Source organism: Zalophus californianus, chromosome 17 (genome assembly GCF_009762305.2).
Source record: "Zalophus californianus isolate mZalCal1 chromosome 17, mZalCal1.pri.v2, whole genome shotgun sequence".
In the NCBI taxonomy this organism is placed as follows: Eukaryota; Metazoa; Chordata; class Mammalia; order Carnivora; family Otariidae; genus Zalophus; species Zalophus californianus.
In genome coordinates, this window is record NC_045611.1 from 58,106,218 (window position 1) to 58,247,133 (window position 140,916).

The 140,916-nt window shown below is 48.1% G+C and overlaps 6 protein-coding genes across 24 annotated transcripts in view; 4 read left to right on the forward strand and 2 right to left on the reverse strand.

The window, feature by feature from the left end:
* Positions 1-3,509: 3,509 nt before the first annotated feature.
* Positions 3,510-51,260, forward strand: LOC113935495 (zinc finger protein 470). Of its 5 annotated transcripts, XM_027617487.2 has the most exons (10): positions 3,510-3,750; positions 4,249-4,340; positions 12,458-12,584; positions 12,766-12,861; positions 14,424-14,584; positions 15,203-15,317; positions 15,857-15,952; positions 20,009-21,416; positions 44,746-45,073; positions 45,245-51,260. In XM_027617487.2, exons 1-10 carry the CDS (start codon positions 3,531-3,533, stop codon positions 46,187-46,189), a joined length of 3,588 nt encoding a protein of 1,195 aa, XP_027473288.1. In that variant the 5' UTR covers positions 3,510-3,530; the 3' UTR covers positions 46,190-51,260. The 5 variants fall into 5 exon arrangements, with proteins under 5 accessions (XP_027473288.1, XP_027473284.1, XP_035580823.1 ...); XM_027617483.2 differs by lacking the exons at positions 3,510-3,750; positions 4,249-4,340; positions 12,458-12,584; ... (3 more) ...; positions 15,857-15,952; positions 20,009-21,416 and adding exons at positions 31,720-31,872; positions 35,255-35,383; positions 35,929-36,020; ... (1 more) ...; positions 41,881-42,007; positions 42,182-42,277 and having other exon boundaries at positions 44,316-51,260; XM_035724930.1 differs by lacking the exons at positions 3,510-3,750; positions 4,249-4,340; positions 12,458-12,584; ... (3 more) ...; positions 15,857-15,952; positions 20,009-21,416 and adding exons at positions 32,425-32,694; positions 35,255-35,383; positions 35,929-36,020; ... (1 more) ...; positions 41,881-42,007; positions 42,182-42,277 and having other exon boundaries at positions 44,316-51,260.
* Positions 51,261-52,430: 1,170 nt separating this feature from the next.
* Positions 52,431-70,740, forward strand: ZNF71 (zinc finger protein 71). The gene is made up of 4 exons (XM_035724933.1): positions 52,431-52,500; positions 57,171-57,243; positions 62,592-62,718; positions 68,589-70,740. The coding sequence occupies exons 2-4, from the start codon at positions 57,211-57,213 to the stop codon at positions 70,055-70,057; spliced, it is 1,629 nt and encodes a 542-aa protein (XP_035580826.1). The 5' UTR covers positions 52,431-52,500; positions 57,171-57,210; the 3' UTR covers positions 70,058-70,740.
* Positions 70,741-77,844: 7,104 nt separating this feature from the next.
* On the reverse strand, positions 77,845-81,223 carry LOC113935498 (zinc finger protein 883-like). The gene is made up of 3 exons (XM_027617502.2): positions 80,924-81,223; positions 80,431-80,557; positions 77,845-80,053 (listed from the first exon to the last, which is right to left on the reverse strand). Exons 1-3 carry the CDS (start codon positions 80,969-80,971, stop codon positions 78,387-78,389), a joined length of 1,842 nt encoding a protein of 613 aa, XP_027473303.1. The 5' UTR covers positions 80,972-81,223; the 3' UTR covers positions 77,845-78,386.
* A 4,825-nt stretch (positions 81,224-86,048) lies between these two features.
* SMIM17 (small integral membrane protein 17) lies at positions 86,049-112,485 on the forward strand. 10 transcript variants are annotated; one of them, XR_003524050.2, is made up of 6 exons: positions 97,497-97,818; positions 104,806-105,059; positions 107,263-107,339; positions 108,129-108,226; positions 109,047-109,210; positions 109,335-111,383. XR_003524050.2 is itself a non-coding variant. In XM_027617530.2 (4 exons), exons 1-4 carry the CDS (start codon positions 97,529-97,531, stop codon positions 111,694-111,696), a joined length of 744 nt encoding a protein of 247 aa, XP_027473331.1. In that variant the 5' UTR covers positions 97,497-97,528; the 3' UTR covers positions 111,697-112,485. The 10 variants fall into 10 exon arrangements, 3 of the variants coding, with proteins under 3 accessions (XP_027473331.1, XP_027473332.1, XP_027473333.1); XR_003524051.2 differs by having other exon boundaries at positions 109,113-109,210; XR_003524053.2 differs by lacking the exons at positions 109,047-109,210; positions 109,335-111,383 and adding an exon at positions 111,574-112,485.
* A 2,866-nt stretch (positions 112,486-115,351) lies between these two features.
* ZNF835 (zinc finger protein 835) lies at positions 115,352-121,033 on the reverse strand. Of its 6 annotated transcripts, none has more exons than XM_027617515.2 (3): positions 120,900-121,033; positions 119,850-119,940; positions 115,352-117,969 (listed from the first exon to the last, which is right to left on the reverse strand). In XM_027617515.2, exon 3 carries the CDS (start codon positions 117,920-117,922, stop codon positions 116,288-116,290), a length of 1,635 nt encoding a protein of 544 aa, XP_027473316.1. In that variant the 5' UTR covers positions 117,923-117,969; positions 119,850-119,940; positions 120,900-121,033; the 3' UTR covers positions 115,352-116,287. The 6 variants fall into 6 exon arrangements, with proteins under 6 accessions (XP_027473316.1, XP_027473317.1, XP_027473318.1 ...); XM_027617516.2 differs by having other exon boundaries at positions 120,852-121,033; XM_027617517.2 differs by lacking the exon at positions 120,900-121,033 and adding an exon at positions 120,762-120,798.
* Positions 121,034-138,943: 17,910 nt separating this feature from the next.
* The window catches only part of LOC113936266 (olfactory receptor 10A7-like), an 11,170-nt gene continuing 9,197 nt past the window's right edge, over positions 138,944-140,916 (forward strand). The window contains 1 exon segment of the mRNA XM_035724925.1: positions 138,944-139,006. Within this exon segment, the coding sequence (XP_035580818.1) occupies positions 138,944-139,006 (63 nt within the window).

A 140,916-nucleotide genomic window follows, 5' to 3' on the forward strand; every position in this document is an offset into this window, starting at 1 on the left:
CAAGCTGCAGGGTTGGTAACTGCTCTTTTGTAACTGATCTGAGTTGCCTCCCTGTTCTTCCTCTCACCTCTCCCAACACCTTTTTATATTAGTCCCCTGTGTTATATTTCCTCTACTGAACCCCATGGTGTGTGTGTTTCCTGACTGAAACCTGGTAGACAAACTCAACTAGTTATTCCTACTTGGTTTGGTAAAATTCACGCTGACCTAAATCAAGTCCCAAGACAACACTGGGAACTGCCACCTTAGTGAGTGTGCCCAGTGGTTGGGGGCATATTGAAGAGTAAGTTGCTACTCCTTGCCGCTCCCCCCCTCCGTCACTAAGAAAGAGATACACTAAGTACACTATAAAGAGTAATATTTCAGCATAGGGTTTCAGACAAAGCACACTCACCAGTTTACTCAGCACAACAGTTTTTAGTTAGAGGCTATTATGTGGGACAAATTTGAATTGCATACCATGTGTAGATGAATCCGAATATTGTGCTTTTTAATGCGTACAACAAGCAAGAGGTATGCTCTGTATCACTTTATTTAGCCTATTTTTGCCTAAATATTTTGCTTTTTTCTGTAACATGACTACTCTTAGGCAGAAATGTGCAAGATAACCTCAAGCCCCCCAAAAGTTTGAAACACTGAGGGGGGAGCAGAAAGAGGAATGTTCTTCCTGAAAAAAATGACTCCTTTGCACCACCACTGTCTTCTGTTTCCACTTTAGCAAGTAAAATGAATCTTCACTGTGTTACATTTTATGTATTAACTGTATTTTTTGCTCTCAATATTTTTTTACTGTTGTAAACTTGTGTTCATTGTTAGTTGAAGATTTTATTTATTCATTGTTAGTTGATCTATTTTTCTATCTGCAAAAACTGAGTCCTTAGGGTTGGGATGTAAAAGCATTATCATTTTTATATTAAATGTAGTGGAAGTCTTTTTTTTTTTTCATTTTGTTTAAATGAAATTTTACTTAGGGGCACTTTTATCGGGAATGGATTAAAAATGGATTAAAAATCCTAAAGAAAGGGTAGGTGTATGCTGAAGGACTCACATTAAAACTTTTGGTTCTTTATCTCATGTTTTCTGGGTTCTGGTGATGTGGAGGTTTGTTTTTAGCACCAAATGGAAGAATTCTTCCATTAGGGCAAACGGTAATGGTATCATTAAATCAGAAGCTGGATGCCACTTGGCCATTTTAAGCTCTTGTCATTAGGAGAGCAGATTTTTTTAAAAAGAAGGGAAAAAATATAGTGGTTGGTTTTATAAAGTTAAAAAGGTGGGGATGGGGTGGGGGTTGCTCTATAACAGTTACTGGAAAGACATTATGGTTGGGGCATTTCCTTGTACTAATTGCCATGTATAATGTCCCATGTTCAAAATTGTTAGTTTCTCTCTCCCAATTCTGAGTTATGCTTGTGTAAATGTTTTAGTCCTGGGAGGAAGTCTTCCAATCAGGAACAACAATGGGTGCAGTGAAGGTCAGATGACCTCTATCTGTTCCATATGTCTCATGCCACTAGAGGGATAAAAAAGCCACAGTGATTGATCCTGACAGGCAAGAATAAATAGAATATTGGGGCTTGGGAGGATTATGGACGGTCCCCTTCCTTGAACTATCATGCACAATGGTAAACGGAAGTGGAAATGGAAGACACTTGCAATACCACCCAGGCCACTGATGGTTTGGGTCAGGTTATGCCTAACTGAGGCGTTGGTCAAGACTAGGAGAAGTATGGCATTATATAAAGTAGAAGAGAAGTCCTACACACCAATTATAACCCCAAGGCCAGTTTCAGAAAGAAAAAGGACAGGTTATATTCTCTGCCCATGGTTTTCTTTTCGCTAGTTCATAGTTAGGCTCCCTCCCCAGCCAGTGCCATTTTACTAAATCAAAGTCTTTTAATTAAAATGGTTTAGATTCGGTTCTATGTCAGTGAGGGCTTTACAACTTTATTTTTAATGGGAAATATTTACACACAGATGTTAAGTGTAAAATTTCATGAGTTTTTAAAAGCTAGTACAGTAAAACGTACTCACTTCAGGTGTAGAATTTTTTTTTTTTTTTAACTTTTATTTATTTGACAGAGACACAGCGAGAGAGGGAACACAAGCAGGGGGAGTGGGAGAGGGAGAGGGAGAGGGAGAAGCAGGCCTCCCGCCGAGCAGGGAGCCCGATGTGGGGCTCGATCCCATGACCTGAGCCGAAGGCAGACGCTTAACGACTGAGCCACCCAGGCGCCCCTAGGTGTAGAATTCCAATTTTGACAAATTCATACAGTCCTGTAACTACTACGACCAAGATATAGAAGACCTTTGTAGTGCGTCTCCTCCTCCTGCCCCCAGTCCCTGGCTACCACTCCTCTCTTTTCTGTCTTAAATGGTATTACAAAATGTCAAATAATGTAACGGCGTGTAGCCTCTCGGGTCTGTGATGGTGAGTGTAACAACAGCATTGCGCCCCGGCTGTTAAGTGAGGTTATTCACTGGGCGGAACGAGGTTTTCAGCTGCAGGGATCCAGAAGGCTCTGGACGGCTCTGATAAGACTGGCCCTAAACACATAAATGAATAAAAACATCAGTTAACTCAGATAAGGATGAAGGTTATGCAGCAGATTTTTAAAAGGTCACGAGGTGAGTGGCATTTGTGACTGCGAGTCTGGGCAGCGATCTGTGAGAGTGACAGGTGGGAACTAGCCCCGACGAGAGTTTGGGGGAAGGCCGTTCAGGTGCAGGACCCACAAGCGCAGGGGGAGTGGCATCTGGCGGACGGGTGTCGGGGAGCGGGGGAGGCGCGAGTGTCCAGGGACACGGGGACCCACCTGGGGTCAAAGGTGCGCAGCGAATCGGACGCGAAGGCACGCTGCGCTCACACACCCCCAGCAGAATCACACTCTGGACACCGGCAAGGTCCAGCGCTGCCCTTCGCCGCGCGCGTGCCTGCGCTCGGTCGGCGGGGACACCCGTGGGACGCCCACCCGAGGAGCGCGCCACCTGCCGCATCCCAGCGCCACCCTCGTCAGCCCTGCGGCCCCGCCCCTCGCCGTCAGCGCCCGCCCCCGCCATGGAACCGCGCCTGCGCGAACCCGAAGCCGGCGCCGACTCCCAGAAGCCCGTGGGGGCGCTGTCTGTCCGTCGGGAGGCCTGTACTTCCGGACAGGCTCGGGCCGGGTGTCGATGGCCACCCGGAGGCCGCGGTCCCGAAGAGCTGGAAGCGGCCGACCGGGAGGGGAGACGATGGACTCTGTGTAGGCCCAGGGAGGGACCGCGCCTTGCGGCCTGCGCTCCGCTCAGTCCCGCCGCCGTCCTGGCCGGGACTACGCTTCCCAGGGGGCGTTGCGGTGGCCGCACACGCCCACTTCCGGCGGCGGCGCGCGGCCGGGGTTCGTGCGGCCGGCCGGGTCGGGGGCTCGGCGGCCGTGGTGGGCGCTGGGCGCTGGGCGCGGGGCGGGACGGGGCGGGGGTGGGGCGGGGCCCGCTGGACGCCGGGCGCGCCCGCGGTGGGTGGGGGCAGCGAGCGCGCGCGCCGCGCGGACATGCAGGGGGCGGCGAACGCGGGCAGGGGCGCGGGGACCCGCGGGCGGGGGTCCCCGCCGCGGCGAGGCGCTCCCCGCACAAAGCCCGGGGCGGGCCGAGGCCGGACCGCGGGGACCCCGGCTGCCTTCGCCCGCCCTGCCCGGGGAAGGCCGCGCGCGAGGAATGGCCCCCCCTCCGGGGGTCAGCGAGGAGCGGTGACCACGGGGCCTGAGAACGGAGGTGAGGGTGACAGGCGGTCGGGCCTCTGGTGGACGGGGACGAGTTCACCCCTTCAGAGTGCGGGGAGGGCGAGGGCTTGGGGCAGAGGGCCTCTCGGGTTCCTGTGCTGGTGAATGGTTGTCCCTAGGCTCTGAGGCTGGTAGATCGGGGGAGTCCAAAGGTTTGGAAGTTCCCTCTGAGTCCGAGCATCAACAGCCGTGCAGGGAGGGACCGTGACTTGCCAGGGTCAGCCTGACCTCACACCATCCTAATTCAGGCTCCCGGACAGAGGAAGCCCCTCCCTAGGTAGAGCGACGGTCGTGTACAGGTCAGTGCCTTCAGAGCTGGTCCCGTCCATCCGTTCGTGCCTGAGTATTTGATTCTCCACCTGTTGATGCCCTTTCTGATTTAAGGGCTGTAGTTTAAGAGTCAGCAGGAAGGCACCCTTTCCAGCCTGGTGATTAGGAGCGTCGTGTAGATTTGGTCTCCAGCGCCTCCTTTCTCTTCCGCCCCCCCCAGCTCTTCCTTCCAGGGGCACTGCCCTTCTGCAGGAGAGGAGGCGTAAGCAGGAGGCAGCAGGGACAAGAACCGAACTGAAAGCCATGTCTCAGGTGAGTTGGCATTTCCACTCTCCTCTCTGAAACGCGGTCTTGCTTTTCAGGACTTAATAATGTTTATTTTCTTTTAAAAGTTTTCAGTTTAAGAGACCTGTCCTGGGAGCTGGTTCCCATTTCCTCACATTCTGGTGAGTGATGGGCTACAGGGGAAGCCCAGGGCCTCCCTCCCTGCTTCCTCTTCATCCCATTCAGTGTTCGTTCTTCAGTGGTGAAGTGATGCAGCCCCTCGCTGTGCCACTTTTCTCAGAGAGACTCTGATGGAGCCGAAAGGTACTCCTTGGGGCAAGCACGGCAGTTGCTGGTGCTGTACCTGGTTTGTTTGGTATCCACTTGGTGCCAGTCCCTGGAGAAACATGGCTAAGCCCCAGTCCCTGCTCTCAGGGAGCTCATTAGCCTGAGCTTCTAGCTGCCTGTGAGGGAAGGGCAGGGGATCTTTCCCAGGAAGGTGATTTTGGAGCCATGTTTTGAAGAGAGGGGATGATTGGCAGCCCTGGTGCAGTGTGAGAGGCTGTCTTTTTCTCACTTGATTGGATGGCTTCTTAAAATGCTGACAAATGGTTTTATTTGTTTCTGACCTCTGTGTCCCATAAATATGACAGCCAGCTCATCAATATGGGAACCAGGTGCCAGTTGTCCCACCCAAGCTACTTGTAAGCAAGTTACCAGTGATCGCCACATTGCCGGACGCACTGTCCGGTCCTCCGTCTTTTTTGACTCTCATTGGCATTTGAAGTAGCTCAGGGGTTGGCCAACTTTCACCGTAAAGGGCTAGGTAGTAAATATTTTAGGTTTTGCGGGCCATAAGGTCTCTGCCGCGGCTGCGCCACTCTGCCTTCTCGAACTAAAGCAGCCACGGACAGTATGTAAATGAATGGCAGGGTTGTGTTCCAATAAAACTGTTTACAAAAACGGGGGGCTGCCGACCCTTGAAGTAGCTCATCCCTTGCTCTCTCGTGGGACCCTTTTTTCCCCCTTGGCTTGTAGCACTCATCGAGCTTCCTACCACCTTCCTGGCTTCTCAGCTTTCACTGCTGGTTCCTCCTCCCCTCCCGGACCTACAGCTGTCCGCGTGCCTCAGGATGGTGTTCTTGGCTCTCTCTTATTGTCTGTCTGCACACGTTCTCCTGAGGAACAATGCCTGTTCTCATCTGTAGAAACTAGCCGTAGGCAGGCTTCTCCCAAATTCGCCTTTCCAGCTCAGACCTCTCCTCTGAGCTCCAGGCCTGTGCATCCAACTTGATTCCTCCTCTTGAATGTCGGGTAGGTAGTTCAGACCTCATACATTCACATCTGAAATCTGAGGTTTCCCCCCCAAACTGGCTGCTCCCACAGTTGTGTCTGTCTCAGACCATGGCAGTTTCATGCTGTCAGATGTCAGGCCAGAAACCTCTGTGGCATTCTTGTTTCTTCTCTTTCCCTTCCGCCCGTGTTTGCCTCATTGCAAATCCTGTCAGCGCTGTTTTCACGTGTATTTGCAACCTGACGGTTATCACTATGCCCACTGCCTCCATCGCTGCCTTGGTGCTTATTATCTTACTGTTGGCCCCTCGACTCTCTTTCCGTGACTTCCTGCTTCATCATATGCTCCCTGCGGTCACATCCCAGGGCTGCACCCAGGCGGGGTCTGTCCTAACTGCTGTGTTCCTCTCTGCTCAGAACCCTCCAGTGGCTTCCGTGAATGAAGGCCACGTCCTTCATGTGCTGACAGGGCCCTACCTGAACGGGTCCTTTGGACCTCTGCCATTTTCCATCCTCCTGCATCACTCGGTTTGCTTCCTCAAAAATTGCCTTCTCATTTTCCCAGTCCTTCTGTCTATAGCTTCAAAGACTCCTACCCAAATTCTTCACATCTTCTTCTCTGCTTTACTCCTTTTTTAAACTCTTAGCGCATTTCAACATACTGTATATTTACTTAATATATCTGGTTTTCTGCTCCAAGTATACTTGACACAGGCAGGGATTTTGGACAGTTTCACCCCCAAAGCCTCATTCAGAAAATATTTGGTAGAGGAATGTGTAAGCTTCTCTTGTAGCCAGTGTTTTGCTATTTAATATAATATTATGATAATCACTTTTCTACCTGGGAATGTGCTTTATCCCTGGTTATTTCCTATGAATGCATTCCTAGAAGTTTCTCTTACTTTGTGCATTAAAGTTTATTAAACTGACATGAAATCAGAATACTTTAAAAGTTGCATTTAGGGATACGTGGGTGGCTCTTTAAGTGTCTGCCTTTGGTTCAGATCGTGATCCCAGGGTCCTGGGATTGAGTCCACATCAGGCTCCTTGCTCAGCGGGATCCTGCTTCTTCCTCTGCCTGCCTCTCTCTCTCTCTCTCTCTCTCTAACAAATAAATAAATAAAAAATAAATAAAAGTTGTATTTAGATGGAACAGCAATAGAGTCTCAAAAGCTAGAATTTATGGTGTAAAGAGTAGACTTCACCAAAAAGAAAAATTTACTGATTTTTCATTCACATGCCTTAAAAATTAACTGAATCAAATTGAACCAAAAAAAAAAAAAACCCCTCTTTAATGCGTTTTTCTTATAAAAGGCCTTCATTCATTTTTTTCTGTGGAGTATTAATACTCCACAGTATTTCTGTCTAAGGATAAAATTGTTTTTGTTTTCTGTTTGTTTTTTACCTTTTTCTGTCTTTATTAAGATTAAGAGTGAGACCACCAGATCAAATTCTTACGTTGGGTGTACCATTATGTTTTCTCTCTGGTGTAGTGTGACATTTTGAAACCCTTTTGGAAATCTGCACATGTCCACACTAGCAATGGGAATAAGAATAGGACGTGCACAGTTGAGAGTGTTTTGCGTACCCTTGAATGAAGCAGGTTGATCGTTTTTTCTATCTGAAAGCTATGTTGCCTAGTGGATCTTGTTTCATCATCAGGGTGAATGGATAGCAAGCATTGTGGCTTCTGTCAGAGTGGAAGCTTTTTTTTTTTTTTAAAGATTTTATTTATTTATTTGAGAGAGAGAGAATGAGAGAGAGAGAGAGCACATGAGAGGGGGGAAGGTCAGAGGGCGAAGCAGACTCCCCGCCGAGCAGGGAGCCCAATGCAGGACTCAATCCAGGGACTCCAGGATCATGACCTGAGCCGAAGGCAGTCGCTTAACCAACTGAGCCACCCAGGCGCCCAGAGTGGAAGCTTTCAGTAGAGGCATGCTAGTGTCATGGTCACAGGTGTGGACAAAGAAGCCAGGCTGCTTGGGTTCCGGTGCTAGCATTAGCATTTAATTGCTGTGTAACCTCAGGGCAACGTAAATGACCACATTTTCTTCATTTGTAAAAATGCAGATGATAATGGTACTGGCTTAATGTGGTTCTTTTAAGGATTAATTAAGTGAATGCACGTAAAGTGCCTAGAAAAACGTAAAGGTGCCTGGCACATAGTGAGATCTCAGTAAGTGTTTGCTGTCAGCATCCTCGTGCCATTGTCATTTAGAAATTTACGAACCAGCCCCTTAGGTGATGCACAGTAACTCAACAATGTATGGTATTGGACAGGAGTTGGCAAACTGGCCTAATCTGGCCTGCCACCTCTTTTTGTATAGCTCATGAGCTACAAATGGTATTTACATTTCTCGGGGATTGAAAAAAAATGAAAATATGTTACAACCTGTGAAAATTACCTAAGTTTACGTTTTGTTGCCCATAAATGAAATCTCCTTGGAGCCTGGCACACGTGGTGTAACTGTGGACTGTGGCAGCTTTCATGCTGCAGGAGCGGGGTTTAGTCGTTGTGACAGAGGCTGTCTGGCCTCCAAAGCCTAAAATATTTGCCCTCTGGCCCTTTACAGAAAGACTGTGCTGGCCCCTGATTTAGAGGTTAAGGGTGTGGACTATGGAGCCAGACCACTGGGTTCAGAATCTTGGCTCTGCAGTTGACTGTGATCTTGGGCAAGTTACAGCACTCCGTTTCCTCATCTATAAAATGGGAATAGTGCTAGTACCGACTCTCCGGGTAGTGGGGGTTGAATCAGCTTATATGTGAGTATATAGAATTGTGTCTGGAATATCGTACGTGCTGCGAGCAATAATTGTTACTGTTTATAGTGGAAGAAGTTTGCCAGCTCTCTTAGTCTGTCTGGGCTCCTATCATAGACCAGCATGGACAGTGTGGCTTATACACAACAGACATTTATTTCTCATAGTTCTGGAGGCTGGGAAGAACCAAGATTATGGTGTTGGCAGATTGTATGTGGTGGCTGATGCAGACCGCTTCCTCTTCCATAGCTGGGGCTGCCCTCTCTCGGTGTCCTCATATGGAGGAAGGAACTAAGGAGCTCTGGGCGGTGTGGTGGGGGGGAGGTATCTCTTTTATAAGGACATTAAGACTGTTAAAGAGGATTCACCCTCATGACCAAAGGACCTCCCAAAAGGCCCCACCTCCAAATGCCATCACACTAGGCATTAGGATTCCAATGTATGGATTTGGGGGGGACACAAACATTCAGACCATAGCACTAACAGAAGTCATTGGCTCTTTTTTTTTTAAGCAGTTGTATTTCTTTTTTTAAAAAATCTTATTTGTTTATTTGAGAGAGAGTGCACATGAGTGGGGGGTGCAGGGGGCCCCCCCGGGAGGAGCAGAGGGAGAAGCAGACTCCCCACTCAGCAGGGACCCCGATGTGGGGTTTGATCTCAGGATCCTGGGGTCATGACCTGCCGAAGGCAGACACTTAACTGACTGAGCCACCCAGGTGCCCCCAGAAGTCATTGATTCTATATATATAAAGGGCAGTCTGTATAAACTGAGAAAATGTCTTATTTGGAAGGTTACACATACATTGTTAATGCTAGGTCCCTCTGGTACATAGAAGTAGAGAGGTGGAGAAGGGGACATTTCTTATTAAGAAAAAAAAAATCAGGCCCCAAAAGATCCCAGTTGCCAAGTATAAGAAAATATTAGAACTTATACTCTTCTGTGTAGTAGGGGCTCCAAGTTCCAGTTTTCTTACAAATGACAAGAGTAACAAATACAAGAAAATTGGACATCATTTTCTCTTGCACCAACACTTATAAAGTTATTGTAAAGGTGCCGCAAAGATATTATAGATTTTAAAAAGGTGTTTTGTATACAATATATGTACTCCATTTTATATAATGTTTCATTTAGTAAAGACTATATGAGGGGTGCCTGGGTGGCTCAGTCAGTTAAGTGGCTGCCTTCGGTTCAGGTCATGATCCAGGGTCCTGGGGTCAAGTCCCGCACGCTTCTCCCTCTTCCACTCCCCCTGCTTGTGCTCTCTCTCTCACTATCTCTCTCTCTCTGTGTCAAAAAAAAAAAATCTTAAAAAAAAAGACTACCTGAAAAGATTTTGAATATCTGAAAAAAATAAGTGCAAGACTTGCCAGGCAAGGAGCATATAGACAGAACTGTAAGGCTGGAATCTGTGAAAAACCAGCTTTTAGATCAGGTCAGAGTAAAAGCATAGAAGTAGCATGGTCTGAACACCTATACCTTTGAACCAGTTGAAAATATTTGCATTGAAATGGGTTTTGGGGGGGGCATCTGACTGGCTCAATCAGAAGAGCATACGACTCTTGATCTCGGGGTCTTGAGTTCAGGCTCCACATTGGGTATAGAGATTACTTAAATAAATAAATGTTTAAAACAAAAGAAATGGTTGTGGGGTTTTTTGTTTGTTTTTAAGCCACTTTATTGAGGTATGATTGACATGTAGGATCCTGCACGTTTTTAATGTGTACCACTCAATGACTTTGAGGATAAGTATATACTGGTGAAACCATCACCACCATCATCACCTTCCAAATTTTCCTCCTACCATTATTATTATTGTTGTTTTTGTTATTATTTTTGGTGGCAAGAACACTTAACATAAGATCTACCCTCTTAGCAACTTTTAAGGATATAATATCGTATTGTTAGCTCTAGGCATGATGCTATACTTCTCCCAAATGTATTCATCTTGCATAACTGAAACGTCGTTCCCTTTGACCATCACCTCCACATTTCTTCCTGCCGCAGCCCCTGGCAGCCGACATTCTACTCTCTTGCTTCTATAAGTGTGACTATTTTAGCTTTCCCATATAAGTGAGATCATGCAATATTTGTTTTTCTGTGTCTGGCTTATTTCACTCAGCATCTGCATTGAAATGTTTGAGTTTCAGTCTACTTGAAGATTCCACTGAGTCTTGCACAGTTTTTAGAATTGGAAGGCATTTAACTGCTGGTGCAGGTGGATATGAGCAACCCAGGGAACTAGAGCTGAGCCTTCCCAGCAAAACGAGCTCTCTTGCTACTTATTCAGCCCGCACAGCAGTTTCTCTGCTTTCGTGGCCCGATGCTCCAACTTGACAACATCAGTGAGAGCTGACCAGCATTGTTTTAGACTAGCTTGCTCATGTAGGCATATGAGCATGTCTTTTGCTCAAGGCTCACACAAAACAGTTCTTGGCTGTTTCCTGCAAGTATTAGCAGGTGTTTTCCATGGCGTGGGGCCCTTCAGTCTCCCATTTAGGAGATTTATGTGTCAAGAATTCCCTGTCTTCACATAAATCAAGATATCATTTACAAAACCCTTTTGTCTTTACACAGTTTGGTTAAAAATACCTTCAGAATTGTTGCAGGTTAGAGAGCACGTGATAGCATATGATTCAACAGACACCAAACCTCAAAGTGACTTTTGTTTCCAGTAAAACTAAGGGAAGCTATGAACAGGAGAGTTCAGGTGCTGGTCAGCAGCATGGTAGCTGACATTCATTTACACGTTCGTGGCGCCTTGCACATTCTGAGTGCTGTGCAGGTGCTGTGTTGTTTGGTCCACGATCTGTGAGGTTTTGTTGGTTTTTCCATTTACTGTTGGGGAGCCAAGACAGAGAGGTAAAGTAACTAGCTGAGATCACAGGGCTGGTGTGTGCTGCCGTCTGCATTCAGGCTCTGTGGGTAGTCGGACTTCCCTGCTCACTGATTTCAGTATATACTTTTAAAATCCCGGGGCTGCTGGTCCTTTAAATCTAGAGGGCAGCCACTGGTGGGATTCCTGGGGTCAGAGTGTGAATTAAATAAATGTTTCAAATACATTGGAATGTATCAGGATTATACACTGAAATCATAAAAATCCGCCAACAGTGGGTGAGATGGGCAGTAGGCTCACTATCTCACCTGTTGTGCATGGGACCTCCTCGACACTTCCCAGCTTCTCTGAGACGGCACCTTGATTCTGAAGGGCATTTTGTAGTATTTTTCTTTCTTAATAAACACTCATCTTTATTTCAGGAAAAAAAAGAATTTTGTTTAGGTTTTTTGTTGTTGTTGTTGTTGTTAACATGAATGCTCAACATCTAATGAACACTGAAAGTGAAATAGAAATCCTTAGAACCGACTTTGAGGTTTAGTCTTCTGGGCCTTTTGAGGTTCATCTTTGGGTTGATTTCCCCATTCTTGTGCTGATCCAGGCCACTCGTGTGTCCTCGTGTTGAAGAATGCTCTGGTACCTCTTGTGCATGGAACAATTGAGCTGCCATTATTTATGTTCTGAATTGATGTCAGATATTTTTCTTGTGTATACAGCTGCACAAAATTGCCACTTCTCCAAGGGCAGGGGCTATCTCTGTATTTTTCTCTTTTCTCTGGATATTATTCCTTGTATGCATAGTCTCTCACCCAAAATGAGGAGAAGGTAATCCTTAGACCCCTATATGAGTCTGCTCGGGCTGCCGTATCGGGCTACCGCAGACTTGGGGCTTAAAGAACAGACAGTTATTTTCCCAGTCTGCTCTGGAGGCTGGAAGTCGGAGATCACGGTGCTGGCAGGGTTGGCTTCCCCGGAGGCTTCTCTCTGGCTTGCCAATGACCACCCTGTCACTGTGTCCCCACACATTCTTCCCTCTGTGCACTCGCATCCTTCATGTCTCTGACACCAGTCAGATTGGATTAGGGCCTGACCACGTGACTTCATTTAAGTTTTAATCACCTCTTTTAAGGTCCTGTCGCCAAAATTAATCACATTCTGAGGTACTGGGTGTTAGACTTCAATGTATGAATTTGGGGGACACAGTTCAGTCCATAACAACCCCCCAGTCTAGGGGGCCATGAGCACTGACTGAGCAAGAATGCGGTTTTGTCCTTGCAGAGCTTGGTGACATTTGGGGATGTGGCTGTAGATTTCTCCCAAGAGGAGTGGGAGTGGCTGAACTCTGCTCAGAGGAATCTGTACAGGAGTGTGATGTTGGAGAACTACAGGAACCTGGTTTCGCTGGGTAAGGGTACGCCCCCCCCCATTCTCCCAGCTCTCCTCTGCCTGCTGCTGTAGCTCAGAGCCCTTTACTCCTTTAGCACCAGGCCCTGCACTGCCACTCTTTCATCAAGCCAAGGGGCCTGCATCTCAAGTTTGCACAGATCCACAGTGTGACCACCTCCTGTTTCTTCTTGTGTATTTAGGACTTTGCGTTTCTAAGCCTGATATGATCTCCTCATTGGAACAGAGGAAAGAGCCCTGGATGGTGAAGAGAAAGTTGACAAGAGGCCGGTGCCCAGGTGAGCATGGGAGGCCTTGCTGGCGGGAAGGCCCTGCGGGTCACAGCTCAGGACCTCAGCCATGTAGGATCATAAGCAGGCTCTTTCCAAGCCTCCAGGCCTGGAGGGAAACTGAGGCCTCTTGAGCATGGGCTCGCTAGATGTTCATCCTACCTAATCTCTCCACCTTTGCTTTCCTCCCTCTGAACATTACTTCTTTCCTCTCTGAATCCCGTTTTTTCCTAGCTCCTTCTCAGACCCTTTGTCATTCAAGCTTACATAATCCTGTCTCTTCTTTAAAAAATCTTTGGCCAATGCTGATAATGCTTTTATTATCTTATTTCTCTTTGATTAAGTGACTGTTTCGTGTATAGACTTCTTTCACTGACTTTCATTGTCAGTTTTGAGTAAGGCCATCAGATACAGGTTGGTGGATGAGTGTAAGCTGTTGAAGAATTAACCATGTCACCAGGGAAATAGGGCATATCTGTACATAAGTTAAGTGAAGTAGAAACTGTTATCCCGTGTATGGTAAGTATGAATAGGGGCCAAAGAGGAAGAAGAAAAATCAGTCCCAGTTTCAAGCCACAGAAACAAGAATGAGAGTAGAGCCTTTAGCAGAAATGTTAGAATTATAAGAAAGAGACCAGCAAGCCAGGAGCTGGGTCTGGGTGGGGCTGTCATCGATTTGGGTGCAGGTGGGCCTCCCAGTGCAGACAGGACCAGACAGTGGGGTGACTGGCTCTCAGAAGAGAGTGCGGATGCTGATTTGACAGACAGATCTTACAGATATTGTGATGGTATTTCTATCATCTGGGAATACAGCGATTTCAACTACAACATTATTTCTGGAACAACAGATCAATTAAGACAAGGGATCAGAATTATAGACTTCTCTTGGAGGTTACTGCAAGGGGAAATGTCAGCAATTTCTAAAGAATTGAGGATCTCATACAACCTCTTTGTTGAAATCATACTTTGAGGGAAGACTTTATATTTGACAGAATAGGACAGACCGCTCGCAGAACTTCTGACAACTCTCATGGGTTGTCATAGGGTACAGGAGAACCGTGAAACTCTTCCATTTAACATAGTAAATCACGTTCTCTGAATGACTTTTATAAAATGAAATAGCCAGTCCTTCATTTCTTGCCAAAATTGTAGTTGATTCTGAAGACTTGCACTTTTAAGGCCGGGATTCGAACTTCCATTAGTTAGCATTGTAATAAAAGAGGCATTGTTTAAAAAAGAGAGAAAAGAAGTTTTAGCTGGAAAAATGGAGAAAGAGTCAGAGTTTTACTTAATGTTGAAATAAGGAACATACAGCAATTTTCTTCTTTAGCCTCTCCCCCCTCTTATTTATATTAGCTATATGTCATCTTAGATTTAAGTAAGAAAGCTCATACTGTATCCTTTAGGATGAAAGCTACACAAATACGGGAATGTAGGGTTGGCTAGTCATATAAAAAAGCTTTCGATACGATAGGGGTTTTGGGGGGATTTTAATTCCTCTGATTACATTTTGGAAGTTCTCTTCATATTAATACATAATGGAGAAAACCTTCTTTCTTAATATATTTCAGATTTGAAGACTGTGCCGGAGACTGAGTTACCTGCAAAGAAGGACATCTCTAAGGAAAAGTTACCCCAGGCAGTGATAATGGAGAGACTCACAAACTACAGTCTGGAATGCTCCATTTTAGGGGAAAACTGGGATTATGGTGCTCTGTTTGAGAGGCAGCCAGTAAGTGAGCTAAATTCTAGTCAAGTCACAGTATCCTTCCAAAAGAAACCCTTCTTGAGGGGAGAGACCATGACCACAGGGAGTTTGGGAGAAGTTTCTGTTTGAGTACGGTGCTTCCTGTAGATGGAATACCCCGCCGGAAGGAAGAGCACGCAGTCTTGATGCACACTAGAAGAGGGGAACAATTCAGTTGTAATGAATCACAAGTCTCTTAATCAGAAACATTCAGCATATGATGACGTGAGAAGACTTTGAGCAGGATTTCAACCCGCCCCCTCATGAAAGATTACATATGAGAGGGAAACCCTGCAGACTTGTCGAGTCGTGCGTGTTGAAGGTGGGGAAACCTTCAGTCAGCGTTAGGAAATTCCTACTGTGTGTAAGTTCGTTTTCTCCTGCAAAATTACAGATTCTCCATGGCAGAAACAGATTCTCCGATTTTTCTTTTTTTTTTTCCACAAACGTAGACACTATGACGAGGCCCAGTCATTATGTGACCTGGATCGCTCAGAACTTAAGTGAGAATTCTTGCACAGGTTGTCTCTTTCACACACCTCCCCAGAGCCTTTGCAGGTTTGTGGGCACGTTTGATCAAAGAGTGTGTTTGTACCATTTCAGGGCTTGGTGACCATCACGAACATGGCTGTAGACTTCTCCCGGCAGCTGGACCTAGCTCAGAAGAGTTTCTGTAAGAATGTGATATGGGAGAACCATGGTGACCTGGGGTCAGTAGGTAAGGATGTCCCTCCTAAATCTGAACCTATCTTCCGGAACTGCCGCTTTCATTCCTCAGGTTTTGTTTTTTTGAGATTGTTTATTTGAGAGAGAAAGAGAATGAGAGAGCATGAGCAGGGGGGGAAAGGGCCAGGGGTAGAGGGAGAAGCGGACTCCTCACCGAGCAGGGAGCCTGATGTGGAACTTGATCCCAGGACCCTGAGATCATGACCTGAGCCGAAGTCAGACGCTTAGCCTACTGAGCTACCCAGGGGCCCCCATTCATCAGTTTTGAATTGTGGAGGTCAGGGAGGGGTCTTCTGAAGTGTTGGGCTAAATTTCTGTCGTGATTCCTAGGATGAGAATTTGACGTTTGTAGAGTTGAAAGTTGGTATCTTCATTATGCTTGAAGCATCGTCTTCTATGTCTTTCAGACACTGCTCACTTTTCTTTCTGCTTCTTCCTGTAATAAAACATTTTTCTATCAAAGCCAAGGAATTGGTTCTCGATTTAAGAATGTCAGGTGTGTGACAGAACCCCATATCTGCCCATATGCAGGACCCTGTGTTTCTAAGCCAGATTTGGTCTCTCTGCTGGAGCAAGGGAAGGAGCCCTGGATGGTGGAAAGAGAGCTGACGAGGGGCCTGTTCTCAGGTGAGTGCGGCAAGCCTAGGGGGAAGCGCCGCTGCAGGTGAGAGCAGAGCTTTCACCAGAAGCCGCGAGTCCTCACTCATGTACGGGAGAAGATGCACAGGACTTTACCAAGCCCTCCAGGTCTAGAGAGAAAATGGAGGTCTGGGGTTTCAAAGTTACTCTCTTTCCAACTTCTTTGCTGCCTTCTCTCGAGTGATTGCTCATTCCCTGTAATGTTCTTCCTGCTCTTGGCTACTTATGTCTGCTCAGTTCCCTACATGCCCTGTCCTGACCCCGATGTACTTTTGAGCTGTTTTTCGTGATCACCTGGCCCACTCATTTTATTATGCATCCATTCCTGTAAGAACCACAAATTGAAAGTTATTTGAGAGAGCCATTGTGCTTGGCATTGGCAGGTACTTGGAGAAAGAGAATTTACACATATGTTGTAATTGTAAATGGTCACTCCAGTGAAAAGGATGAAACATGTTTATGGATGAACTGGATGAAGTAGGGTTTGCAAAATTTCCAATAGGGCATTGCAGAGGTAAAGGAGAGGATTGATTTCCCAGCTTCCTTGTTTGAGTCAGACAGGGTGGGCAGAAGTTGGATTGCAAGAAGATATAAGTGGAGGGTCTCTTCTTTTTTGGGGTGGGTTCTCTTCATCTTTTGATACATAAGGGAAAGAATAAATTTCTTTAGAAAATAATGGTTTATAGAATATGTAATCCTGTCACCTGTTTGGAAGCAGAATGTAAAACCATGACCTATAATCACAGTATGTTAACGGAGCAAGCATAGACTTCTTCAAATGAAAAACACGTATTTTTCACATAGTTGGAATTGCAGTGTGTATTCCGTCACACATAGAGATGTTTTTCACATGCATTCTGTGTCATATATCCTATTGCTCAATTAGGTTACTTCACATTTTTGTTATTAAAAATATACTTGCAACAGGTATCTTTATGTAAGTGAATACTGTACCTTTTTGGGATTGCTGCATCCCTGGATAGAAACATCTGTTAGGCACTGAAAGTTTTGGTTGCTTTCAGCAACTCTAGCAATGATTAGATAACTTGACGCATGGGATTAATGGCATCCTCCCAGCACTGGTTATTTCGATGAAAATATTTGCTTATTATTTGTTGAAGATTATACCCAAAATTATTTTTTTTATTGTGGAAGAGATTGAATACTGTTTCTACATTTATTTATTCTCTTTATTCTTTTGTTAAATGTACCTCATTTGTATTCATTTCTCTACTCATGTCTTAAAAGCTTTCTTAACAGTTCCAGTGATTTTTTTCATATCAACATACTAATTCTTTGATGTTTGGTTTCACACTTTTTCACATATGGTAATAAGAGTTTCTGTTTAATTAGACCTTTTTAAAATTGTGGTATGTAAAAATTCTAACATTTTTATGTAGTATCATATATTACTTTTATGAATTCTTCCATTTTTGTCCTTAGAAAGTTGAGATATGTGATTCTACTTCATTGTTTTATTTTTATTATTTATTTATTTATTTATTTTTAAAGATTTTATTTATTTGACAGAGAGCGACACAGCGAGAGAGGGAACACAAGCAGGGGGAGTGGGAGAGGGAGAAGCAGGCTTCCTGCGGAGCAGGGAGCCCAATGCGGGGCTCGATCCCAGGACCCTGGGATCATGACCCGAGCCGAAGGCAGACGCTTAATGACTGAGCCACCCAGGTGCCCCTCTACTTCATTGTTTTAATGGCTGTCTAGTATTATGATAAATGGTGAATATAAATTTACTTTACTGATTCACTGTTAAGGACATTTGAACATTTAGGTCTTTTCCAGTTTTTACCTATAATAAATTGTGGTCCAGTTTGTACTTCTCTCTTTGCATGATCAAAGTATACATTTTTTAAAAAAAAGTTTCATGGATATAGTGCTATACCACTGGTGAACAATATCTGAGAATGCCTGTTTGTAGACATCTTCACCAATAGTATTTTATATTTTTTAAATTTTTGCCAAGCTCTTGGGTGAAAATGGATGTTTTATTTCATTTGCATTTCCTGGAGTACTTGTAATGTTGAGAAATATGCAGTTTAAATCCATTTAGTGTTCATATTCTGTTAATGTTGTCTTCATACTCATCACCCACATTTCTTTTGGGTTATGCTTCCTTGTCTTTCTGTTGTTTCAATATAAATCCTATCTCAAAAATGTGATACATTTTGTTCCCACTTTTGGGTAGCCTGTAAGTTTGCACATGCTGTTTCTTCCCACCATACAGTAGTTTAAGTTGGGTGGTATCTTTATAGAAGCATTTACTTTGTTGACCTTTTGTTTCACTCATAGTTTTTTCTTTTTATTAATAGAGGTATCATTTCCATTTGTACCACATCACAGATGTGGTCTTCTTTATGTTACTTACTTAATTCTTTCTTGCTCTCTTCCTATCTTTGAATGAACACAGTATGTTTTTCCATTTTTTAATATCTTCTTAATTTCATTCAGCAATGTTTTGCAGTTTTCAGCATATGATCTTGTACCTCCTTGGGTAAATTTATTTGTAAACAATTTATTTTAATGCTGTCCTTCATGGAATTGTTTTCATAATTTCCTTTTCAGATTGTTCATTCCTAGTGTATAGAACTACACTGATTTTTGTGTGTTGGGTTCTTGTGTCTTGTAACTTTGATGAATTGATTTATTAGCTCTAATACTTTTCTTGTGGATTCTTTAGGGTTTTCTATATGTGGGATCATGTCATCTTCAAATGACAGTTTTATTCTTCCTTTCTAAGTAGGATGACTTTTATTTCTATTTCTAATTGCTTTGGCTAGAATGTCTAGTACAGTGTTGAGTAGAAGATGCAAAAGCAGGCATCCTTGTCTTAATTACTGACCTAAGAAGGAAGACTTTAAGTGTTTAGATTTTGTTAAAAAAGACTTCCCTTTTTTAAGATAATCTTTTTCCAAACATTTGATTTTCTGCATCATCTCCCCAATACCACTTTTATCTATATGTATTTATTGAGATATAACTTTATGTGCATAAATTTTTGGTGCATGCTAAGCGATTTATTTAGCAAAAGGACTTCAGGCATATACACTCCTCCCTGTAAGCATTAGAGTCTGGGATAAGACATATGCTTGTTCAGTAGTGTATATGATGTGATTAAATATAATGGCAGCACGCACCATTTTTATAAAAATAGTTGTTTCGAACTAAGAAATTAAACTGCAAGGTCCTGTTCATTAATATATGGCCAGAGAAGTGAAGAATTAATTAATAAACAGCCAGAAAAGTGTCAGGCCTATGAAAGCATGCAGGTGAATGTAAAAATGATTGTATGTGTCTACTGAGCTTCAGCTTTTGGTTGGTAATGTAGGTTTTGTTGAAATTAAATAAGATGTGGTTAGCAGAAACCTTATTTTCCGGTTGTAGGGGAATGACCAGCTTTCAGGTAATCTTGATAAATGGTTATTTTTGTTTTGTTTTTTTAAGATTTTAATTCACAGAGAGAGACACAGCGAGAAAGGGAACACAAGCAGGGGTAGAGGAAGAAGCGGCTCCCCACTGAGCAGGGAGCCCAATGTGGGACTCGATCCCAGGACCCTGGGATCATGACCTGAGCTGAAGGCAGACGCTTAACAGACTGAGCCACCCAGGCGTCCCAGTCCTGATAAACGTTAATGAATACTTTGTCTTTTTGGTGCTTTCATGATGTTATGACTGCCGGCACTGAAGCAAGACAGGACAGGAGAGAGAGTAAAGGCAATGAATGTCATCATTCTTAGGTGGTGTGATTGCAGAACATTTTCCCAATTCCCTTCTCCTAATATGTAACTGATTCCACATATATTTAATTCTTTTCTGCTTACCTCTTGTAGGCTCCTGTATAAATTCATGCTGGGGCTTACTTACATACATTGTCAACTGCATGTTTATGTGTTTTAGAGCCACATAGTTTATGTGGTTTAATTAGGGCTTATTTCACCAATTAGTGAATTCATCCACAATTTTTCTTTTAGCAAATTCCTTTTTCTAGCACACAATAAAGGAAATATTTGTTTTCTTGATATCTTTCAGGCCAGCAATCTATAAATGAGACCCAGGAATTATTTTCAAAGCAAGATTCATTCACTGAAGTAACAGATAGAACTTCAAACACGAATTTGGAGTGTTCCACTTTCAGAGAAAATTGGGATTCCGAGGGTATGTTTGAAAGGAAGCTGGCAGGTCAGGAGACACAATTCAGGCAAGAGGCAATCACTCATAACAAAACCCTCTCTAAGGAAAGAGAATGTACTTTTAATAAATCTGGAAGATGGTTTCATTTGGACATTTCAGAAGAGAGAATTCATAATTGTGATTCAGTTAAGAAAAATTTTCCCAAAAATTCAGTGGTAATAAAACATCCAGGAATTTATGCAGGAAAAAAACTTTTCAAATGTAATGAATGTAAGAAAACTTTTACCCAGAGCTCATCCCTTACTGTTCATCAGAGAATTCATACTGGGGAGAAACCCTATAAATGTAATGAATGTGGAAAGGCCTTCAGTGATGGCTCATCCTTTGCTAGACATCAAAGATGTCACACTGGCAAGAAGCCTTATGAATGTATCGAATGTGGGAAAGCTTTCATACAGAACACATCCCTTATTCGTCACTGGAGATATTACCACACTGGGGAGAAACCCTTTGATTGCATCGATTGTGGGAAAGCCTTCAGTGATCACATAGGACTTAATCAACATAGGAGAATTCATACTGGAGAGAAACCCTACAAATGTGATGTATGTGACAAATCCTTTAGATATGGCTCATCACTTACTGTACATCAAAGGATTCATACTGGAGAAAAACCATATGAATGTGATGTTTGCAGAAAAGCCTTCAGCCATCATGCATCACTCACTCAACATCAAAGAGTGCATTCTGGAGAAAAGCCTTTTAAATGTAAAGAATGTGGGAAAGCTTTTAGGCAGAATATACACCTTGCTAGTCATTTGAGGATCCATACTGGAGAGAAACCCTTTGAATGTGGGGAATGTGGTAAATCCTTCAGTATCAGTTCACAGCTGGCTACTCATCAGAGAATTCATACTGGAGAGAAGCCCTATGAATGTAAGGTTTGTAGTAAAGCATTCACCCAGAAGGCTCACCTTGCACAGCATCAGAAAACTCATACAGGAGAGAAACCATATGAGTGTAAGGAATGTGGTAAAGCCTTTAGCCAAACCACACACCTTATTCAACACCAGAGGGTTCACACTGGAGAGAAACCCTATAAATGTATCGAATGTGGGAAGGCCTTTGGTGATAACTCATCCTGTACTCAACATCAGAGGCTTCACACTGGCCAAAGACCTTATGAATGTATTGAATGTGGGAAGGCATTCAAGACAAAGTCCTCACTTATCTGTCATCGCAGAAGTCATACGGGAGAGAAACCTTATGAATGTAGCGCATGTGGCAAAGCCTTTAGCCATCGTCAGTCCCTTAGTGTCCATCAGAGAATTCATTCTGGAAAGAAACCATATGAATGCAAAGAATGTAGGAAAACCTTCATCCAAATCGGACATCTTAATCAACATAAAAGAGTCCACACTGGAGAGAGATCCTATAAGAAAAGCAGAAAAGTCTTCAGGCAGACCGCACACCTTGCTCATCAGAGAATTCATAATGGAGAGTCGTCAGCACGCCCCTCTTTACCTTCCACATCGAATCCTGTGGATCTGCTTCCCAGATTTCTCTGGGGTCCGTCCTCACTCCCATCACCGTAGTCTCAACATTGTTATTTCAGCTGGACTGCTCCATTAGTTTAAAAACTGGTCCCTCTGTTTGGTTGGTTTTGTTGTCCTTTATGAGTTTGTTCTTCACATTGCAGTCAGATTGATTTTTTTTAAGTGTAAATACAATTCATTCACTTCTTAGGTAAAAACTTGTGTTGAGATCCTTTAAATTGGTTAATACGTAAGATGTGCTTAGCACAGAGCCTGGTCCAGACCAAGTGTTGAGTAAAACATTATTTTAGGACATTGAAGAGTTACCACAGTCAGCTCTGAATAAAAATGATGCATAGGAGGAGGCCAGGAGAAACCAGTTTAGATCAGAAACAGAAGTTTCAAGGTAGTCAGCGAGGTTTTGCCAGTGGTGGTTTAAAACTTTTTTCCATAATGTTGAGTTAGAACTATGGTTTCCCATCTCATCTGCATAAATGTAAGGTGATGTGACTTTATTGGTGAGAGAATTCAGCTTTACTATACATCTGACAACAGTCTTAGGAAGTGTGTAGAGAACATGGATCAGTAGGCCTCTTAGAACAAGAAACAATCAGAAAAAAAATGCAAGATTTATATGTACAAAGGTAAACTACTGACATGTTACTCAAGAATTAGAAAATTTGGAAAGATCTGATCTATTTAAAATCACCTGGGCTTACGAATGAACTTGCTTCAACTTTTAAGGAACTGTCAACCTTGAGGTAAACCATTCTAATGTAGGTGTCAGCAGACTAACCCAATGACCAAAGTCTCACTGGTTTTCCATGATCTAAATTAAAAATGTTTTTAAATGGTTGAACAAACAAAAAGAATATTTTGTGACAATGTGAAAGTTACATTAAATTTAAAATTCAGCGTCTGTAAATGAAGTTTTATTGGCTTACAGACACACTCATTTGTTCACATTTTCCTGTGGCTGCTTTCACTCCACAGTGGCAGAGTTGAGTAGCTGCAACAGAGCCAATATGGCCCACAAAGCCTCAAGTATCTACTCGGTCCTCTTACAGAAGAAGTTTGCCAACCCCTACTCTGGCACAGAGAGGAATATACTAAAGGTTCTAATTATTTCTAAGTGTATAATACAACTCTCACTTCCAAAACAAGACAAACTATAAGGCAACTTATGAGTAGAGGTGAAAGGGAATTATTAAACTATTGAAATAGGAAAATATGTCCATAGAGGAGACATACATTTTTCTAGATGAAACAATACTGTGAACGTGTTTGTAAATTGTCATTCACAACAGAGTCCCAGTAAGGATATGTTTACTTTGTTTTAGTTGAAACTACCCAAGGAAAGATAATTGGGCAAGCATAGCAGGGCATTTTTGAAATAGGTTTCTTCGCATTTCAGATTTTGGTATATAGTAAGACTGTTTTTTTGTTATTGGGGGAAATGTTTTGACAGTTGGTTATCCACCCTCTTAAAGAAAAAAAGCACACATACCTTACAGAAAAATATGCAGTTGTATTTAACATTTCTAATTATGAAATGATATGTAAGAAGCAAACATAAAAAGGACGTCTTTACTAAGTAGGACATGGGGTCCTAGGAGACATGAGGAAGGGAGTAAGTTGGCCTGGACAAAGATTTAAAACTTCAGCATGGTGGAAGTCACCAACAAGATGTAAAAGACGACAAAATAATACAAGTTATATGAAAAAATAGGTCCTCTGGGAACAAAGTGCCATTACACATACAAAGAAGTAGGGGGAAAATTGGCAGTGCATACCAACAAGGCATGTTGGTTGAAGAATTCAAATGAATAGAGAAAATCTAAATTTCTTAGCCTCGCTAATCGGAAAATTAAAAATGAAAACAAATTTTCTTAGCTTTCAGATGGATTAAAATCTAAAATTTGGATAATATCCGGTACTGGCATCAGTGTGGGAAAACAGATATTTGATCATTAGCTGTGTAAATTTGTCTCCTTTTTGGATGGCCACATAGTATGACTTATCAACATTATAAATATGCGTTCCTTTTGAAACAATAATCCTAGGTCTAGGAATTTTGTCCCATTGGAATAAATAGATGTAAATAATGTTTATTGTAAAATTGTTGTAATTATGATAAATAGGATTTCAGTGTCCTGCCAAGCAGGTTCATTAAACTGTGATTATTCAATACTATATTGTCTGGTTAGTAGAAAGAGGTTAAAGTCTGTGTAAGCTTCTATGGAGAGTTGTCCGTCCACAATATATTAAATGAGATATGTGACTTGCAAAACCTAATGTGTGAAATCTTGTAGTCATAGCGTCATAATTAATATTGAATATATATGTGCATGTGTGTATATACACACACTTTTCAGTATGTATGTTGAAATCTGTTTTTGTCTTTAACACACACTCTAGCTCTTTGTTGGCATGTTCACTTTCTTCATCTGTGGTGTTCCACAGTCACACGTGGATCCAATTAAGCCAATTAGATTTTTATTCTTTGTGTTTTGATTGGAGACATAGGGACAGGAGCAGGGCCAATATTCAGCCTTATATATGGCATAACGGATGTTTTCTTTCAGTATTCATTGTGATTGGTTGGGGCCCTTTTGTAACTAACTGTTAAGAACGTGAAATATCACTCCTGGGCTGAAGTACTGTAGTTGGGAGTTGAGTCATCCTTTGGCAGCAGCATGAAGATTTCTGCATCCCCACCTACCACTCTGATCCACTAAAACCTTTCTCAGATCCTTGTTCGGTTCTTTAGATCAGTGAGGTACTTGATATTCTTCCAATATTTAATTTCTTTTTTTTTAAAAGATTTTATTTATTTGAGAGAGAGAATGAGAGCACATGAGAAGGGGGAGGGTCAGAGGGAGAAGCAGACTCCCCGCCGAGCAGGGAGCCCGATGTGGGACTCGATCCCGGGACTCCAGGACCATGACCTGAGCCGAAGGCAGTCGCTTAACCAACTGAGCCACCCAGGCGCCCCTCAATATTTAATTTCTGATTTTAACTCTGCTTTTGTTCTCAAAGAAAGCTAGTCCACATGGCAACTGATATTGGAGAACGATTAGCAAAGGATAGAGAAGTGGAATAATCAGGATTGATTATTGTCAAAAGATAGAAACTTTTTTTTTTTAAAGATTTTATTTATTTGACAGAGACACAGCAAGAGAGGGAACACAAGCAGGGGGAGTGGGAGAGGGAGAAGCAGGCTTCCCGCGGAGCAGGGAGCCCGATGCGGGGCTCGATCCCAGGACCCTGGGATCATGACCTGAGCCGAAGGCAGATGCTTAACGACTGAGCCACCCAGGTGCCCTATTTCCACTGTATTTAATAACTGGTCCCCAGGATCGAAACTGCATTAGGGTTTTGTTTTAATTAAGGGCATTTCATGGCATGGCTGCCAAGTCACACATTGATTTGTGTCAATAGAAAAGGGACTGAGCACTCTTGAATGATTGTAATTAAAATCACTATGAACATTTCCACTGGAATTCCTAAAAGACTTGCATTTATGCAAATGTTGGCTTATAGGGGAATTATTATCTAGTTTAGCTTATAGCAGGTCCAGTTACCAAAAACCCATAATATGATTATTTTCCAAAGTCATGGGTATTTGTTAATATCTGTGTTATGACGAGATGACCACCAAAGTTTGTGCTTTTTCTATCGTCTGGAATTGATTCTGGAAAGTGAGTATCCAGGCACATCCTACATTACTCAGCCACTATTGCTTCTGGTTATGGCTATTAGACTAATTTTCTTCAATGTGGTTTGAATAGCAGTATGTCAGTTGGGGCTCTGTTAATAAGATGACATACTGTCCAGCTGGAAGAAGAATCTTGATAATATGGAATGGCAAACTTGCAAGAAGGAAGAACTCTGGGCCCCTAAACCACTATTTGGAGAAAAGCCATCAGTCACCCAGGAGCACCAGCAATGGATTATTACGTGAGTGAGAAATAAACTTGTATGTGTTAAAGTGATGACACTTGGGTTTTGATCATAGTAGCTACTGTCATTCTAATCCATATGGTATCTTTGATTACCGATAGGATCCCTACTTTATTATTATTTTTTTTTATTTATTTATTTTTAAAAAGATTTTATTTATTTACCCAACAGAGAGAGACACAGCGAGAGAGGGAACACAAGCAGGGGGAGTGGGAGAGGGAGAAGCAGGCTTCCCGCGGAGCAGGGAGCCCTATGCGGGGCTCGATCCCAGGACCCTGGGATCATGACCTGAGCCAAAGGCAGACACTTAAAGACTGAGCCACCCAGGCGCCCCTAGGATCCCTACTTTAACTTGCTGTATCATAGAGTAAGAGTTGTGGTGGTAAGATCGTTAGCTATTATGTAACAAAGGACCCTAAAGCATAGTGGCTTAAAACATATTTATTATCTTACAATTTGCGAAAGGAATCCAGGCATAGCTTACCTGGGTGCCTCAGCTCCCACAAGGCTGCAGGCAAGTTGTTGGCCAAAGCTGCAGTCATCTGAAGGCTTTATTGGAGGAGAATCATCTTCCAAACGCACTTATTTAAAATGTTGGCTGGGTTGGGGGTCCTTGCTGGCTTTTGGCTGGGCACATCAGTTCTTTCCACATGGGCAGCTCACAGCATGGCATCTGCCTTCCTTGAAAGTGAGCAGGCAAGAGAGGGTACCTAAGACAGAAGCCAAAGTCCTTTTGTAACCTATTATTAGGTAGTGACATCCCTTCTTTTTGACATCCCTTCTTTTTGTATTCGGTTAATTAGAAGTGGTCATGAGGTCCAGCTCATTTCCAAGGGGAAAGGGTTACAAAAGAGTACAAATAACAGGAGGCAGGATCATTGGGAGCCATCTTTATGGATCCCAATCGGGATCTGACAGACTCCTTGGTGATTCATGTCCTTTTACTTGAAAAACACACTCACCCCCCTTCCAAAAGCCGCCCCCCCCGCCCCACCAAAGTCTCATCTCCTTATAGCACTAGCTCAAAATTAAGAATCTTGTCCTCTGAATTAGGTTTGGGTGCTGATGAGGCTAGTAAGGTGCAGGTTCTTAAGGACAGCTCCTCTTGATCTACAGACCTCTGGAAGTAAGACACTATCTGCTGCCCCCCACCCCCACCCCGCCCCAGTCCTCCTCTCCTGCAGGTAACACAGCGAAATCACTGGTGCATAGCAATTCGGAAATCTGGACAGAAAAATGTTTGGAAATTCCTTGATTAGGTCTCAAGGCCTGGGAATAATTCACATTCTGAACTCTCAGTTCTGCCGTGTGTTTGCAGCTCAGTAGTTTCCTAATCTTGCGTGATGGCATTTGAATTTTGGGAATCAGTGGTCTCTATTTTGTATTTTCTGCCCCTTTCACTCCAAGTTGGCAGTATATCTTCTGAGATAATTCTCTTGAAAACTCTGTGGACTTTGTGTGAATCCCACTGGGGTTCACCCCGTTGCACAAAAACCACAGCCATGTGTCATTAAATAGCACTCTGAGATACCAGTTTTGATCTTTCTGAGGTTCCAATAGATTTTACCGTCATACTTTTTTCTCTCTAGACCAGTTCCTGAGCAGTACCCTGGATTTTATCTTTGCTTGGATGCCATTTCTTGATTTTAGCACCATCTGCCATCTACAGAGGCTATAGATATTCAAAACCATCAAGTCCTGGCTTCTTGCTAATAGTCTTTCCCTCAATTTATCTCTCTCCTTTGCATGTTTCTATAAGCAGCAAGAAAAAAAAAAGCAGGTAACATTTTCAACACGCTGGTGAAATTCTCCTCAGGTCACCCAGTTCTACTCTCCACATTAGTTGCAAATAGTAGGGTTGAAAAACCCTGTCACTACATAACAAGAACCCTCTTTCTTCCATTTCTAACAAGGTTTTTCCTCACTTTTTTTTTAAAGCCTTCACCAGCACTTAAAGTTCAAAATTTCTGACTAATCTTTTATTTATGCAAGCATTGGACAAACTCTAGGCATCCCAGCTAAGGCTGAAAGAACTTAATAAATTATGGCTTCAGTGACTACCTATCTCCAGAGAGTCAGAGTTTGGAGATTAAGTTCAGCCAAGTGAATCACCTACCAAAATGTATTAAAGAGCAATGCAGTGAGACAAGAAGAGAGAAAAACAATAAGGTGCAGAAGACAGAAGATTAACAGAAGCAGAAGCTCTATCTTTGAAAACATGCAGAATGCATCCAAGCCTCTGAAGAAAGAAAGGTTTTTTTAAACCAACTGAACAACATCAATAACAACAACAAAAAGATAAGAGAAAAATGCCCCAATGTTCATAGCAGCAATGTCCGCAATAGCCAAACTGTGGAAAGAGCTGAGATGCCCTTCAACAGATGAATGGATAAAGAAGATGTGGTCCATGTATACAATGGAATATCACTCAGCCATCAGAAAGGATGAATACCCAACTTTTACATCAACATGGATGGGACTGGAGGAGATGATGCTAAGTGAAATAAGTCAAGCAGAGAAAGTCAATTATCATATGGTTTCACTTATTTGTGGAACATAAGGAACAGCAAGGAGGACATTAGGAGCAGGAAGGGAAAAATGGGGGGGGTAATCGGAGGGGGAGACGAACCATGAGAGACTATGGACTCTGAGGAACAAACTGAGGGTTCTCGGGGGGTGGGGGATGGGTTAGCCCAGTGATGGGTATTAAGAAGGGCACATACTGATGGAGCACTGGGTGTTATACGAAAACAATGGATCATGGATCACTACATCAAAAACTAATGATGTATTGTATGGTGACTAACATAACACAAAAAAATTTAAAAAAAATGCAGAACAGACTAAGGGCAGTGACTTTAGACATGATAGAGAATTGAACACCCAACTATATAGTTTTTGAAATCTAAATGAAGGGAATAAACTCTTTGAGAAATATATAATTGCATGAGGAAATATAGGGAATATTACTTTTTTAAGATTTATTTATTTTAGAGAGAGCAACTGGTGCAGAGGGAGAGGAAGAGAATCTCAAGCAGACTCCCTGATGAGTGAAGAGTCCAACATGGGGCTCGATCCCAGGACCCTGAGATCATGACCTGAGCTGAAATCGAGTCAGATGCTTAACCGACTGAGCCACTCAGGTGCGCCAATATAGAGAATAATAAATCAAGGCAAAAGGTTGTCAAAGACCTCTTATCCTAGAAAAATCCCTTTCAGATGGCTTTGAAAGCAAACTCTACCAAACTATCAAGAAATTCCTATCTTACAAAAGTTATTTCAAGAAATGGAAAAAAGAGTAAAAGCTGCCCAGCTCATTTTATAAAGTTCATATAATCTTATTTCCAAAATAAGAACAACATACGATAATGAAAAGGTCTGTTTCACATATGAACATGACTGTTAAAATTTTACATAATTAGCTCACTATATTCACCAGCTTAAAAATTAACGTGTCATGATCAAATAGTGTTTTTTTTCCACAAAATGCAAGGATGGCTCAACATCAGGAAATCTATCAATCACTCTTTTACCACATTAATAAAAGAGAAAAATTATATGATTACCTTAATGTAGAAAAGTGTCAAATAGACCACAAATAAACAGTATACATAACAGTACAATTGCATGAAGCACAATAATACCTAATGTTCTCACTTCGATATTAAGAATAGGGCAGGTACATCCAGTATTGCTGCTACTGATTAACATGGTACTGGAGGTCCAGCCATCCTCTAAGGAAAGAAGGAATTAAGAGATGTACTGATAGGAAGAGAGTAGTACTGTCATAATTGGTAGATATGAGGATCTACCTGTAAAGACCAACCTGTAAGAGCATTAGCAGGAGTGCCAGATTGACAAGTCAACTTACATAATCAATATTTTGTTTCTCCTTTATGCCATCTTTGGTTTTGAGATTTTTTTTTAAAAAGATTTTATTTATTTGACAGAGAGAGACCAGCAGCAGAGGGAGAGGGAGAAGCAGACTCCCTGCTGAGCAGGAAGCCTGATATGGGACTCGATCCCAGGACCCTCGGGATCATGACCCAAGCTGAAGGCAGATGGTTAACAGGCGGCCTTAATTGAAGACTTTTATATTATTCTGTTTTCTTTCCTCTCTTAGGGTTTTCCCTCTGTCTTCCTTCAAGATTTTCTTTATCTTTGATCTTATGTATCTTGAATATGATATGCCTAGAGGTGTGTGTGTGTGTATTTGTACCACATGGTATTCTCTGTGCTTCCTGGATCTGTGGCTTGGTGTCTGTCATTTTAACTTTGGACATGCTCAGCCATTAGTACTTCAAATATTTATTTTCCTTTATTTTATTGGCATTAAAATTATGCATATGTTATACCTTTTGTAATTGTCCCATGGTTCATGGATATTCCGGGGTGGTTTTTTTTTTTTTCATTCTTTGTTTCTCTTTGTATCTCAGTTTGGAAAGTTTCTATTGACATATCCTCAAATTTACTCATTCTTTCCTCAGCTGTGTCTGGTCTATTAATGAACCCATCAAAGGCAGTCTTCATTTCTGGTACAGTGCTTTAACTTTCTAGCATTTCCTTTTGGCCCTTTCTTAGAGCTTCCATCTCTATGCTTACATTATCCCTCTGTTTTTGCATGTTTAAGTTTTTGCACTTTTCCCATTAGTCACCTAACATATTAATCATGTTCATTTTAAATTCCTGGTATGATAATTCCAAAATCTCTGCCATGTCCGAATCTGGCTCTAATGCTTGTTTTGTTTCCTCAGACTGTTTTTCTCTTGTGCATGCCTAGTAATTTTTTTAAATACATATTTTTTAAATATTTTATTTATTTGATAGAAAGAGACACAGTGAGAGAGGGAACAGAAGCAGGGGGAGTGGGAGAGGGAGAAGCAGGCTTCCTGCTGAGCAGGGAGCCCAATGCGGGGCTCGATCCCAGGACCCTGGGATCATGATCTGAGCGGAAGGCCGACACTCAACAACTGAGCCACCCAGGCGCCCATGCCCAGTAATTTTTTGTTGAAAGCTGGACATGATGTACTATATACTAGTAACTAAGGTAATTAGACTTTTAGTGTAAGGTTTTATGTTAATTTGGCCAGGCTTGTGTCTAATGTTTGCTGTACCTGTTGGTGCCAGAGGTTTTGGTTTTCTTTAGTTTCTTTGCTTTTTTTCCTCCCTGAAATCTTTACATTTCCCTAACTATAAGAAGGACTTTTTATAGAGTTTGTGTCTTGCAGCTTGTTGTAATCTGCTGTTACTATACTGCAGCCCTGTTGGTGTGGTAGTCTAATATGGGAAAGGGGAACTATTGTATGATCTTACGATTAAATCTCAGCTTTTCAAGGGGCTTGAGTCCTTGGGCTGTGATCCTCAGAAGTGCTTCTTAGCCCTTACTGAGGCAGGAAGGCTAAAGGGGCTGGAGCTGCCAAATTGCCCTTCCTCCCGGTTCAAAAAGGCTCTGGTATGTAGTTTTTCTAAGAGTGCAGGACTTTGTTATGGAGAATGTTCTGAGTGCACTCTAAAATGTTTACTTTTCCCCTCTCCCTGCCCCAGACTGAAGGAGTTTCCTCCCACCCCTATCTTTAATGTTAGAACATGGTGGAGTTCCTGGAGGTAAGATCCATGAAAATGGGGCCCTCCAAGACTAGGCCCCCAGGAATTTTCAAAGCACAAGTTAGTCCATGCTAAGCCTCCAGTTCATCAAAATTACCAGCTAAGAGTTTGTATCAGAAGCACCTTCTGCTTCAGGTAAGCTCATACTTGCCATGATTTTCTGTATTAGCCTGTCTCTCCAAATTTTGGGGTGTGGTTTCCTTTGTGACTTCAATTCTCTGATGGACCTTAAAAAAAAAAAAAGTTGATTTTCAGTTTGTTGAGCGTTTTTCTTGTGAAGATGTGAGTGAAGGTTTCCAAGCTCTTTCTACGTTACTTCTAAAGTGGAAGGTATCGGTATAGCTTTTTACCCGATTCTAACCACAAAGTGTCACAAACACTAAGATTCCACAGGCAGTTTCTTAGAGATGACATCCTCAGAGCTCGAGTTCACTTCGTGATGGGGTTCACCAAGTCAGGGAGACTGGGTCCCGGAAATCCAGCTCCGCATGGGGCTATGCTGCTTGGGGTTAACGTGTGGTGGACCGGCCTCAGCACACGCTGCAATTTTATTTCTTTAGTGAGCACCTACTACGTGCTAGTCTTTCCGGCCCTGGGAACACAGCCCTAAACAGGACTTACAAGCTGTGTGTCTTCATGGGGCGCTCATTCTCGCAAAAGGTGAGAAAAAAGGGGCTGGCGGCGTAGATTCCATCAGAGGGAGGGCTGGGGATGAACTAAGGTTACACACACACACTCAGAAAGTCACAAATCACAGAAGCGCACAAAACACCAAGCAAAACCCACGTCTTCACTCACCTCCTTTCGCTAAGGCTCGGCCCCAGGGCCCTAAGCCCCGCCCACTGCCCACGCGCCTGCGCGCCGCACGCCCCCCGCGATCCCGCAGGCGCGGGGGCGAGGGGACCCAGGCCTCCGCCTTGGGCGCCTCACGGCGGCGCCTGCGCACTCGGAGCCTGGCGGGGGCTCCCAGAATCCTCGGGGCTCAGCTCGCTTCAGGGAGGTACGCTGTACTTGGAGCACCCAGAGCCGGGGCTGAGAGGCTTCTGGGCGGCTCTCTTCCGCGCCGGCGGGCCTCTACAGGGAGCTGAGGGTAGCGGTCCCCAGCCCGCAGCTGGGGGGAACCAAGCCGGGCAGCGCGCCGCCCGGTCTGGACTACCCTCCCCAGGGGCCGTTGCGGCGGAGGACACGCCTACTTCCGGCGGGGACCCGGAGTGCCGGCGACAGCGGGCGGGTGGGGGCTGAGAAAGCCGGTGCGCTCCCGAGCCGCGGCTGCCGGCCTGTTTGGGAGGTGGGGCCGCGCGAGTCCGGCCGCCCGTGGGCGGCGGGGCGTGCGGGAACTGATGACGGCGCGAGGCGGTGCCCCGGACAGCCTCCCGAGGGAGGCCAGCCCGGCGCACTCCCGCGGCCGCCGCCGCCGCGAGCCCGGCGCGGGCCGGGTCGGGGCCGTGAGGCTGGAGGCGTGGACCGGGGCTGAGGGCACAGGTGAGGGTGTCAGGGGGCTGGGGCACGGCGGCGCGAGTGCCGGAGGAGGGCGTCCCCGGCCGCGGGAGCCGGCGGACCCAGGAGTCCAGAGTCGGGGGGGTCCCTGCGCCCGGAGCGTGAGGCTGACCTGTCCAGAGAGTTGGGGGGGGAGTCCCTGGAACCGGAGCGTGAGGCTGACCTGTCCAGAGAGTTGGGGGGGGAGTCCCTGGAACCGGTGCGTGAGGCTGACCTGTCCAGAGAGTTGGGGGGGGGAGTCCCTGGAACCGGAGCGTGAGGCTGACCTGTCCAGAGAGTTGGGGGGGGGTGATGTCCCTGGAACCCGAGCGTGAGGCTGACCTGTCCGGAGAGTTGGGGGGGAGTCCCTGGAACCGGTGCGTGAGGCTGACCTGTCCAGAGAGTTGGGGGGGGTGATGTCCCTGGGCCCGGAGCGTGAGGCTGACCTGTCCAGAGAGTTGGGGAGGAGGTCCCTGGAACCGGTGCGTGAGGCTGACCTGTCCAGAGAGTTGGGGGGGAGTCCCTGGAACCGGAACGTGAGGCTGACCTGTCCAGAGAGTTGGGGGGGGGAGTCCCTGGAACCGGAGCATGAGGCTGACCTGTCCAGAGAGTTGGGGGGGAGTCCCTGGAACCGGAGCGTGAGGCTGACCTGTCCAGAGAGTTGGGGGGGAGTCCCTGGAACCGGAGCGTGAGGCTGACCTGTCCAGAGAGTTGGGGGGGAGTCCCTGGAACCGGAGCGTGAGGCTGACCTGTCCAGAGAGTTGGGGGGGGAGTCCCTGTGCCCGGAGCGTGAGGCTGACCTGTCCAGAGAGTTGGGGGGGAGGTCCCTGGAACCGGAGCGTGAGGCTGACCTGTCCGGGGGGGGGGGGAATGATGTGTCTGGGCCCGGAGCGGGAGGCTGACCTGTCCAGAGAGTTGGGGGGGGGGTGATGTCCCTGGAACCGGAGCGTGAGGCTGACCTGTCCAGAGAGTTGGGGGGGGTGATGTCCCTGGAACCGGAGCTTGAGGCTGACCTGTCCGGGGGGGGGGGGAATGATGTGTCTGGGCCCGGAGCGTGAGGCTGACCTGTCCAGAGAGTTGGGGGGGGTGATGTCCCTGGAACCGGAGCGTGAGGCTGACCTGTCCGGGGGGGGGGGGGAATGATGTGTCTGGGCCCGGAGCGTGAGGCTGACCTGTCCAGAGAGTTGGGGGGGGGGTGATGTCCCTGGAACCGGAGCGTGAGGCTGACCTGTCCAGAGAGTTGGGGGGGGGTGATGTCCCTGGAACCGGAGCTTGAGGCTGACCTGTCCGGGAGGGGGGGAATGATGTGTCTGGGCCCGGAGCGTGAGGCTGACCTGTCCAGAGAGTTGGGGGGGGGAGTCCCTGGAACCGGAACGTGAGGCTGACCTGTCCAGAGAGTTGGGGGGGAGTCCCTGGAACCGGAACGTGAGGCTGACCTGTCCAGAGAGTTGGGGGGGAGAGTCCCTGGAACCGGAGCGTGAGGCTGACCTGTCCAGAGAGTTGGGGGGGAGTCCCTGGAACCGGAACGTGAGGCTGACCTGTCCAGAGAGTTGGGGGGGGGTGATGTCCCTGGGCCCGGAGGGTGAGGCTGACCTGTCCGGCGGGGGGGGGGGAATGATGTGTCTGGGCCCGGAGCGTGAGGCTGACCTGTCCAGAGAGTTGGGGGGGGAGTCCCTGCGCCCGGAGCGTGAGGCTGACCTGTCCAGAGAGTTGAGGGGGGAGTCCCTGGAACCAGAGTGTGAGGCTGACCTGTCCAGAGAGTTGGGGGGGAGTCCCTGCGCCCGGAGCGTGAGGCTGACCTGTCCAGAGAGTTCGGGGGTGGGGGGTGATGTCCCTGGGCCCGGAGCGTGAGGCTGACCTGTCCAGAGTGCCGGGGAAGGGGGGGTGTCCCTGGGCCCGGAGCGTGAGGCTGACCTGTCCAGAGAGTTGGGGGGGGGGTGATGTCCCTGGGCCCGGAGCGTGAGGGTGACCTGTCCAGAGTGCTGGGGAAGGGGGGGTGTCCCTGGGCCCGGAGCGTGAGGCTGACCTGTCCAGAGAGTTGGGGGGGGGAGTCCCTGGAACCGGAGCATGAGGCTGACCTGTCCAGAGAGTTGGGGGGGGGGGAGTCCCTGGAACCGGAGCGTGAGGCTGACCTGTCCAGAGAGTCGTGGGGGAGTGGTTCCTGCGGAGTGTGAGGCTGACCTGCCCAGGGAGTAAGGAGGTGTGTGTGGGTGGGGGGCCTGGTGCCAGAGTGTGAGGCTGACCTGTCCAGAGTCCCTTGACCAGGTCTAAGGCCCTGGCCCCCGGGACATTGTGGCATGGGGCTTGCAGGTGAGGGCATGTTCACAGCCTCCTCTGGAAATGAAGAGGGATCCCTGCCTTTCCAGGGCAAGGTTACAGAACTCTTCCCATTCCTGCCTGGCACTTCTCTGCTGCACCCCTCTCCCTGCTACCAGAGTGAGGAGAGAGAAACAGTGGGAGGAAGCGCAGCTCGCAGCCATACTGTTCTTTGCTGATTTTGCTGAGTAACACCAAATATCACATAAATATATCACATCACAAAGCGGAAACTACCTCCTTTTTACAGATAGGACACTGAAGCATGCAGAGGACAAGTAATCACGAGTGGAGGAGCCAGGATTCAGATGCGGAACTGGCTGACTCCCGAGTCCCTTCTGTACTGACTCTCATGTAATCCCCTCTACAGCTGCTTGAGGTCAGTATCCTTAACCACTTCAGACAGTTGAAAAAGTGACTGTGAGAGGGTAAATAACCCCAAGGGTTGAGATCCCACAACCCCCACTGAGCAAGTTTCTGTTTCTCAAACTCTTTCTGATTGAAGAAACTTGGCTCGGAGTGGGCAAGGGACTTCTTTAAAACTATAGTTTGTCACAAAGCAAAATGGGTCTCTTGGTGTTTTTTTGTTTGTTTGTTTGTTTGTTTGGTCCAGTCTCTGTAAGCCACATGGACTCTTTGTTGTAACAGAGGTAGTACTTCCCTTCCGGGAGATGGCTTTTTCTAAGTGTTGTTAATGAATGGGTGACTTTGAGAGAGAAGGAAGTTGTGTTCAGCCTGAAAACTCAGAGCAGAGAAGAACCCCAGCTGTAAATTACAGGTGTCCCTGTGAGTGCCTGGATTGTGAGGGGATTTTGGGGTGGGCGTGGGGGAGTGAGAACAGAGGGAGCTGAAGGGAGGAAAGAGTTTCTAGGCAGTAATTATTAGAGCTGCGCAGCTTCTCAGTACTCCTTTCTCCTCTCCCAGCTCTGCCCTCTCAGGGTAAAGGCCTTCTCCTAATGAGGAACCAGGAAGAGGAGGAGGTGATGGGAGTTGAACTTCTTAAAGCCTCGTCCCTGGTGAGTTACTATTTCCTCTTTCCTTTTTTTTTTTTTTTTAAGATTTTATTTATTTATTAGAGAGAGAAAGAGAGAGAGCACATGAGAAGGGGGAGGGAGGGAGAAGCAGATTCCCCGCTGAGCAGGGAGCCCAATGCAGGACTCGATCCCAAGACTCCAGGATCATGACCTGAGCCAAAGGCAGTTGCTTAACCACCTGAGCCCCCCCCGGCACCCTCCCTCTTTCCTTCTTAAAATACAGTCTTGCTTTCCAGGATTTGGTAATGTTTGTTTCCTTCTGAAGTGTGTCTGCTTAAGAGTTCACCCTGGGGCCTATTTCCTCCCTTTCTGGGGAGTGATGGGGGCCATAGAGACAGACTCAAAAACCTAGTGCTCTCTCAAGAGTTTCCTTTTCTTCCTATAGCTGTTTAGTTTTCATTCAAGAAATGACCCACTCTGAGCTTTTCCATGTACTGTTTTTCATAAGTATATGACAACACAGAAATACAGTCCTTGGAGAAAATTTGAGAGCCGTGATCTGCCTACTTCCTAAGTTGCCATCCTGGCTTTCATAGAGCTTATAATCTGTTGGAGAAATGAAAAGGCAGCGAACATTTATTTATACAATGTGATCAGTGCTGTAGGTTTAGACTAGACTTCCTCCGGAGTAGTGAGGAAAGACCATTCATAGGCCATATGAATACCTTTGGGTGAGTTAGAAAAAGGTGTCCGTTCCTCTGGAGTGGTGAAGCTTTGTGACAGGCCACAATCTCGCAAGAGGAAATCTACTTTATTTTTAGCTCCCTTTTGCCTCCTTGGTGAGAGATCCTTTAATGGCATATAGCCTGCAGTCATGCTCCCTGTTGGAGGGAGGAGGGGTTGGGAGGTGTGATTCCTGAGTTGTAACTTGAGGGAAGAGGAAGATATCTGCACGCGTGGGTGAGAAGGCCAGCATTTGAGCCAGCGTATGCATGACCTGGAATCATGAGCATCTGAAAATGCCAGGTAATGTTCTATATCCTTTTTTCTTTCTAGGGTGAATGCCATAATCTATTTAATCAGACCTTTGTTCCAAAGGTAAATTATTACCAATGTTCTATTATTTAACTGAGATTATTGCAGTGATCATCTTTGTTGTTGAATTTTTGCCCTCATCACTGATTATTTTCTTGGACCAAATTCTAATTTTTCATGTCTTGTGGATTAGAGTTTCTCAAGCTTTACTCCAGAACAATTTTAATATTTTTACAACCAATAGTAGATTTAAGAACTGTAATTCATGTTCTGATTAAAGTGAACTGCTAAATGAGTGTCATCAGCAAATTTTATTGTAAGAAATTATAAAATCTGATTAATAAACTTAAAAAACTTACCAAATAAAAAGTAACAGGATAGTAAAATTGTCTTTATTTTATGTAAAAGACACAATGAGCAACTTATATCAAAGCAAAACACCTTTTCTGATCAGATATAATGCCACAAAACATGCACTACCAATGGAACTTGTTTCCTAAGCATTTAAACATTAGTAAGCAGTGTTGTTACTTGTGAGAGGGAACTATTTTAAGAGTGGCAGAGCATGGCATAAAGATTAATAACAGGACCGTGGCAGCAGACTTCCTGGGTACAATTCCTAGCTCCACTGTATACTAGATATATCACCTTAATTTCAGTTTCCTCAGCCATAAAATGGGAATAATACTAGTAGCTAATGTACAGTACTGTTGTGAGCATTAATGAGTTAATGCATTTTAAGTATTTAGAAAAGTACCTGGCACGTAATAAGCACTATATAAACGTTAGCTTTGTATGCTTCTGTTTGCCTGTGTAGCTACTGTTAGCCTATGTGCCCATGTAGTTCTTCATACAATATGTATCACACACATTATATACACAGTATATATATTTTCACACACATATATACACACACACATATATGTGAAAAACCTACAATATGAAGTTTGATGCATAAGAAACCCTAAACATCAGGAGGCTTTTTATATCCAATGGAATGTTAATTTTAAAACTAATAATAACTTACACTGAATTTGGGAGAGTCCTTGTTCTGGGTAAGATGGACTGAGCATACTTTACCCTGTCTTTCCCACTGAAAGTTGCTATAGAACCAGAACAGCATGCATGGAGCAGCAATCTGAGGTCTCTAAAAAGTAAATAGTAGCAGGTTGATTGGGGAAGAAACCCAAAATGTGATGTGTTTACCTTTTTTTCCCCCTCCCAGTATCTCGTACCATCGATTCAACAAAGCACAAAACCCAGAAGGGGGTTTTGTCATGGATAAAAAGAACTGCAGGAGAAAACCTAGTTCAGGCTCAAGAAGTAGGAAGGGGATCTAATGCTCAGAGAGGGTGGATGGAAATCTACCTTAAAAAAAAAAAGTTCTCTGGGCACCTGGGTGACTCAGTCGTTAAATGTCTGCCTTCAGCTCAGGTCATGATCCCAGGGTCCTGGGATCGAGCCCCACATCAGGCTCCCTGCTCTGTGGGAAGCCTGCTTCTCCCTCTCCCACTCCCCCTGCTTGTGTTCCCTCTCTCACTGTGTCTCTCTCTCTCTGTCAAATAAATAAATAAAATCTTTAAAAAAAAAAAAAAAAGTTCTGTTTTCTTGTGCCCTGAGACAGTAGCAGTGGGGTCTGCAGAAGTCTAAAACTCTGAAGGAGGAGAAGTTTTCTCTGTAATTGAAGAAGCTGTGTTCCCCAGAGGGTGGAGTAAACTCTTATTGCCTTTTTTTTTTCTGCTTCTGTTCTTTCCTTGCTTGGCCCCAGGGGTGGGTACGGTCAGGGTAGCTGCACAGTAGAGTGGAATAAATAAGCCCCAGTTATCTGGCCAGAGGACTAAAAAGGGGGTCCCCTAGGAAGTAGAAAACACTGGAGAGACCACAGAGAAGGAGGAGCTTTGGAAATCAACCATTTGAAGTTGTTCATTAACTCCTGGGCTCACTCTAAGTTGCTCATGCATGTATCTGGCCCTGAAGAGCATACCACAGTCTATGAGAAGTGAAATCCAGGACAGATCTCTGGCCACCGAGTAGGACAGAGGTGAATGTCACTTCATAGGCTTTGGAAATGGAGCCCGAACAAAGTATCAACATTCTCCATATAATTTAAACAAGATATAGAGTCTTGTAACATCTAAAATGTCAAGGATACTACCTAAAATTACTCAGCTTATGGAAAATCAGGGAAATTTCAATTCACAGGGAAAAAGATAATCACCAGATACTAACATTGATGTGATGTATATGTTGGAATTATCTGACAAAGATTTTAAAGCAGCTATTATAAAAATTCTTGAACAAGTAAACACTCGTGAAGCAAATAGATTGTCTCAGCAAAGAAATAGAAAATATCAGTAAGAAATCAAAAATATAATTACGAAAATAAGCTCACTGGATGGGCTTAGTGGCATTATGGAGATGACAGTGGAAAGAGTGAACTTGAAGGTAAAGAGAAACTATCTCATCTGAACGATAGATAAAAGATTGAAGAGAGCTTCAGGGCTCTGTGGGACAATAGCAAATGTTTAACATTTGTATCATTTAAGTCCCAAAAAGGAGAAAGTGAAGTGTAGAAAAAATACTTGAAGAAATAATGGCTGAAAAATTCCCAACTTTAGTGAAAGACATAAACTTGTGGCTCCATGAAGTTCAGCAAACTCCAGCATGATAAACTCAAAAGAAATCCTTGCTTGGGAGCTTTATAATCAGACTGCTGAACACTACAGATAAGGGGAAAACTCTTGAAACCAGCCAGAGAAAAATGATGCTTAACATATAGGGCAGCAGTGATTTCAGTTCTGTGGATTTTCAATCAGAAATCATGGCAGTCAGAAGGAAGTAGAATAACTTAAAAAGCACTCAGAGGAAAGAACTGTCAACCCAGCATTATATGTCAAGCAAAAATTGCCTTCAAAACTGAAGGTGAAATAGTTTCTCATATGAAGGAAAACTAAGAAAATTCATTGACAGATTTCTAAAAGAATTGCAAAAGGAAGTTCTTCAGATAGAAATTATAAGAAGGGAAGTGGAACATCAGGAATGAAGAAAGTACAACAGAAATGGTAAATACGTATGTGTAGATACAGTACACTGTTCTTCTGAGTTATTTAAAATATCTCCAAAGGGGGCGCCTGGGTGGCTCAGTCGTTGAGCGACTGCCTTCGGCTCAGGTCATGATCCCGGGGTCCTGGGATCGAGCCACGCGTCAGGCTCCCTGCTCGGCGGGAAGCCTGCTTCTCCCTCTCCCACTCCCCCTGCTTGTGTTCCCTCTCTCGCTGTGTCTCTCTCTGTTAAATAAATAAAATCTTTAAAAAAAAAAACTCTCCAAAGGTTGAAAGCAAAACTAGTATCTTCAGCTTACTGAACAGAACAGGATTTGAACATAGTCTGGCTTCAGAGACCATGTTCTTAACTACTATAGTATATTGAAATTAGGTAAAATAAAACAAGTGAAACTTTTGTTGAAGTGTTAAACCAAATATTTTCACCTGTGCTTGGCCTCGCCCTCCTGTTCCTTCTTTCCTATCCCCCTTCATTGTTGTCTTTGTTAACAATACTTGAGCACTTAGCCAGGGACCGTGACTGTTACCTCATTTGATTCGCACAATGCAGCTGTGAGGTAGCTACCAAAATTATTCCCATTTTTTTGTGTGTGGGGAAACAGGCATGTGCAGTTATTAACTTTGCCAAGATCACCTAGCTAGTCAGTGCCAGAGCCTGAATTCTTTGGAATAATCTGAGCTTTTTCTCTGGCTTTATTCACAACTGGTGTTTATTCAAAACTCATTCTTAAAGGTTGATATAAGTGAAATCACAAAGTAAGAAATGGAAAATCTGCCAGCAACCACAAAATGGATGACTGGTATCTCTTCCTGGTTGGTTAGGAAATTCAGCCCATATAACAAAACAGGTTGTGCTCATCTCATGTGATCTCTTTTGGTACTTCTCAGCAGATTAAAAAAAACCAGCTTTCCAAATGTGTTTTCCTAATGCAAATATATTTTTATGTGACAAGGAAAAAGTATTGCTAGGCATTTTTTTCTCTCTCATTTTTTAGACGTACCTCTTAACATCTCAGAATACTAAGATTTCTTAGAATATATTGTGGAGGTTGAAATCATGTTCGTGAGGTCAGCATCCTCCCTTGAAACTTTCCCCCACAGTCCCAAAGGAATTAAAAGTGGTCTAGCTCCTAACATAGATAAAATATAGTTGACCTTTGAACAACGTGGGGGTTGGGGGCTTTGATCCCTGCATAGTTGAAAATCCATATATAACTTTGTTCCCCCCAAATATAACTACTAATAGCCTACTGTTAACTAGAAGCCTTACTGATTAAAATATAAACAGTTGAGTAATATGTATTTTGTATGCTATGTGTATTATATGTTATATTCTTACAATAAAGTGAACTAAAGAAAAGAAATTGTTAAAGTCATACGGAAGAGGAAATACACTTACAGTACTGTACTTATTTACTGAAAAAAATTCACATGGAAGTGGACTTGTGAAGTTCAAACCTGTGTTGTTCAAGGCCAACTGCAATTTAGTACTTGATGTTCTGTCTTCAGTCAACATTTTTTCTTAATGAGAATATCTTCTCACCACTATAAAATTGTAAGTGTTTGAAGAGCAGAGAGTGTCTCTCGTATTTTTTCTTTTTCCTAATATGGATGATATAACTAGGCAGAAAAGTTGTCCAGTAGCTAAGTGTATGACCTGGATGATTTATACCCTGGTGTAATTACTTACCCACCGTGTTTGGTTTTTTCTTCCCCCCATAGTGTAAACAGCATAGCCCTTTACCCCTAGAGCCAGCTACGTAATGGCATGAAGATTTAGCAAGATTATTTTTGTGTCATTTCAGGATTCAGTGACTTTCACGGATGTGGCCATAGACTTCTCCCAAGACGAATGGGAATGGCTGAATCTTGCTCAAAGGACTTTGTATAAGAAAGTGATGCTAGAGAACTATAGGAACCTGCTTTCATTGGGTAAGAGTGTCTTCCTCCTCCCCATTTTGGAGTCTTTTCACCTCAGTAGTCTTTTTTTATGCCTTTATCAGCATTTCCCTACAATATCCCTTTTCTCTCAATACCATTTGGACTGGGTCATAGCTCTGCAATATCTACAGCCTAGCCAATTTTCTTATCTTTTCTTATATGCAGGTCTTTGCATTTCTAAACCAGATGTGATTGCCTTATTGGAGCAAGGTAAAGAGCCTTGGATGATGAAAGGAGAGATGACAGGAGGTCTCTGCCCAGGTAAGTGCAGATAACTAGAGTTGGGGAAACTATTCTCAAGATGTTTCTTCTCTAAAAAAAAAAAAAAGAAAGAAAGAAAAGATGTTCCTTCTCTGATACTTGTTGGAAAACACCTCTCAAAATCCGTCTCAAATTGAAACTTTTCGTTCTAACACTATATTTTAAATAGATGTTCTCCAGTGGTATGACATGCCATTTTTACCTTTACTTATTTCCTGCAGATACCACGATCTGATTGTGAACTCTTATTATGTTCTATGATGTTTACCTAGTTCTCAAGTACCGTATTGTATAATCATCTCTGATGTTGAGTATTTCTGAATTCTTTAGACAAATTTATGTTTAGTTTTTTGAACTGGTTTAAATATTTTCTTTAAAATGTGAGCTTATCAGGTTAACAATTATTATAGTTATGCTCTTCCCTTTGCTTTTAATTATTTTTGTCTTTAGTGTTTCTGTTTTGTTATTGATTTTTGCTTTGTTGTTTATATCTGGGTTTTTTTTCCCTTCAAACCATCCCACTCCTTGAATTGAAAAGGTTTTAGTCCTACAAGTTGTTAACCCTTATGTCTTGGTATATTTTTAAATCTGTATTTTAAAATTCATCCACTTGGGGCGCCTGGGTGGCTCAGTCCGTTAAGCATCTGCCTTTGGCTCAGGTCATGACCTCAGGGTTCTGGGATCAAGCCCCGCATCGGGCTCTCTGCTCAGCAGGGAGTCTGCTTCTCCCTCTAACTCTTCCTGCATGTTCTGTCTCAAATAAAATAAAATGCATCCACTTGAGATTCAAAACATCATCATTTGATTCTCATATAAAAGATGAGTAAATTAGGTAACTAACATTATCTCCTTTCTCTTTGTTCATTATCTGCCCACTTTTGTACTCATTGGGATTTTTGGCCCAGTTTATTTTTTTTAATTAATTTATTTTTTCCCTGCCTTGCTTGAAAGCTGTTTTTCTGGTATGAAAGCTAGATAAGAGTTTATAGATTACATATTACAGTGGAATCAGCCTCAAGTGAGATGGTTACAATTTATTCTGTAACTTGTAGTATGGAGTTTTCCTGCTTCCAGTTCTCATAGGTTCAAGAAGAGGATGTTGGTAGGTCACTTCTAGCCCTAATGGTATACATTAGTAAATAAGAAATGAGAAAAAATATAAATAAGCATCCAACTCAAGATATTAGAAAAAGAACAAAAAGAGTCTAAGGAAAACTAAAATAAGTTATGTATAGTGACTTACACTGCTGGAGATAAAAATAGGAATAAATGAACTAGAAAATAGTAGATTTAATGAAAATCAAATTGGTGCTTCTTTAGAAAACCAATAAAATATATAAACTGTCAAATATATAAACAAATGAGAGAAAACAAAAATAATAGTAACCATTGATGCATAAGTATTTAAAAGACTTATACATAAAAAAAGAATATGAATCTATTTTCCTCAATTTTCTGTAAATAATTTGAAAACCTAGATGAGATGGGTAATGTTTTAGGAGAATATAAATTACCACAACTGACACCAGAAGAGATAGAAAATTTAAACAGACTGGTTACCATTGAAGAAATGTAGAAAGTTATCTTAGAACTGCCTCCCCCAAGAACAGAAGCAACAACGCTGAATAGTTTCACAAATAAATTCTGTAAAACCCATAAGGAAAAATATCATCAATATTGTTTAAAATGTTCCATGACAAAATAAAAAAGAGAACTTTAAAAAGTTGTGTTTATGAAGACAACATAACACTTGATGCCAAAATCTTACTGAAATAGCATCAAAAAAGGAAGATACAGACAAATCTCAATTATGAATATTGATACATAACTTTAAATAAAAAGTCATATTGAAATAATACACCAGAGGCCAGGAGGGTTTATTCCAAAAATGCAAAGATGGTTGCATTGCCTAACTTAATATAACAATTGTCAAAGACTTCTGTGGTCTTCAGTAACTGATTCACATGGTTTCACTTTGGAAGTTTCCATTCTTCTAGCCTTAAGTAAAGGAGACATTTGCTTTCTTAATATCTTTCAGATTTGGAATATATTTGGATGACCAAGGAATTATCTCCAAACCAGGGCATTTATGAAGAAAAATTATCCCAGGCAATGATAATGGAAAGTCTTCCAAGCTGTGACCTTAAATGTTCCACATTAGGGGTAAACTGGAAATGTGAAGACCTGTTTACAAGGGAGCTGATAAGTCAGAAGACACATTTTAGTCAAGAGACAGTCACTCATATAGACAGCCTTATTGAGAAGAGAGACCGCTTTAACAAATCTGGGACAGTTTTTCATCTGAAAAGATTATCTTATCTAAAGCAGGTATTTCCCATCGAAGAGGGAATATATAATTTTGACACAGATAAGAAAAGTTTAAAAACACATTCATTTGTTAAAAAGCACAAGGAAGTCTATGGAGAAAAGAAACTTTTGAAATGTAATGACTGTGAGAAAACTTTCAGCAAAATCTCAACCCTTACTCTTCATCAAAGAATTCATACCGGAGAGAAACCCTATGAATGTATTGAATGTGGGAAAGCCTTTAGCCAGAGTGCCCACCTTGCTCAACATCAGAGAATACATACCGGAGAAAAACCGTTTGAATGTACTGAATGTGGGAAAGCCTTCAGTCAGAATGCTCATCTTATTCAACATCAGAGAGTTCATACTGGAGAAAAACCTTATCAATGTAAGCAGTGTAATAAAGCCTTCAGCCAGCTTGCACATCTTGCTCAACATCAGAGAGTTCATACCGGAGAGAAACCTTATGAATGTATTGAATGTGGGAAGGCTTTTAGTGATTGTTCATCCCTAGCTCATCATCGAAGGATTCACACTGGAAAAAGACCATATGAATGTATTGACTGTGGGAAAGCTTTCAGGCAGAATGCTTCTCTTATACGTCATCGGAGGTATTATCATACTGGAGAGAAACCGTTTGATTGTATTGATTGTGGGAAGGCTTTCACTGATCACATAGGCCTTATTCAGCATAAGAGAATTCATACTGGAGAGAGACCTTACAAATGTAATGTGTGTGGGAAGGCTTTTAGCCATGGCTCGTCCCTGACTGTACATCAGAGAATTCATACAGGAGAGAAACCTTATGAGTGTAATATCTGTGAGAAAGCCTTTAGCCATCGTGGCTCACTTACTCTTCATCAAAGAGTTCATACTGGAGAGAAACCCTATGAATGTAAAGAATGTGGGAAAGCGTTTCGGCAGAGCACACACCTTGCTCATCATCAGAGAATTCATACTGGAGAGAAACCTTATGAATGTAAGGAATGCAGCAAAACTTTCAGCCAAAATGCACACCTTGCACAACATCAGAAAATACACACTGGAGAGAAACCTTATGAATGTAAGGAATGTGGTAAGGCCTTCAGTCAAATTGCACACCTTGTTCAACACCAGAGAGTTCATACTGGTGAGAAGCCTTATGAATGTATTGAATGTGGGAAGGCCTTTAGTGATGGTTCCTATCTTGTTCAACATCAGAGACTCCACACTGGCAAAAGACCATATGTGTGTCTTGAATGTGGAAAGGCATTCAGACAGAGAGCATCCCTGATTTGTCACCAGAGATGTCATACAGGCGAGAAACCTTATGAATGTAATGTTTGTGGGAAAGCCTTTAGCCATCGTAAATCCCTTACTCTACATCAAAGAATTCATACAGGAGAAAAACCTTATGAGTGTAAGGAATGTAGCAAAGCCTTCAGCCAGATTGCCCATCTTACACTTCATAAGAGAATTCATACTGGAGAAAGGCCCTATGAATGTAAAGAATGTGGGAAAGCCTTCAGGCAGAGTGTACATCTTGCTCATCATCAGCGAATTCATACTGGAGAGTCATCCTCAATTATTCCCTCCTCCTCACCCCCATTCCACCAAGTTCTCTAGATTCAATCTTCTAAATGCCTCTAGGATCTGTCCACTTTTTTCCAGTCTATGTCCCATCATCATAGTCCAAGATGAACCCGTCTCATTTTTATTTTTACCATAATGTTACAACCATTATCCCTCTTGCTCTTCCCCTCAAGTGCATTTTTAACACTGTAGCCAGCTTAATCTTTTAAAAATAAAAATCTATTTTACTTTCCCATTTAAAACATCTTTAAGAATATGTTAGATCATCCATTTAAAGGGCTTAGCACACAACCCTTGACATATAATTAGTGCCATTAAGGTAAAGATTTCCTTGCTGTCATGTTCAGCTGCATGTAAAATCTAGTAGGTTAAGACTAAGAAACCTATACATTTTAGAGAAGACAAAGAACTCTCTGCTTTCCCAGGAGGTAGAAAAATGGACACATTCAGAATTGAAAGATTCTATGATGAACAAGGTCACATGTTGGCTTACCACTCCCTCTGTATGACTAAATACAAGGACTTGTAGCATTGCTGATGAGGGACTCTCACTTTGCCTGGCACTTAGAATAGGCCAGTTGGAACAAAGGCATTTGGTAGAATGTAGGATTAGGCAGATATTAAGAACAAACTAAAGTCAGCAAGCTAGAAAACTTGATAAATAGCCATGAAATAAACAGAAGAAGGTAGTTTAACACTTTGACCTGTAGAAAAGCACAGACAATTCCTGTGATGTTTGAATTCTTCTAGAGCATAAAATAAATACAGTAAAGCTGCCCATCTTACTCTGTGAAACTGACAAGACTGGTACCAAAACAAAAACATATCCTACAGTTAGCTTATGAATGTAGATCTTAAAACTTAAACTTACTTTTTAAATATTAAAAAGTACACTAAATGGAAAGCTAGACCTGTCTTTGTATAGAAAGAGTCTGGCAAAGATATTTCTCCCTGTGTTAAATATGTAAATTTATTGATAGTCCAGTAAAAATCCCAATATATATTTAAGTTGATGAGCTGATTCTGACCATCTATAGAATATAGAATTGTGCTATAGTAAGGAATGTAGTACTCACTCACTTAACATTAACTGAGCATTTACTAATGTGCCAGGCCGTGTTTTTAGGTGCCGGGGATACAGCAGAGTGCAAAATATGCAAGTTTTTGCCCCTACAGACCTGGTGGGAGAAGACAAAGTCGAAATACATACTATGTGATAAGTATGCAATATGTACCATGATGAGAAATCACTGAAAGAAGGAGCTAGGGAGTGATGGCAAGAAGTGCCTTACTATTCCCAGAACATATGGGCATTAGAAGCAGGGAACTGTCAGATAGAGTGGGCATAATGAGAATAGTCATTTAGTCCTAAGGTAGATAATTATGCTTTCAGTGTTGCAGGAAGAGAGAATTGAGTGTTTAAAAAGGATCATGAGCGTTCTCTTCACTCTTTATCAATAGTGATTTTGGGTCTGGTGGAGGGTTTTTTGTTTGTTTGTTTGTTTGTAACAGCCTTACTGAGATATAATTCACATACCATACAATCCACCCATTTAAAATATACAATTCAGAGACTTAGTATGTTCAGATTTGTGCAACCGTTACCACATTTCATTACCTAAAAAAGAATACCCCCACCCCTGGAGGAGTAGTCTTACTTGGAGCACACAGTGCTTTTAGGTTCTCTCTTTTGACTGTTACCTGTGGCAGCATAGTAGGCCATGTGAGGGGATCTCTTATCCAGAGGGCATGAGTGCTAGAAAACGGAGCTTTGGGGCTCTCTTTACTTTGGGATAGAGACTAGGGGATGGGTGGTCCTATTAGACTCCCTTTATTTGTGATAAAAAGGATTTTTCATTGCGGTGGGGGGAAGATGGATTAATCAAGTGGTGTTGGGACAATTAGCTCTATGGAAAGACAGGAGTATACCTTGTACACTAATGAAGCTCTGAAAGATCAAAGATCTAAGTACAGTATTAAAATACAAGAAAAACAATATAATTTTGAGGCAGACCTTCTTAAGTATTACACATAACCCTGGAGCTGACGTTAAGATAACATTTATGTGTGGAAAATATCAAAGTCAAATATACAAATATGAGATTGAAAGAAAATGTTTGCAAACCAATATAACAAAGGATAATAATTCCTGATATTCAAAGCATTATTACAAATAAATAGTAACACCGGGAATTCAGTAGAAAAAAACGGACAAAGCTAATGGCCAGTTCAAAGAAGATGAAAAAGCAGCTAATGGAAATGATCCAGTATCACTAGTAATCAAGGAAATGCAAAATAAAGTGATGTTAATCTACTTTTTTCCCCAATGATTTTTAAATCATAGAAAAGGGATTATATCTAGTGACTGTGTCAAAAACAAGACAATTCCACCGTCGGTTATATAAATTTATGTGCGTATATACCGTTTGAATCATTATTCCTCAAAAACCAAAGTGTACAAAGGTAGGTAAATGTATAATGGCAAAAATTATTTTTAATGGTGAACTCTATTAGAAACTATTAGGGTATTGGGCAAATGGGTAAGTTAATTATGGTATATGCATTCAATAGAATTACATGCAGCTGTTGAAAAAAGAAGTATAAATGTGTATATAGCCATAGAAGGATAGTTGTATTATACTAAATGAAAACCATTTTCAGATCTGTGTTCTAATATAAACTCATAGTTGTAATATCAAACATAAAAGTTAAAATATGTATTTTTCTGTTTTTCTCTGCCCTCTTTTCCATGCCTCCTCCTTTTTTGAGTACACCATCTCTTCTTTTCCTTTGAGCAACTGACATACTGTACCATATGGCTTTGATGGTCTTGGCTAATCAGATTCTCTCTGGAGTTTGAGAGGCAGTTGGGTCTGTATCATCCAATGGCAGCTCCCTAAAGCGATGACACTGGTGTTCTCATGGCTGAGATCTTTGGGGTCACTCTAGTTTTTGTGCTTTCTAAGGCTGTACTTCTTCGAACTACCTGCTATTCTTCCAGTACTTCATTTTTTACCGACTTTGCTCATTTGCTTGCAGTTAAAGAAGCTTAACCAATACAGAGTTTGATATGAAGATTAGGTGATAGGCTGTAGAATCTTTGGAAAATTTGAGGTATTAGGGATTGGTTTTTAGGTGAGATGGAGCAAGTAAGACTCCCGTTCTTTTCTAGCCTAAGAAAGAGCTCATGGTGTGCACTGGGTAAACATAGAAGTAAATTATTATTTGTAGTCACCTGAAATGAGTAGAGGTCAGGATCCTGGATTATGGCAGTTTAAAGAGAAAGAGGAATGCTAAGTCCAAAGTGTATATGATGCCGGTGGGGTCTTTGGAAGGTGACTAGGTCATGAGGGCAGAGTCCTCATGAATGGGATGCCGGCCCAGCTCATGGAGTAGAGGGGGCCACACCCCATCCTTGTGTCCTCCTGAAAACCAACTCCACACCTGGTGGCGTGTGCACTGAGAGCCTGTAATATTGGTCATGCTGTCTGACAGTAGGTCCTCTCTCTCTCTCTACCTGAAAGAAGGATGACCCCTATCTGGCATCTCTGATGCTCAGGGCATCCCCAAGCAGACAAATTGACTCTGATCTCCTCCTGCATTTTTTGGGCTAGGTCATTTGTGGATTATTCAAATAAAAATGAACCCCATCATGGAACCAGTACTCATGAGTTAGGAGTGCATAAGACATCCTAAGGGATGGTCAGAGGTGCAGGGCACCTGGACCCACAGACCTGCCTGAGCATCACCAAAATCCCACCTGCTGGCTGGTATGGATCCTGATCCAGGGGCTCTGGAAGAAACAGAGGCTCAGGCTGCAGCCCCCACAGTTCCTCCCAGGCTCCCCTCTCCTGGGTCCATTTACCCTTCACACACACACAAAGACAGCAGCAGCAGTGGTATTTCTGCATTGAAGGAACCAGGTACCTGCCTTGGTACCATCTGGTTGCCAGAGCTTCTCCTTCAGGGAAGAGGAAGGGCAGAGAGTGTTAGCCCCCAGCTCTTAGCCTTTGGGTGAGGTCGGGATGGTGACTGTGCCCAGAAGAGGAACTTAAGACCCCTTAGGGCTTGGTCAGCTCTGGAAGAGCCTCTAGCCCCACCTGCCTAGGTGCCTTAGTTTGGGAGGGCTGTCATAATGAAATGCCACAGACTGGGTGACTTAAGTACAGAAATGTTTTCTTACAGTTCTATAAAATTGAGGTGTGGGTAGGGTAGGTTTCTTCTGAGGCTTCTCTCCTTGGCTTGTAGATGGCCACCTTCTCTCTCTGTCTTCATGTGGTCATCCCTCTGTGCTGTGCCCTAACCTCTTCTTATCTCGTAAATTGCTGGTAGGGGTGTAAGATGGCACAGTTATTTTGGGAAACAGTGTGGCAGTTTGTTTAAATAAGAAAAAACTAAAAATACAAATACCGTATGACCTAGAAATTGGATCCCTGGGCATTTATCACAGAGAAATAGAGATTTATGTTCACACAAAACCTGTCATAAGGAAACAACAGTGAAAGGGCAGTCTATGGAATGGGAGAATATTTGCAAACCAAATATCTGATAAGGGTTAATATCCAAAATATATGTGATTTTACCACAGTGAAAAGAGAGAAAAAAAAACAAACACAAAAAATACCTGGAATAGCCCCAAAGTGGAAACATCCCAGATGTGATACCCAAATTGTGGTGTGTCAATACCATGAGATAGAATTTGGCAATAAAGTAATAAACTGATACGTATAACAACTTGGATAAATCTCGAGAATTATGCTGAATGGGAAATAAGAAGCCTATTGCATAACATTTTTGAAAACAAAATTATGGATGCAGAGGACAAATTATCGATGGGGTTACGGAAGGATGAGGTCTGGAGGAAAAATGGGTGTGTGGTTATGAAAGAGCCACGTGGAGGAACCTAGTGGTGATGGAAATATTCTGTATCTTGGCAACGTCTACATCAACAGCCTCGTTCCGATATTCCAAGACGTCACTGTTGGGGACGCAACCAGATGAAGGATACGGGGGATCTTTCTGTATGGTTTCCAATTTATTTTTTGCAACTGCATGTGAATCTACGTTTATCTCAAAATAAAATATCCAGTTAAGAAATCATGAGTCACCACCCAAGATTATCTAGCTGATTTTTGTATTTCTGTGGTCATTCATTCAGCAAGCGCTTTTGTACCTGGATTCCAGGTTTATGGTGTAAGAGGCTCCCAGCCAGGAGACCTGGGTCCTCCCCCAGCAACCCCACTTTGCTCCTGTGTGACCTCTCCTGTCTGCAGCGCTCTCCTTAGGTGGCAAGTAGCTTGGCTGGGAGGATTCAGTTGAGTTCATAAATCATAAAATGCCAAGTCCAGGAGCCGGCACACTGGAAACAGTAAGAAGCGTCAGTGTTTTTTCTTACTATGGTCAATTGCTTCTGTGCATGAGGGCAACTCGGCGTGAACATCAGGTTCGAGAAGGCTCTCCGGCATTGTCCCTCAGTGTGGTCCTTAGGCTGCAGGACGCCAGGGGAGTTTCTCTGCCTCTACCCACGACCCCCCCTTTTCTGGGATTTTCCCTCCCAACTTCTTTCCTGCCCCCTCTCTTCCTCGCCCGTCTTCCCTCCTCAACGCTACTTGGTTTTCTCCTCCCTCCCTGTTCCTTCTTCTCCCCTCCCCCTCCCTTCCCCTCGTTCCCAGGCCTCCCCTCTCTCCCTTCCCCTCCCTGGCCCTTCGCGCGCCTCTCTCTCCCTCCTCCCTCTCCGCCCTCCCTCTCCCCTCCGCTCCTCCCTCTCCCTCCTCCCTCTCCCCCTCCCTCTCCCCTCCGCTTCTCCCTCTCCCCCGCCGCTCCTCCCTCTCCGCCCTCTCCCCTCCGCTCCTCCCTCTCCCCCCTCCGCTCCTTCCTCTCCCCCTCCCTCTTCCCTCCCCCTCCCTCTCCCCCCTCCCTCTCCCCCCTCCCTCTCCCCCTCCCTCTCCCCTCCGCTCCTCCCTCTCCCCCCCGCTCCTCCCTCTCCCCCCCGCTCCTCCCTCTCCCCCTCCCTCTTCCCTCCCCCCTCCCTCTCCCCCCCCGCTCCTCCCTCTCCCCGCCTCGCTCCTCCCTCTCCCCGCCTCGCTCTCGCCCCGCCCTCTCCCTCACTCCTCCCCACACACACCCCGCCTCCTTGGTAGCGGTGCGGCTGGGACCTTCGGGAGATGGAAGGGCGCGATCGGGCCTCGGGTGAGCTCGGCTCCGCTCGGCTCCGCTCGGCGGGAGGCCCGAACGGAGGCGCGGCGCGCGGGCCTCTGGGTAGTGTAGTCCGTTCGGCTGCGCAGGCGCAGTGCGGCCGGGCGGGCCCAGCGGGCGCGGGTCATTGTCCTGGCGGAGCAGCGCGGGTGAGTCCGGCTGCGGGCGGGGCGGGGCGGGGCGGGAGGAGAGGGGGAGGAGGGGCGGGGCCCCTCCCCCCTCCCCCCCTCCCCCTCACTCTGCTGCCCCTGCGCGCACCGACCCTCGCCCGGGGGAGGGGGCGTGCGGACTGCGGGCGGGGAGGGACCGGGGAGGGCTGGAGGGCTGCGGAGAGCGGGCGCTGGTCGGGAAGGAGGCGGATCTGGGTGCCCGACCGCGTGTGCGCTGGCCCTGCGGTCGTGCCCGCGTGTAAGTCAGAGCGAGCGGGGGCGGCCCCCTGCGCGCCTGCCTGTGCGGTGCGTCCGGGTGCGCACCTGTGTCCGCGCCTGGCCTGTGCACGTGTGTGCGCGCGTCTGCCTTTAGTAGGGTGCGCACCTGGGTCCGCTCCTGGCCTGTGCGCGTGTGTGCGCGCGTCTGCCTTTAGTAGCTTGGCCGGCGCGTCTCGGAGGGGCCGCCCCGGGCGCACCTGTGTCCGCTCCTGGCCTCTGGATCTGTGTCTCTGGGAGGGAGGGTGTCTCCCTGAGGCCCAGCCCTGTCAGCGTGTCCACCGGGGTCTCGGTCTTTGGCCGCTGCTGGGTGGGTGTGAGTGCCTCTGGCTGTGCGCCTCCCAAAGTCCCCAGCTCCTCCCAGGCGCTCAGACTTGTCTGGCCATAGAAGGCCCTGGAGGGACTGGGAGCCTGAGGGCCAGGAAGTGTGTGGGCGACAGCATTTGGGGCTGGGGGTGTGCGCCTTCTTTCCTGCCTCCTCTCACAGGGCCTTGGTGAGGGGAGTCCTGACCCCTACCCCGTCCTGACCAGGGGTTTATTGGCTCAGGGACTGCGCGCTGGGCACTCAGAGTGCTGTTCCGGGCACTTTGCTGGGACTGCCTCGTTTAGAGGCCTTGCAGGAACTGTGAGGAGGGAAGCCCTTATCACCCTCGTATTACGGATGGGGACACTGAGCTCAGAGCCTAAGTCACCCAGCTCTACACCCAGGCATCGGGTTCCGGAGCCCCCGCGCTTAGCTACCAGGCAAAGGGGAAATTCTTTTTTCCTTTCAACTCATCTGAGACAAAGTTCCAGGACTTTTCCCTTGGGATTCTCCCCTAGAAACAATGGAAGGAAGGAAATACCAGAAAGCTCAGAGGAAGAGGAGGAAGGAGGGAGCCACTTGGCTTTGCAGCAGCACAGATCTCGGGCCACACTGGGTTCAACAGTCACCAGCCCTGCGCACGTGTCACTTTACAGGGCCGCTGGGAGTTCATGGGCCTCTTTAAAAAAATTTTTTTTTTTTTAAATTACAGTTTGTGATTCCACTGCTATAAGGACACGTGTAATCTGGGTTGGATTACATTCACCTTTTTTGATATTAGGGGTCCTTGGCTCACCGGGCCTCGTGGGTGAGCTGGCTCTGGTTCTGTCCACGTCCAGCCAAAGGAGCCAGTGTTGTTCACCTCACAGTCCAGGAATAGGAGTCAGAGGCTGCCAGTCCAGCACGAGTAACACTGAAAAAGTTAAATCTTTTTTCAAACATTATGACAGTAATAGAAATTATTGCATCCAGGGAAACAAAAGAATACGAAGGAAGACAATGAATAACGCCTCCTTCTCATTCCCACTTTGTTCCCCTCAAAGCACCACCTGGTGTCCATCATTCCATGGCCTTCCCCAGGCTCAGAAATGCTGCACAGAAACACCCCCCACCGTGTGCTGATTTGTCTTTACTCAGAGAGGTTAAAGTTAGGTATAAAACTCTCGTCTAACTTGTGTTTCTCACTTAGTGACTTTACAGATGTGAGTAGATGCAGAACTAACTCCTCCTTTGTAGAGATGACCTGATCCTTCATAATACGGCCTCTCCCTTACTGATGGGTACTTATTTTGTTTCCAGGACTTTTTGTTGGTTGGTTGGCCTTTTGCCTCTAGGAATTGTGTTACGATAAATGTCTTTTTTCTATGTGATAACCTTTTATGCAGAGCTTTTATTGCTATGGGCAGAGTCTCAGACAGGGTTTCTGGGTTATGGGGTTCGTATATTGCCAGCTCTCTTTCTGGAAAGGTGAGAGACTCCCATTCCTTCAGCTGTGTGTGAGAGGGCCCATTTCTTGTGTCTTTGCCAACACTAGAAGTTTGCTCATCTATTCATTCCCTCTGTGTTTGGGTGCCTCCTGTGTACCACACATTGTCCAAGATGCCAGAGACGCTGTGCAGAAATGATCATCTCTGCTTCCTGGGGGGTTGCATTCTGGAGGAGGGAAGACAGATGAGGAACTTGAGAACACCACTTTAAAAAGACCGTTGTTGATGATCATGTGTGCTATAGGGAGATGGTGGAAGGGGTGGGGGTTGCCACTTGAGCTCAGGGGCTTGGGGGTGGGGACTTACTTCTCCAAGGAGGTGCCTCTTAAGCTGACTGGAAGATGGAGCTAGCCATGGGAAGAGCATCCCTGAAAAGGGAACAGCAGATGTGAAGGCCAGTGTGCCTGGGGCCAAGTGTTGGAGGGGACAGCAGAGTGGAAGGGGGATGGCCAGCAGGGGCAGACCGTAAGGGCCACATGGGCCGCTGGGAAGACTGTGGATGATTTCTAATGCTGAGGGAAGCCGTAGGAGGGTTTTAAGCTGGAGGACATTTTTATTGAGGGCTTGTTGCAGGCCAGACGTGGTGCTGTGAAGTCTGTGGACAGGAAGTGGTAAGAGACCCCAGCCCACGCGTTTGCGAACAACACTGGGGCCTCTTAGCCTCCACGCTATTGGCAGTCTTTGCTGTGGGGGCTGTCTTGTGCAGCGTAGGATATTGAGCAGTATGCTTGGTCTCTGCCCACCAAATGCCCATAGCAGCACGCTCCCCCAAGCTGTGGCAACTCCTAATGTCTCCAGACGTTGTCAAGTGTCTCCTGGGGCCAAAATCACCCCCTAGTGGAGAACTGTTCTAAAGGCTTCTGCCCACCTGTCCTTTATGTGTGAGTTAAAATCGCAACTTTTTGCTTGTAAAAGTGGGGGGCCCTTTGGCCTCAAAAAGAACTTTCTTTGTCTTCATGGTTCTTACACTTTAAGAAACTCATTTGGAGGGGCGCCTGGATGGCTCAGTCATTAAGCGTCTGCCTTCGGCTCAGGTCATGATCCCAGGGTCCTGGGATCGAGCCCCGCATCGAGCTCCCTACTCCCTGGGAAGCCTGCTTTTCCTCTCCCACTCCCCCTGCTTGTGTTCCCTCTCTTGCTGTGTCTCTCTGTCAAATAAATAAATAAAATCTTAAAAAAAAACTCATTTGGAAATTAATGATTCTCAGTCCCCATCCCGGATGGTTTGATCCAGCAGGTCTGGGCAGGGACCTAGGGATGTATATTCTGAATAATAAGCATTCCTAGTGATTTCTGGTACTTTGAGAAATGGCACAGTAGCTGAAGGGCTTTTGTATAGGAGAGGACTGTATTTTTACAGGTGATCCTGAGGGAGGTTTAAGGAGGCATATTTTGACTTATAGCAGAAGGAAAACTTGTTTCCAGCCAGAGGTGTTGGTGACACAGGTAGTGAGCTCCTCATCATGGGAGGCATGCAAGTCCTGACAGGTCACCATGGAGCCAGGACTGAACTAGCATGTCCTAAACTCTTAAGAATCTGTGCTAGTCTATGCCGCCTGTTCAGTGTTTTACTTTGTCTTTTATTTAAATTGACTGATTTTTGTTTGTTTTGACGCACTGATTTTTAAAATTATTTATTTATTTTACTTAAATCAACTTAGTTTGTTTTTATTTTTTTTTAAAGATTTTATTTATTTCAGAGAGAGAGTGCAAGCACAAGTGGGAGGGGCCGAGGGAGAGGGCAATAGTGTCTTAAGCAGACTCCACGCCAAGTGCGGAGCCGGGCGTGGGGCTCGATCCCAGGATCCCCGAGATCACGGCCTGAGCCAAGACCAAGCGTCGTACGCTCTACCAGCTGCGCCACCCAGGCGCCCCTAAATCAACTTAGTTTAGAAGGGCATTCTGTGTGACTGCCATAAATAGGAGCGGGGCACTGCTGTAAGACAGGAGACCCTGTAGGACAGAGCTGACTGCACCCCACTCTTCGGAACATACACGGCCAACAACAGTAGTAACAGCTGCTGTGTGCTGAGCTCTTACTGTGTGCTAGAAGGCCCCAGGTTCCTTCTGCGTGCCAGTTAGCTGAACCCCAAGGTTACCCCTGTGAGATGTGGGGGATCGCCTGCAGGGGTGGGGACTGGGGCCTCAGACCAGCTCTCAGACCTGGGAGGGGGTCCGAGCAGGGAGAAGGCGGAGGGTTCTGTTGCTCCCAGCAGACTGTGGGAACGGATGTGCGGGTGTGAGGGTGTCCGGTTGTGCACTTGAGAGGCAGCAAGCACCTAGACCTGGACATACTCTGCCCCACTCCATTCCCAGCTGTGTGTAATCCTGGGTCAGTGGCTTATCCCTTGGGCCTCGGTTTTCTCATCTGTGAAATGGGGTGGCTGGAAGCCGGACTTGTTTTGTGGGGCATTAAGAGGATTAAAGGAGAGGTGTCCACCCAGGGCCTTGCACAGAGGAGTCGTGCTTAGTGTTTGTTACTAACGTGTGTGTGCGCATCCCTCCTTGCCTGTCCCCTAGTGGCTATGGGTCTGTCTGTCCTGTCTGCTGTGTGAAGCAGGCCCAGGCCTGGTCGCTCACTGTGACCCCTCTTTCTCTCCCAGCCGTAGTCTGCCCGTTCCCGTCACCCTGGGCACCGGAGGGATGGCCACCCAGCTGCTGACTGATGAGGCCCTGGTAAGTCATGTTGCCCCCTCACACTCCATTCCAGAGGCTCAAGCCCAAGGGGCAGGACTCCTGCCCAGGGATGACCCTCTGACTCCCAGGCCCCCTGCGGAGCTCACCTCCTGGGCTGTCTCCAGGGGCCTGTGTCTGCCCTGAGGAGGGCGGGTCACGTTCGTGGGTGCTGCTCTCCTCTGCTCTGCCCTTTCCGGGCTTGGCAGCCCCTGGCCTGCCCCTGCCACTGGCTTCGGTCAGCCAAGGGGGACAGGGCAGCTTGGGAGGGACTGGCTCTGTCCCCGGCGCTTTCAGGAGACAAATGGGCACCTGGGAAGTGGTGGTTTAAACACATCACATCAAGTGTGAGAAAGGCCCCTGCAGAGGGGCCTGGGCAGCATGCTGTCCCAGACACGTGAATGTCACTTACGAACACCCACACGCGTGGTGAACGTGCAGAACACAGGCTGGAGCAAGGCCCGCGTGCACACTTCGGACAGCGGTTACCTCTGGGGAGAGGGACGAGGGCACCACGGGGTGGGGCATCCGGGCGTCCGCGGCTCTCGCTAGGAGGTTTTATGCTTTAGTGGGTGGCACGTGTATGGTGGTTTGTTGTGTTTTTCTCTAAATTTCCTTTTATGCCAGAAATATTTCATAATAAAGAAATTACATGTAAATATTCCTTCTAGAAAACTGGGAAAGCCCAGTAAACTGTAGGTAAAACAATATAATTCACCCATAGTCCCTTTCCCCGTAGATAAACCATATGGATATTTGTGTATTCATTTATTTTCTTTCTTCTCTGATTAGCATTTTAAAAAACTGACCAAGTATTGGCTCTGCCATTTTAATATTGAGATTCCCCCCCATTCTAACTTTAATTGATAAGGATTTCCCTTATTTTGAAACTTCATAAACTTTGCAAACATCGCTTATTTGGCTGCATAGTCATCCGATGAGTCTGACTTTTTAAAAAAATTTTTTGATGCTGTCAATAGTCTATCATAAAAGTAAAAGAAAATTCCTGGTAGGTAAGGAAATGCATAATCATTATAAAGAGCTTAGAGAAGTCCAGAAGAACACAGCGGAGAGAATGGGACTGACCTGCGACCTTGCACAGTAGATAACCACTCTTGAATGTTTGGGTGTCTTTCTTTCCCTGGATACATGTTTTGCAAAAATGAGAATCACCCTGGCTAAGCAGTTTTTATACCCTGTTTTTTTTGTTGAAGATTTAATCCTAAGCATTTCTCCTCGTAGTTAAAAGCTCCCTGTAACATCCATTTTAATGGCTATGTAAGAAGGTCAGCTAAGAGCTGTAGCTGGCTTCCTTTGTGGTTCCCTTGTTGTGGGATGTTTACTGGTTTCCAGTTACTCGTGGTTACGAACAATGTTAGGAGGGACACGGCTGGCACATAAGTCTTTCTGTGCATTTCGTGTGATTTCTTAGGTGTGCTTCCTTGAGGAGGAATCCCGGGTTGGATGTTTCTGAGGCCTTCCCTGAGGCTCCTAGCGCTTTTCTCACTGATGGTGGCAGTTGTCTGTGTTCCTGCCAGGCTGGAGGAGAGGTTTCCGTGGGCTGTTGTCAGAATTTCTTCTGAACGTGGGATATAAATGACACATGGCATTGACCTTGAGCATGACGGGTGAGCTTGAGTAGCATTGTCTGTATTGTGGGTGAGGGTTTATTTTCAGGAAATGTTTGTTAGCCACTTCTGCAGGCGGGTAGATTATCTCTCTTGTGCTTTACCAGTCTATAGGACTCTCAGTATTCTTGAAATTTTAAGTGTGTGTGTGTGTGTGTGTGTGTGTGTGTGTGTGTGTATGTATGTGTGTATGTGTATACGTAGTCGTGGCAAATATTCTTCCCAGGCTCGCTCTTTGTTTCTTCATTTATTCTATATTTTTAAATTACAAAAGCATTTCAGATCTTTAAAACCAAATCTGCCTCTCCTTCTGTGGTGACATCGTTGACTTTAAAGGTCTCTCTGTTCGCAGGTCATACATGACCTGTATTTTCTTCCTTTTTTCCATTTATCATTTGGATAATAACCGCAACTTTTGAATCTTTTGTATCTACATGAAATTTAATTTGCTGTATGAACGTGTCAGTTTACTTGTCTGTGACTTTCGGTTTGTCATGTCTTCGTTTATGTAACCCCTGTTTTGGGACGCACTCTGCCTACCACACCATATACAGTTCATTGGTTTATGGTCTAATCACAGAATTGTGCGGCAGTGACCACAGTCAGTTCTAGAACATTTTCATAAGGCAAACAGGAAATGTGTGCCCGTTAACACTTGTTCCCATTTCCCACATTGGTCCCCTGCCCCTGGCAACCACTAATCTACTTTCTTCCTCTGCGAATTTTCGTATTTGGGACGTTTCATGTAAATGAAATCACACACTGTGTGATCTTTTGTATCTGCCTCTCAGCATGATGATTTTGAGGTTCCTTCATGTGGTAGCACGTGCGAATGCTTCGTTCCTTTTCAGGGCCGAGTAATATTCCACGGCGTGGAGAGAGCATGTTTATTCACTCATTCATCAGCTGATGGACATTTGGGTTGTTGCCACTTTCTGGTTGTTGTTAGTAATGCTGCAGTGAACATTACAAGTTTTTTTTTGTTTGTTTGAACCCACGTCCTCATTTCTCTTGGGTACATACCCAGGAGTGAGGTTGCTGTGTTTAACCATTGAAGGAACTGTCGGCCTCTTTTCCAAAGCAGCTGCACCATAATGTCTTCATTTTTAACTTATCTGTGGTGGTTGTTTCGATTTCTTCTTTTACCTACATTATATAGGAGGACTCTGAGGGCTTGGGTGCCTTTGGTGTTAAGCTTCACTTCTAGGGGAGGTCTCCTCCACCCCTTGCTGTCTGCCCTCCCAGCATCCTTTGCGGTAAGGTGTAGGCTCCAAGACTTCTAAGACCATCCATTGTGGTTTTGGTGTATTTTTGTGTACCCCCAGCCAGGCTTGGTGTATGGGACATGCTCAGCAAATAGTTTACTTATTGAGCAAGTTGAGATGGAATGTGCTTAGGCAAGACTTTCTGAAAGAATTATTATATAAAAAATTAAATAATTATATTTTATATTTATATAAAATATTAATTTAATAAAAAATTAAATAATTATATAAAAAATTAAAATAAATTTTAAAAGGGGGCAGGAGGAAACTTGTGGAAGTGATGGATAAGTTTAAGATTGTGGTGGTGATTACATGGGTGTATACTTTCCAAACTTATCAAATGGTATTAATATTCACAGCTTTTTGTATGGCAACCATACCTCAATAAAGTAGGTTTTTTTAAAAGAAGAAATTATTAGCAGGACTGGTCAAAGGTCAAAGAATCAAATAATATCATATAATAATAACTATTATTAATAATAAAAAGTATATAAGATATATATGAAACATCAAAATTAAATGAGGATTAGCAAAAGTTGGCATTCATCAAGAGCTTACTCTAGCTGTATGGGACACTGTGCTGGAAGCATATATGTATTCCTCACTTAACACCCCTGACAACCACGGAGGGGGACATTGTTGTTATGAAGCCCATTGAACAGATGAGGCTCAGAAAGGTTGAGACAGTAGCCCAAGGAAACACAGCATAAGAGGGACAGAGCCAGGATTTCATTGCAGGCTACCAGACTCCCAAGTCCAAACCCTTAGCCACCGCTGCATGCTGCATCTGCATTGAGTGATGGTGGCCCCTGAGACAGGGAGGCCAGTGTGAGCCCAGGGCACTTGGGCAGGCACTGGGGACAATGAAAGAACTGGCCAAGAGATGAGGTCTCCTCCCAGGGAGGGTGAGCCGTGGTTCAGGGTCCGGGGCGGGGGCGGTGCTCAGCGCACTGGAGGGAGCCAAGGACCTGTGGGTGGCAGTAACAGTAGCTGATGGTCATTGAGCACCTACTGTATGTATGTACTGTTCTGAGCAGCAAACACGGATTAACTTAATTCTCATGCCCTCCTTATTCATTGATCCATTTACTCATTCAAGAGCTATTTGTTGAGTGCCTACTAGATGCCAGGCATTGTACAAAGCACTGGGGATATCATAGTGAGCAGGATGGATGTATTGGTTTGCTAAGGCTGCCATAACAAAGTACCACGGACTGGGGGATCACAGTGTAAATCTATCTTCTCACAGTTCTGGAGGACGACGTCCCCAAGGTCAAGGTGTCAGCAGGGCCATGCTGCCTCTGAAGGCCTAACAGAGGGAGCCGTTCCAGGCCTTCTTTCAAGCTTCTGGTAGTTCTGGGCTTGTGGCAGCACAACGCCAGTCTTCACACGGCATTCTCCCTGTGTGCATGTCTGTGTCTAAATGTCTCTTTTTTATGAGGACGCCAGTCATGTAGGATTAAGGGCCCACCCGACCCCAGTATGATTTCATCTTGAGTCATTACATCTGCAGTGTCCCTGTTTCCAAATAACATCCATTCTGAGGTGCTGGAGGTCTAGACTTCCACATAGGACTTGGGGGTGGGCATAATTCAACCTACAGCAAGCACTTTGAATAGGACCCAGCCCGCAGCAACTGCACAATAAGTGATAGGTCTTGTCACCGTGGTGGTTGACGTCATCACCATCATCATTACCTACCGTGCTATGGAATATTCATTTTATCCACAGGGTTTGCAGCATCTGTTGGGAAGGCACCGAGGCTTCTACCCCAGGAGCTCTCCACCGTTCCCCATGGCCTAATCTGCCGCTGAAGCCTCAGGTCTTGATTCAGACTCCCCCCACAGACCCAACCATTCATTGTCCCCTCAGACTACATTCGGTGTCACCTTTCTGAAGTCTTCCTAGACACCCCCTAAAGCTGCCATTGCTCAGGGCGTCTGGAGGATTTTGTTCGTACCTTCACGGTGGTATTGACCAGATTGCTGATCAGTCATGTATGTGTTCATGTACCTCGTCCATGTGGAGCTAGTACTTGAACTTTCCGTGTCGTTTCCCAGCACCTAGCTCAGTGCCTGCAGCTCCATAGGGGCTCAGGACAGTGTGTGGAGCTACTGGAGTCCATCTAGGATTCTGCCTTTACTGGGCAACTAATGCACATGTCCATTCATGGGGTTATGGTCATTATACCTTTGATTCCTTCTCTGTTTCCAAAGTGTGTGACTTTCTGCTCTAAACAGTCCTATATTTGTTTTATTTCTCTGTCAGAGGACCATCCCACTATAAGTAGGCACCAAGAACACTGAGGGGTTGGTCCCTTCAGAACTCTGCACCTTCTTGAAATCACTCCAGAGACATCCCGTCTGCCTCCCCTAAATCCTCTTGGCTTTTCTGGCCTTTTCTCGAGACCTCTGTGAGCAGGGCCCTGCGGTGAGTGGTTGTGGGTTTCCTCTTACAGGAATCAGTGACGTTCAGGGATGTGACAGTGGACTTCACCCAGGAGGAGTGGCAGCAGTTGGAGCCTGCCCAGAAGGACCTGTACAGAGATGTGATGCTGGAGAACTACAGGAACCTGGTCTCTCTGGGTAAGGGGGCAGCTTCACTGAATTACTCACCATCGGCCTGTCACTTGAGGACTACAAAGAAATAAGAAAAAGCATGGACAGATTTTACTATGTAGGAAGTTTAAAGATAAAAATAAAGTTGATAGGTAATGAAATGGAGTAATATTCACCACATGTATAATAGTCAAAGGATTATAATTATATAAAGAGCTCCTAGGAATAAACAAGAATGAAACAAGAAACAATGATAGAAAGGTAGACCAAACATGTGAGCTGGCAGTTCATAAATGTAGAAATACACAAAATCACAGTTTATAAAAGATTTTTAAACCTTACCAATAGTCAAAGAAATACAGTTTTTGCCCGTGAGGAATGATAATAGCCTGTATTGTGAGGGTGTAGGGAAAAGACTTTCCCATTTTAGGAATATAAAATTGGGACAGCAATTTTGGAGGACAGTTTGGGCATTATCAGCCAAATTTTGAACAGTTCTATTTTTAGGGATCTGTCCTTTAGATATCTTCCTGTGAGTGTGCAAACTTTTACACAGGAAGAAAAGGAGAAATGACCTAAATGCTCACCCATACAAGACTGACTAAACACATCAAATCGTATCAGTATGATGGAAACCATGTAGGTCTTCAAAGATGAGCACTCTTTGTGGATGCTGACATGGAAAGATATCCCTTGATACAGTGCTAGGTCAAAACCACTAACTTCCAGACCAAGAATATGTCCCATTTCTCTTACAGCTTTCATGGAAGTATAATTGACCTACAATTAACTGCACAGATTTAAAACTTACAATCTGATGCATTTTGACATCTGTATACACCCAGGGGGAAACCATCACCATGATCCAGATAATGAACACATCCATTACCCCTTTATAATATCTCCGTGTGCTTCTCGCACCCACCCTACACTCCCTGGGCAACCACTTTATGTGTAAGTGCTTTACGGCACTGTGGTTTAATTTGCATATTCTGGAATTTTACATATACACACTCATACAGCATGTACTCTTTTTTTTTTTCTGATTTCTTTCACTCGGCATAATTATTTTGAGGTTCACCCATGTTGTATGTATTAGTAGTTCACGTCTGTTTGTTGCTGAGTAATAGTCTACCTCATGGATAGACCACGATGTGTTTATCCATTCACTTGTTGATGGACATTTGGGTTGTCTCCAGTTCTGAGCTGCCACCAGTAAATCTGCTATGAACCCGTGTGTACAGCGTTCACTGTGGATCTATGCTTTCCTTTCTCTTGAGCAAACACCGGGGAGTAGAATGGTTGAATCACATGGTAGGTGTATCTTAACCTTTCTGGAAACTGCCAGACGTTTTTCCAAAGCAGTGGTACCATTTTACATTTCCACCAGCAGAGCCCACGAGTTCCGGGTGCTCCCTGTGCTTGTCAAAGCTTCGCATGCGCAGTCTTTGTCATTTTAGCCATTCTCGGGGGTGTGCATTGTTGTTGCGTGTGCTTTTGGTGTCCTGAGAGACCGTTGCCTGACCCAAGGCCACTAAGATTCACTCCTGTGTTTTCTTCTAAGACTTTTGTAATTTTGGCTCTTCATTTAGGTCTTTGGTCCATTTTGAGTTAATTTTCATGAATTGTGTAGGAAAGGGGTCTAATGTCACTCTTGCATGTGGGTATCCAGGTGCCCCAGCACTAATTGCTGAAGAGCCGGAGGTTTTAATTTGATGTAGTCCGATTTATCAGTCATTTTCCTCTGGGATCATGCTTTTGATGTCATATCTAAGAAATCTTTGCTTGTCTCAAGGCCACAAAGGTTTTCTTCTATAAGTCGTATAGTTTTAGGTTATGTGTTTTGTTCTTTGATCCCTTTAGAGTTAATTTTTGTAATGACGCAAAGTGTTAATTGAAGCTCTTTTTTTTTTTCATCAAACGAATATCCAGTTGTTCTACCACCGTTTGTTGAAGAGACTGCACTTTTCCACTGGAAAAACTTCCTTCGCATGTCCGTCAAAAATCAGTTGTCCGTGTATGTATTTGTGGGTCTAATTCTGGGCTGTGTTCTGTCTCCTCCATCTATGTCTGTTGTGACACCAACACTGTATCATTTGATCTGTTCTCAGTTTCTGCCTTTATGACCTGTGCTCAGACAGCTTGCTGTCCTCATGACCCTCTTGAGTGTCCTACCCAATGCCTGTGAATTACATGGTATGGGTTTCGTGGCTGGCTGGTGTGAGAAGGCACTGTTCCCAGCCTTCATCGGCTCTGGGTACATTTTCAAATCCTTCTGGGTGTTTTTTCCCAAGCTTGGGTGGTTTCCACGTGTGCACTTCTGACCAGGAATCTGATGCTGGGCGAAGGACCTCACAGATCTCCAGAGCGCTCTCTCTGCTCAGGGGGTCTGCTGGGCTTTGCCTTGTCCTCCCTTCCCAACCCCCAAGGCCCCACCCGAAGCCTGCAGCCTTTCCCCCGAGTAAGCTGGGTGGTCCTAGGGCCTGCCTCTCTGACCCCACCTCTCAGGTAACATTGCCCTTTGCTGTCTGATGTCCAGTGTCTTATAACCTTTGTTTTATATATTTTGTCCTCCCCCGCACCCTTTCCCTTTGCTTTAGGCTGTAGGCTGAAGGGAAGTCTTATCCCTGTTATTCTGTCTGGGCCAGAAGCCCCATTTGAGGGGGAAAAACGTGTGCATGTATATGTGTGTGCGTACAAGTGTGTTATATGCACTTTTTAAAAAAGGTGTACACTAGAGAGAAAGTTCTAAAAATACACACCAAATGGTTAACACAGGTGAGATTGCAGGAGACTTCCATTTTATGTTATTTTTTGATGTTTGATGTTTAATTACAAGTGTGAATTACTTGGTGATCAGAAACGATCGTAGAAATACAGAATATAAGAAAAGAAACTATGGAAGACAAGAAATCTAGTACCACAAAAACATCCCTATTTAGATCAAAAGGAACGAATAGCGTTTTGCACATGAGTAGCTTTTTGCCAAAGTGACCTCTGCAGACATCGTCCTGTTAGCATTTCCCTCGACTGCCACAAGGATGCTCACATCCCCGCACTGCACCATCTGCACGTCCTCCATGCTCTGCTGTTTGCCAGTCTTGTTGGTGAAACGCCGTGTGGCCGGTTGGTTTAATTTGGCTGACGATGAGCTGTGTATTCACAGCTTCTCATGGCTAAGAGCTGAGTGTTTGCTTTTCTGCAAACGATCTCTCCTGACGGCTTTTAATCCATGAAAGGGAGGCTGCCTCCTTTCCCCTGCCCCCTTAGATCGCAGGGTGTGCTGGCGTTCTGCCTCCGGTCTCCTGACTTCTCAAGTTAGTATTTGCTCCGAAGGACTTTCAACTGTGTTCACGGCTGAGTCTCTGCCCGCTTTGGTCTCTGCAGCCATGGCCAGTGGGTACCCCAGCGCCTCTCAGTCCCCACTGGCCCCATCCCGGTTTGCCATCCCCTTCCCCACCCCATAGCCTTCACATCCCATGCCATCATCTGCCCTAACAGCTGAGCATCATGCACACCCCAAGGTGACTAAGCCACAATCATTCCCCTACCCTCGGTATTTCTCAAATCTTTTCCTCTGGGATAGGAACGCAACTCACAGCAAAACAGTGACTCATCAGGGCGTATGGCTCTAGGATCAGACTGCTAGAATCCCAGCTCTGCCTCAAATGTGCTGTGACCTTGAGTTTGTGACTTGCTTCTCAGGCCCTCAGTTCCCTCGTCTGTAAAATGGGCACAATCTTAAGAGTACCTAACTCACATGTGGTTGTCAGGGCTGCCTGGAATGATCCATGCAGATGGCTTAGCGCCGCACCAGGCACCTTGCCCAGTGAATGTTCATTGGACAGCTTCTCTGTGCCAGGCACTGCTGCAGGAGCTGGGCCCCGACAAGGTCTGTGGCCTCATGGAGCTCACTTTCCATAGGGAGGCTGGCAATAAACAGATCCCAGGGACAGACGAAAGTTGCCACAGATCATAATGAGCGCCTGCAATGAAACAGGCAAGAGACTAGCAGGAGGGGTGTTCCTTTCCACCATGGGATGGACAGGGAAGGCCTCCCTGTGGAGGATGTTAGCTCAGGGCTGAAGGATGAGCACCGTTGGGAAGGTGGGGTGGGGTGGGGCGGTGGCACGTGCAAAGGCCCCGAGGCAGGAAGAACTTGGCATGGACAACTTGTCAGGGAATAAAAAGGGAACCACAGGGCAAGTCTGGCTGACAGCAGGTGAGCAGGGATGGGTGGCGGGAGACAGGTTAGGAGAGGGGGGCCTGGCTCTGTCCTGAGGACCCTGTAGGCCGGGGAAGGCACTGGCTTTGATTCTCAGAGCACCAGGAAGACACTGGAGGGTTTGGTCTGACTCTTAAGAAGATCCTCTTGCTGCTTAGTGGAAAATGCATCGTAGAGGGGTGAGGGTGGTGGGTCTTGCTGCATTTCGGCTAGGAAATCCGGGGTGCTAACTGGATCATTGGCGAGGGTGATGGCAAGATTTGATCTAGTCCAAGCTGTTGTGCGCATCCAGTGGTACTTGCTAGCAGTCTGGATGGCGGGAGAAAAGGGGTGAATCAAGGGGAACTGCTACGTCTTTTTTTTAACTTAATTTTTTAAAGTGGTAAGATAGACCTAAAATTTACCATTTTAACCATTTTTAGGTGTACAGTTCAGTGATGTTGAGTACATTCACACTGATGTGCAGCCACCACCATCCATTCATAGAACTCTTTTCATCTCGCAAAACTGAAATTCTGTCCCCATTAAACGCCCTCTCCCCACCCTGTCCCCCAGCCCCTGGTGCCACGGTCTACTTTCCGTGTCTGTGAATGTGATGACTCCAGGGCCCTCACAAGGACTGGAGTCATACAGTATTGATCCTTCTGAGTTTGCTAAGGCTCTTTGACGAGGCTTTCTTTTTATCGTTGATTTCGGAAGGGGCAGGGGTTCCCAAACCACAGGTTCTGAATGAGATGTACTAGGTTTGCAGTATCCAAGAGGGACAACAAGTAGGCTTTCGAATATTCATCAGCAGAGCCCAGAGGAGGTTTGGGCTGGAGGTTCAGATTTGGGAGGCGTCAGCATGTGGAAGATACTGAAATCCAGACTCCCCTGGCATGGCCCGTTGTGACTTAGGGGAGGGGTCTCAGATGCCAGGGGTTGTGGGCTAGGTCGGGGCTTAAAAGGGGCAGCAGGAACCGCTGCCACCTTACCCCTGCTTCTGGTTGCGTCATAGGAAGGAGGGGATTGGAGCTGCAGCAGGGCTGGGACTGCCAGGCAGCGACAGATGTGCAGAGGCAGGAGGGTCTGGGACCAGCTCGAAGAGACACCTGCAGCTCTAGGACTGGGCAGCGGAGGGGGGGTGTGAGGGGCACTGGGCAGGACAGGGGAGGACGGAGCTTGGCTGGCCTCGGAGGGTAACCAGCACATGCCACACAGACGTCGGCTGTCGTCTTACCGTTTCTAACAAAAGTTGGTGCTTTGGGAAGCCTAAGTGGTGGGGGATATTCAAGATGAGCCCTGGAAGTAGGGAACCCGTTGCAGTAACTCCTTGCTCGGGTTTGCAAGAGTCTCTGGTCCGCTCCGTCCAAGCCGGCTTAACCTCCTGTCGTTTCTCTTCAGACGCCTCTCCTCGGCTCTCTCGCTCCCGTCGGCCGCCGTCCTTTTCACTGCTCTCCCGAAGGGACACTTCCTGTTCCCTCCGCTCCCCTCCTGTTGCTTCTGCTTCCTTCAACCACATTTGTCACCAGCTCTTTGCTTCCCCTCCGATCGGCAGGTTGTCATTTGCGTCTCCATCCACGCCCGGCTGTGTCTCTGATTTTGTGTGCTCATCCATCCCCAGCTTTGGAGGTTCCTTACTCCCAGCATTGTTAACTCCATGCGTTTCATCTTCTCTTTCCCCTCCCCCCAGACTTGGAGACTAGACCTGAAATGAAGGAGTCGGGTCCAAAAGAGGATAGTGCGGAAGACAGACCGTCTGTTGGGGCGGTCGTGGAGGGACCCCCGAGAAATGGTGCTCGCGGTCTGGCCTCTGAAAGAGCGTGGACACAGGGTGACTGGGTGGAGAGGCAGCTGGGAAACAGACGGACCTGTCTGGAGCGGTTGGAGGCTTCCCAGGAGCTCGCCCCCGCGTGCCGGGAATTTAAGGCATTCACCCGCCAGAGCTCCGGCCCGGTCCCACCACGGTCAGAGGGCCCAAGGGAAGAGGGGACCCGGCCGTTTGTCATGCATGGGAAGACGTTCTCGAGGGCCCTGGACCTCAGCCAGCCGTCCAGACTCGACGTGGAGAAGAAATCCTACGACTGCAGCGCCTGTGGCAAGGCTTTCAGCCGGAGCTCATCCCTGATGAAGCACCAGCGGATCCACACGGGAGAGAAGCCCTTTGAATGCGACGTCTGCGGGAAGCACTTCATTGAGCGGTCATCCCTCACCATCCACCGGAGAGTTCACACTGGAGAGAAGCCCTACCGATGCGGGGACTGCGGCAAGGCCTTCAGCCAGCGCATGAACCTGATCGTGCACCAGAGGACGCACACGGGCGAGAAGCCCTACGTGTGCGACGTGTGCGGGAAGGCCTTCCGCAAGACCTCGTCGCTCGCGCAGCACGAGCGGATCCACACGGGGGAGAAGCCCTATGCGTGCGGGGACTGCGGCAAGGCCTTCAGCCAGAACATGCACCTCATCGTGCACCAGAGGACGCACACCGGCGAGAAGCCCTACGTGTGCGACGTGTGTGGCCGCGCCTTCAGCCAGAACATGCACCTGACCGAGCACCAGCGGACGCACACGGGCGAGAAGCCCTACGCCTGCAAGGAGTGCGGGAAGGCCTTCAACAAGAGCTCGTCCCTCACTCTGCACCAGAGGAACCACACGGGCGAGAAGCCCTATGTGTGCGGCGAGTGCGGCAAGGCCTTCAGCCAGAGCTCCTACCTCATCCAGCACCAGCGGTTCCACATCGGCGTGAAGCCCTTTGAGTGTAATGCTTGCGGGAAGGCCTTCAGCAAGAACTCGTCCCTCACGCAGCACCAGCGGATCCACACCGGGGAGAAGCCGTATGAGTGCTACATCTGCAGGAAGCACTTCACGGGGCGCTCGTCCCTCATCGTGCACCAGATGGGCCACACCGGGGAGAAGCCGTACGCCTGCAGCGAGTGCGGGAAGGCCTTCAGCCAGAGCGCGTACCTCATCGAGCACCAGCGCATCCACACCGGGGAGAAGCCGTACAAGTGCGGCCAGTGCGGCAAGGCCTTCATCAAGAACTCCTCGCTCACGGTGCACCAGAGGATCCACACCGGGGAGAAGCCGTACACGTGCGGCGAGTGTGGGAAGGCCTTCAGCCGGAACACCAACCTCACGCGCCATCTGAGGATCCACACCTAGGGGCGGCCTGGGGGGCCCGTCGTCCTGGGGCTTTCCCTCAGGGGCCTCAGAGCCCACACCAGGAGGGTGGGATCCTCCACACCCGCCAGCAGCACGAGAAGTTCTGACAGCGTCGCCCATGGGTAGCACCAGGGTTAGAGGAGTCCAGCCCCAGACGGGCCTTACGAATGGGGACTTGTGCACAGACCCCTCCCCACGGGGCACCTGCACGTCCGCAGTAGAGCAAGGCCCTCCACGTCTAACGCACTTGGCACCATGCTCAGGGGCACGGTGGCTGGAAACTCCCAGGAGCTCCAGGAGCCTGGGCATCAGGGCTCCGGGCCGTGGGAACGAACTGTAAGAGCTGGGACAAGGTTATTTAGTGTCTCTGGGGCGACACTCAGTAGGAAAATGCAGGAGGGGGTTGGGGGAGAGGGGGACTCGGTAAGTGAACATGGGGACATTTCTGGATCCTAGATCTGGTCCAGATGTTAGGTCTCACCCTCCATGAATTCCCTCCTGGGGGTGGAAGCCAGAGGAGCCCTCCCTCCGTCTGTCCCCGAGCCACCCAGCCAGAGAAGCTGGCAAGTTGTAAGTGGGCGGAAAAGGTGGTTTTCAGCATCAGCAAATAACAGTAAGCACTTCAGATGCCGAAGCTTCTCAGAGTCTGTTAAATTTTTAAAAAATAAAACTTTTAATTAAGAGAGACTGGTGTAATTTTAAATAGTTGTCAGGTGCAAAAGACACAGGCACCAGTGGTTTCTAAAATCCGTCTCAGTGCCTGTGAGAGAGGGGGAGGGCAGGCCAACACCAGCAGGCCTGATATTCAGGTTTAAGTACTTACTTAGGTTGGTAAGTTTGTGTATCTTAGCACCACACTGTCCGTTTTTACAGTGGATTTTTGCAGTTAAATTTGAAGGCAGCTCCAAGTGAGCTTCCTAAGGCTGACCTGACCCTTGGTTTACACAGGGATCTCCCCCAGAGTCTCCTTTCTCAGGGCCTTCGACACCGCCCTTTCTGTTTTAACATTCGATCCTGCTTTCCTGCTTGTCGCAGATGTCCCTGTGTTTGCAACACCAGTGTCCACGAGGAGTAAACAATTCATTTTAGGAAATCATTTATATCAGTAAGCACTTTGTGTTGTGAGTAGGAAAAGCAAGGCAATGGCTTTTCGGATGGATGTCTGGCAGCCAGGTGGGCATCAGGGTCGGTTTGTTCCAGATGCGGCATCAGGCATGTAGCTCTGGTGCTCTGGTTCTCTGGCTTTCCCGTCCTGGGCCGGCCTCATCCTCAGGCTGGCTTCCCTCAGGGTTTCGTGGTGGTTTCCAGCAATTTGTCTCAGACACGTCCAGGTGGACGCAGACCTCTTGGCCGTGACACGAAGGCCCGAAGCTTCGTTCTGTGGGCTCACCCACCAACAGATTGCCATGACCAGAGAAACGCCGTGTGCGGATGGGCCTAGATCCGGGTCTCTCCCTCATCCCTGAAATCATGGAGGGGCTCAGGGCCCGAGCCTCTGTGTGCCTGCTGTGGCTGTGGGGCTGTTCCGTCCAGATCAGAGTCCAGGGGAAGAGGGAGGATATGGAGAAGGCAGCCCCGTGGCATCATGCCACAGGGGGTGGACGGGGCTCAGAATCGCATGGCTGCCTTGGCTTTAATCAGCGTGAGGTCTTGCTGCACGTGGCACTTCCTTTGGGAAATGCTGTCAGTACCATGGAGACCAGGAGGGGCCTCAGCCCCCTCTGTCGTTGTCCGTACTCCCTTAACCCAGCCACGGGGCAGGGGCAGGGGCAGCAGGGGGCCGGCCAGGGGCGCCCCCAGGAGCTGAGAGACGCAGCCTCACGTGGTGGTGACTGTGTGTGTGTGTGGTCAGGAAGGGGCGTGGGGAAGCTTGTTGCCTCTCCGGCCCTTCTGGGGGCCGAGAGACCGGGTCTCTGGGGGCTCGTACCAGCAGCTGTTGTCTCCACACCCCCGCTTCCTTCTGTCGCGTCACCTGCGTCCTCCCTGGTCCGCCCTCTGCTGGCATCTTAGCCCTGCTGGTGAGGGGAGGCCGCCCACCTCTTCCGGCCCCGCCTTCCCATGCCCGGGCCTGTGCTCCCCTGGAACAGTGCAGGGCAGGGAGCGGAGCGGTGAGGCGACGAGCGGCAGCTCCCATTTCACTCATTGCCACCTCATCCCTGAAAGTGGGATGGGGGGGAAACTGAGGCCCGGGACAGGGACAGGCCCCGGCAGCACTCATTCTACAGCAGGTCCCGTGCACCCGGGTGCAGCTCCTGAAGAAGCCGAGGGTGGGGGTGCAGGCCCGAGCAGGGGTGAGCTCCCCGCGTGCTGGAGCTGACATTCTAGGGCCACCAGGCAGCGGTGCACGGGCTAGAGAAGCCTGAGACACGGAGTTAGGCCGCGGGGGGGTGCATGGTGGCAGGAAAGCCGCAGAGCCAGCGGAGGTATGAGGCCCGTTCAGGCTGGGTGGTCAGCAAGGCCGCGCAGGAGCGGACATCTGACAGAGACCCGAAGACGCCGCGGGACCTTTAGCGAGGCGGGTGAGATCCCCCCGAGAGGCCCAGAAGAGGGGATCTGAAGTTCACCACCGATCCTTATCATAAGGGGGTGGTGGGAGCACCTTGTCACTACGGTTAGCGTGTATCGAGCACCGGGCACGTGCCCAGGACGTGACACAGACGCAGGTGTTCTCGCCACGTCATCCGGTGTGGAGGTGGGGAAGCCGAGGCTCAGGGAGGCTCAGAGGCTCGAGCCGATCGCACAGCCTGGACGTGAGGGCGCCGGGGGTGGTGTGTGGGCTGCATCCTGGCAGAGCCTGCACCCTGACCCCTGTGCAGGCCACCCCCACGGTTACCAGCCCCTTGCGTAGCCTTCACCAGACGCCCGAGAGGAAGACAAATCGTATTTTCATCATTTTATGTAGCTTCCTGGAGTCATCGGAATGAGTTAGTACTTGGACGAAGGTAGAACGGAACACAGGACCCCATACTCAAGGCGAGCACCTGCTGTTACTGTCACTATCAATGAGAAAGAAGCCCTCGCTCCATAAGTGAAGGAGAGGGGGCGGAATAATGGAGCCAGGAGGAACAGAGGCCTTGAAGCCAGACTGCCTGGGTTCAAATCCAGACTCTGCCCTTGCTGTGTGACTCTGGGCAAGTTTCTTAACCTCTCTGAACCTGTTTCCTGGTAATACCAGTTCTCACCTTGTGCATTAGTTGTGGGAAATAAATGAGATGATATATGTACACCACGGAAAACAGTGCTGTGGACTGAATGGTTTGTGTCCCCTTGAGAGATAATAGGAACATTTTGTATATATTTGTTCCTGGCACGGAGCTCCTAAGTCTCTTGGAATTTCCGTGGTGATAGCAGTGTCTTTTGTTCTCATGAGGTGACTCTGGGTGGGCCCCTGGAGACACAGAGCCATGATTAGAAGCTTGGGATTTTTCAGTCCCCCACCCACCCCTTCTCTAGTGAGGGGAGAGGGGCTGGAAGTGGAGTTAATGATTGGCCCTGCCCACGTGAGAAGGCCTCCACAAAATCCGGAAAGCACAGCATTCAGAGAGCTTCCAGCTTGGTGAACACATCCACATACCGGGAGGGCCCCTGCCCCCCAGCTCCACAGGGACAGAAGCTCCTGCCCTCGGGACCCTCCCAGACCTCACCCTGTGTACCTCCTCATCCGGCTGTGCATCTGTGTCCCCTTTCAGATCCTTTTATAATAAACCAGTGACGTAGTGAGTAAAATGTGTCTGCGTTCTGTGAGCCCCTCTTAACAAGTTAAACCCAGGGACGGGGACTGAGAACCTCCTATACACGGCCACTCAGGACAGGTGACAGTCTGCACTTGTGAATGGCCTCTGAAAGCGTGCACAGGGGAGCCCTCCACCTGTGGGATCTGATGCTACCTCCAGGTAGACAGTTGAGTTGAATTGTAGGACACCCAGCTGGTGTCAGAATTGCTGGGGGCGGGGGAATGCCCACACATCCGGTGCCCAGGAGAAGTGGGGTGTTTTTCTACTCATACTTACTATATATATTAATGCTTAAATATGAACATAACACGTAATATATATAATACACATGATCTATATAACATATACATTGTATTATATAATTATACAGTAATTACTATAATAGTTATATATCATATACATTATATATTTTATGTAATATATGTACTATATATGTAAAATAAGATAATTTTGGGCATATATATAAGATATATACCATGTTAAAAATAGAGCTACCCTATGACCCAGCAATTGCACTACTGGGTATTTACACCAAAGACACAAATGTAGTGAGAAGAAGGGGCACATGCACCCCAATGTTCATAGCAGCAATGTCCACAATAGCCAAACTGTGGAAAGAGCCAAGATGTTCATCAACAGACGAATGGATAAAGAAGATGTGGTCCATATGTACAATGGACTATTACTCAGCCATCAGAAAGGATGAATACCCCACTTCTACCTCCACATGGATGGGACTGGAGGAGATGATGCTGAGTGAAATAAGTCAAGCGGAGAAAGTCAATTAGCATATGGTTTCACTCATATTTGGAACACAGGAATACTGCAGAGGACCATAGGGGAAGGGAGGGAAATCTGAATAGGAACTCTTCAGAGAGGGAGACGAACCATGAGAGACTCTTGGCTATAGGAAACAAACTGAGGGTTGCTGGAGGGGAGGTGGGGGGACAGGGTAACTGGGTGATGGGCATTAAGGAGGGCACGTGACGTGGTGAGCACTGGGTGTTACGCAGCTGATGAATTACTGAACTCTACATCTGAAACTAATGAGGTACTGGCTCATTGAATTTAAATTAAAAAAAAGAATGAAAAAAGATCTGTACAATGAGCTATATGATAGTATATGATATATAATAAAATACATGATACATATAATGAGATATATGTAATAAAATATACACGTATAAGAAGATATGGCTTGTTTTTCTAGAAAGCCCTGAATGACACGTGGTCCCTGCTTCTACATTATCTTCCTGATTTCCCTGTTTGAAATTTTAGCTCCATCCCCTGCTTCATGATCCTGATTCAGACTACAGCCTTAGTACTGATTTTATTTCTTGGCATCTGTCTTCTTCACTAGAGTGAGGGCAGAGCTGTGGATCTGCTCAATTTTGCTCCCTGTTGTTTCCCCAGGACTTGTAACAGTGCCTGGTACACAGTAGGCACTCGGTAAATGCTGAATGAATGAGTCAAGGATAGCGCTCAATAAATGCCAGCCAGCTGGATTATGAATAAGCAAGTGAGTCTTCCCGGGTCCCAGGCCGTTCCACTCCAGACCTAGCGCAGTTCCTGGAGACCTGGATGCGGCTTGTGTCCCGTCGTCCCCAGGGGAGGCCAGGTGAGCGGGTTGAGGACCTGCGGGTTTGAATCCTCTCAGTGGGCCTCAGGGCACATGGGGGCTGCCAGAGTTGTTTGGCACCTGCCCTGGGGGGTTAGGCGCTGAGGACAGGCCAACAGAGCCTGATGGAGTAGGTTCTTGGGGTGTGGGCGCTCTGGATGGGTTGTTTGGCATTTGAAAAGCATATTTACAGATGAGTTGTTCCCTGCCTCTAGGAATTAGCTAGCTCTGGGAGGGGCGGTCTCTCCAGTGCCAGGAGGCCCTAAGAGGTCAAAGCAGCAGAAAATAAAAGGCATGGTGAATACATCATCGCCCTAGCCAGAGCCAGTCTCCCTCGCTCAGCCTCAGCAGGGGTGGCTGGACAAGGCTCCCTGTGGGCCTCTGGGGCCTCTGGCCAAGCAGCAGCATACGGACGATGTAGCCAGAGGGAGGTGGCCCTTCTGCTCTACCTGCCTAGACACTGCCCCACTGTTGGGGACCCCACCGGGACCTCAGGGACCCCACACGCCTGCCCTAGAATATGAGGAAGGGGTCTCCTGGGTCAGCCAGTTCCCCCTCACAGCCCCGGTTCCTGGCCTGGGAGTGGTCGCACCGGGAACCTCAGAGATTGGGGAGAAGGAGGCTGGTCCTGCAGAAACCCAGTGAAGCGGTGGCGAGGCTTCCAGGCAAAGCCAGAAATGTTTTGGAATCTTTGGAATTACAGGAGAGGAACGATCCTCTCTCACATCACAGACTAATCACTGCACCCACCCAGCCCCGCCGTGAACCCCAACACCCTGGATGGGATGCCTGTGAACATAAAGTGCTCTGAGTCAAGCAGGTGCCTTATCCAGTACAAACCTCACCCACAACCTTAATATTTTAGTATTTTATTATTGAAAATAATTATCCTCTATTTTGTCAATAATAAATTATAAACAAATATATATAATATAATTATGCTCTATTATTATCAATAATAAAATATTTATTAAGAAATAACTAGTATCCAGAGTGCTATTATTATCCCACTTTTCCAAAGGAGGAAACGGAGGCTCGGGGGACTAATACTTTGCTTGAGATCAGGGAGCTGAAAAGACAGACTTTTTATGTGCAATGTTTCTGTTTTCTCAATGGTACCCAATTTCCGTATTTATTTAAGCAATGCTCTTTGGGCCAGAACACGGACCACCTATGTGCGGGGGAAGGACCGCATGGAACCCCGTGGCTTGTAGCCTGGGTCATGTGGTTGGCAGCGTGATGAGGTTCGCTGCGGGGTCAGCGGATCCCGGGTACTGCTGCTGGCCCCCACACTTAGTAGGTAGTGATTGCTGAGCTCCTTTGGTCCCTCCTTGTCTGTTAAACAGAGATGGTGCCTGACCTCCCATGAGGGTGGAGGTGATGGCTGAGGTCACGGACCTGGGTCAGCATGCACTAAATGCAGCAAGCAACCCCAAAAGCCTGGGACCGTATTCCTCACAGCCAATTAGGAGGAGGATGGGCTTCCTGGGGGCTCCCTCCACGATCTTGCACTGCTGCTTCTGGAGATGCCCAGGGGTGAGGATCCAGAAGACAAGTAGGGGAAGGGCAAGTGGCAAAGGCTCAACCATTTCTGAACACACCCCTCTCTCGCTTTCTACAGGTGAGGGGTAGTCCGTGTCCCCCCGCCCTGGATGCCAGTGGAAAATGCAGTCTCTGACAGGACAGCTGTGTTCCCAGACCAACTCCACATGGTGAAGTAAGGGTTGCTGGCCCTCCCTCCCACGCACACAAAGCACAGGTGGGTGCTCAGGTAATGCTTGCCCATACCATGTAGACATCAGCTACAGTTATGAAAGGTCAAACTTCTAGCCATTTGGGGATGTCATAGATTGAACATGTCCCCCCAGATTTAGATGTTGAAATCCCAATACCCAGTCACTTCAAAATGTGACTGTATTTGGAGACAGGCCTTTAAAGGGATCATTGTGGTTAAATGAGGTCATATGGGTGGGCCCTAAGCCTATGGCTGGTGTCTTTAGAACGAAAGAGACACGCCAGGGCCTCACACAGGGCTGCCATATGCAAGCCTAGGACAGTAGCCACAGGAGAAACCAACCCTGTGGACACCTCAATGTCAGAATTCCAGCCTCTGGAACCGTGGGAAAATAGATTTCTGTTGTTTAAGCCGCACGGTCTATGGTGCTTTGCTATGGTAGCGGGAGCAAACCAGTGCAATGAATAGAGAGAGCTACAAAAAGCTCCCGTTGGACAAACTTCCCTTGCCCGAGACACTCAGATCCTGCTTCAAACATGCAGCCACTGAACAGAGAATCATATTTATTCTGTTCTGGATTAAGTGCCAGGTACACAGACAGCTGGTAGGATTCAGGACCAAGGACAGTGGCTGGTCCGGCCCACAGGAAGGCCTTGAGACGAAAGAATGGAGCCATCCCGTCTCAGAATCCCACCACCTGATGTGGAGCAGCCCACCCAGAAAGGACCAGGGAGGGAGACCTTGCGACCAAGCAGGGACTTGCCCTAGGTGGTGAAAGAGGGTCCAGAATTCTCTTCGATTACTCTTGGTTGATGGCCAGGGGCTGGCAAACTTTGTGTGAAGGCCTAGATGGTAAATATTTTACCCTTTGCGGGTCATAGGAGCTCTCTTCTCATACTCTTTTCATTTTATTTTACAACCCTTCCAAAAGGTAAAAACCATTCTTGCCTTGCGGTCCATGCAAAAGCATGTCTGGCTCTGTGGGCTGTGGTTTCTCAACCCCTGGTCTGATCTCCTCCCTGGGACTGGCAAATTCACCACAGTGACAGCAGAGCATGAAATCGATGTGCGCCCTGTGTGGTGGCTCAGGTTGTGCACCCATGAAGCAGGCCCTGCTGTCATCTGTCTTTTCCAGATTGTCAGGAATGTGGCACCAGCCTTATGGGCATCTCTTGAGGTCCCTAAGTTAAGCCTAAAGAGAAAGAAGGCCGAAACTTGGCCATCAGGCCCATCACGTGAGGCTCAGTTGTTGGTTAGCTGGGAGGAAGGCCTGCTCCCTGAGCTGGGCCGGCGCGGGGCCACCTCCCCGGCCATGTGGGTCTTCTGGTGGCAGGTGAGATTCCCGATGCGCCTGAAGGCCTTGCCGCACGCCTGGCACTCGTAGGGCTTCTCCCGGGTGTGAATTCTAAGGTGCGCCCTTAGCGTGGGCTGGTGCCGGAAGGCCTTCCCACACTGCGTGCACTGATAGGGCTTCTCTCCCGTGTGGGTCCTACCGTGCTGGACCAGAGTGGACTTGCGCACGAAGGCCTTGCCGCACACGCCGCACTGGAAGGGCCTCTCGTCGCTGTGGATGGCCTGGTGCTGGAACAGGAAGGACACCTTCCGGAAGCTGCGCCCGCACTCGCCGCATCGGTAGGGCTTCTCGCCCGTGTGGATCCTCAGGTGGATGGAGAGGTGCGCCTTCTGGCTGAAGGTCTTGCCGCACTCCGTGCACGGGAAGGGCCGCTCCCCAGTGTGCGTGCGCCGGTGGACGGTGAGGTAGCCCTTCTGGCTGTAGGACTTCCCGCAGGCCCCGCACTGGAACGGCCTCTCGCCGGTGTGGCTGCGCCGGTGCACCACGAGCTGCACGTTCTGGTTGAAGGCCTTGCCGCAGTCGGGGCAGCGGAAGGGCCTCTCGCCGGTGTGGATCCTCTCGTGCAGGATGAGCGCGGACGACTTGGTGAAGCGCTTCCCGCACTGCTGGCACGGGCGCGCCTTCTCGCCCGTGTGCGTCTTCTGGTGCTCCACCAGCGTCATGCTCTGCGTGAACGCCTTGCCGCACTCGTAGCACTTGAAAGGCCGCTCGCCTGTGTGTGTGCGGTGATGGTTGACCAGGTCGGATTTCTTGCGGAAGGCCTTCCCGCACACCCGGCACTGGTGGGGTCTGGTGCCCGTGGGGGCCCGCTGGTGCCCGAGCAGGGACGAGCGCTTGGTGAAGCGCTTGCCGCACACGTCGCACACGAAGGGCTTCTCCCCGGTGTGGATGCGCTGGTGGTCCACCAGATTGGTGATGAGGGTGAAGGCCTTGCCACAGTCGCCGCACGGGTAGGGCCGCTCGCCCGTGTGCGTGCGCTGGTGCCCGACCAGCTGCATGTTCTGCACGAAGGCCCGGCCGCACTGGGCGCAGCGGTAGGGCCGCTCGCCGGTGTGGATGCGCCGGTGCACCGTGAGGTTGGTGCGCTGACTGAAGGCCTTGCCGCACTCGGCGCACGCGAACGGCTTCTCCCCGGTGTGCACGCGCCGGTGCACGGCTAGCGTGGCATTCCTGCGGAAGCGTCTCCCGCACTCGCCGCACGCGAAGGGCTTGTCCAGGGCGTGTGCGCGCTGGTGCTGCGCCACCTGGGCCCGCTGCGCGAAGGCCTCCCCGCACTCCCTGCACACGCAGGGCTCCTCGCCGCCAGGGGCTCCCCGGGGGCCCTCCCAGTCGGGGTTCCGCGGGGCACAACTGTGGAGGCTCCTCCCTTCTGGAATTTCTGGCTGGGCGTCTCTGGGCTGATGCTCTGCAGGGGCCCTTCCTGGAGGCCCCTCGGACTCTCCCGCCCCGGAGCGCCAGAGGCGGCTCCCTCCCAGCTCTTCCAGGGCCAGCCCGGGGGAAGCTCCTGCAGGCACGGCTTCCTCTGGGCCGTCCCTGTCAGGCCTGGATTCCAAATCTGAAAGGGACCCAAAACACGAATGTCACCCACGTAGCCTGCTCCCAGAGCGAGGAGAGGTGAGGGCTGGGAGCTAGGAAAGCCAAGAGAAGTCCCCTCAAGCACTTCTCAAGGGTTCTAGAATAAGGCCTGATGCGCGGGTGCAGTGTCCCCTCCCCCCATTCATATGCCGAGATCCTCAACCCCAGGTGGTAATGTTAGAAGGTGGGGCCTTGAGGAGGTGAGTAGGTCGGGAGGGTGGAGCCCCCATAAATGGGCTTAGTGCCCTCCTAAAAGGGACCCCAGAGAGTTCCTCCAGCCTGCCTCCCTGCGAGGACACAAGAAGTCACTGGCCGTGAACCAGCCAAAGAGGGCCCTCCCAGAATGGTTGGTCTTACCTAGTGAGCTGAGGTTCTGCAAGTTCTCCAGCATCACATCTCTGTAGAGGTCCCTCTGAGCCGGCTCCAGCTGTTGCCACTCCTCCTGGGTGAAGTCCACGGCCACGTCTTTGAAGGTCACCAACTCCTGCAACCACAAAGTCATCTGGTCCACCCAGGCCCAGGGGAAAGGGGGGGCAGGGAGCTGGTTTCAGTGGGTCATCCCCGGAGGACCCCCTACACACCAGCCCAGCGCAGGGCACATAGTAGGTACTCAAGAGACATCAGCTGAGATTACGATGACCATTATTATTACAGGGCTGGAGTTTGAGGCTGAGACCCTGGGTTTGATGATGCTTTACAAGGACACACAGGACTCTACATAAAATCGTACCTGTGACTGCCCTGCCCCAGGTGTTGGGGAGACGGGCCCTGGAGGGGACTCAGGCGGGCAGGGGCTCATTCGACTCTCTGTCCACCCACCGGAAGGAGGGTGAGGGACAACAGTACTCACCAGGGCCTCGTCAGCCAGCAGCTGGGCAGCCATCCCTTCACTGCCCATGTGATGAGGGACTGGTGGCTGAGTCTGGGGGCTGATGGGGTGAGGTGCAGGGAGCGAGAGAAAGAGAGGACAGTGAGGAACTAGGCCTAGCTCTGCTCTACACGCACACGCACACACCGCCGTCCCCCTTTTCCCATCCACAGAAACACACAGATACCGCACAGGGGCTCACACTAGGCAGACGCCCGCAGTGTGGTGGAAATGGGCAGTGGAGACGTGTCTCCCAGGCAGGATCAGACCCAGGCCCGCTCTGCCTACACATCCCCACCCTCCCTGACCCAGCTCATGGGGCTCTTTCCTCTGTGCTGACCCAGACAACTCTCACAACTCTCCTTTGACACTGGTAACCCTGGGCTGAATTGATTGTGAGGCTGCAGGAGCCAGATACCTGGGTTCAGATCCCAGCTCTGCCACTTACCTGCCGTGTACCTTTGGGCAAGTGACTTAACTTCTGCCTGCCTCAGTTTTGTCATCTGGAAAATGAGGATAAGGTGCCCACCACACAGGGTCCTTACGAGGTTTCAACGGGTGAGTATAAGCAAATCCCTTAAGGTAGTGTGTGCCATGTGGTAAGAATGTAGAAACGTTTTCATTTAATTTTTTTAAAGATTTTATTTTTTTAAAGTCATCGCTACACCCACCGTGAGCCCTGAACTTACAACCCTCAGATCAAGAGTCACATGCTCTACTGGGAGCCAGGCACCCCTGTTTTAATTTTATTTTATTATCACCATCTGTATATAGAACATTCCCCCCACCACCCCACTTAACTGGGATTCCTTTTATTAGCCTTTATCCCAGGACTCTGCGTAGGATTTGGTCTACAGCAAGCTTCCCTATTTTATTATGGTCAAATACACATAACATAACATTTGCCGTTTTACCAATTTACCATTTAAAGTGTACAATTCATCAGCATTGATAGCACATTCACAGTGTTGTACAACCATCACGTCTGTCTAGTTCCAAACCAAAACATTTTCATCACCCCAAAAGGAAACCTTATACGCCCGAAGCAGACCCTCCCCACGCCCTCCCTCCCACCAGTCCGCTTTCTGTCTGCATGGATTTGCCTGCTCCAGACATTGCCTATAAACGGAATCCTACACTGCATGGCTCTGTGTCTGGCTTCTTTCACTGAGTGTGAGGTTGCCAGGGTTCACCTATGTGACTGAGTGTGTCAGGGCTTCACTCCTTCTCACGGCCGTATAATATTCCAGTGTGTGAACAGACTGTTCGTGTGCTCATGGACATTTGGGTTGTTTCCCCCTTTTGGCCATTGTGAGTATTGCCGCTGTGAATATGCACGGTCAAGTGTTTATTGTCTGAATCCCTGTTTTCAATCCTCTGGGGTGTATACCCGAGTGGAATTGCTGGGTCATGGGGGAATTCTGTGTTCAACTTTTCAAGGAACCACCAAACTGATTTTCCCCAGCAACAATGGGCCTTAAATTAGAAGAAACTCTGAATATACAAAAATATAAAAGGGAAGGAGACAAGGGTCTTTTAGGTCATCTGGGGCCACAGGGTCTCAGAACCTGCATTTTTAACGGGTCCTCTTCCTCACCAGGGACTCTGATGTGGCTCCAGCTTCCCCTTCAAACTCTTGTGATCCCAAACCCCAATCTGTAAAAATAGAAAACGGAGCCCAGCAGCAACCTCTGGGTGTTTACTCTTTCTTTCTTTTTTTTTTAAAGATTTTATTTATTTATTTGAGAGGCAGAGAAAGAGAGAGTGGTGGGGGGAGGGGCAGAGGGAGAGGCAGACTCCCTGCTGGGCAGGGAGCATGACACAGGGCTCCATCCCAGGACCCTGAGATTATGACCTGAGCCAAAGGCAGGTGCTTAACTGACTGAGCCACCCAGGCGCCCCTGGGTGTTTATTTCTAAATGATATACAAGTACTGCAGTACAAAACATGGTATATTATGATACAAAATATAAGGTACACACACACTATATATATATATACACCATACTTACAAGTATATAAGGTACACACATACTCTAAAGACCATATTACCATATGTGTCTATGAGACATAATCACACAGTAAATGCCGTATATATGCATATATAACGTATATATGAACTGATATAAGTGACCTGTATATAAGAGGTATAGGTACTAAATATCACATATACATTATATGTGGTCCAATCACACACTAAATACCACATATACCTATATATATGTGACCTTTTTATCTGTGTGCTGTGGTACCAAATACCATATATACCTGTATATGGCATGGAATCATGCACACTAAACACTGTGTGTAAGATATGTAAACTGATTATACATATATCATTCATTGTTCTGAATACCATATGCATGGGCATATAAACGGTTTACCACACTACCATATATACTTATAAATAAGGTATATATATGTACATATACTACTGTATATACATTATAGAAGGTGTATATGTACACGCACATTAAATACCATAATTACACTAATACATATAACTACCCCAATACCATATATATGTGTATGCCACGAAATACCATATTTCAATGACTCCAACAGACCACTGAAAAAAGGCATGATTTTGCCTAAGGGGAAAAAAAAATCTGCCAGTTAAACCACAACATACCATCAGTGGTAAGACACATCCTATTTTTGGAGATGTTAAAATGGGAGGGAAATGTGAAAAATGCATCTTAGAATTAAAGCTGAATTGCTCTCCTTCGTGAAATGACCTACGAACGCAAGCTCTAGTACTCTCTGGCTTCACCCCACTGCACGGCCTGGCACACCCCATGTCGGAGACCACTGTCCTGACACAGCGCAGACCCCGGGTCCAGGCTGCCTGGGCTGGACTCCCTGCCTGCCGCTCCCTAGCTGTGTGCCTGGGCAGGTCACTTAACCTGTTTCGTCATCTGGAAGGTGAAGGACCTAAGACCCCTACTTTGTAGGGTTGTTGTGAAGTGGTACCTGCACAGGGCTTCCTAAGTGTGGTTATTATATTGCACTAACTCTCCCACCGTTGTGGGGGCGAGGGGGCTTTTCATTTTTGCGCCTCAGTTTCCACATTTGCAAATGGGGGGGAATCCTAGTACGAATGGCACTGGGCTCCTGTGGGGTTCAAGGAGATAACAGGATGTCTCTCCGGTTTCCGCAGGCGTCCACATCAGCATCGCCCCGGGAGCTCCAGGAGCCCCGGGCCCCCAGGCCCCGCCCCGGCGAATCGGAGCCGGTCTTCCCGGGCGGGGCCCGGGGGTCTGCACCTCCGATGAGCTCCGGGCGGCGCCGGCACCGTGGGAGGGGGACCCACGCTCCGGAGCAAGTGGACGCTCCGAAACTGCTGGCGGCAGCGCTGCCGTTACTATTACCTAAACAACAGCAACAACGAGAGCAGCTCCGACAGATGGAGCTCCGCGCGCCACCCCGGCCGAGGTGCTGTCCACACCCACTGTCCGGGCGGGGAAACTGAGGCACGGAGGGGCGGGATTCACAGCCCCTTCCGGGCCCCTCCCGCGATCCGGGGTGCGTGATCCTCCCCACGACGAACACCTGGCGGACTAGTGAACCCGGCGGGCGGCGCGGACTCACCGGCGGCCCCCGGGCGGCGGCTGGGCTCGGGCCGTGGTCGGTCCCGGCGAGCACACGGTCTGCGCCTGCGCGCCTCGCCGCTCCCGCCCCGCCCCTGCACCGCGCGGGGCCGCGCCCCCCTCCGCACTCCCAGAAGCCTCAGCGTGGGAGGAGACCGAGGGGCGGAGGAGGGAGGAGAAGGGGATGGGAATAGAGGAGGAGCTCGGAGGGAGGAGAGGGGTGAAATGGAGGGGAAGGGCTTGGAGGAAGGAGGGTGGAGGGAGGAGGGTAGGGAGGGACTGAGGGGAGGGGTGGGAGGAGGGAGGAGGTGGATGGAGGAGGGGCGAAATGGGAGCTTGGAGGGAGGCAGAGCGGGGCGGAGCTTTGAGAAAGGGGAGGAGGGGCTTGGATGGAGGAGTGGGGAGGAGAGGAGGGGAGGCGCTTGGAAGGAGGAGGGAGGAGGGGAGGGAGGGGCTCGGAGGGCAGCGGGGAGGAGGGGAGGGAGGGGCTCGGAGGGAACGGGGAGGAGGGAAGGGAGGGGCTCGGAGGGCAGCGGGGAGGAGGGGAGGGAGGGGCTCGGAGGGAACAGGGAGGAGGGGAGGGAGGGGCTCGGAGGGCAGCGGGGAGGAGGGGAGGGAGGGGCTCGGAGGGCAGCGGGGAGGAGGGGAGGGAGGGGCTCGGAGGGCAGCGGGGAGGAGGGGAGGGAGGGGCTCGGAGGGCAGCGGGGAGGAGGGGAGGGAGGGGCTCGGAGGGCAGCGGGGAGGAGGGGAGGGAGGGGCTCGGAGGGCAGCGGGGAGGAGGGGAGGGAGGGGACGGAGGGCAGCGGGGAGGAGGGGAGGGAGGGGACGGAGGGCAGCGGGGAGGAGGGGAGGGAGGGGCTCGGAGGGAGCGGGGAGGAGGGGAGGGAGGGGCTCGGAGGGCAGCGGGGAGGAGGGGAGGGAGGGGCTCGGAGGGCAGCGGGGAGGAGGGGAGGGAGGGGCTCGGAGGGAACAGGGAGGAGGGAAGGGAGGGGCTCGGAGGGCAGCGGGGAGGAGGGGAGGGAGGGGCTCGGAGGGCAGCGGGGAGGAGGGGAGGGAGGGGCTCGGAGGGCAGCGGGGAGGAGGGGAGGGAGGGGCTCGGAGGGCAGCGGGGAGGAGGGGAGGGAGGGGCTCGGAGGGCAGCGGGGAGGAGGGGAGGGAGGGGCTCGGAGGGCAGCGGGGAGGAGGGGAGGGAGGGGACGGAGGGGAGGGGGGACGGGCCTGGAGCGGGCTTGGAGAAGGCAGCCGGGCCGGGGCTTAGGGGGAGGAGTGGGGAGGAGAGGAGGGGCGGTGCAGAAAGGAGGGGAAAGTGAAGAGAGGTGGGAGCGGGAGGAAAGCGACGTGGGGTGGCGGGGAGGAGGAGAAGAGGGAAGGGAGCGTGGGAAGACGGTGGATGAGGCAGGAGGGGCGGCAGGAAAGCGCAGGACAGCTGTAGGAGAGCAGAGAGGAGGGGAGGTGGGGTGGGAGGGGGAAGGAGCGAGGGGGGCAAGGGGGAGGCGGGAGGCTCTGGAAGGGCCGCGGGAAAGGGGCCGGCGAGGAGCTCGGGGAGCGGAGGAGGTGGGGGGAGGGGTAAGAGGAAGATGAGGGAACGAAGAAGGGAAGGAAGGGAAACAGGGTCAACGGCGCTGAGGAGAGCAAGGAGGCGATGGGTTAGGACCGGGTGGGAGCGGGGTCCCTGGCCCCGGGTGCGCCCGGGTTCGGATCCCGGCCAGCAGTCGTCGGACCTCGCAGCCGCGGTTTCCTCACCGGTGAGGAGCTACGACGAGTAAGGAAACCTCCCCGGCAGGGTTGCTCTGTGAGTCGCGCGAGTCCGTTCCCACGGCGTTCTCGAGGGGCGCTCTACGAGGACCCGCTAGATAAAACCCCACAGCAACGACCCTAACGACAGCAAGACCGCACTTCCCGCTACTTATTGAATGCCGGGGACCGTTCCAGGCACTTGGCGGGGATTAACCCACTGGGTCCCTACCGCGTATCTCTGAGGTGCGCCTCTTGCCGTAGACCTGGATGACTTGACTGCTACTGTCACTGGTGGGGTGCGTGCTCTGTGCCAGGCCCCCTGAGAGACTCTGGACACCCATATAATGTCCTTTAACTGCAGGAGGAGGAGGCTTAGGTGTAATGAATTTGGGAAAGGCCACAGGACAGGGTCAGCAAGATGCGGGTAGCATGGGGTTGTGTTTTTGTCTCTACTTGGATCTAAGCTAGAAAATCCTGGAACTTGCGGAGAACGGATGGGCAGAGCCGAACTCACCTGCCCTGGAGGCTCCGCCTACCGCCCTACGGGCACCCGAGTGGTCCTACAGTACCTCTTCCCAGGAACTGGTGTTTTTTTGTGTGTTCTGTTTTGTTGTCTTTTGTTTTTCATTGTTCCTTTCTCTTCTCTGTCCCTTGACTGCCTTTCCATTTTCCTTTTAAATTTTTTCGTTTTGGATATTAAAAATGGCACTTTTTTCCTTTTCTTTTTCCTTTTCTTTTCTTTCTTTCTTTTTTTTTTTTTTTGCAGCACCCGCTATCAAGAGTCGGACTCTGTTTTCCCAGTCCTGGAATCTGTGCTGTCTGTGTGGCTTGCTTTGACCAATAGAATGTGGCAGAAACGATGCCGTAGGATTTTGCAAGTTAGATCTTCCGATTCTGTGTTTTTTTTCCCCACACCACCAAGCGATTCTCTGACACTAGCTGGGTGTTGGAGACCCTATCTACCTAGAGGAGGTATCAGTTTGAATTAGCTAACTGGTACCTTCCCAAAGTAATTTCCCCGTTTGGCACTCTCACTGCCAATGTATAAGAATGCCTGTCTTAATTACTGCCCCACCCATCATGGACAGTGGCCTTGAGCTCCTGAATTTTGGGATCTTAACTACATGGAAGAAGGTCAAAGTATGTGTGTGGGGGGGGTGAAGACTGCTCATTGTCCACCAGTATCTTGTTTCGACTTCTTCCACAGTGCTAGAACCCCTAAGTTTTAGCTGCATTTCTCAGGCTCCCTTGCAGCTAGGTGTGGCCTTGTGACTAGGTTCTGCCCATGGAGGCGCCTCTGGTGGGCCCAGGTGAGAGCTTTCAGGCAGTGCACTGCTGCTTTCAGATTCTGGGCTTGCCAATCCCTTGTTAAGGAACCTTGGGAAAGTGAATTTCTCTACAGCTTAGTCTCTTCATCTGTACACTGGGGATAATGGATAGTATCTAGCTTACAGTGTTGTTGTGAAGGACAAATGGAATCGTATGGCAAAGCATTTAGAGCAGTTCTTGGCACATAGGCTCTCTTCCGTGTGGTCATTATCATTATAATAATTTTATTATCACCTCCTAAGGTTGATGTGAGGTTTAAGTGCAACCCTGCTCCATGCCTATTAATCAGAACAAGTCTCCGTAGTGTTTATTGGTTTCCCAAGACCAGGGAGAAATATTGGGAGGGGATTATATCCATCTGTCTACCCCTACTCACCCCCTCCAGCACCCCCACTCTGGGGAGGGGGGGCAGTCAATGGATTTTCTATTTCCTTCATCATGGATACTCACTTGCCCTGTAAATATTTCCCAAAGCATGGACATTCATAAGAGGAATCTTTCTTTTGCCCAAGTTTCTTTAAAGAACTGCCTACGGGGATGTGGGTGTTTATTTAATAAAGGTGATCACCTGCTTCACAGAGAGGGTGAGAGGTGGGAAAGAAGTGGAGGAGAAGGAAAGGCAGGTGCGAAGGTGGCATTTTTTCACTGCCAAATTTAATGTCACACAGGGAGGTTGGTGTGAGCAGAGGTGTGTGGAAAGGGGGAGGAAATACTTGGGTCAAGAAGGAGCCTGAGTTTTTTTTTTTTCTTCTTTCCTCCCTAGCGGTGGGAGAGAAGCCATCTAAGAAATAAGAAAGTGGTTGCCTAATACAGGAAAGTACTTTGATTTACTGCATCCACTGATAAGCAGGGACCTCAAGGGACAGAGGCTTCGGGGTGAGCTGGGAGTCATTCCTTCGAGAAATATCTGAGCACCTCCTCTGTGCCAGACACGTTCTAGGAGCTGGGAGTTAAGCAGTGAGCAAACCAAGGCTCCTTGTCTTATGGGGCCACTAGTGCTAATTTCTGAGTGCGATCAGAGGTAATGAGGGGGACAGTGAGGGGAGGCTGCTTTGGCTTTGGAGTCAGGAGGATCTCTCTGAGAAGGTGACATTTGAGCAGAGCCTTGATGAGCAAATATACATAGTAGTAGCATGATTTCTGTACAGGTTATTAATCTGTTGAGATGCTGCTGTGAAAGCTGGTAAATAGTTGACGGGAGGCTCCTGACCCTACTGCCTTGTCCCGTCCTAGAGCCCACCAAAAGGGTGCGAGCTGTCCGTGATTAAAGTACTTAGATTAGCTCCTACTACTATGCAGGTTGCTGATTTGTTGAAATTCTTCAGTGGGAGAGACAGAACAGAGGGTTTACCTGAAACTGGGACCCTCATGGCTCCTTTCAAAAAAGTAATGATGAAATTAAATAAGCCTACAGGGTGGAATAGAAAATAAGACAGCGTGCGTCCCGTGTATTTACCACTCAGATTTCTTTTTTTAGCATGTAGGGACACGACTTTTATTTTTAAAAGTGATTTTTAAAAAGATTTATTTATTTTTAGAGAGAGAGCGAGCGAGCAGGGCAGAGGGGCAGAGAGAGGGAGAAAGAGTCCTAAGCAGACTCCGGGCTAAGCGCAGAGCCCGACTTAAAAAGTAATTTTAAGCCACCATACATCTCGTGCTGACATCGTGTCCAGTTCTTTCTTCATTTTATCCTAATCCTTTAACAGTTTACCTACCTTTGTACTTTATTTATCGTTATTCACTAAAGAGCTTATTTGATACAAAATTCAAAGGAGACAAAAGAATATATGACAAAAAAGGCAACGTTCTCTCTGTCTTCAAACACTGGGTTCTCTTATGGCAACCATTACTGGGGAGCCTTCAAGAGATGTTGTCCATGTACATACACCCCCCACCCCATCTCATCAGATCCTAACAGGACCAGCAAAGAAGGGAATCAAATGGTAGGACTATCTTTCCTGTAGCTGGTGGTCAACGTCCGAGGGAGGGTTTCTATGGTAATCAACCATCTTTCACAGATGGAAAGAAAAGACATTCGCGGCTGCCCACGAATGGATCTGGGATCCTCTCTGGGGGAAGAGTACTGCTGTGGAGACCCAGAACAAGGACCCAACAAAGTAGACACAGCCAGCCATGCCCCAGCCGCCCTCCCCTCAGTAATGGACAGTCCTGGGGTGAGCCTGGGGAGGGGAGGCACCTCTCCTGGTGTTGAAGAACCTCCAGAAATAGTCTGCCCCACAGAGCAGGACGGGGGCAGGCTCTAGAGCCAGTCTCTCAGGTCTGAATCGCAAGTCTGCGATTTACTGGTTGTGTGAGCCAGGTAGCTCATTTTAATAGCTATCCGAAGGTGTTGGGAATCAGGGGTGAGCAAGACCATTCACATCCCATCTCTTGGAGGGGGACTCACCTTTTCCAAATCCCTTTATTTTAAATAGTATTATTTTATTTCTGGACAGTTAATAAGTAAACACATTTTCTTTGTCAAAGGTCAAAACATATTGATTAAGCAAGACTTCCTGCTGATCTCACTTCGTCAACCCTAGCCCGCTGCTCTAGAGGTGAGTAACTGGTGGGTTTGGGGTGCACTGGGAGGGTGCTTTTCATCCTCATGTACAGATGTGTCTGTGCCCAGAGAAACAGGTGCAATTTTTGTGTGCATATCTGGGAATGCATTGATTTTGAGCTTCACTTTCCTTATCCATAGAACGATATCCATAGAACAATGGCTAATATTACCCATCCCATAATAACAATGCCAAATATATATAGGTCTTTTACTATACGCTATTATTACTGAATAAGTTGTAGTAAGTATATATATGCTATTATTACTGAATAAGTTGTAATAATTAAATCTATCATATTTCTTTGATGCTAAAGTGCACTTTTTTTTTTACATTCTAACATCTCTGACTTTGAAATCTGCCTTCATATTGTCAGTATTTTAGGATTTTAACTTTTTACCTTGTAAGCAGTACATGTGGAAGCAAAACTCACATTCACGGCATACCGTAGTCAGGAAGAAAAATGAGTTTGCACCCTGAGATTAACCAATTCTAACAGGGCCTCCGTGTCTAGTGCTGATCCCCAAATCATAAAACACTTCTTGTAAACCTGTAATCCATGGTAAAAAACTTAATCCCTGAGTTTTGCCATGCTGAGACTTGAAGATAGGTCTTTTGGCTGTGATCCTCATTTAACAAAACTACTGGTGTTTGATCATGAATGAACAAATGTAACCTCGATAAACTTGCTAATCTTGTGAGCCTTTTCTCTTAAACACCAGTCGTGTTTTAAATTTGCCAAGGCTTTACGTACACATCTATGTATTCGTAGAAAATAACCGACATTGTTTTATGTGTTGTTGGGTTTTCATATGAGTGATATCAGAGTGCATCTGTGGTTTTGCAGCTTGCTTTTTTTCCATGCAATGATGTGTCTTTAAGATCTTTCCATGTCAGTCCCCAAAGATCTATTTTGTTCTGTAAAATGAAGGTAAGAACATTACCCAACTAACAGCATGGAGGAGGGTGGTATTTCTCTAAGCAGACTTGGCAACTCTGCCATTTTTCTGTTTCCCCCCCCCACTGCCCAAGTGACTAGTATTTAGTCACGTCAAGGTTTTAAGCAACTAGGTGCATTTTCTCACTTCAGTCATCTGTCTTTTCCCCTGCAGAATAAACTGAAGAATTCTCAATAGTAATGAAATAAGAAGGTCTTTGGCGACAGATTGCCCTGGGTTAAATTCTGGCTCTTTACAAGTTGAATTTGGGTCTTTTCCAAGAGATCTGAGGCTCCCAAATGATCACTCTCTGGAAATAACCTTAATGTCTGCTGGTTGGGGGAAAGACCATGTAGCCGCATAGTGGGATTAATTCCCTGTAGTTGTTTAAGTTTTTTTAAGTTTTATTTATTTACTTGCCAGACAGAGAGAAAGAGAGAAAGCACAAGCAGGGGAAACGGCAGGCAGAGGGACCCTGGGATCATGACCTGAGCCGAAGGCAGACGCTTAACTGACTGAGCCACCCAGGGGCCCCCTCCCTGTAGTTGTTTAAAAGAATAAGTAGATTCTTTTCTTTGTGGGAGAATCCTTGCTGACAGGATTCCTTGCTTGATGCCACAGCCCTGTCCTCTGGGCCACAGCCAAGGGACCAGAGTGCAGAACAACAGATCAGCGGCCCATGGATGGTCTCGTGGCAGAGTTTTGCTCAATAAGGACTCCATGATCTTAAATGACTCAACTGTGCAGACCATGGGCTGCATCCAGCCCACCTATATGTTGGTTCAGTTCACTCATCTTCTTTTTAATTTAATGAGTTGCCATCATTAAGATACTGGGATATTTTATGTTTATGAACATCACTTTTCATTCACTCAACCCTTAAAAAGAACATTTATAGAACATCTGGGATGTGTCCAACAATGTTCTAAGTGCTAGAGGCCCAGGGATGAATTAGAAACACACAGTCCCTACCCGTCGTGGAGTCTACATTCTAGAAGGTGAGGCAGACAAGAAGCAAAGAAAAAATAATATATATCTATATAATGTAATGAACTCCAGCTTCTTTAGAGAATTTGGAATATCAAAACCCACCAGGCCAACAACTCCATGAGAAGATAGAAAAGTAGGTAAGAGTCAGACTTCAGTGACTCTTGCTGATTAAAGTGTTCATATCAGAGGCTTGAGCCTTCCTGCCTCTTAAAAAGTCATGGAAATCATCCTCTTAGGGGAAGGGGATATGCCTCAGGCATGCTGGATGTTCCCTGCAATGGCCAGCACATAGTGGGTGCCTTATGAATGTCTGTCTCTTGAGTGATAGAGCAGCTGTGGCTTCCCTGGTGACCAGATCTTTGGGAAAAACAAATATATTCATCCATCCCACAGTGGCTGGATTTTATGCCGGGGACTCATTGTTGAAGACCTTGGACAATTCAAAACTCACATAATTCAAGATTAATCCTAACAAAAGTTGTTGGCATGTCTCTTCACTAGCTAAAGTGATAGTATAATAACAAGCATAGTTTACAAAGTACACAATTGGTCATATTCAAACTTATGGGTTTTTTATTAAAGGAATTTTAAATTGTAAAGCTTCTTCTCATTTCAAAAAATGCCCCCAATGCTCATGATTTCAAATGTTTATAATTCGGGTTAGCATAAGATATAGCCATGCTAGTATTTATATAAATCTACAGTAATATCCTTCTTGTGACTCCACCTCGTAACATAAAAATAGGATCTTGCCGATAATTCACATATGCTTATATAGCACTCCCATTTCCCCCCAGCCCAAGGTAACCATGAGCCTGAATCCTGGGCACTTTTCCCTTGATTTCCTTTTTGTACATTTTCCCCCTCAGAGATGCTCTGGAAACTCTGCATTAATAATTCCAGTCAGGTTGTAGTCAGGCCCTGCTCTCCTAAGAGCCAAAGTTGCTTCTTAAAAATGACTCTGCAGCTATGGTGAGCACTGTGAATTGTGTAAGACTGATGAATCACAGACCTGTACCCCTGAAACAAATAATACATTATATGTTAATTTAAAAAATGACTCTGCAGTTTTCTCCCTCATCTGCTTTCATCCCGAGCTCCCCACAGCCCAGAGAGCTTTGTTTCAGCCAACAGCAGGGCTTTTCCCAGGCAGACTGGTTCTTTGAAGAAGAAATAGAGGGAGAGAGGGTGAGCGTGGCAAGAGGGGGAAATGGGGAGGGGGGAGGGAGACAGAGTCAGAGAGAGAGGGAAGGAGGGAGGGAGGGAGAGGGAGAGAGACAGAGACAGAGATAGAGGCGGAGAGGGAGAGGGAGAGGCAGACAGAGATAGAGGCGGACAGATCTCCAGCTAGTCCGCCTAGAGATTCAGAACCACGGACAGCTCAGGCCTGGCCGGTTCAGCACCGCGGACAGTGTCAGGAGCCCACTTCTGCCGCTGGCTCTGCTAAATACAGGTGCTCTCCTCCTCCTCCCTCTTCCTCTTCCTCTTCTTCTTCTTTAAAAATTTTATTTCTTTATTTGAGAGGGAGTGAGCAAAAGAGAGCAGGGGCAGAGGGAGAGGGACAAGCAGACTCCCTGCTGAGCAGGGAGCCCGATGCAGGACTCAATCCCAGCACCCTGGGATCGTGATCTGAGCTGAACGCAGACACTTAACTGACTGAGCCACCCAGGCGCCCCTACGTGTGCTCTTCTGAGCATTCCTGGGCCCACTCCACAACCCTCACCCCCAGAGTTTCTGAATGCTGATATCTGGGTAACACAGGTTCTCCTGGTGTTAACCTCAAAAAGCACAGACATCAAATACTTAACATGCCCCAAAGAGAGTATTCTGGATTTTCTCACAGACAAAAAAAGTGGGTCCTCCTCACTGCGTTCACTATAGGGCACTTAGTTGTTCAGGCTCAAAGTCCAAAAGCCTTCCTTCTTTCCTTTCTCCTACCTCTCACATACCGCCCATCAGGGAGTCATCTCAGCTCCATCTCTAGAGTGTATCCTGAATATGTCCAGTGCTTGCCACCCCTACTGCCCCACATCACTCCAGTCCACCATCATGTTTTGCTTGGTTTATTCCAGCAACCTCCTAACTGATCTTCCCATTTTACCTCTTGCCCCTTCTAGAGTTTTTCCCACACAACCATTTCAGTCATGCCTTGAAATTGTAAATTGCTTATGTCACACCCTTCCTCAATGTCCTTCCATAGTTTCCCAGTGCAGCTACCAATAACATTCAAAGATGTTGCTGTGGCTTTCAAGACCATGGGAGGCTCTCTGATCCTATCTCCCATTACTCTCTCCCTTGCCTGACCACTCTGGTCACAGTAGCCTTCTTGTTGTCTTGGCACCCGGAGCAGCATCTGCAACATAACAGCTGCTTAATAAATATTTGTTGAATTGCTGAATGAGTGAGTGAGTGAATGAGTGAACACCTAGCATTAATTTGTCTTTTCCCAGCTACTCATGGATCCCCAAAGAGATGTCAACAGTACTCAACTCCTGGTCAAAGAGCAGTCATAGGTACCGGTCCAGGGTTTGAGAGCTGTGTTGCAAGTCCCCAAGACCACCCCCAGGTTTGATGATTTGCTAGCAGGACTGCCAGAACTCATCATATAGGCATCCTCATGATGATGATTTATTATAGTGGAAGAGTATGAATCACAGTCAGCAAAGGGAAAAAGCTCATGCACATGACGCATCTTCTCCTTTCCGTGGCCTCATGGTAATCAGAGTTTACTTCTCCACCATTCAACTCGCCATGAAGAGTAAAGATGTGTCACAGCTAGGGTGACGGTGAATTGGGGCCAATAATTCAATCTACCACATCAAGTAGAAGCTTCTAGCTATGATTTATTAATTTTTATTTTATTTCCATTTTTTGGTATGAAGCATGAAACTGGCTTTTCACTTACAAAGTGCTGAAAACTTTCCTTTTAAGGGGCTTTTTAAAAAAGATTTTATTTATTTATTTGACAGAGACACACAGCAAGAGAGGGAACACAAGCAGGGGGAGTGGGAGAGGGAGAAGCAGGCTTCCCGTGGAGCAGGGAGCCCGACACGGGGCTTGATCCCAGGACCCTGGGATCATGACCTGAGCCGAAGGCAGACACTTAACCAACTGAGCCACCCAGGCGCCCCTTAAGGGGCACTTTTTAAAAAGACAGAAAGTGCATTTATTTAAAATAAAATTGCTACTTACTAATATATGGATGTTATGCAGAAATGGAAGTAGTCATAAAGTGATTTCCATTTATGTAGAGACATGGTAAAGATTAAGAAAGAGAAATGTGAGAGACTGAAGAAAGGTCAGAGGAAGACAGAATAAGATTCCAGACATTCTCTCTGCTCTGGGGAAGGAGTCATTTCCCAAGGAGTCATTCATTAGCTCCCCCCACCCACCTTTGACCCTGGGGAAACCCCGCAAACTTGAGTCTGTTTTAAGAACAACCCTTAATTATAAACTATTAGGATCACATCTGGAATTTCCCCCATATGGCAGACCTGGTGTTCAATAATAATGACTCAGTCTGTATGAGGTGCATGTATTAACTCTGATGTTCACGATAACCCTATGAGGTAGGATCTGTTACTGTCCTTATTTTACAGATAAGGCAACTGAGACCCAATTTATTCACTTCCCAAATGTACACAGCTGGTGTGCAGTGGATCTGGGTCTGGAGGCCAACCTCTCAAGCCCCTCAAAGGCCCCATGAGCTGGGCAGCAACCCTAGTGTCCTGTGCTAAATGTCCTGTTATCAGAGGAAATGGTGAGGGGTGAATGAGGAGCCTTACTCTAAATCTGTCTCTCCTCTATTCACACTGAACTATGCTCAGAATGGCTGGAAGCTCATCTCCTAAACTTCTAAGCAAAGAAAGCTTCCAGGGCACCTGGGTGGCTCAGTTGGTTACGTGTCTGCCTTCAGCTTAGGTCATGATCTTAGGGTCCTGGGATGGAGCCTTGTGTTGGGCTCCCTGCTCAGCAGGGAGTCTGCTTCTCCTTCTCCCTCTGCCCTTCCACCCACCACTTGTGCTCTCTCTCTCTCAAATAAATAAATAAAAAGTCTTTTTTTTTTTAAAAGAAGAAAGCTACCCCTCCAAATTGTGTGACATATATGGAAACACCTAAGAAAACCAATCTCAGTCCTCCGTATTCTTGCCACGTGTTCTCTGGACAAATCATGTAACTCCTTCATGCCTTAGTTCCCTTCTCTGCTAAATGGGGACAATAATACCCTACCACTTGGGGTCATTGAATGAAATGAAATAATGTGCATGTTTGTGATGCCTTTGCTCATCAATTTGGTTGGATAAATGACAGTTATTTCGACTTTTTCTGGGAAACCAGGATTATTCAATTGTCTATACATTTAGAAAAGAAAGTTAGATCTTTACTTCACACTATTCAAAAATACTCCAGAAGGTGCAACAAACTAAACATAAAATGAGACTGTAAAGTATGAGGTTGGGGAGTTAGGTCTGTTTATCAGAGTAGAAAAAATGGATAGCTTGAACTTTATCAAAATCCAAAACTTTAGGCACTGTGTAAGCAAAGTGAAAAGATAAGTAACAGGCCAGGAGAAAATATCTGCTACAGATAGAGGAACAGGCAAAGGATCAGTATCCAGAATATATAAAGAATGCCTATAAATCAAGAAACAAAAGTTATACAAAGAGAGTAAGGCAGGGAGATTATAAACAAGCAACTCACAAACAGAAAATAAACCTGGTCAACAAACGTGTAATGTAATGAAATGAAAATAAGACCACAAAGAGAGAGACCACTTTCTTCCCCCCACTTATGGCTTTATAAAAAAATCTGAAAATTTGGGCGCCTGGGTGGCTCAGTTGGTTAAGCGACTGCCTTTGGCTCAGGTCATGATCCCGGAGTCCTGGGATCGAGTCCCGCATCGGGCTCCCAGCTCAGTGCAGAGCCTGCTTCTCCCTCTGACTCTCTCCCCTCTCATGCTGTTTCTCTCTCGCTCGTTCTCTAATAAATAAATAAAATCTTTAAAAAAAAAATCTGAAAATTTGATGTAGCGTCCATGAGAGCAATTTGACAGGTAGTGATTACATTCTAAAACTTGAACAACAGTGATAATAGTAGCAACAGTTACGCACTGTTCTAAGCACCATACAAGCCTGGTTTATTTTTACCTTAACAGCAGTCCTTGGGATGTGGTAAGCAGAATGAGAAACCGAGGCACAGAGATGCGAAGCGACACACCCAAGGACACACTAGTAGCAAATGGCAGAGCCAGCCTCTCACCCCCGGCGGTCTGGCCTCAGGGTCGCAGGGGCTGCCACACCCCTGCCCCAACTCCTTCCTCCCACCCTGACCCGGGTTTGCAGAATAGAGAATCACCAAGGAGCCTGAGAAAGTTGTTGGCCTTAGGGCACATCTGCAGCTGGGGAAGTTGGGCATAACCTCCGTGCCCATCAGCGGGGGATGGACGGCTCATCCCACTGCGGCCGACCCAAGGCGCGCACAGCACCACACCTCCAGCAAGTTCACCGCAGCCGCTTCATCCCTGTGGCCCCTCCACTCCTTTCCCTACCCCACTGCAGGCTCCGGCTCCCCGGGAGGGGAGAGGGGAGGCGGCGAGAAGGCCGCCCACCCTCCCCAACTCCCCCACGTCCCCCCACCCCCACCCCCACCCCCTCAGCCTGCGCGTCTGCGCAGCTGCGGTCGCCGCGGCTCCAGCTCTGCAGTGCCGGGACTGGGTCTGGTTGGGGAGGGTGAGTCCTTCGAGGGACCCCCGCGGGCGGGAGGTTGGGCTTCGAAAAGGGGCTGGGGGCGCGGGCGGCGACCCGGGAAACGCGCATGTGAATGTGTGCGAGCCGCGTCTGTGTTTGGCGGTGGGATCGGAGGCATAGTCCAAGGGTGCGTGTCCGGGGAGGGGGTCCCCCACTCCATCCGCCGGGAAAGGGCTGGGCTGGGTCCGGGTGGGGTCTGCTCCTCCGCCCAGCGCGACTGCCCAGCTGCCCGTGCACTGCAGCTGAATTTCGGCCTCCGCGCGAGGAGGGGAATGACCCTGAATTGCGCGCCCTTGTGGGTCGCTGAGGGCACGTGTGCCCCGGTCTCGCAGGGGGTCTCGGCGTCTGTGTCCGCCCTCCCGGTGCGTTTAGCGCGCCGAGTCTGTGTGCCCGCCGGCGTGCACACCTGCGCCTGTGTGCGTTGTGTGTCTGGGCGCGCGCGTATCGCTCTGCGGCGGCCGGGCGCACAGGCGCTGCGCTCAGACGCGTTGCGTCCCCGCCCAGCTCCGATTAGCTGTGTGGCTTTGAGGACTTTCACTGTCTGTAGAATGGGCGGAACAGTATCAGCCGCAGAGAATTAGGGTGAGGAGTACAGTAGAAAAAGGTTTCTGCGTGCGCCCCGAGGCCTGACACACTGGCGCGCTCCTGGGAACGGCGGCTGCCAGGGTTACGGTGGCGGTTGTGGTGGCCCGTTGTTGCAACCGCTGCCCCTCGGGGATGACCAGTCGGCTATTTCGCAGAGAACACGGAGGCTGTGAGGTGTGAATTCCTTCACACCCATACCACCCCCTCAGATTTCTCCATCCAGCCAGATCCAGCCTCTTGTGACCTGGACCCTCAGGCTCTTGTCTTCTCCGTCGGTCACCTCTCTTCCCTGGCCTTACCCCTCAGTCTAAACACACGATTATAGCTCATGTTAAAAACAAAACATAACCCCCTACTCCTGCTCTCTCACGAACTTTTCCATCAAGACGAATATTTTTTTTCTTGGAAAGTGTTTATGCTTACAGCCTCCTCTCCCTACCCTCTACATACTTCCCAGCGCACACCGGGATTGCAAACTAACAGCCCCACAACCTGCATTAGTTGGCTCGCTGGCATGTGTCCTCCTTTTAAACATCGGAGAGTATTTAGAAATGTTGAAGATAATCTAAAACTGTAGATTTCCAGTGTTCTGTTGTGAAATCAGAAGATAGGAGACCATGCGCCCACGTTTTCACTGGGCAAGTGTTGGTTGGGCTTCTTCAGACAGAGACCGATCTCTCCTTTGCCACAGTCCCCACCCCACCCTATCACCTCTGCCTATCCCAGGCATCAGCTGGCATTTGCTCACGTCCTCCTTACAATAGAGAAGTATTTCTCTAGACCCATATTTCATTTTCACTTTCAAACAGTGAAGTAAGAGCAGGGAGGGACAGCTTTATCTTTTTAGGTCTATCCCAATTTTGTGATCTGCCGAGCTCCTGGAGGTTGAACCTTGCTGCTGGTGTCTCTGTCTGTGGCAACACCACGTCTGCGGCTCTGCTCCTTCCTCTCTGCTTGCTACCCTCCTGCTGCAGGAGAATGTGAGCTGCTGAAGGTGTTGAATTCATCTGCGAATCCCCAGTACTCAGTACAGGTCTCGCCCAAAGTTCTGGCTGAGAAATGCTTTGAAGAAGTCATTTACGTTCAAGCAGTCACGGGTGGCAAGTGCTAACAGGGTCCCACAGGAAGTGACGTCTCAGCTCAGCCTTGATGTATGGGCACGGTTCCTAGAAGCCAACACAGAGGGGCAAGGATGAGCCAGCCAGAGGAAAAACCTGGGTGTTCCTCCACTCGTCAGGTACTCCCTGTGTATGAACTGTCCTGTCTCAGCAGAAACCTCACAATGACTCGGTAAGGTAGCCGCCGCTTCTGTCGACACCCCCACTTTACGAATGGGCACATTGGAATGTGGAGAATTTAAGTGGCCTGCCTAGGGTCACACAGCGAAGGCACCGCAGAGCCAAAAACTCATGCCTTGCCAGGCTGGCAGCATGAGCATCCTCCTATTACCACCTGTCATTCTTCCCCCACCTTCAACTCTTCTGTAAGTCGTCTCAACAACACCCACTCTACCGTTCCCCTATTCTTTTTCCTTCACATCCCTTCCCTTGTTCCTCTTCTAGCATTTTTATTTAATCCCTGTGGTGGGCAGAAAGATGGTTCCCCGAAGATGCCCACGACCCCCTCCCCAGAACCTGTGAATATGTTGGTCACAGGGTGAGGGCAGATTAAGGTTGCTGATCAGCTGACTTGGAGATGGGGGGTGGTCCTGGATTCTTTGTGTGGGAGCAAAACAATCACAAGGGCCCTTAAAAGTGGAAGGGGCGGGAGAGTCAGAATCACAGTGATGCAGCGTGAGAAAGACGCAAGCGGCCAATGCAGGCTTTAAAGAGGGAGGAAGGAGCCATGGAGCCAAGCAGTGCAGGTAGCTTAAGATCCTGGAAGAGGCAAGGAAATCGATTCTCTCCCAGAGCCCCCAGGAGGAACACAGCCCTGAGACACCTTGATTTTACTCCAGTGGGACCCATTTCAGACGTCTGTGCTGCAGAACTATAAGATAATAAGTTTGCATTGTCTTAAGCCACCCAGTTTGTGGTAATTTGCTGCAGTAGCCCTGGGAAACGAATACAATATCTAAAGCATCCTTTCAATGTCAGAACTTTATGAACATTGGATGTTGATGATACTGCAGAACCAGGTTCAAGCAACACAGCAAAATACATACAATATGCAACTCTCAAAACCAACATTTATTTACATATATATTAAAACAGGCATGTGCAGCAAACCACAAAGTTCCATGAAATTTAAAGTTTGTATTTTATTTTCGTTTTCTGTTTTAGTGAGGTCTAAGACACACAGAGCAATGGGCATGAAGTGTCCAGTTCAGTGAAGGGAGAGCTCAGTGAATTTGCACAAATGTCTTCACCCGTGGGACCACTACTCGGATGAAGATATAGAACATCTCTGGCACCCCGAGAAAGTTCCCCTGCCCCTGCCCCTGCCCCCAGCCCAACACAACCAATAATTGATACCAACATTGATTTCTTTGCCTGTACCACACTTTTTTTTTTTTAAATTAGTAAGATCACACATGTGTTCTCCTTTGTATCTGGCTTTTCTCACTCAGTTTAATACATATATTTTTAGATTCATCCATATTATTGCATGTGTCCTTTTTGTTTGTACGCTTTATTTCTGAGTAATACTCCACCATATGAATAAACTGTGGCTTACTTATCCATTCTCTTATTGATAGACACCTGGGGTGTCTGTGAATATGAACAGCTGTATTTTACAAATACAGCTGATAGCAACATTTGAGTACAAGTGTCTGTGTGGACGTGAGTTTTCCTTTCTCTTGAGTGAGTATCTAGGAGGGAAATTGCGCGTTCAGCTTTAGTAGATGTTTGTCAGGTAGTTTTCCAAGTGGCTGAGCCAACATACACTCCCACCAGGACCCCCGAGTCACCGCACTTTTAAAGTCTCTTCTCAGTGAATTTTCAAAGGGAAACTTTGTTATAAATGGAAAGCCACTACCCCCCCCTTTTTTTAACAGTATTGAGGGTAACCATGAAAATAAGCACAGGAAAACAAACCAATATCCTTACCTTCTGTCCGGATACTTTGAGCAGGAAGCCGCTTGCTCTCTCTTTGAGAGAGAGGACAGAAGTGGGGAGGGTGTGAAGGTGTGTTAGCATCAAACGCTGACTTTTTCCTTTGTCAGTGGAACCACCTCACATCCATGAGGATGTGGCTACTATCGAAAAACCCAGGGGCGCCTGGGTGGCTCCGTCGGTTAAGCGTCTGCCTTCAGCTCAGATCATGGTCCCAGGGTCCTGGGATCGAGCCCCGCATCAGGCTCCCTGCTCCGTGGGAAGCCTGCTTCTCCCTCTCCCACTCCCCCTGCTTGTGCTTTCTTGCTCTGCTTTCTCTCTCTCAAATAAATAAATAAAATCTTAAAAAAAAAAAAAAAAACCACGCAGAAAACAACAAGTGTTGTTGAGGATGTGGAGAAAAGGGAACCCTTGTGCACCGTTAGGAACGTGAATTGGTGTGGCTGCTCTGGAAAACAGTATGGAGGTTCCCGGAAAAAGCTAAAAACAGAATTGCCCTACGACCCGGCAATTCCACTGCAGGGCATATACCCCAAAGAAATGGAAGTAAGGTCTCAAAGAGATATTTGCACACCCACTTTCATAGCAGCATTATTCACAGTGGCTACAGCATTGGATGGACAAGCAAATATGTGTTATTCGGCCTTAAGAAGGAGGGAGCCTCTGACAGGAGCTCCACCGTGGATGAACCCTGACATTATGCTGCGTGACATAGTGAGGCACCAAAGGACAAATACTGTGTGATCCCACTTACGTAGGTAGCTGGTGTAGTCAGACTCCTAGAGACAGAAAGTGGGATGGTGGTGCCCGGGGCTGGGGGCTGGGGGTGGCGTTCAATGGGGACAGAGTCGCAGGTGTGCAGGAGTTAGGAGGTTGGATGGCGGTCTTGGCTGCAGGGCGCTGTGAAAGCTTTCATTCAATATCACTGAGCTGTACACTGGAAAATGGCTAAGATTTTGTGTTAGGTGTATTTTAACTCAGATTTTAAAAAGTATTTAATTAATTTATTTTGAGAAAGAGCGTGTGAGTGGGGGGAGGAGCAGAGGGCGAGGGACAAGCAGACTCCCCGCTGGGTGCGGAGCCTGCCCCGGGCTGGATCCCAAGACCCTGATCACGACCTGAGCTGAAATGAAGAGTCAGGCGCTTAACCCACTGCGCCACCCAGGCGCCCCCAACTCAATTTTTAGAAAGAAAGAAAAGAGGGTACCGAAGAGCGGGGGAACCTTGCGTGCTTGGGGTTCATTGTTGTTTAGTCCCGGGTGTGTCTAGGATCACCTCCTGGGCTGTCCAGGAGGAGGGAAAGCATAGGGATGGTGGTGGTGGAGGCCTTGAGGCCATGTCGGGAGACTGCCCTGCACCCCCGTGTGCAGCACTGAAAGCATCCTGACCAGAGGGGCTCTTGAGGAGCCTGGACTGGGGAGTGCGGTGAGGGAAGGGGATCGGCAGAGTCAATGGCGGAGTGGGCCAGAGGGTGAAGACAGAGGGTGGAGAACAGAGCGGGGCAGCCTTTTCTAAGACAAGAGCAGGTGTGCTTAGTGGTCCACTGGATGTGGGGGTGATGAGACAAGTGGACAGTGATGCCTGTGGACACTGTTGGGGACGGTGGTGGAGTCCGTGTCCAGAGCAGGGGACCCAGGAGGCAGGCTGTGCTGGGGGCTGGGGACCGAGGGCACAGGTGTCTGGGGAAGTGCATTCAGATTTGGGTTTCGAGGGTTTGGAGCCACCCCGTCCGCAAGGAAGACCTCCGTGATGATGAGTAATGTAGAAGCAACGAGCACATTCTGCATATCCGCAGTGTATGTGTTAGTTTCTTTTTTTTTTTTAAGATTTTCTTTATTTATTTGAGAGAGAGCTCATGAGAAGGGGGAGGGTCAGAGGGCGAAGCCAACTCCCCGCTGAGCAGGGAGCCCGATGCGGGACTCGATCCCGGGACTCCAGGATCATGACCTGAGCCGAAGGCAGACGCTTAGCCAACTGAGCCACCCAGGCGCCCTATGTGTTAGTTTCTGATATGAAAGCATTTCAGAGCTACTCACAAGCACGGGGATACCCCTGAGAGCCACATCTCCCCATTTTCCAGGTTCGGAAATCATCCTTTGTTTGCTCTGACCCTCTTTTGTCTCTGTCTTTTTCCTTCACTGTGGAAGCATTTTATTTTATTTTATTTTATTTTATTTTACTTATTTTTAAAGTAGGTTCCACGCCCAATGTGGGGCTTGAACTCACACCCTCGGGACCAAGAGTCAGGTGCTCTACCCACTGAGCCCACCAGGCGCCACCGCAGAAATATTTTAGAGCAAATCTCAGCCATCATGTCGGTTGACCTTTACACACACCTCTAAAAAAATAAGATGGATATTTTCTTACCTGTCCATAAGGCCATTTCCACACCCAGCAGAAGCGATGTGAGTGCCCTGACATCATCGAATACCCAGTCCATAATCAATTCCCTTGATTGTCTTTAAAAAAAATTTTTTTTTCACACCAGGTTTCTTTGGCTCTGACTCCAAACATGTCCCCACATGCTTTTGATTGTTCAGTCGCTAATGTCTCTTTGACTCTAGACTATATGCCCTGTGGTTTCTAAATTTGATATGACAATTTTTATTTGTATAAAACTAATTAAAGAATAAGATGCTTTAAAAAGCTTTTATTTTCCCTATACCAAGAGAATTTACTCCTTTAAAAAACTTACTATTCATGAGGGCTGCCGGTAGGTTAATATAATGCAAGGTTGATAATGTGTACAGATCCCTAGAATAAGAACATAAACCAGATTTAGGGTCTCAAGGTAAAGGGTAACACAGTGTAGTTCAGACAGCTCCTTGCAAACAACCTCCTGAAGTTTGGGTTGACAAGATCTAGAATGAGAATACTAAAGAACATTTCATTTTAAATTAGACTTTTAACCCCCCACCTGGGGAATGCTTCTTGGTTTTCTTTTATGCCAACAAAGGAGAAAGTTGGGGCTGCTGGGGGCTGGTGGAAAGACTGTGACCCTTTTCTCTGCAGCCAGGGGGATCTGGGGGTGACTCTGTCTTCCTAAAACCTTCTGGCTGTGTGCTTTGGGCTGTGGAATGAATCTGTGTGTGAATGTGCCGCTCTCTGGCCCCCACCTCGAAACTCCTCTTCCGTTTCTTGCTTTATTTGTCTCTCGGCCACTTATCACTTGGCACGCCGTCTCTCCTTGCCCAGGGCCCGCTAGAATGCAAGCCCCACGGGAGTAGGGAGCCTGCTTCCATCGCTGCTGTGTCTCTGGCACCTACAAATGGTGCCTGGCACACAGATGGCACTCTAAGTATTTGTGGAATGACGAAATGTTTGTCAGCCGTCCAGGTTCTGAATCCTGTGCCCAGGGAACCCAACACGAGCAGGAGGAGAACGAGAGGCTTGCCTTGGAAACTCTCCGTCCCGGGAAGATGCAGAGCCTCAGGCCGGAGCAGATTCGGGGGCTACTGGAGCCCGAGAGGGCCAAGACGCTGCTTCCCCGGGAGAGCAGGGCCTGGGAGAAGCGTGCCACCCTCGCCAAAGACTGGGTGGCTGTGGAGGTTGGGGCCACCAGCTGTGACGGTGACGAGAAAGGTGAGGGGCGGGCAGCCTGTGGGGGCGGTGGGGGGAAGGTTGTGGCAGAGCCTCTGCGAAGACACAACACTCATCCCTTCACTCATTCAGTAGATAGATATTTATGGAGCCCTGTGTCCATCAGCCTTTGCTGGGTAGCAGGTGGCCCCGAAACTTAGTGGCTTATAGCAACAGTCATTTCTCTGCTCAGGATTCTGCAGGTCAGCATATGACACGGCCTCAGGGGACAGCCTGCATTTGCCCGCAAAGCCACGGTGAGCTGGCCAGGGCAGCTGGTTGACCTCACTCGCGGGTCTGGCCGGTTTGAGGGTGCTGACTTTGGGCTACTTGTCTCCTGCAGGCGAGTCCGGGCGTATTCTCCTGGGGGTGGTTGCAGGGAAAGGGAGGGAAAACTTCAATTTGCAAGCATTTTTTAAGCTGTACTGGCCACCCAGTTGCTCACAGGCCGTGGGTCAAAATCAGCTGCGTGGTCAAGTTCACTATCACTGAGGGAGGGGGCTGCCCAGGGGTGTGGACACAGGGATCGGTGAACAAGTGGAAGGCCATTTGGAACAAAAATCTACCACAAGCACCTACTATGTGCCAGGTGCTCGGGATCTAGCAGCAAACAAGATGGCCCCAGTAGAGCTGATTTTAGTGGAGAAGCAGACAATAAACAAGCAACGAAATAAAAAGAAAAGTAATGTCTGATGAGGGCTCCAAAGACAGTAAAATGGGATGATTGACTGAGAGGGACCCAAGCGTGGTCAGGGAGGGCGAGAGAGGCCGGAGAAGGAGTCGTCTATCCCAAGAGCCGGGGGGTCCCCTCGTGGGCCACTGGAGCCACGCAGGCAATGACCCCGCAGTGGCGACAAGCTCGCTGAGTTTGAGGAGGCTGTGCTGACTGAACAGAGCAGAGATACGGGGGAAGAGGGTAGAGATCAGCCGGGGCCAGCAAGTGATGGGGCGTCTTGGAGACCGCCGCACAGTGTATGTTACTCGGATATTGGGAAGGCACCAGAAGGTTTTGCAGAGGAGGAAGACAGGATCTCATTTGTGTTTCAAAAAGATTCTGCTAGCTCAGCGGTTCTCAACCGGGGGCCATGTTGCACCCCACTCCCCTCCCCAGGGGACGTTTGGCAAAGTCTGGAGTTTGGGTTATCTGAATGGGGAAGATGCTACTGCTACAAGGTGGGTCGAGGCAATGCTGCTAGGCGGAGGACACGGCCCACCCTGTGAGGCCCGGGACCCACCCCCACTACAAGGAGTTACGCAGCTCGCAAGGCCAATGGCGCCAGGCTGAGAAAGCCTGCATCCAGCTGTGTGTGAGGATGAACTGTCGGATTAGGAGGTCAGAGTGGAAGCTGGGAAGCCTGATGGGAGTTTCCAGCAACCATCTGGGAGGGAGATGCCCGAGCCACATGGGGCAGTGGTGGACGTAAGAGATATTGGGGACGCGTCTGGGAGGGAGAGTCAGAGTTCCTGCAGATGGATGCGCGGAGGGGAGGACAAGAGAGACCCCGGATAGCTCCTGGGGTTGGGGCTCAGACAGCTGGACCGAGGGGGGGACCCTGAAAGTCAGCCCGACAGCGGAATGGGGGCTGGAGCTTCTACTTGGGGCGGGGTCTTTCCTTCTCCCGCAGAGGTTGAGCAGGCCTGGGACGGAGGTGTGGATAATAGGGGTGTCAGTTCTGGCAGTGAGGAGGAGGTTGGGGGGCTCCTAGCGGAGCCTGGGTGCAGGAGGAGTGGAAAATGCCGATCTTTGGCCTGACCCCTAGTTCTATCCAGCCAAGGGGTGGGAAGGTTGCTGACGTTTGGATGTGGGGAGATGTCTCCACCGGCGGCTAGAAGCTGGGCAAGCCTGCTTCATCCTGGCTTAATTCCACACCTTTTCCTCTGCTCCCTCACTCAGTTTTCGCAGGAGGCACGTAGAGAAGGGACCGTTTTACCCATTCGACAGGTGAAGGAACAGAGGCTCAGGGGGCGGGTCACCTCAGGTGACGCACTTTAAGTCTTCCGGGTAGTGACAGAAACAAGGTCAGAATTCAGGTCTCGCATTCTCTCTGCACCACCTGCACCACGCGGGCCAGAATGTGTGTGCGCACGCGAGTGTGGCAGGGAAGAGGACAGGGTAGGAAGCCAGGTGGGACGAGCAGGCAGAGCCCTCCCTCCCACCCCCCAGCTGCCCTGGTCACTGACTCGTGGTCCTGTCTCCTGTGCTCAGGTCTGTCTTCTCAAGAGCCTGGGCTGGCCCAGGAGTGGAGCGCGGTGGAGGGAGATGACGAGTCAGAGGACTCTCAGGTAAGGTGGGGGTTCCCTCCTCTTTCCCAGATACCCCGCCCCGCAGATCTCAGTGGGTTGTCCATTCCTTTCCTCGGCTTGGAATTTCCCCAACCAAGCAGTGTCCCGTGGGAAACAGGACATAGTCCCGTGGTAGTCAGACAGGGAGTGGAGGGTCTCCATGTGGTGTGGAGCCCCATCCACACAAACCCGCCAACCCTTCACTCATAAACTCAGATTAGCCATTCATTCACCTGCCTCCTCATCCATCTGCCCGACTTTTCATCTGCCTACTCATCCATGTACGCATTCCATCCCTCCCTCTGTCTGTCTGTCCATCCATGTACCTCCTCTAGCTCCTTATCCATTCGCCCACTCACCCGCCTGATCATCCACTGACTCATCGAACACCCGTCAGCCACTCACCGCCCTCTCATCCACCCCACCTTTCATTCGCCTGCACGTCACGCGTACATCCAGTTACCTGTGTACTTACCCACCCACCCACCCATCCATAGGCAGTCACTCCACTCAGTTGCCATATATCCTTGGAGACGTTTTTCTCCTTGGAAACGGAGACTAGTTGGGATTTTTGTACAAGGGATTCACTGAGGGTGCCGTGCTCTCAGGAGGAGCCGGTAGGTGGTGCGGGAAGCTGGAAACAGGGAGAGGGAGTTTAACTGGGGTCCAGCCTGGGCCCGATCCCACGGGGAGCTCCGGAGCAACAATAGTCCTTGTCCTCCTCTGAGCCAGTGGGGAGCCTGTTACGTCCCTTCACTGGTGTGCATGACCTCCCCTGTGATTCTCTAGGGGAGTTTCTCGGAAGGGGGCAATCATAAATATAAGCGCTAAACCATAGTTAGCAGCCAAGATGCACAGCAGTTGGAAGAGCGACAAAGGGGAACCAGGTGAGGCAGGGTTGGGTCTATTATTAGGGGTACGTGGGGTGTGTGTGTGTGTGTGTGTGTGTGTGTGTGTGTAAAACTTTTGTATTGCAGATGACCTGTATTTATTATGCTTTCTTAACTTTATACTCTGCTTTAAAAAATTGCCATTAATATTTCTAATGAAGTGCACAGAACAGTGAGTGTGTATATGTGTAACCAACACCCTGATGAAGATATTGAGCACTGCCATTATCCTAGAAAATTCCTTCATCTTCCTTTCTAGTCTCTCTCACTCCCCCACCCCGAGGCAACCACATTTCTGATTTCGGCTCATATAGATTAGTTTTGCCTATTGTTGAGCTTCGTATAAATAGAGTCCTACAATAACTCACATATATTTCTTAAAACCCAAAAAAGGAGATTATAGCAAAATTATTATCCTGCCATTTGGTGTCCTCATAATAAATATTCTGGATAGCTTTCCATATATATATATATTTTTTTTTTAATTTACTTTTTACAGCTGCCAAATATTTTGTGGTATGCTGTATCATACCCATTACCTAACTGATGAATTGTCAGATTTGGGTGTTGTGATTGCCACAGAAAAATGAATATTTGTCAAGTTGTCCTATTTTTCTATAGCATGAATTATGAGGAACTTCATAAAAATCTGTATGTTCTGGTCCTAGCCAAGATCTACTGCATTAGAAAGTCCAAGGGAGGAGCCCCGATATTCGAAAAATATCCTCCAAGTTTTTCTGAGGCTTTGCCAGGTCTCAGAGCTGCTTATGTTGAACATTTCATAGTACATGCTCCACCCATTTCTCTTCTTTTTCAGGATTTTTTTTCATGTCGCCACTGCCTGGCTTTCCAGATAACTCCCTATGTCATATCCATTCCCCAGACTTTCCTGATATTTTAAGACCTGTTGCACTATACTCATCACTATTTTGGAGAAGAACTGTCACCATTAACCATTTTGTCTTCCCATCCTTCGTCATGGTATGTCTTTCCGTTCCTGAGTTCATTTGACAAAGATTTACAGACCTCATACTCTGTGCCAGGCAAGAAACAATGCTGGCCCCTCTGTTTCTGATATTTGTACTTTTTTTTTTCTCTGTTCCAGGGCTTTGTGGAGTGGTCGAAAGCTCCACAACAAACGACCATAGTCTTGGTAGTGTGTGTCCTGTTTTTGTTCCTGGTTTTAACAGGGATGCCTATGATGTTCCACATTTAACTACAATGATGACGACTGTTTGGAAATAGACGCACTGTTTCTTGTTAAGGAAATGTCTTGGTTAAAAATCAGGAATAGGTTATTAGCAAATGCCTTTTAAACATCTATCAAGAAAAAAAAATTTTTTTTTTGTATTTAACCTGGGGTGAGGTTTTGCATTACTGTATTTCATTGAACTTAAGACATCGTTGATTGTAAAACACATATTATTTTATATACGACTGAGAAAGGAAAATACACTGCTTCATCGTAAGATGCCACCAACTGGAAGATGCATCCCTGCTTCAGAGAGGATGAAAAAATGTGCAACTTGGGATTCGTGAAATCTGGTAGACTTCTTTTTTTTTTTTTTAAAGATTTTATTTATTTGACAGAGAGAAAGACAGCCAGAGAGTGCACACAAGCAGGGGGAGCGGGAGAGGGAGAAGCAGGCTTCCCGCCGAGCAGGGAGCCTGACGACGACGACGGACGCGGGGCTCCATCCCAGGACCCTGGGTTCATGACCTGAGCCGAAGGCAGATGCCTAACGACTGAGCCACCCGGGCGCCCCTGGTAGACTTCTTAATATCACATCACCTTTGTAGTCTTAGGATCATATGGTGCACCAGTCTTTCCAGACCCTGATTTGTACTTCATGATACTTTATGTATGACTCTTGCCTCTTTCTTCATATGTAAGATTGGTGCTATCTTTGTCACGTTTTGGTAACATGGCCAGGCTTGCATCATAGAAGGACGTCACTTTTATTGTTGTCTAAACCTTAGAACAGTTTCTGTAGCTTAAGAAGTATCACTTCCGTGACATTTTGAAAGAACTTACCAGTAATCAGGGCCTGGAGCGCTGGGGAGAAAGTTTCAGCTAAATTCTTGGGGGGCTTTCTCAGTTTCTTCCCATGTTATCGGTTTATGAATACTTTTTACTTCATTAATTTTGATGATTTATAGTGGGTTTTTTTTTATGCCCTAGGAAATTCTTCATTCCATTGAACTTTTCAGATTGTTGGCTGAATTATGAATACTATTCTATAATTAAATGAAAAACTTCTCTTTATTTTGTTCTAACCCCTTTCTTCCTTTCAACTTCTGTTTATAGTTGACCCACTATTAGATTTATCAAAGTTTTACCTCGTCTACTATTACCTTTCCAAGAACTAGCACTGGGATTTATTTATATCCATATTTCTCTAGTTTGTGATTTGTTTTCCATGTATACGTATGGGGTTTATTTTTTATTATTATTTCTATCTCTTGTCTGTTTTTACATTGAATAATTAATTCATTTATAATCTCTTCTTACAAAATTATTTGCTAAAGTAGTGTACTTAATAATAAATGTACTTCTGATTATAGCCTTGGCCACATCTTAAAGTTTGATAATTTGTATTCTTGCTTATGTTGTTGTCTAAATGTTATATTGTAGTGTTTCTACAATATAAGGAGTACTTTAAACTCAGTGATCAGGTTTATTTAAAAATGGTTTTGTTTTAATGATTTACTGCACTGTGAACAAAAAAATGTGGCCTCTAATATATCTGCTTTCAACACCTTTTTAAAAGCATTTATTGTGGCCTACAACACATCCAATGTTTGTACGTGTTTTATGGACATTTAAGGTGAATATGTATTTTCAGTCTTTAGGATTCAAAACTCTACATGTCTGTTAATTAGCTCAGTCTTATCAGGTATATTGCTTAGATTCATGTGTTATTTAATTCTGGCTCGCCTTATCTGTCAAAACCCAATAAGGTTCTGTGAAAATCTGTTCGTACGACCGTGTTTGTCAGTATATTTTTGTAACCTTTGCTTTATGTATTCAGCCACTGTGTCATCTGCTGCACATAAGTTACAGCACTGTTTTGTCTTTGCCAATTAAAGAATACATGCAAGACGCCAAGCACAATACCAGCACACAGTAGCCACGCAATAAATGTTAGTTAAAACCCGATTCTGAATCCTTTGTGAAATGGAAAATGATTGTCTTTAAATCAATTCAATCCTTTGGATTTTATTTTACCTTGTCTGATAGAGTTTGATATTTCCATCCTGCTCTTTTTTAATTCATCTGTGTGCGTGTGTGTGTGTGTACACGTGTGTGTATTTAGACTCTTAGTATCATTTTGTTTTAATAGGACTTCCAGTGGCCTCTCCTGAGTTTGCCAAAAAATCAGGGCTGGGAGAAGTATGGGACACTCTGTCTCTCCCCATCCTTCCCGCCAGCCGATTGCATCCAACGAGCAACAACAGTCCGTTAAAAGAAACACAAGCCTCAGCTTTTACATTCATTAGGATTTATTGGTTGCAAATAACAGAAGCTCAATTCAAATGAGCTTAAGCTCGTTGGTGATTAATTATTGATTCATGTTACACCACCAAAGTTCGCGATGAAATTGGCTTAATTTATAGCATCCGCACTGGCCTTCTGCTGTTTGAACAAGCCCATCATGCGCCTGCCTCCGGACCTTTGCACTGCCTCCGGAATGGACCTCTGCCCGGAATGCTCTTCCCCCAGAAGCTGACGTGGCTCCCTCACCTCCTGCAGTGCTCTGCTCCAACGTCTCCTCAGAGAGGCCTCCCCCACCGTCCCCAAATGGCACCTCCCTCCGCTGGTCACTGTCCGCATAACTTGTATCACCACCTGACCACTATGGGTTCATGAGGTTCTGGTCTGTCCTCCCCCTCTGCCGGGTCTCCTGGAGGAACTGAGTCCTGGGAAGGTTGAGTTGGGGGAGGGGAGAGTTCAGCCTGCATTTCCCAGGAACTCTCTCCACGCCAGCTGGTGGGACCCCAACCCTTTCCGACCCCCTCCCCCATGCGCTTGAAGCTGCTCTGTCCCCTCCTGGAACGGACCCAGGGTGGTATCTGTATATAGTATCTGGGGAACACGGGGGGGGGGGGGCGTCACATAAGTTGGCAAATATGGCAAATCTAAAACCCTAAGGAGGAAACTGGCATGAGTGGTGTGAGGCTGACGGGCCGGCTGCGCTGCGGTGCTCTTTGCCGATTCCTTTTCCTCCTCACCTCATCGGGCACTTCGAAAGCTCTGAAACAGGTGTCTTCCGCAGCGCCCCTCCGGGGCTCAGCTCCTCCACTGCTGTGGACTCCGGGCACCGCTCGCGTGGGCCACTTTCTGCAGCAGGAGGGGCCCCAGACGGCCCTGTGCTCCGGGGCTGCGACCCTCGTCGCGCACACGCTCACCCTCCGGGTCTGCTGGGGGGCACAGCCGGCCAAACGGCCGACACGCGAGACGAACACCGAGCAGCGTGGGAACCAGCGAGGCGCAAATCGACGTGGAGACCCCGCTCCCGCGGACGCGCCCGCGCACTCCGAGGGGAGCCCCCAGCGCGGGTGCACCGCCCCCGGCCCGCTCTCCTTGAGGTCTTGGCAGAAGGGCTCCAGGGCCTGACGCCGGCCCCGCCCACGGCCCCGCCCATTCTCCGCTTAGCCCAGCGACTGGCAGCCCTTCCGGTCGAAGAGGGTCAGTTTCCCCTGCCCTCTGCGGTGACGGAACTCAGGCCCATGTCTATTAACAAGGGTCCCATTCCACTCATTCATCCATTCACCCAGCACTCTCTGAGCACCTACTGTGTGCAGAGCACCTCAGCTGGGCGAAGGTCAGAAGGAGGAGTCCGACTGTGTGGTCCATGACTCTGAACGGCTCTAGGGTTGGAGCTGGGGTTGTTCAACTATTCATTCACTCAGTATTTCTTGAGGACCTACTGTGTGCTGACACCTGAGTTGGGAGATGTCTGAGGCATAGGGATGAACGGGCTGTGTCCTCCCTGAATCTGAATGACTCCAGGGCTGATGCTGGTATGTACAATTATTCAATCACCTAGAGCTTCTCAAGGACCTACTATGTGATGAGGCTTGGGCTGGAGAGTTTGGATCACAGGAAGGAACCAGGATGCATGCTCCCTGATCCAGGGCTGATGCGAAGGATATTCACTTATTCATTAATTTCCCTGCCCTATTAATTTATATCTCCTAAGGACTTACTGTGTGCTGATGCTTGGGCTGGGTGATGTCTGGGGTACAGGAAGGAACCAACTGTGTGGTCTCTGACCCTGAATGACTCCAGGGCTGATGCTGGGATGTTCAACTAGTCACCCAGTACTTCATGAGGACCTACTCTGTGCTGAGGCCTGAGTGATGTCTGGAGCACAGAGAAGACTCAGACACGAGTCTTGACTCTGTAAGGCAGGTCAGGGATTTTTCACTCATTTGTCTATTCATGTGAGATTTCCTGAGGACCTACTAGGTGCCAAGGCCTGTGCAGATGATAGGTCATGAAGGGGCGCCTGGGTGGCTCGGTTGGTTAAGCGACTGCCTTCAGCTCAGGTCATGGTCCTGGAGTCCCGGGATCGAGTCCCGCATCAGGCTCCCTGCTCAGTGGGGAGTCTGCTTCTCCCTCTGACCTCCTTGGCCCCTCACCAGCTTCCTTGGTAGGAGAGCCACGGAAGCTGGTGGACAGGAAGACAGACGACTTTGTTTGTGTCTGTGTCACTGTCTTAACTTCCCTCCTCCTTATACACATTAAAGATAATTTATGTTTATTTTCAAGGCTTGACATTATTTTCTGACAAATCACATCCCTTTTTCAAACTTTTTCAGGGGCCAAGGAAATCTGAATATGGAATAGACACTGGATGATATCAAGAAATTAATATTTTACTGGGTGTGATAATATTGTGGTTGTATAGAAGATACTTTTTTTTTTTAAAGAGATGCAAACTAAGGCATTTAGCAGTAAAGTGATATCATATCTGCAATTTACCTTAAGATAGACCAGGAAAAAAAATAGGCATATTTTCATGACCTATTTTTTTTTAAGATTTTATTTATTTATTTGAGAGAGAGAATGAGAGAGAGAGAGAGAGAGAGCGCACAACACGGGGGAGGGTCAGAGGGAGAAGCAGACTCCCCGCTGAGCAGGGAGCCTGATGCGAGACTCGATCCCGGGACTCCAGGATCATGACCTGAGCCGAAGGCAGTCGCTTAACCAACTGAGCCACCCAGGCGCCCCTTCATGACCTATTTTAAAAGCAAATATGTATCATAAAATATGGTAGATTTTGTTATGAAAACATTTTTAGGTATCGTGTTCCTATCCTATTAAAATAGTATTTTTTAAGGCATTTAAATTGGATGGGCATATGGGCATTTATCGTACTTCACACTTTTTTGTATAATTGAAAAATCTCACAAAAATGTTTTAATGTGGGGGGTTTGTTTTTATGCAGAGGGGGGTTTACGTTGTCCCATGACACAGGACAGTTTTTTTGGTCAACCTTGTAAAAAAGACATTCCTAATTGAAAAATATTTTTCCGTGATTTTTTTTTTTTCTTTTCTGGAGCTGGACACATCACAGTGAGATCAAAACAATTGTAAGTGATTCTATACCTATGAAATCTGATGCCCAAACTTTGTGAAATGAGAACATCTTTTCTCTTCTCTAATGATAAAAAGTGCTTCCAAATATAAAATAATACGAGGTGGGAAACTGTGCCATGTGCTACTATTGTGTAGGAAGGTATGCTGTGCATCTTTTTAAACAAATATTCACATAAATATTTGCTTCTCTATGCATAGAACATGCTGGAAAGATACCAGGAAACTCAAGAATGGTTGCTTCTAGGGAGGGGGACTTGGTGGGTACAGAGGATAGAGTAGGGCATAGGGGTAGGATTTTTTTTTTAATTGCTAACCGTGGACCCAAGAAATGTGTTACCCATAACATAATTTTGTAGAGATCATGCTGTAGGACCATAAATTACCTCACTCGGATAGTAGGTAACTACTCTCGTCTGTCTTCCACACCATGGGGAAGGCCCTTCCTACACTGCCCCCCGGCTTGGCTATGATGCTTGCTTTGGCTGATAGGTCCAGAAGCAAACGTGACATTATCAGAGGCTTGAGACTGTGCTTGGGTGGGTCCACTTTCCCAAACTCCTGCTACTGCTGTGAGCGCATACCCAGGTTAGATGCGAGTCTTGAGGAAGACAGTGAAGTCGGCCCAGCTGAGCAGTCCTGGGACAGCCAGCCCGCACCCGAACCTCAGCTGACCACAGGTGCATAACTGAGTCTAGCCAAGATCACCTGGGCCTGGTCCAGACCAAGAGAAACACCCACCGTGGGAAATATTGAACAGACAACTGCGCTCTGGATGACTGTTGCACAGCAAAAGCTGACACGACCACTAAAGGCAGGATTTGGGGGTGGGGGGAGAAAGCTGGAGCAGGGGAAAAGTGTGTCCTCACACTGAAAAAGGCCGGGGTCCACTCTCAAAATCTCCCTTTGCAGGTCTGTCAGGGGAGAGGCAAGTGTCTTCTCGAACTCGTCCTTCTCTGCATTTCTCTGGCTCGTTCTAATTTGGGAAGCACTGTTTCAGTCCTAAGAAGCTACGCTTCTCCTTCAGGCCTCGCTCCCTTAGTCAATATACCCACTTCACCAAAGGAGCCGAACCTTTTATCCGATTAAATTTATTGAACAAATACCTACTGTCATAAAACCTTCAACCATTAAAAGGCTCGCTAGAGACGCACAGACACTTCTTTGGGTCTACTGTTGTGGGTCACATTTATAATTCTGCACCGGGAGGCAGAGGGTGTGTGTGTGGGGGGGGGGAGGGGGGCGTGCAGTCTGGCAGACGTGGGGTCGAGTCCCGGCCCGGGGACTTCCTCCCCGTGGGACCCTGGGCGCGTCACCGAGCTTCTCTGAGCCGTGGGTTCTTCGCGGGCAGCACCGGGAGGCCAGGGGCTCTCCCCTTAGCGCCGCGAGGCAAGAAGTGAGGTGTGAAAGCGCTCGGCGCGCTGCCCGGCTACGGAAGACTTCCCTGTTGAACGTCAGCTCTCATCCTCCCGCAGGCCGGGGGCCAAGTCTGCAGGCTCGCTGCTGCCTACCGGCTTCTCCTCCCGGTGGGAGCCCAGGTGTCGCGTCAGGTGCTGCAGCTGCGTGAAGGTGTCGCCGCACCGGCTGCACGAGTAGGGCCTCTTGTCGGCGTGCGTTCGCTGGTGTCGGATGAGCGCGGAGGAGAAGCTGAAGGCCTTGCCACAGCCGCTGCACTCGAAGGGCTTCTCCCCGGTGTGCACGATGTGGTGCTGGATCAGGTAGGAGCGGTTGCTGAAGGCCTTGCCGCACTCGTGGCACGCGTAGGGCCGCTCGCCCGTGTGCGTCCGCTGGTGCAGCGTGAGCGAGGAGCCCTGGCTGAAGGCCTTGCCGCACTCCCCGCACCTGTAGGGCTTCTCGCCCGTGTGGATCTTCTGATGCTCGATGAGGGAGGACACGTGGCTGAAGGCCACCCCGCACTCCAGGCACTTGTAGGGCTTGGCGCCCGTGTGCACGAGGTGGTGCTGCACGAGGTGCGAGCGGTTGCTGAACGCGCGGCCGCAGTCCTGGCACGCGTAGGGCCGCTCGCCCGTGTGCACGCGCTGGTGCTGGCTCAGGTGCGACACCTGCGTGAAGGCCTTGCCACACTGCGCGCACGCGTACGGCTTCTCGCCCGTGTGGATGCGCCGGTGCTCGGCGAGCGAGGCGCTCTGGCTGAAGGGCGCGCCGCACTCGGGGCAGGTGTAGGGCTTCTCGCCCGTGTGCACGCGCCGGTGCTGCGTCAGGTGCGCGATCTGCGTGAAGGCCTTGGCGCACTGGCCGCAGGCGTACGGCCGCTCGGCAGTGTGGGTGCGCTGGTGGCGGATGAGCGCCGAGGAGAAGCGGAAGGCCTTGTCGCACTGCGCGCACGCGTACGGCTTCTCGCCCGTGTGGATGCGCTGGTGCTCCAGCAAGGACGAGCGGTTGCGGAAGGCCTTGCCGCACTCGGGGCACGCGTACGGCCGCTCGCCCGTGTGCACGCGCCGGTGCTGCGCCAGGTGCGTGGGGCGCGCGAAGGCCTTGCCGCAGTCGGCGCAGCGGTGCGGCCGCTCGCCCGTGTGCGTGCGCCAGTGCGACGCCAGGTAGGAGCCCTGGCTGAAGGCCTTGCCGCACTCGGGGCACGCGTAGGGCCGCTCGCCCGTGTGCGTGCGCCGGTGCAGCGTCAGGTGCACGCTCTGGCTGAAGGCCTTGCCGCAGTCGGCGCACGCGAACGGCTTCTCGCCGGTGTGCGTTCTTTGGTGCAGGGTGAATGCCGAGCAGTAGCTGAAGGCCTTGCCGCAGTCCCCACACTTCCACGGCTTCCTGGGGCCGCCCGCTCGCTCCTCCTCCCCCGGGTCGGCCGCCTTCTGCTTTGAGTTCTTTCTCGGCGCCCCGCGCCTCGGGGGCCTGCTGTCGGCTTGGGTCCGGGGAGGGCTGGATCCGCTTCCCGGGATCCCGCCGCGTCCGTCCTGCGCCCGCACACCACCCCCGGCGGGGTCTTCCCCGGGGGCCACGGCCGCTTGCTTCACGCAGCCTACCTGGCTTTCCTGCCGGTCCCTGCCCTGACCCTCTTGTTTCCAGGTTTCTCCCGCCTCGGAGCCCCGGGGGGCGGCCTCGGGAGAGAGTCCTTCCATGCCCGCTTCCTGAGCCACTGCCTGTTGTCACATCTTCTCGACTGGACCTGAAAGAAAAGAGAAGAACCGAACAGGTTGGTCATTTGTCCTGGGCTGGCAAAGACTCAGTGCAGGGTCTCAGCCTCCGCACTCCGGACGGTTGAGGTCGGATCATTCTTTGTTGTGGGCCGTCCTGTGCACCGTAGGACGTTCAGCAGCACCCCTGGGCCTCCAGTCATGGATCACAGGCAGCATCCCCCACCGTGTGACCACCAAAAGTGTCTCCAGACATTTCCAAGCGTCCCCTGGGGGGCAAAATGATCCCTGGGAATCACTGACTTAAAGAACTGAAAACAATTTTAAAAGATCCTTGCAAAAACAGGACTCTGACAGCTTTTTTTTTTTTTTTAAAGATTTTATTTATTTATTTGAGAGAGTGACAGAGACAGAGAGAGAGCACGAGCAGGGAGGAGAGGGAGAAGCGGGCTCCCAGCTGAGCAAGGAGCCAGACTCCAGGCTGGATCCCAGGACCCTGGGATCATGACCTGAGCCGAAAGCAGACGCTTAACCAACTGAGCCACCCAGGTGCCCCTGACAGCTCTTAAATATAGCTTTGCAACCTGGTGCTACAGGCTAGAATGTGTCTCCTCCCCGCCCCTCCCCCCCCCCATTCATAGGTCAAAGCCTGAAGTGATGGTGTCTGCAGGTGGGGTCTTTGGGAGATAATGAGGCCCCCCCCATGATGGGATTGGTGTCCTCATAAGAGGAAGAGAGACCAGAGCTCCCTCTCTCCACAGTGAGGAGACCATCTCCAAGCCGGGAAGAGGGTCCTCACCAGAACCCCAACTATGCTGATGCCTTCATCCTGAACTTCCAGCTTCCGAAACTGTGAGTAAATTGTTGCTGTCGAAGACATGGGAGTCTGTAGTACTTTGTTATGTCAGTCTGAGCTGAGAGTTTTCTTTGCTGGAGAAAAATCATACACAGAGGAACAGGGAGCTCCCAAACTCCACGCATAATATACTGCTGGTGGGACCAGGCACTGGACAAACCACTGGCATTTTCAAGGAAAGCTAAAGACACACATCCCCTGTAGCTCAATAATTACATTTTCTGGAATGTGAGCAGGAGAAACCGCACAGGTGTACGTGGAGGCTTGTCCAAGATTGTAACAGCCAAATACTAGAAGACAATCCAGCTGTCCAGGAACATGGGAACAGTCCAATGAACAGGGGTATATTCATACAGTGGAGTATCTCACAGCATAAACACAAACACCTGTCAGCCACCGTACCAGCTTAGAACCTCAGATACACAGTGTGGGCAAACAAAGTAAGATGCAAAGAATTGATCAGGTACGATGCCATTTAGGTTAAAAACAGGCGAACTCAACCATCTATTTTTTTTTTTAAGATTTTATTTATTTGAGAGAGAGAATGAGATAGAGCATGAGACAGGGGAGGGTTAGGAATTATGAACATGTGGCAAAGGTTCACTGCTCCAACCATGGGCCTCCCCCTGTTCCACAAACATTCCAGGCATGCTCCTGACTCAGGGCCTTTGCACTGGCTGTTGAATTTGCCTGGAGTGTTCTTCCCCAGAGCCCAGGCCTCAGGGAGAAGACTTCTGAGTGTAGACCCAGAAGTGAAGGAGCGAGCGTTCTGGGCCATGAGTGCAGCAGAAGCAAAGGTCCTGAGCAGGACCATGGCTGGGGTGACAGAGGAAAAGCAAAGGTGCTGGGCATTGGGGGAGGGGGTAGAGCAGAGCAACCGAGGCAGGTAGCGGGGGAGATCAGGTATAGCGGGGGTGAGGGTCAGAGCAAGCAGGGTCTTGTGTGCAGCAGTGACAACGTTGCTGGTGGGAGGCAGGCTGGGCCAGGCCCAGTTCTGGTGCCGTCTCCACAGGCAGCCCTCAGGCCTGTGTCCCCAGAGAGGGCAGGGGTACCCACCTCGTGGTCTTGGGAGCATCAGGTCCTGTCCACGTCACTCAGCTTGGGGCCCCTGCTCTCGCCGCCATGTACTGGTGGGTCCAGTCATCATCTGTGAGAGAAAGAAATGGGAGCCGTAAAGGAAGATGCTGGGGCAGAGGGCGTTTCCTCCGGGTGCGTGTGGGAGGGTCTGTGGCTTCAGGGCGGAGTGGTCCTGGCACGGGCATGCAAACAAACAGGCAGCCAATGGGGAGACGCAGACACACTCACAGGCGGACACACACGGAGTCACACAGAAGCCCACATGCCGCCCTGCTCCACACAGGCCGTGCACCGGGACACCACCCACAGTGACACCCAGGCACACGCAGTCACACACGTGCAGGGTCTGGCCCGTGCGCAGAAACGCAGCGACCCCAGGCTTGCACAGTGTATCCTACACACCCCGTGACCCCTGCACAGACCTCCACTTGCAGTCCTGTTTAGGCACACAGAAGGACACAGGCACACTCAGGCTGGCAGACACGCCCATTGAAAAACACTACAGACAGCAGCCCCCCCAGACACACATGGAGTCACACACTCCACACCCAGGAGAACAGGTTCCACACACGGGCACACATGGGCACGGGTCTTGCAGTGCAGACACCTGCTCACTTAGGCTCGCCGCTCCCCCTTTACCGGGCACCTGCCGGCAGACGTGTGTGGGGGCGGACTCACATGCAGAGTTGCACCCACAGTTACACACCTGCAAGGGCACACACTGAGGTGGTCACCCTCACGCAGACACACAGGGGCGGACTCACATGCACGGCTCACACCTGCACGGGCACGCAGGCGCAAACACACGGTGACATGCGGCGACGGACTCACGCACAAAGTTCTGCAGTGATGCACGTGCAGACACGCGGAGACAGGCGGGGCGGGACTCACATGCACACTGCGCTGGAGTCACGAACGTACAGCGACAACCGACACGCACACCCGCGCGCACACCCACTCGCGCACGCGCACACCACACACCAATGCCCTCGCCTCCCAGCGCCAGCTCCGAAGGCTGTGGGCGGCTACCCTCGATCTCGGTGGGTTCGGGTCAGGTTCTCCTCAGTCTCCGGCCCTAGCCGGCCCGCGCGGACCCCGGTAGCCCCTGGTCCCGCGGTGGCTCGGACAAGCCGGCCGGACAGGTCGCGGCCGCGACCACCCGGGTGGGCCTCAGCGCCAGGCCGGTGCGGACTGCGCGTGCGCGGCGGGACAACGCGGGCCCCCGCACCGCTCCCGAGAACTACAACTCCCAGAAGGCGCCGTGCCGGGAGCCCGGAAGCTCCCCGCCCTGCGCGCGGAGGGGCCGCAGCCGGCCTGGGGTTCGGAGTGGGGGGCGGGGTCAGGGGCATGGGGGCGGGACTCTTCCTGCTTAGGGGCGGGGCGCAGTCCACAGGCTTAGCCGGGGAAAACCAACTGAGGATCAGAGACGCTAAGTCACTGAACACAGGCCAAACAGCGCAGCGAGGGCGGGAGCGCCGCTCACCACCCACAGTTCACCATGAAGTGGTGGAAAGCATTTGAGGAATTTGATCTAATTTCCCTCCGAAGCCGAGGAGGTGACAGGTGCATCTAGGCGGGCCAGCGGTTGTAGCGAACGTGCACATCCACGTGTTCTCTTGGCCCGCCAGTATTTTCAAGTGCTTCCGATGAGGAAATTCTGTTAGCGTTCAGAAATTGTTAACTGGGCCCTTCAGGTAACTGGGAAAGCAAAGAAACGGGTGAACAGAGAATGGGAAGACAAATGTATTTCACCCAAATCGACATGCCATTGATTGGGAGATGCCACATTATTTTATGGGCCCCCAGGGCTGCCCATCAGACCATCACACACACTTTCTTTACACTTCATATTTTCATCTTATATGTAGACCTCAAGAGGCACTGCATGTTTTCCCTTATCCTTCTGGAAGCTTCTGGCCTTGCCGTGGTAAGAACAGCCCAGTGTCCTTTCCAGCCTGCAACTCATGGAGCAGAGCCTCTCAGGTTAATACACCGACCTGTGGGCTCAAGAATAAAGGATTGTGGTTTTAAGCCACAATCCTTAAGGGCTTTTTTTTTTTTTTCTGGTTTAGTTTTATATTTGAAGATTTAAAAAATACCTCTTGCATATTCCTTATAAACCATGTTGAGAGCTCAGAAGTCTGCAGAAGTGGTTTTTTTTTTTTTCTTTTTACCACTAAAAAGCTGGCAGGAATTATTCAGATACATGTATATCATGAGGAAAAACATTTGACTATGCTCATTTCATTATTCTGTGGTTTAGAAAGTCAGGCAGGCTGATATGAGGAATTCTTAATCTCAGGAACAAACTGAGGGTTGCTGGAGTGGTGGGGGGTGGGAGGGATGGGGTGGCTGGGTGATAGACATTGGGGAGGGTATGTGCTATGGTGAGCACTGTGAATTGTGCAAGACTGATGAATCACAGATCTGTACTTCTGAAACAAATAATGCAATATATGTTAAGAAAAAAAAAGAAGAAGAAGATAGCAGGAGGGGAAGAATGAAGGGGAGTAAGTCGGAGGGGGAGACGAACCATTAGAGACGATGGACTCTGAAAAACAAACTGAGGGTTCTAGAGGGGAGGAGGGTGGGGGGATGGGTTAGCCTGGTGATGGGTATTAAAGAGGGCACGTTCTGCGTGGAGCACTGGGTGTTATGCACAAACAATGAATCATGGAACACTACATCAAAAACTAATGATGTAATGTATGGTGATTAACATAACAATAAAAATTATTAAAAAAAAAAAAGAAAGTCAGGCAGGGCACAGCAGGGAGGCTTCCCCTCTGCTCCACGGTGGGACTTCATCTGAGGTGGCCCACACAGCTGGAGATGGCTGGGCTGGCTCATTTAGGGCTATCCATCTGGGGCCTGGGTTTTTGTCTGTGTGGTGTCTTTGGGGGCTGGCCAGACATCTCCATGTGGCTAGCTTGGGCTTCCTCACCGCATAGTGGGCACAGAATAGGAGAAATTCTTAGAGGGTGGTTCAGGGCTTTAATAGGAGGAATCCAGGAGCAAGCCACCGAATGGAGGGGCTATTTGTTACACAGTAGCTTAGTGGCCACTGAGGCAGGGCCAAGAGATGAGGCTGAAGATGAAGATAATTCAGTTTCTGGTGGGCCATACTAAGAACATTTCCTGAGGATAGTTGGGAATCACTGTTGTGCTTTTTCTTCTTTTAAACCTGGAAGAGTCTGCATTTAGGTTAATATGTGTCCCTGCCTAGTGTGAATGCTGGGTACTGTTTACTCCAATCCTTTTGGGTGGTCCTTTCCTGAGCCTCAGATCATTGCTCCGCTAAGTGCTCATGGAGGGTCCTCCATGGATCTCCCGACTTCTCTCTCTCTGCTGCTCTCTTCTGTTGAGTACTCTTTCCCCTAAACTCTGGCCCCATGGTCCTCCTGGACACACAGCTCCATCTCTTCAACTCACAGGGTCTACAAGTCTCTGCCTGATTCCTCCCCTGCACCATGACCTGGAAACTCTCTGAAGACAGTAAGTTGGGGCAGTTGTAGGGCTCACCTTGTTCATTTCCCACACATACCAGTAATCATGATCCTCCGTAGCCTGATGTCCACTGTCTTAAAAACCACTGTGTTTTGCCCCTTTTATGGTTGTTTCAGAGAGAGGAAATCTGGTCCCTATTACTCCATCTTGGCCAGAAGCAGAAGTCCCGAATTAAAGTTCGTAATTAAAATTCGCCTCATTTTTTTTATAGAAAACAACAGCAAGTGCTATTTTACCAAAAAGCAGAAATGGTCTGAATTTATGCCAAGAGGAATGTTGCGTTTTTTTTTTCTCCGATGGAAGACAGTGATGCTTTCACTGCAGTGATATATTAGCTTCATGTGGAAGTGTTTGAGGACCCTTGTCCATCCTTGCTGAAATCACGAAAGGGGACATTTTCTTCAAAGAATGGACAATGGAAACAGCCCACACATTCCTTTCCTTTAAATATGATTTTTAAAGCTGTTTTCTTTAGAAAGCTATATTGAACTGTTACGGGCTGAATTGTGCCCCACCCCTCCAAGAAAAGAAAGATGCATGGAAGTCCGAACCCCCAGTATCTCAGAATGTGACCTTAGTGGGACACGGGGTCTTTATCCTTAACAGAGGTAATCAAGTTCAAATGAGGTCCTTGGGGCAGGGCCTTCATCAAACATGACGGGTGTCCTTGTAAGAAGGGGACACTTGTACACAGAGGCAGACACGCACAGAGGGTGCCGACTGCAGATGGCAGCCACCTCCACCGGATATCTGCACAGAAACACCTGAATTAGCATCGGATTCGATCACAGGGACTGGAGCCTGGCCAAGCCCGCACGTGAACCTGAGCGCGGCAGGAGTCTCAAGAGGAAATGGGAAGGACGGGGGTATGCAGAGGGAAGCGACAGAGATAAATGTTAGTTCTAAGTGTAATTAGAGAAATCACCAAGAAGTCTTATTTCCAAAAAAGATAAAAAGGAAAGAGGCCAAATGTAAACTGCGGTACATATAATTATGTTCTGCAGTTACCTCCAAGGACATGCAGTAAGATACACCCGCCCTCTTTTCTCAAACGACCGTGTCGATCACTTGGGGGCGCTGTGGCCTCACAGAAAGAAGGATAAAATCTGCTCAAACAAAGCCTTTCCCTTAAAAGATAGGGGAAAATAAGATTCCAGTGCGGGGGTGCTGAGAGCCTGGGTCGGGGGAGGCCGGGTTGGGGTCCTCGGTCCCTTCCCCCCAGGAAATGCAGTTTTAGGCCCCTGTCCCCAGGAAAACCCCTTGCACACAGGCTCCTGGAAGTGCAGGGCATGACATTTTGTGGAGCAAAAAGGAGTGTGATATGTTGCTGCCCCCTCACCTCCAGGGCCTGGCTCGGTGGGCAGGAGGGCCGGGGACATAAAGGTGTCCCCATGGCAGTGCACGAGTGTCACTGGTCCTGCGCAGCCTGGTGCGACCTTGTCTTGGACCCTAGCAGCGCTGGTGCCACAGGCGATCGGAAAGCCCCTGGCTTTCCTGGCTTCCCGGCTTGCTCCGCGCGCGCAGGCCCAGGTTCCAGCCTTGACCTCACCGGCTTCTGCTGAGTGCCCCCGGGGGCCAGCGATTTGGCCCCCCTGTGTCTGCCCGCTTATGGGGCGGAAAGGGTGGGGTCCTCAGGCATGAAATCCTCCATAGCAGTTCACACTGCTGTCTTTAAAAATTATATTCCAGTCTATCCTATTTTATCTCATTGAAAGCATGCTGGTCAGGATAAATGGGATTGATTACGCTACCCTAGTATAGACCGTCCCCTTTAGAGACAGCTGAAAAACACTGCGATTAAAGGTGTCCGTAGAGGAGCTAGACTTTCGTAACTTGGCCCCTGGCTAAGCCGTAACAGTTGTGTGACTCTGGTCGGACTACATCAGCTCTCGTACCTTAGTTTTTCCTACGTGTAAAATGGGGATGATCCTGGGAATGGCCCCCGCCTCTTGTGAGTGTGGTGCCGTTTAAAGTACCCAGAACAGTGTCTGACCCAGGAGAAGGGCCACATAGGAGCCACAAGGATGATGATGGTGATGATGGCGCCTAAGCAGATTCACCAGGTCAGTTTTGGCCCCAGGAGTACAATATTTAATGTTTGAAAACCACTGGTGCCTTAAGACTTAATTTCTTCATTGGTGAAGTACAGACAAAACAAATACTTCCTTCATAAGGCTATAGTGAGAATTATAGAGGTGATTCATTCAGTCAACAAATCATCTCTCATCTATCTACCCATCTATCCATCCACCCACTCATCTCTCTCCATCCATCCATCATCCAGCCAGCCAGCCATCCATCTATCTATCTGTCTGTCTGTCTGTCTGTCTGTCTATCTATATTTTTAGTATCTACTGTGTGCCAGAAACCGCTCTAGCCACTGGGGATACATCTACCAACAAAATAAAAATGCCTGTCCCCCCTGGGTCTTCCATTCCGTTGAAAGAAGACAGACTCTTACCCAGTGAATAAATTAATTACCTAGGATGCTAGAAATTGATAAATGCCATGAATGGAAATAGAGTCCAGAGGTAGGAGGGGCTGACTTTGGATGGATATTCTTGTTGTGAATACTTTCTTCAGAGAATGCCACACTGAGGAGGTGTTAATTAGGCAAAGATAAAAGAAAGTGAAGGAGAAAAATGTTTTTGAGTGAAGGTACAGCAGGGTCAAAATAGCTGAGCTGGGACCATCCAATCCTTGGAGTATTGGCACGGAGCCCACAGTGTGCTTCAAGCAGAGTGGACAAGGTGTGCTGTGGGAGATATAATGGGGCTGGGGCCATGCAGGGCTTCCCACCTCACTCTAAAACCTTGGCTTTCACTCTGAGTGTGATGTGGAGCCAATGGAGGATTTTAGGAAGAGTAGCCATAATGTGATTGACGTTTTAATAGAATGACTTTGTTGAGATGACAGTAAAGGTACGAGAGGAAAGTAGCAGGTGACAAACATGGGGGCGGAGAGTAACCCACGTGTGGATGATGGCGGCTTATACAAGGATGACAGTGATGGAGATCCTTAAAAGGTGTTTTGACTTCCGCTATTTTGGAAGAGGAAAGCCAACAGGATTGGCTTATAATTTACACGTCCAAAACGATGGCAAGCATGACATCAAAGTTTTCAACACCAAGGAACAAACCACTAAATCACTGTTAACTGAGACACCAGAAAATGTGGGAGAAGCAGGTAGGATGGATCTCCTTAGGGTCTCTTCAAGGGGTATGCTCCATTCAGGTTCTCTTTCAGGCATCAACTGGAAGTTTCTAGAAGGTAGTTAAATGGGGGAGTCTGAGCTTCGTGCGGGAGGACTGGAACAGCTGTGACTCTGAGAATGAAGCATTCTGAAAAACAAATATTTAGGGAGGAAGGCATTAATAACCATTTAAGGCAAGGCTTCTGGACGATTTCCCATTGGGTTCTACAGTTTGCTTAAGGCCACACTAAGAACGGTGTTCCTAGAGTTGTGTACCAATTCTGGTTGTCTAGAAAACTTCCACTTTTTAAAAATTTGATTTTTGCCAGTTTTATTGAAATATAAATGACATATAACGTTTTTATTTATATATTTATGTATTTATTTATAGACCGTCCACAAGCCCTCATTGAGATGAGGAAACAGGCTTTTTCATTCCGAATCTTTCCTAAGATTTTTTTATTAATGTGCTTCTTCAAAACATTCTGTGAATTTTTCTTTCTTTACAGTACATGCTCATAGTAGAGAATCTGAAACTATAGGAAACGGTAAAACGGATCCACAGGCCCTGGACATGCCTCCTATAGGATGCCTCCCCCCGACACACTGTCTCCCATTAAAATACATCACATCAGGGGCGCCTGGGTGGCTCAGTCGTTAAGCATCTGCCTTCAGCTCAGGTTATGGTCCCAGGGTCCTGGGATCGAGTTTGACATCGGGCTCCCTGCTCCGTGGGGAGTCTGCTTCTCTCTCTCCCTCTCTCCCTCCCCTCACTCACGCTCTCTCTCTCAAATAAATAAAATAAGAAAATGTTCATTTATTTTAATTTCGCTTTTTCAAAAAGGTCAAAGCTGAGATATATATATATATATATTTTAACATTTCACCTTAAAGATAGAAATAGGGGAGAGCAGAGAAGGAAAGAAGGAGGCTCAGGGACATACACATTTTTAAAACGATTCGTTTTAGGACTGTCACGCAAGGTCCCACAAACTGAGTGGCTTTTACAACAGAAATGTGTTGGCCAGAGTCTGAGACCACAGTGTGGGCGGGGCCGTGCTCCCTCTGCAGGTGCTCGGGTGGCCTCCCTCCTAGCTTCCGGTGCTCCCGGGCTTGCGGCAGTGTCACTGCAGCGTTCATGCGGCTTCTCCCTGTGCGTGTCTGTGTCCAAATTTCTCCTTTTTGTAAGGACCCCGTTAGTGCTTAAGCCCAGCCTGATGTTCTCAGCTTAATTAATTTGATAATCTGCAAGGACCCTCTACTTCTAACTAAGGTCACTACACAGGGACTGGGAGTTAGCATTTTAACATAACCCTTTTGCGGGGTGGACACGATTCAAGCCGAAGAAGGGGTTGGCCCAGCCACCTTCAGCTGTGCGAATGAGAGGACAGAGAAGGCCGGGAGCTGTTCTCAAGTGTGGGTGGGTGGACTTCTGCAGAAGGGAAGGAAGGTACGAGGGATAGGGCCTGGGCTGTGCGTGAGGAATTTGTTGTGCAGAGCGGCTGTGGATGTACACCAATGGCAAGGGGAAGCGAGAGATGGGGACGATGAGGAACAACGGAAAAGCAGAAGGACCGTTGCATTTTAGGCACGAGTGGGGGCAAGGCATTATTGGGATTGAGTTGTAGAGAGGGGAGCTCACCCCAGTGGAGGGGCTGACCTGGGAAGGAGCAGCTGAGGTAGTTTACGGGACAGGGTCACTGGAAGGAGGCGGTCAAGACTCAGGAAGATCAGGGCATTGGAGGCATCACTCACATTATGGTGGCTTTCTTTCAATCTTGAACAATGACAATTGCCTAATAACGGCCTGTGTGTGCAGGTTGGGCACTGCACAACTTCTCCAACCTGGGAAATAGGACCATTCACTGTCATTTCCTTGACCTTGACTTTCATGCGGTGTTCACTTTTAAATTTTTAATGGCTGCCACTGACAAGCCAGCTCGCAAAGATCTGCCGCTAAGGGAAGGCATGTAGAGAGACTGAATGTTGAAAAGGTGAGCCACGGGAGTAAGCACTTCCTGTGGCGTCAGACAGATACCGAATATTGCTGTGCGTCCCTCATGTGTAAAATATCCAAAGGGCCTTTTTTTTTTTTTGTCACTAAGTTTCCTACAACAATAATCAATGGATGGCTGATGTTTTATTGTTTTTATTTTTATTTTTTTATTTTTTGGACATCTATTTATTTATTTTGGTGTAGTGTTCCATGATTCATTGTTTGTGCATAACACCCAGTGCTCCACCAGAACGTGCCCTCTTTAATACCCGTCACCAGGCTAACCCATCCCCCTCCCCCCCTCCCCTCTAGAACCCTCGGTTTGTTTTTCAGAGTCCATCGTCTCTCATGGTTCGTCTCCCCCTCCGACTTACTCCCCTTCATTCTTCCTCTCCTGCTATCTTCTTCTTTTTCTTTTTTCTTAACATATGTTGCGTTATTTGTTTCAGAAGTACAGATCCGTGATTCAACAGTCTTGCACAATTCACAGCGCTCACCATAGCACATACCCTCCCCAATGTCCATCACCCAGCCACCCCATCCTTCCCACCCCCCACCACTCCAGCAACCCTCAATTCTGGCTGATGTTTTAACAGTGCTTTGTGAAACACTGGCTTTGTCTTGTCCAGCTCTGTGAGTGTTAACTCGTTCAGAGACTTAATGCTGCTGCTTCCGCAATCAGCCACCCGACCGGTTGCCATGCCTGCAGCTTCGCCTCCTGCAGAAAATCAGGACAGAGTGTCAGGAAGGGGGAGGGGGGGGCCCGTTGTCATGGGGACCTGCAGTGGAAAGCCCGACTCAGTCAGAAAATGGAATTCAGGCTCCGAGGAAAGGAAGATACACGGTGATTTCTTGGGTTGAGGTAGACCCCGCCCGGCCGTCCCCGCCCCCCGGAGCTCACATAAGGGATTCCTAACATTCCTAATTCTTCATCAGAGGGGCTGGTGGTGGAGGCTGTGAGGTGAGCTCCCCAGCATACCTCTCCTCGCTGATTCACAGGAGAGCCGCTGCTGCCTGAGACCCCACAGACCAAGCTCTCTTTATGTCCGTAATCTCCCTGCACAGATGTGTGAGGCAGGGCTTAGAGGCTGCCCGTGTCCATGGATGGGGACTTCCAGCTTCAGCGTCACCCCCACCTGGAAGGCCGCAGACCCTCTCCCCTTGTCTCCTCTCCCCCCCAGCACCCTTCAGTCCCGTTTGCATCCATCTCTGCTGGGCAGCTGGGGGAATCACCAAAGAGTGAATCAGTTAAGGCACTCCACTCCCCCAAATAAACACCCACCCCTGCCCCAGGGACCCCCTGTTCCCTCAGAATGAAACCCAAATTTTCCCTTGGTCACTAGGCTGCATCCACACCGGCCTCTGTCTATGCCTCCAAAGAACCAACCCCAGGACCTTTGCACCTGCTGTTCCTTCTACCCCTCTCACCTGGGTGTTCATGGGGCTCCATCCTTTCTCCATTCAGAGGTCATCTCCTCAGGGAAGCCCCCCCGCCCCCACTGCCATCCTCAGAGACCGTCCACACACCTCCCCTGCGTTTTTTCCATCATGGTACTGATACTTCCTTGATACCCACACTTGTTTGTTGCTTCTCCCACCACTGGAATGGGAGCCCCTTGGCATGTGGTAGAAAGAACGGAGCTAAGGGTCTGCTTTTCTGCTGGTGCCAGGGTTGTCAATGGGGAATGTAAAAGTCCAAAGAACAAAAGTAACCGTAAGTAATTTCTTGTAAAAAAAAAATCTATATTCTGTTTGTTTTGCTACTTTTGTCACGGAAGAAGGAATCATGTGGCATGGTGACTAGAGAGTTAGAAGTTTGAGAATAGGAGCGCCGGTGTGTGGTTTTTTTATTCCTCTCTGTGAGTATTGCGATCAGCTGGAATTTGGGGGAAGTGGTCTTGCTGAGGGTGACTGCCCATGTCCAGACCTATAAGGAATAGAGGAGTTTCGTGAGGATGTATATTTCTGTATTTCTGATCCTTTTTCACCTGGGCATGGTCCCTCCCAGGGCCAGCCCAGGCCTAAAGATAGTGAACAAGAGGCAGAGAGTGTGTGTACGCACACCAGCCAATCCAGAGCCCACACCCGCTCCCTGCTCTGTCAGGCTCTCCTGGGTGGGACAGCATCCGTGGGCCCTCACCTCCCCCCAAAGCACAGTAAATACTTCTGCCCCACGTCTCCCATGCCCAGGCTCCGCCTGCTCACCCAGCCAGTGCTTTCCCACCAAGGCCTGCCCCACTTCTTGGGAAAGTAACACACTTTTAATGACTGTCATTTACAGTTCTGTTTACCTGTTGTGTGTGAAACTTCGTGACTCATGCAATTATCACTTCCATTTTGTGCAAGTCCAGCAGAGCCCGGAAGCATCTCCTCATGGCGTGTGTGGCGGGTGTTGAAAGGGGAATTTGGAGATGACTCCATGACAAACCAAACTGCAGCCTCAAGCCCCCTTCCCTGCCCATCTTTACTTTAGTAGGACCCAAGCAGAGGGCAGAGAAAGAAGCCAGGCCTGGAATGCCCAGTCCCCTGATGTTCAGAGACAGGATGGGGTGTGGATGTGGGACACACGGGCTCCGGGCCAGACAGGCGGGAGACCTGCCCTCTGAGCCCAGCGTTCGCATCTGTCAAATGCAGACCGTCCGAGGTCCGCGCTGACAGCCAGAGCTGCCCGGCTCGGCTGTGTGGCACTTTGCAGGTAGGCAGCGTCTGGGGAGATGAGCAGGTGTGAAAACCAGCCTGCACGACTCACACAGCTGAGTCCCACCCCCCGGGCGGCAGGCATCCCACCCGGCCCTGCGCCACCGTGCCCAAACCCTGGTGTGTGCACCATTATTGCCCCTGAGGAAGCAGTCTTATCATAAACCACAGCAAAACCCCACACAAATATAAACACATTCGTTATAAAAGTATCCTTTATTTTCTCTGCTCTAATTTGAGGGAGTGCCTCGGAGTTCATCAAGTACCAGGTGGTCAGTAGATGGCAGTCTCGAATCACAGAAAAGTAAACAGTCGCCTTTTTAAAAAAGCTTAAAAAAAAGATTATTTGAGAGAAAGAGAGAGCTCGTGGGAGCAGGGGTAGGGGGGTGGAGTGTGAGCGGGGGTGGGGTGTAAGCAGGGGTGAGGGGAGCAGAGAGCACGCTGAGAGGCCGAGGGGAGTGTTGAGATGGGGCAGAGGATCCCAGGACCTTGAGACCACGACCTGAGCTGAAGGCAGATGCTTAACTGACTGAGCCACCCAGGCGCCCCTATTTCTGGACTTTTGATTCATGGATTCATACACTAGATGTTCTTGGATATTTTGTTCAACACGTTCGTGAGATTTAATTGTGTTGTGTGTGGGCATCACTTGGTCATTTGTCCTGCCTTTTTTGGGGGGTGAATGTTTCGTGTGTTCTCATGCTAAAGGACATTTGTGCGGTTTCTGGTTTGGCGCTGCTGTAAGACCTGGTGCGCGTCGCGGTGCTCACGTCCGTGCGCGACCACTAAACCCGCACGTAGGCGTGGAAGGGCTTTGTCATAGAATCTGGATACATTACACATAGATCCTGCCAAATGCATTGCTACAGGTGACCAATTTACATTACCCCGCGGTGGTGAATGAACATTGCCAGATGTCCTCCATCCCAAACCGTGGCTGGAAGCTCGTTTTGATGTTTGCTGCATACGAGGGTTTTTGGTAATGTCTCATAAGTTTTCTCTTGCATTTTCCCGAGTGTTAACAGATGTGTGGGTTTTTTCGTATATGGAATGTCCATTCAATATTCCCTTTCTGACTGGTTTCAATTTCTTCCCCCGTGTTTTCTACTCGAGTTTTTTTGTCTCTCCTTGCTTTATAGGAGTCACTTCTGTGCTCAGGATATGAGCTCTTTTTCAAATGTATGTGTTGCAAATAACTTCCCATGCCATACCTTGACTTTTTTTTTTAAGATTTTTAAAATTTATTTGACAGAGAGAGACACAGCGAGAGAGGGAACACAAGCAGGGGGAGTGGGAGAGGGAGAAGCAGGCTTCCCGCCGAGCAGGGAGCCCGATGCGGGGCTCGATCCCAGGACCCTGGGACCATGACCTGAGCCGAAGGCAGACGCTTAACGACTGAGCCACCCAGGCGCCTGATACCTTGACTTTTCATTCCCCCTTTTTGGGTAGAGTACTTAGTATTAATGTAGCTAAGTTTATCAATTGCACTGGGTTAGAGGTTTACACATACCCCAGAGAATGGATCTCATCTTGTCTTCCAAGAGTTGGGGTTTTTTTGTTGTTGTTATAGTTGTTACCTTACCTTTACTTTTTCCTTTAGAGGGAACTTAAGTTTGAGACCACAGTGAGGTGTCACCTCACACCTGTCAAAATGGTTGTATCGAAAGGACAAGAAACAACAGAGGTTGGCGAGGATGCGGAGAAAGGGGAACCCTCCTACACTGTTGGTGGGAATGCGAGCTGGTGCAGCCACTGTGGAAAACCGTATGGAGGTTCCTCAAAAAATTAAAAATACAGCTGCCCCACGTTCTGGTAATTCCATTGCTGGGTATTTACATGAAGAAAATGAAAAGACTAATTCAGAAAGATGCATGCACCCCTATGTTTATTGCAGCATGATTTACAGTAGCCAAGATATGGAAGCGAGGTCATTTGATAGACGAATAAAGAAGATGTGCTGTATATACACAATGGAATATTCCTCTGCCATAAAAAAAGAATTTCTTGCCATTTGTGACAACATGCATGGACCTAGAGGGCATTATGTTAAGTGAAATAAGTCAGAAGGAGAAAGACAAATGCCATATGATTTCGCTTATATGTGGAATCTTAAAAAAAAAAAAACAACAACAACAAAAGAAAACGAAAAGCGAATGCACTTAAACAGAGAACAAACTGGTGGTTGCCAGAGGAAAGGTGGGTGAGGGTGAGTGAAACAGGTAAAGGGGATTAAGAAGTACAGTTATAGAAGAAATAAGTCTTGGGCGCCTGGGTGGCTCAGATGGTTGGGCGTCTGCCTTCGGCTCAGGTCATGATCCCAGGGTCCTGGGATCGAGTCCCGCGTCGGGCTCCCTGCTCCGCGGGGAGCCTGCTTCTCCCTCTGCCCCTCTCTCTCTCTCTGTCTCTCATGAATAAATAAATAAAATCTTTTTAAAAAAAGAAATAAGGCTCAAGGACTAAAAATACAGCACAGGGAATGTAGTTAATAATATAATAACGTCGTATGCTGATGGATAGTGATTACACTTACTGCGGTGAACACCGCGAGCCACGTATAGAACTGTTGAATCACTATGTTGTACAGCTGAAAGTAATATCATATTGTGTCAACTCTATACTTCAACCAAAAAAAACAGAGAAGACTTGAGGGAAACATGCCAGGCTGCAAATTGGGGAGATCTCTGCACATTCGAAGTAAATGTAATTTTTACTTTCTGCTTTGTGATGGTATTTTTCTGGTTTTCTCCAAGGAGGATGTTTTTGTTTTCAGGAAGAAAAGTATTTTAGTTGGTTTACTTAAAAAAAAACAAACAACTTTCATACATTAGGAAAAGGGAGTAGTGTGAGACTGAGAAAAATTATTTTTCTCCCTCTTAGTCGTGAATTGGACTAGAGCCATTTATTGAAGACACTGTTCTTTCTTCATTTTTCTGCAGTGTCCTTTTTTTCCTATAAGTTAAACAAAGGTGTATGTGTGGGTCGGTTTCGTCACTCTCTTTGTGAGTCCATTGATCAGATGTCCTTATTGCTCGTTTCCATAGCTTTGAGATTAGCATTGCTTTCCATTTGGATTGTTCCTTTATATTCCCACGTAAACTTCAGATTCGGTCTGTCCAGTTTCTTGCACATGCATGTGCACACTCACACTCACACTCACACACTCGTAGGATGTAGACTGAGGCGGCACAAAATTTATAAACTAATATCAGTCGAAAAGAAAACCTAAAATTATTGATTACTCAAATTTATAACATGCTCCCATCTGTGTAGTTTCTCTTTCATGCTTCTTTTTCATTTAATTGTTAGTAAAAATGTATATATTTAAGGTGCACAGGGGATGATTAGATGTGCATTTACGTAGCGAAATGACTCGGACAGTCCAGCTACAGAGTTGCCGTTTTGTGTGCCTGCTGAAGGCACCCCAAAGCTCTCTCTACAAGTTTCCGGTATTCGATACAGTATTTTATTAAGTGTAGTCCCGCTGTTCCCGAGATCTCCAGATTTATTTACCCTGTATAAGTGCAACTTTGTCCCTGCTGACCAGTTTCTCCCCATTCCCCACCCCTGGCCACCACTGTTCTACTCTCTGCTTCTAAGTATTCAACTGTTTCAGACCCACATGCAAGTGAGATTATGCAATTTTTTTTTTTAAGATTTTTAAAATATTTGTCAGAGAGAGAGAGAGAACACGAGCAGGGTGGAGGGGCAGAGGGAGACGGAGAAGCAGGCTCCCCGCCGGGCAGGGAGCCTGATGGAGGACTTGATCCCAGGACCCTGGGATCATGACCTGAGTGAAAGGCAGATGCTTAACCCACTGAGCCACCCAGGCATCCAGAGATCATGTAGTCTTTTTGAGAAAGCTTTGCCGTTGTTTCTTTGGGGTCAACACACCAAACAAAAAAACCTACTTTCTATAGAAAGGGGCTTTGAAAACCACTGACCAGACTCCAATCCCCTCATTGTCTTTGGACGGACTGAAGGCCAAAGGATAACAATGTGCTGTCTCAAGGTCAGAAGCAGGCCCGACCAACCCTCCTGGTTTGCCTGGCACTGAGAAATTTGTGGGACACAGGACTTTCAGTTGTAAAATCTGGACAGTCTTGGGAACTCTGGGGGGGGGGGGGTTTGGTCGCCCTACAAGTTGGAGAGGCCTTGTCTTTGGCCAGTACTCATTTTTGTCTGTGTTCATGCACGATTATGGGGTGGTCTTGTTTCTGCCTCACTGCTTGGCAGTTGCAGAGCGGCCTTGCCTGAGGTGCATACGCCGTGAAATTGCAGGTGCCCCACCGAAGAGCACAGGAGTCTGGCTCTCCCTTCCCATCTGTGAGCCCTTTCTTGGAACACAACAGCTGGGATTCCTCTGTCTCCTTCACACCCGGGGAACGTGACTCTCTGGAAGGCCCCAGAGCCAATCCACGGTGTGGCTGGGACAGCCTTCGCACACCCGGACCCTGAGTCTCCATCTGCCCGCCCTCAGTGGCCCAGATTCTGGCGGGAGGGAGCGACGTGAAACCTCTCCTCTGACGGCTCTGAGAGATCCGTAAGGATTGTTTTTCCAATATCCTAATCTAAGCTTTGCCAACAAGCATCCCTAGGTGGTGCCCAGGAGCCTGCAGGGACCGCAGGGGTGTAGTTGGGTGTAGAGATTACTTAAATTGCTCACCTCTCTCTGCTTCTTCCGTTCTCCCCCTGCCTCGGCTCCACCCTTCCCCGCCAGGCTTTCCGGGAACCCTGTGGGAGGCTGAAGAAAAAGGGAGAGGAGATGTTCTTATTCTCAGGGATGCTGCTTGGGGAGGTGCTGGGGGTCAAGGTGTTGTACACAGGCTCCTTGGAATGATCTTCTTGTTCTCCCCAAAGTGTGAGAGCCGCCTGAGGCCTGTTTGTGTGTTCATGGAAGGAAGGGGCGAGGTGCCCGGGTTAGACCCTGCTGGAACCAGGTGTGTGGCTGGGTCGGGGGGAATCGTGGGAAAAGTGTGCTTAACCTGATACAGCTCCGTCTGCCCATCCATCTGTCTTTCCTTCCTTCCACCCATCCGTCCGTCTTCCCATCCGTCCGTCCTTTCCCTCTGCCTCCTGGCCATGCTACTCAGGTCCCCGTTCCTCCCAGCGCTGTCCCGTCGTTTCCGTAGGAAGCATTTTTATCCCCTCGCTGGGACAGGGTCCCTTCCCCTCATGTCAGAAACTCCAATTCCTACAAGCGCTAGGCAGGTGCCGTCGTGTTCCTAACTGCTCCTTTGTCCTAGTTTCAGACATGTCCTCTCTCATCGCCTTCAAACGACAGTTCAGTTTGGGCATGTGGTCAAAGGAGGAGATAAAGGTATACAACGTATTTTCTTCCCCATTAAAAGAAAATTGGTAGCTGCTGTTCTCTCCTTCGCCGACGTGTACCCAAGTGTTCCCATATAAGTCCTGCCTCCACCAAACTCACTTCCACATTTTCAGTTTAACAATGTATTAGAAATCAATCTATCTATCTATCTATCTAGATAGATATCAGAATACATAGTTTCCTTATTCTTTTCACTTCTGCACAGTGTTCTTGCCATGGACGGGCCACAATTTCTTTACCCAGTCCCGTATTTCTAGACGTTGCGGTAGTTTTCTATCACCTGGAATACAACTTGGGATTCATGTTTTTAAACATGAATTTAGGGGGCGCCCGCCTCGCTCAGTTGGAAGAGACTCTTGATCTCAGGGTGGTGAGTTCAAGCCCCACGTTAGGTGTAGAGATGACTTAAGGGAATGAATAAATAAAATTTTAAAAAATGTTAAAAATCTGTTTGAAAATAATCCCATTGATCTCAGTTTGCACATGTGATCCGTTGGCAGGATAAACTCCTAGAGTTGCAGAACTTGGAGAAGAACACACGTAGGTACAGTTTTTCAGGGAAGGGAGTGTGGGTGGGAACAGAGCAAGGTCTGAGCACTGAGCTCACTAGTGTTACTTTTCAAATTTTTCTTTATCAACTCCTGGGAGCTCAGGCCCTGTTTTTTTATCCCCGACTGTAATTTCATTGCCTGGGATCGAGTCTGGACTAGTTAGAAGCTGCTCAGAGGTGCCTGTTGAACGAATGAATAAATGCATGGAAGAAACAAAGGAGTGAATCCATCCGTATAGGTGGATTCATGAGTCGATGACTCAGTAATGAAGGAATGAATGAAAGAGCCCAGTACCCAATATGTAAAAGAGTCAGTGAAGGAACGATCCAATCTCTTCCACGATCCACCAATCTACAAATCCACCAATCCACCAAATCCACAGATCAATGGCTGTGTAACTGGATGGGTCCGTGAGTGCTTCTGAACGGTGGAGTGTATTAAGCAAACATTCTGCAGCAAGGGCCACAGCGATGCAGGGGTAAAGGGGTCATCACGTGAATGTTGCTGACTTGAAGGAGCCCAACTTTATTTATAAAAAGCTGCTGGTTTCTGAACAACCTCTCAAGACAATCCACATTTTCCCACCCAGCCGGAGTTTCGGAAGGGGCGCGGGTGGCCAGAACAGCACAGGGGAGATCTACTTCATCCTGCTCTGGCTCGCCCGGTACCCGTGGGCTCAGACCGTCTTCTTCTGCTTGCTCCTCCTGTACCATGTCATCACCCTTTTCGGGAACTGCCTCATACTGCTCCTGATCTGCTATGATCCCCGGCCTCACACGCCCATGTACTTCCTCCTCAGCAACCAGTCCTCCCTGGACGTGGGCTGCACCACGTCCAGCGTGCCCCAGATCCTCATCAACTGCTTGGTGACCGTTCCTGCCATTTCGCTAGGACAGTGCTTGGCCCAGATGGCCGTGGGCTCTATCTGGGTGTCGTGGAGTGTCTCCTGCTAGCCGCCATGGCCTATGATCGCTGTGTGGCCCTTGTGGACCCCCTGCGCCACTCCGTGCATATGGGGCCCCAGCTTTGCAGCCTTTTGGCCGGGGCCTCGTGGACGGCGGCATTCCTGCTGACCATGGTCCCTGCTGACCATGCCCTTGGAGTTCTGTGGCCGCCAGATCATCAATCGCTTCTTGTGCGAGGTCCTGGCCCTGCTCAAGCTGACCTGCTCTGACCTGAAGGTCTATGAGTCGGCACTCTATGGTGGGCACCAGTGCCCTGGCCCTGCTGGCTCCCTTTGCCTTCATCGCGGCCTCCTATGGAAGGGTCCTGGTGGCCGTGCTGTGGATGTGCTGCACGGAGGGCCACGGCAAGGCCTTTTCCACGTGTGGGTCTCACCTCACGGCGGTGGCGCTCTTCTATGGCACGGACATCTCCACGCACATGATGCCTCAGGACAAGATCGCCCGTGACTGAGACAAGATGGTCTCCATGTCCTACGGCGTCCTCACCGCCATGATGAACCCCCTCATCTACAGCCTGCGGAACAAGGACATGAAAGGCGCCTTCGGGAGCCTCTTGGGGAAAAAGGCTGACTTCCAGGATGTGGGGCCGAGGAGGGGGGAAATAAATTGATATTCTGGTTTGCCTACTCTGGGCTGTAAACGGTGAGTTACTTCTTTGCAACCGTTCTATGGAGGATGTATCTCACACACACACACACACACACACGGACTCCTATTTTAAAAAAGTATTTCCTCTGAGGAAGTGAAGCAAGGGCCAATTCTCAGTGTGTGTGTGTGAGTGTGAATGAGTGTGTGTGAGGTGTGGATATGAAAGAGACCGTCCCAGACATTCCCGATGGCCGAAGGGGAGGAGGGATGGATCCACGTCGACCGACTCTCGCCGCTGGTTCGGGACCCGGTGGCCAGACCCCAGCCAGAGCTGTGTCTAGCCACTTCTGCCTCGGGAGCCCCTCCAGGAAGCTGCACCCCGTGGGCGCACTGTAGAGGCGCGGGGCTACTGTCTCAGCGACCCCAGCCCAGCCGTACCTTCCCGCCGGGGCCGTGTCGTTCTGCCCAGCACTGCGAAAGGTCTGGGATTGTACCTACTCAGCTCCTCGTGTGTTAAATAGATGCTGGAAAAGACATGGGGCTTCTGGGTCAGCGACAGAGAGCGTCAGGACTCACGGCGAAAGCTGTACTTTGTGTTCGTTTGCTTCTGTTCTCCACGTGCTCCGAGTCCCACGGGGACGCGAGCAAGGGGCTCGTGGCGGATAGCTGCCCGGGCACGGGCTGGGCTCCGGGGCAGGGACGCTGGGTTTGGAGGGTTTACTCTCGTTACAAGGTTTCTCACAGCACACACAGCCCTGACAGGTGGCCGGTGGAGGAGGGTCGTCGGGTTGGCACTGCTGTCATGCCCAGTAGGAAATCTGCGTGGATACTTGGGACCCGGTGATGACTGCTTCCCACCCCCCACCCCCCACCCTCCGGTACGCCCCAGCCTGGGCCCGTGTGGCCAGAGGGGAGCATGGAAGCACAGAGTGACACTGAGTGGCACCGAGACCCAACCCTCTATACATACTCGAGTAAGTTAAAAGCTGCCGCCGGAGGGTCTGGCTCTCAATTTGGCCCCGTTAAAAGACTCCAAATAAGGGGTGCCTGGGGGGCGCAGTCAGTTGAGAATCTGACTGTTGATCTCAGCTCAGTGTGGTAATTAAAAGATACAGTATTTGTTCTAGAAAAGATCTCTCTTAAAGAACGATGCGTAAGCTCTTACCAAACACAGCCTTGATTTCTAATGTATCTATGGAATAACTTTATGGATATACCATAGGTTGTCCTCCTGTGTTTCTAGTGCTCTCCTGCAATATTCATGGACTGACCTCGCGAATCGGTGCTGGTCCAAATAACTATTTTATATTCATCTCTTCCGCTCTTGCTTACTACACTTCACAGAGATAGTCAGTGGTTCCCCCGTGAGGTATTATTATTATTTTTTTTTTTAGATTTTATTTATTTACTTGACAGGGGGAGAGAGAGAGAGAGCACAAGCAGGGGGAGCATCAGGTAGTGGGAGAGGCAGGCTTCCTGCTGAGCAGAGAGCTGGACATGGGGCTCAGTCCCAGGACCCCGGGATCATGACCTGAGCTGAAGGGAGATGCTTAACCAACTGAGCCACCCAGGTGCCCCTCCATGAGGGGCCGATTAACTTGTCATTTTATTTAAACAAACAAACAAACAAACAAATTTCTAACTTCAAGACCTCTGCATGCATTTATCACAATCATTTGAGGATCTTTAAAATCTCCTTTTTATTTTTCCGTTTTCAAGATACGCTTTTATTTACATGCATTTTTTAAAGTTTTTATTTAAATTCTAGCTAGTTAGCATGTGGTATAATACTGGTTTCAAAAATCTCCTTTTCAATCTTTTGAGGTTTCCTCTCTAACCTTGCCAAATATAGTATTAATAAATCTCTAATTAATTTTAAACAAATTTGCTTTTTAATCACTATATTGTACACCTGAAACTAATATAACACTGTGTTAACTATACTGGAATTAAAATTTTTTAAAATTGCTTTTTAAAACATACCGCTACCTCTCCCATTAACATAAGGCTCAATGATCATGGTCTTAAGGTAACAGTAAAGATTTCTTTTAAGTAAGTAGTACCTGATATCTTTGTGAACATTTAATTTTTTCTTACTTGGAGGCAGGGCGAGGGATTGGTGACTCTGTGATCATTTATATCAGATTGATTCTGACCTGCATCCTTCCTTCAAATAAATGAATTAAACTTATCATTAAGCCTTTTTTTATTTTTTTAAGA

Coding starts and splice junctions, on each gene's coding strand:
- LOC113935495 (XM_027617487.2), top strand. CDS start 3,531: ATGCAGGGGGCGGCGAACGCGGGCAGGGGCGCGGGGACCCGCGGGCGG. Junction 3,751..4,248: donor CACGGGGCCTGAGAACGGAG/GTGAGGGTGACA, acceptor CGCCCCCCCCAG/CTCTTCCTTCCAGGGGCACT. Junction 4,341..12,457: donor AACTGAAAGCCATGTCTCAG/GTGAGTTGGCAT, acceptor TTGTCCTTGCAG/AGCTTGGTGACATTTGGGGA.
- ZNF71 (XM_035724933.1), top strand. CDS start 57,211: ATGGCCACCCAGCTGCTGACTGATGAGGCCCTG. Junction 57,244..62,591: donor TGCTGACTGATGAGGCCCTG/GTAAGTCATGTT, acceptor TTCCTCTTACAG/GAATCAGTGACGTTCAGGGA. Junction 62,719..68,588: donor CAGGAACCTGGTCTCTCTGG/GTAAGGGGGCAG, acceptor CCCTCCCCCCAG/ACTTGGAGACTAGACCTGAA.
- LOC113935498 (XM_027617502.2), bottom strand. CDS start 80,971: ATGGGCAGTGAAGGGATGGCTGCCCAGCTGCTGGCTGACGAGGCCCTG. Junction 80,558..80,923: donor TGCTGGCTGACGAGGCCCTG/GTGAGTACTGTT, acceptor TTGTGGTTGCAG/GAGTTGGTGACCTTCAAAGA. Junction 80,054..80,430: donor GCAGAACCTCAGCTCACTAG/GTAAGACCAACC, acceptor GGTCCCTTTCAG/ATTTGGAATCCAGGCCTGAC.
- SMIM17 (XM_027617530.2), top strand. CDS start 97,529: ATGGACGGCTCATCCCACTGCGGCCGACCCAAGGCGCGCACAGCACCA. Junction 97,819..104,805: donor ACTGGGTCTGGTTGGGGAGG/GTGAGTCCTTCG, acceptor AATGTTTGTCAG/CCGTCCAGGTTCTGAATCCT. Junction 105,060..107,262: donor CTGTGACGGTGACGAGAAAG/GTGAGGGGCGGG, acceptor TCCTGTGCTCAG/GTCTGTCTTCTCAAGAGCCT.
- ZNF835 (XM_027617515.2), bottom strand. CDS start 117,922: ATGGAAGGACTCTCTCCCGAGGCCGCCCCCCGGGGCTCCGAGGCGGGA.